This window comes from Acomys russatus, chromosome 6, assembly GCF_903995435.1.
Source record: "Acomys russatus chromosome 6, mAcoRus1.1, whole genome shotgun sequence".
NCBI classification, from domain to species: Eukaryota; Metazoa; Chordata; class Mammalia; order Rodentia; family Muridae; genus Acomys; species Acomys russatus.
The window spans coordinates 72,928,409-73,072,587 of NC_067142.1; the positions used below are offsets into that span (position 1 = coordinate 72,928,409).

The window sequence follows — 144,179 nt, forward strand, 5'->3', positions numbered from 1 at the left end:
AGTACTGTATACATAATAAATAAATAAATAAATCTTTTTAAAAAAAGAGTTTTGTCTTGTTTGAAACCTACTGAAACAATACTTTTTATAGAAAGGATGACAGCTCCCTAAGTGTCCACTCTCCAATCCTCCAGAACCTGTGAGTACTAATATCTTGTGTGGCGTGAAATGAGTGTTACTGGCCTTAAAATATGAGTCTAATCCTGAGTCCTTACAAAGGAGAACTATGACAATGTCTAGCTTTCCTGGCTGTGATCAGAGGACAAGATGTGACTATGGAAGAACAGTCAAGGATGCAAAGCAAGGGACGTTCAGTGTGTCACCACTGGCTTTGGGTATGGAGGAAGGAGGTCGAGAGACAAGGGAAGTGGGCAGTCTTTAAAAACCAGAAAAAGCAAGAAAGAGGATTATTCTGTAGAAACTCCAGAAAGACAAAGTTCCTGGGGCTGGAGCTGTAGTGCAATGCTAGAGCATTACTTAGCATGATAATTATCTCCAGCACTGCAAAACTTGTCAACAAGACATGCACAGTACACCGTGGCTTGGACATAAGCTGGGAAAGTGATATTAAGTTTCTGGGCCCTGGGACTGTCACTTAACAAGTTTGTGCCAAGATACTAGATTGTGGTAGTTTGGTACAGCAGCCATAGGAAGCCAAACTTGCAGGCAGAAGTCAAATTTTTCCAATAATAAAAATGAAGGAGCCGGGCATGGTGGTGCACGCCTTTAATCCCAGCCCTCTGGAGGCAGAAGCAGGCGGATTGATGTGAGTTCAAGGCCAGCCTGGTCTACAAAGTGAGTCCAGGACAGCCAAGGCTACACAGAGAAATCCTGTCTCAGAACAAAACAAAACAAAACAAAACAAAACAAAACAATGCCCTGGTCCTGGTGGCGCATGCCTTTAATTTAATTCCTGCACTCAAGAGGCAGAGGCAGGTGGATCGCTGAGTTTGAGGCCAGCCTGGTCTACAAAGTGAGTTCCAGGGCAGGCAGGGCTACACAGGGAAACCCTGTCTTGAAAAAACTAACTATATATAATAAAAAGTATATATATATATATATGTCCCTCTACCAGAAGCCTTCCTTGACTTTCCTAATAACAACTCTCCCTGTCCCCTCACCTCCATCATTTAGCTGCTCAGTTCCTCTGCTTCTACTTATGAGCATCTCTAGAAAGATCTACGTTTTCTCAGTTCCATAGCTCCTGTCCTCTGTTAGAGTGCCGACAGACCTAAACTTCCGGTGTTGCCAAAGATGATCTTGCATTTCTGACCACCCTCCCTACATTCTCCAGGTGTCGGGACTCAGCGCTTCCCGATTAATGTGGTGTTGGGGAGTTTCCCCAGAGCTTCGTGCATGCTCAGCTCCACAGGCCCATCCTATTTCTTTCACTTCTGAATTTCTTTCTCATTTGCTCGCTTTCCTGTGTCATTGTCACTATTTATTCCCACACTCTCCAGATGAATTGCAAAACTCTCTGCAGGAGATGTTCTACAGCAGCAAACACCTACAGACTGCTGCCTCATTCCTGGGCTCCCTCCGGGAGTGTCGCAGCCCTGCTCCTCTCTGGACTGGTGCTGTCTTGTTAAGTCCTGGCCTGAGCCCCACCCCAGCCCTGACTTTTCTGTCTCATCCTCTCTCTCCTGACTTGGATATCCATCCTACTCTTTTTTTTTTTTTTTTTTTTGGTCTTTTTTAAAAAAATTAATTTATTCTTGTTATATCTCAATGGTCCATCCTACTCTTTTTAGCGTTAACCCCTCATCTGGGCAGAATACCATATTTTCCCTTGGTTAAAAGCGAAATAGAATTTTAGGTTGAAAAATAATTATTTTATTAATTTATTCTTGTTACATCTCAATGGTTATCCCATCCCTTGTATCCTCCCATTCTTCCCTCCCTCCCATTTTCCCCTTACTCCCCTCCTCTATGGCTGTGCCTGAGGGGGACTTCCTCCCCCTTTATATGCTCATAGGGTATCAAGTCTCTTCTTCTTCTTTTTTTTTTTTTCCGAGACAGGGTTTCTCTGTGTAGCCTTGGCCATCCTGGACTCACTTTGTAGACCAGGCTGGCCTCGAACTCACAGCGATCCGCCTGCCTCTGCCTCCTGAGTGCTGGGATTAAAGGCGTGTGCCACCACGCCCGGCCCCTCAAGTCTCTTCTTGGTAGCCTGCCATCCTTCCTCTGAGTGCCACCAGGTCTCCCCCTCCAGGGGACATGGTCTCAAATACTGGCGCCTTTTTTTGGGGGGGGAGCATTGTCTGAGTGTGTGTGTAGGGAGGCCCGAATTGGGTGGTGAATCCCCTGGACTTGGACTTACATGTGCTGTGAGGCACCTGGTGTGGGTGCTGGGAATTGAACTCAGTCCTCAGCAAGAGCAATATGTGCCTCTGACCCCTGAGCCATCTCTCTAGTCCCTCTAATGTTCTTGATCCTCCGTCCCTTGGGTTCATCTGCAGGCTCAACCAAGAACAGATTGAAAAGAATTTTTTTTTCTTAGTGGCATGAGTTCTGAACTCAGACAGACATTTTTTGGGTCATTATTCCCTAAGAAGAACAAGTATAACAATTACTGGTAAAGCACATAGTCTAAGGAGTCGAGAGACAAAGTCAATGGGAAGGGTATAGGTGCTACACCACTCCATCTGATGTGAGGGGAAGGGTATAGGCGCTACACCACTCCATCTGATGTGCAAGTTTTGGCTCTGGCTTTTGGTATCCTCAGAGGTCCCAGAACCAACTTCTATTGCTCCCAAAGGATGGCTGTATACATGCACCTTATGAACCCTTCAGAGAATCTTTGATTATATTCCTCTTTACCTTTAGTGTTAGGAACTGGGATGACAGATAACTTACTCAAATGTGTTTATGCATATAGGCTTTTTGAATCTGAAATTCTGGCCTCTTATTCCAGGAACTTTTTTCCTATTGGTTCTTTAATGGTTTTCTCCTTTCTGGTGTTTTGCTTCTTAAATTTCTACTAATCGTCTATGAGACTACCAGGATTAATCCTTTATTTTTAAAACTTTCTTTCCATTGCCCCCCCTTTTTTTTCTATTATGGAAAATTTCTTCATGACAAATAGTTTTGCTGTTATTTGATCCTCTTGAGGAGACTGTCCAACTTCATTTATTCCTGAAACTTTCTGTTCATTCCATACGTTGTCTTTGTTGTCTACACCCCCTCACCCCAGCCCCCACCCTCGCCCCGGCTCTCTGGCTTGGTTTCTGCCTTTCCCGTAGGAGGCCTTCTTACATGGCCTTTCACAATGAACGGTGGTGACTCACACACAGCACAGCTGAAGAAAACATAGTAAGGCTTGGTAATGTTAACTTCAGCAAGGACTATAGGGCCACGGTGCCCCAGCCAGCTATTCAGAATTTTAACAGAACAATTCCATCAAGGAAGGCTAATTATTCTATTGGAGGGCAGATAGGACTATGAAGTGCTTAATGTCAGCACTTTGGGAGCACGGTGATGGGTTGAGTTGTGCTTCCTCTTGCTGTTAGCTTCCCAGAGTGTCACCTACCCTTGAGTCTTTTTTTTTTTTTTGTCATTGTTGTTTTTGTTTTTCGAGACAAGGTCTCTCTGTGTAGCCTTGGCTGTCCTGGACTCACTTTGTAGACCAGGCTGGCCTCGAACTCCCAGCGATCCATCTGCCTCTGCCTCCCGAGTGCTGGGATTACAGGCATGCGCCACCACGCCCGGCTCTACCCTTGAGTCTTCTCATCATCATTGTCATCACTCTCAGTATGTGTCTGTGTGTGCTCACGTGCACATGTGTGCTTGCATATGTATGTGTGTGTTTGTGTGTGTGCTTGCGTGCACATGTGTGCCTGCATGTGCATATGCATGTGTGTGTGCTCGAGTGCACATGTGTGTGTGCGTATGTGTGTGTGTGTAAGACACTAGTTCTCTTGCTTTCCACCTTTTAAAAAAATGTCTTTTGTGTGTCTAAGTTTTTTGCCTACATATACACCTGTGTACCACATGCATGCCTGGGCTGGAGGAGGCCAGAAGAAGATATTAATTGGATCAGATCGCCTGGGACTGGACTTACATATGGTTGTGAGCCATTGCGTGGGTGCTAAGAATCGAACCCAGGGTCTCTAGAAGAACAGCCAATGCTTTTAACTGCTGAGACATCTCTCTAGACCCTTCCACCTTTTTTTTTTTTTTTTTTTTTTTTTTTTTTTTTTTTTTTTTAGACGAGGGCCCTCCCTAAACCCAGACCAGAACTGGCACTGGGAGCACAGCATGAGCCGCTCTCCCAGCTTTTCCCATGAGCCCTAGGAATCTGAAGCCAAGTTTTCATGCTTTCATGATGTGGTGGTTTGAATAGAAATAGACTCTGTGTGTGTGTGTGTGTGTGTGTGTGTGTGTGTGTGTGTGTGTGTGTGTTTGACTATTAGGAGGTGTGGTCTTGTTGGAGGAAGTGTGTCATGTGGGGGCGGGCCTTGAGGTCTTCTATGCTCAAGCCAAGCCCAGTGCTGCACACAGTCTCCTCCTGGCTGCCTGCGGATCAAGATGTAGAATTCTCGGCTCCTTCCCCAGCACCATGTGAGTGTGCACGCTGCCATGCTTCCTGACATAATGATGATGGACTAAACCTCGGAAACTGTAAGCCAGCCCCAAGGAAATGTCCTTCGTAACAGTTACCGTGGTTGATTCCACTGTCACAAAGCATATAGTGTTATTCTTATTGTCTTGTTCCCTTTTTAATGTTGTTTTTGTTTTCTATAGTATTTTTATTAATTCTTTGGGAATTTCAAATATGCATACATGTATTTTGGTATATTCACCCCCTCCCATTCTTCCTTTTAACTCCTCTTAGACTCACAGTTACCCCCACCCTCAAAGACAAATCCTTTTTAAATGTAGTATTCACTGGTATGCTCGTTTTTGCTTTCTTTGACTCTGTATGTTTAGATCCACCTTTGCCTCTCTCTCTCTCTCTCTCTCTCTCTCTCTCTCTCTCTCTCTCTCTCTCTCTCTCTCTGTGTGTGTGTGTGTGTGTGTGTGTGTGTGTGTGTGTGTGTGTAACTTGGCAGAACTTCAGGAGGCCACTGAAATACATGCTTGGCTTGGCTTTAACTCTGCTGTGTCTTCTTGTTTGAGACAAGGTCTCATGCAGAGGCTCAAGCTGGCCACAGACTTTCTAAGTCCCTTAGGATGAGACCTTGAACCTCTGACCCTCTTCTTTCTGGGTGCTGGGATTACAGGCATGTGCCACCCTGGCCAGTGTTTGCAGTGCCAGGGATGGAAACCTGGTTCTTGTGCATGCTGGGCAAGTACTCTGCCAACTGAGCTACAACCTTAGTCATTTGTAATTGGGTTTCTTTCTCTTTTGAGACAGGGTTTCTCTATGTAGCTCTGGCTACCCTGACTCTCATTCACTCAAGCTTACTGTGATCTGCCTGCCTTTGCCTCCTAAGTGCTGGGATTAAAGGCCTCAAATTTGTTAAGTATCATAGACTGGCTTTGAACTCCTGATCTTCCTGCCTTTACTTCCCAAGTCATAGGACTATTTGTTCTCCACCCCTTCCCCCACATTGGTACTGGCAGCTAGGTTTGCCTGTATACCAGGCAAGTACTCTACTACTGAGCTAAACTTCCATCCCACTTATTTTTTTAAAAAGTATTGTGTATGTGTGTATGTAGACATACATGTATGTATGTCATTGTGTGCAGGTTAGAGGACAACTTGTGGGAGTCCATTTTTTCCTTCCACTATGTGGAACGGAACCTGGGGGTGATTGCTATTTTGGTTGTCAATATCTGGAATTAACCAAAACCCCAAAATGGCTTAACTGTGTAGTTAAATCATTTCACATGAGAAGATACAGTTTTTTTTTTGTTGTTTGTTTTGTTTTTGTCTGTTTGTTTTTGTTTTGTTTGTTTTGAGACAGAATTTCTCTGTATAATAGCCCTGGCTGTCCTGGAACTCTCTTTGTAGGCCAGATGAGAAGATACGCTTCTAAGGCAGATCTTTCAGGTGGGAAGACACACCTTTAATCTAGATGTTTTGAGGTAAAAAGAACTGCCTCTACCCTGGGCTTTATGTTCTGCTGGAAGCCTGTTTAAGGACATGGAAGAAGGCAGCTCTCTCATTTTGCCTGCCTGCTCTTGCCCTCACCAGCAAGTCTGTTCCTTCACTGGCATTAGAGCCCACTTCTTCTGGATTCCAGCGTATACTGAAGACCAGCTGAGACATCCAGCCTCAAGACCTGAACTACTGGATTCTTGGACCTTCTGTTCATAGGCACTCATTATTGGATTAGCTGGACCACAGCCTGTAAGCCATTTTAATAAATACCTTTATATTTGTATCTCTATATTTCTCTCTCTCTCTCTCTCTCTCTCTCTCTCTCTCTCTCTCTCTCTCTCTCTCTCTCCCTCCACACACACACACACACACACACACTTTCTATAAATTCAGTTACTCTAGAGAAACCTGACTAATACCCGGGGATTAAACTTGGGCAATCAGGCTTGGTGGCAAGTACCTTTACCCACTGCACCATCTCCCAGGCCCTCGCTTGGGCTGTCTGCCTGCTTACTTTAAAGGATTATTGTCAGTACCCAACAATGTATGAAGCTACGATGCTCTGCTGACTCTGAAGAGTCAAGGGCTGCACAGTTACCTGATTCCTAAGATACTGTGTAGCACTTTCTGTTGTGACTTTACTTGGGTTCTCTCCTCTTTTCCTTTCCTTTCTTTTTGTTTTATGATAGGGCCTCAATATAGTCCCCAGACTGGTTTCAAAGTCCTGAGCTCAAGCTAGTCTCTTGCCTCAGCCTCCTAATGTGGCATCTCTCTGCCTGAAGAGAGAGAGAGAGAGAGAGATTGGGAAGGCTTTCTCCTCTGTAAAGTCCTAGAAGCAAGCTGCATATCTTTCTGACAGATTCTTCAACTTCTCTCTTTAAAAAAAAAAAAATATTTAGTGTGTATGTACATGGGGGTGCACATGGAGGTCAGAAGACCATTTGCAGGAGTCAGTTTTCCCTGCAACACATGGGTTGTGGGTTCTGAGGATCCTACCCAGGTCACCAGGCTTGGTGGGAGAAGTGGGAGAAGCCTTTACCTTCCTCACTATCCTGTCAGCCCCAAGAGTCTTCATCTTCTCATGCAATGAGAAAAGAAGGCTCGAGAAAGGAAACGCCAGCCCAGGCAGCAGCACCAGATAGCCCAGACACAAGTGCTAAATACAAAAGAGAGGCAGCGTGGATCCTGGCAGCACTAGTGTTCCATGAAAAACACCTGCTCTGTTGGCAGCGGAGAAGGAGAGACCCAGAATAGCACTGGCCCACCCACTCACAAAAACACAGGAACTCCCTTGACTGTAGGCAAGAGCAGGAATGTCAGGAGACCGGCTTAGGGAGGCTTGCTTAGAAGTGTTCCCAACACCATTAAAAAGGTCTTGTGTTTGCTCTACAATTCTTTTCTTTGCAGAGATAGCAAAGCTTGCTTAGAGCTTCAGAAGTGGCTATGCACACTTCCAGCCGGCTTATTCACACAGAAGTGACTCTGATGGGGTTAACAACATTCAAAGCGCAGGGGATGCTCCCTGAGGCACCCGATGGAATTGCCTAGTGGCACCCCACAGTGAGTGTGGCATTCAGAATTCCAGGTGACCTCAGCAGCGCTGAAGGCAGAAATTGCAACTCCATAAACGAGCAAGCAGAGGCCTGTGGGTAAGGAAGCAAAGAACAGATGTGAAACCTGAGCTGTGAAGACAGCATTATCAGTGACCTTGAATGACTCTCCTCAACCCTCTCCAAGAGTGTCCAAAACACTCCCTTGAGCTCTCTCTGGCTGGCCTGGAACTTGCTGGTCTCAAAGCCAATGAAATCTGTCTGCCTCTGCTTCCTGAGTGCTGGGAACAAAGGCACGATGTCTTCATGCCTGGGATCCTTGGAATGTTCTTTTTTTTTTTTTTTTTTTTTTTTTGGTTTTTCGAGACAGGGTTTCTCTGTGTAGCCTTGGCCATCCTGGACTCATTTTGTAGACCAGGCTGGCCTCGAACTCACAGCGATCCGCCTGCCTCTGCCTCCTGAGTGCTGGGATTAAAGGCGTGCACCACCACGCCCGGCGGAATGTTCTTAAGAAAAAGCACCAATCAACCTGGAATGGTAGCACCTGGGAGGTAGAAAGATCAGGCGTTCAAAGTCAGCCTTAGTTACATAGTGAGTTTAAGGCTATGTTGGGATCCATCACACCCTGTCAAAAGGGGGTTGGGGGAGAGGGAGGAAAAAAGGAAGGAAGGGAAAGAGGCTAAGAGTATTGTCTGTCCTTCCAAAGGCCCTGAGTTCAATTCCCAGCAACCACATGGTGGCTCACAACCATCTATAATAAGATCTGATGCCTTCTTCTAGCCTGCAAGTGTACATGGAGACAGAGCATTGTATACATAATAAATAAATTTTAAAAAAACAAAAGAAAAAATGAAGTCGGGTGTGGTGGCACACGCCTCGAGCCAGAGACAGGTGAATTGATGTGAGTTTGAGGCCAGCCTGATCTACAGAGTCCAGAACAGCCAGGGTGACACAGAGGAAATCCTGTCTTGAGAAAAAGAAAAGAAGAAATGAGGAGGGGGCGTGGTGGTGCACGCTTGTAACCCAAGCACTGGGGAGGCAGAGGCAGGCGGATTGCTGTGAGTTCAAGGCCAGCCTGGTCTACAAAGTGAGTCCAGGACAGCCAAGGCTATACAGAGAAACCCTGTCTCAAAATACAAAAACAAACCAAAACAAAAAATACCTAACAAAAACAAACCTGAATTTCCCAGCTAACATCTATAGAACTTGTGTTCCTTGATCTTGACTGTGGTCTTCAGTCACAACACGGACTCTAGAATTTTATTGTGAAATATTTGATTCCAATAATAAAGGCTTCACCATAAAAAACAGATGGTATTTGTTTGTTTGTGAGACAAGGTCTCACTATATAGCCCTGGCTGGACTTGAACTCACAGAGATCCACCTGCCTCTGCCTCCCAAGTGCTGAGATTAAAGGTGTGCAGCACCACACCCAGAAGATGTAAAAAATAATAATAATAATAATAAAAATAAATTTTTTTTAATAGTTTGAGATGGAATCTAGGGTTTTGAGCATGTTAGGCAACTGTTGGCTACCATTCCTAGCTTCCACTTACGATTTGTGAAAAATAGTTCCTGAAGTGACAGTGCTCAGGATTACCAGATATCTGTCTGCTAAGTGCAGAAAGCCTTGGTCTGAATGGGACATGCGAACTTCAGAGAGCCTTAAGACTGCTTATGTGTAGATTTTTACTTCTGACAAGCCTTTGGTTGCTTAATATCTTAGTGCACATATGTGAAAAATCCATTGTTAGGTGTGGTGGCACATGCTTGTAATTTTGGCACTTAGGAGGGGGAGGCAGGTGGATCAAGAGTTTGAGGCCAGCCTAAGTCATGTGAGACCCTGTTTCAAACAACGACAGCAACCGATCCAAAACCAATCAAATAAACAAATAAGCAAGCAAACCAAAAAACACACCCATGCAGAAAACAAAACAAAAAGCCATTGTTGGGCTGAGGATGTAGCTTAGCCAGGACCACATATCTGGATCCTGTCTCAAAAAAGACAAAAAGAAAAAAAGATTCTCAAAGTCATTAGTCAGGCAAATTCAAACCAAAAGCGCCGTACCCACCAGGATGGCCAGAAGAAAAGAGGATAGAAAAAAAAAAAAAAAGGCGCATTGGCAAAGACGTGCAGTAATCAGAGCCCTTGTGCTTGTGGGAATGCGCGATGATACAGCTGCTGAGGAAACAACTTGGCAGCTGTTCAGGAACTAAACCTAAAGTCACTGCATGATGCAGGGAGTCAACCCAGAGGGGGTCTGGAGAGGAGCAGAAATCATACACAAAACTCGGTGCGCAAACGCTCATAGCCTCCCTATTCTGAAAAGGCTCTGCTTGTTGCTTTTCTGGTCATAGCTGGGAAGAGATGGTTTATTTTTATTTATTTATTTATTTTTGGTTTTTTTGAGACAGGGTTTCTCTGTGTAGCCTTGGCCATCCTGGACTCACTTTGTAGACCAGGCTGGCCTCGAACTCACAGCGATCCGCCTGCCTCTGCCTCCCGAGTGTTGGGATTAAAGGCGTGCGCCACCACACCCGGCGTGAAGGGATGGTTTATTTTGGCTCACGATTGCAAAGTACAGTACATCATTTAGGGGCAGCCAAGAGCAAAGAGAGATCAGTCCTGTGGATCCTTGCTTGTCTTATTTTCACACTCCAGCCTTCTCTTCTCTTACATAGTCTGGGGCCTCAAGCCAGGGGAATGGTGCCACCCACACTGGGCAGATACCACTTACATCAATTAGCAGCTGAGACAACCTCCCGCAGGCCAACCTGATCTAGATAATCCATCAGTTGAGACTTCCATTTTAGATAATCTTAGGCTGTGGCAAGCTGATGTTTAAAACTAGCCATACCAGTAGGTCACATGTCCCTAAGGGTCTACCTCCCAGACTGCATCATTTCTGAGCACCAAGTGTCCAAACACAGGAGCCTGCAGCAGACACTTGAAACAAAAGCCATAACAGAGCCAGTCAACACAGCTCTAACATTATATCTGAATCCGGAGCTGTACAAGAGTAAAATTGCTTACTCATCGATTCTTCCACTCACCCATCCATGTAGGAAAACACATCTGAGCTGCAGTTACACAGGGCACAAACAAACAGCATCTATCTGAAGCATGGGGAAATGCCTAGGTTGATGGTTGGATAGAAAAATCATGGCAGGCCAGCCGGGCGTGGTGGTGCGCCCCTTTAATCCCAGCACTCGAGGCAGAGGCAAGTGAATCACTGTGAGTTCGAGGCCAGCCTGGTCTGCAAAGCGACTCCAGGACAGCCAAGGTTAACACAGAGAGACCCTGTCTCCAAAAACCAAAAAGAAAAAGAAAAACCACGGCAGTAGCATCTGTGTGGAAATCCAAGACCATGGTCAGGTCGGAAGACTTTCAAAGGCAAACATGAGTGCTGTGGACGTGGCTCAGTGGTAGAGCTACCCACCCAGCATGTACAGGCCTGGGCTTCATGCTTAGCATTTAAAAGAGAAGAGTGGAAGGAAGGGAAAGAGCTGGATAGGGGAGAGAAGGAGGTATAAAGGAGAAGGAGTTGGCACCAGCCTCATAGACTACTGGGTTCATGGTGTCTTCAATATGAAGATGGTCATGGTCAGATTACATAGCCTGTATCTGTGATCCAATCTAATAACCCCCCCATTATAAAATATACTCATCCTATTGGTTCTCTTCACTAGAGAACCCTGACTAATACAGTAGGCGACCTCTGGCCTACTTAATGTATAGATATAATTTTCAAATGGGGTAGAGCACTGTGGGCAAACAACAAGGTGGAAGGAACTGCGACCTGCCACTTGCTGCTTTCCACGTGCATGCAGTGCATTACCACTGACTGCTCTGGTAGCAACCTGCATGCAAAGAGAAAGGCGCATTCCAGCTGTCACTTGGTCACTTAGCGATTGCTAAGTTGTTCTGTCTCCCGCTTCCAGCGTTTGTAGCATGAGGGTGACACCATGACCAAGGAGTAGAAGAACTGCTGACGTCAATGTTCATAAGATACTAGGCGAGCAATGGCTGCTGCACGGTGAGCAGCTGACAAACACTATCTTCTGCTATTCTTAGCACAGATGCACACGCAAACTGACAACCGAATCTTTCAAGATCATTTCGAGCTTTCTTTCAGTAACACACTGCTTTAATGGCCAATTTAACTCTCGGCCTGGGGGACTGAACCCACAGCCTCGTGAGCGCATGCTAGGCAAGCGCCACACACTGAGCAACATCCCAGCTCCGGTGACTGTCAGAATGATCATATGTTGTTCCTCATCACTGCCAAATTCTTTGGAGAGGAAGAGCACTTCGCATATTTCAAGGAGTTAGATTTTTTTTTTTTTCTTTTTCTTTTTTGCACTCCGAGGATGGGACAAGAGCACTGCTGCAAGTTCCAGAACAACATGGGCTACGTGCCTTGGTTAAGGGCTTATTCTGGATCACGTTTCAAGATACAGCCTTTCCTGGTAGGAAGCAGCGGTGACGGGGGTGGGGGTGGCAGTGGTGGGAAGGGGGGGGAGGGGAGGAAGGGGAACATCAGGACGGCGCGGGGGTTGGGAGGGACACAGTGAGAGGGGCTTGAAGCAGCTGGTCATTTTGGCTTCGCTGCCTGGAAGAAGAAAGATTGAAGACGAGTTAGGCTCACTTTCTCCTTTATATGCAAACTGCGATCCCAGCAAGGGGGCGGTGGGCGGGGGTGGGGGTGGGATGCTGTCATTGGCAGTGGGTGGGTCTTCCCAGCTCTACTCGCTTAATCAAGAGAATTCACTACGGGTATTCCCAGGGCCCCATCTCCCAAGTGATCCAGCATTTGTGGGGAGGGAGGGAGGGAGGGAGGAAGGGGGGGGGGGAAGAGAGAGAGAGACAGAGACAGAGACAGAGAGAGACAGAGACTGAGACAACGAGACAGAGAGACACACAGAGAGAAAGAGACAGAGACAGACAGAGAGACAGAGACAGACAGACAGACAGACAGACGGAGAGACAGAGAGAGAGAGAGAGAGAGAGGGCCTTCCGAGCCTCAGCCCTGCCGATGGGGCCTGTTATCCCCAAACTAGGGAGACTAAAGTCTAAGAATCTTTAGTTCAAAACAAGCCTGGTCCACATCGTGAGTTCAAAGGTTAATGAGGGCTACATAACAAGATGGCTTCAGAGAAGGGAGAGAGGGAGGGAAACTCTCTACTGCATGGTTTTCTTTATCATGCGTAATGTTTCTACAAATTTGCTGTTTGTTACCATTTCTAACTGGAGGATCTCTAAAACTTGGATGTGAAAAGCTTTGGAAAAGGAAAAACAAACAAAAAACCAGATGATAGAACTAATTAGAAATTAAGGTAGGCTTGGCCTCCCAGTAGAAGGAGGCCTAATGAATTCGGCAGGGTACTAAGGGAGGTGCTGGGGCTTCTGGCTGGAACACTGTTTATTTGGGCGTTGGGTACTCTGTGTAGGATTCCTTCCTCGGGAATTTGAGGGTGTTGGAGCCTGAGAGTTTCCCAGGCTCCTTCTTGCTCTAAAAGCTGATGTTTTTGCATATGAAAGAATGTAACAGGGACCGGTGTTAAAGCACAGGGCAGTGCCTCAGGTGATCGCTCAGAGTCCTGAAAAATTGCTGCTTAATTATCAGGCATAGGACGATGTTGTGGACTGGTATATGTTAAGATTATTTTATTCTGAAATTAATTCAGCATGAAAAGTAGCTACATATGTGTGAATAAAGCAAATAATAAAATAATAATAATAATTATTATTATTAGAGATGGTCATATATAGCCTTGGCTGTCCTAAAACTCTCTCTGTGGACCAGGCTAGCCTCGAACTCAGGGATCCACCTAGTGCTGGCCTTAAAGGCGGGTGCCACCCACCATCTGGCTTCCATCCTCAAGCTTTCAGCTTCCGTGGGGCTGGAATGACAAGTGTAAGCTGACATGCCCAGCTCAAAACAAGTCATTTTAAGGAAAAATGAAACAAATTATTATAGATAATTTCCACTTATCTCCTTCCTTTTTTTTTTCTGAGGGTCAAACCTATAGCTTCAAACACAACTAGGCCGGTGCTCTGTCACTTGGGCTATGTTCCCAGCCCTGATTATGTTTTTTATTTTGAGGCAGGATCAGAACTGCCTATCTTGGCCTTGGAACTTTCCATCCTGTGGCTTCAGCCTCCCAAGTAGTTGAGATTACGGGCCCAGTGTCACCGGCCTGGCCTGTTTTGTTTTATTTTGAAACTGGACACAGTCAATGAGGATGACCTTGAACTCCTGATCTTCCTGCCTCCACTTCCTAAAGCAGGGGAGTACAAGCCTGTAGGACTCTGCCGGCTTGTTTTTTACTGTGAGAATGATAACTTAACACCCCTGCACTGGGCAATACAGCTCAGGATAGAGCAGGCTGCCTGCTGTGCATGACTGTGCAGAGGTGCGAGGCCCTGAATGGGGAAAGGGAGGATGAAACGTCACGGTGCGGAAGGATATGCTGCTCAGCAAATGATCTCCATCTTGGGCTTTGGCCCTTTGTTTTGCTTGTGTTCTAAGTCTCGCGAATTCAGGCAGAACTCAAACCCACTAGGCAGCAGGAGCTGACTTTAAACTGTTGACCCTTCTGCCTCTGCTGGGGTTCCGTGCTTTTATCCCATGCCTGCCTTACCACTGGTTTTTTTCTTTTGTTTTGTTTGTTTTGCTTTTGTTTTTTCCAGACAGGGTTTCTCTGTGTAGCCTTGGCTGTCCTGGAACTTATTTTGTAGACCAGACTGACTTCTCACATCGATCCTCCTGCCTCTGCCTCCGGGGATTTAAGGAATAGACCACCACCACCAGGCATCAAGACAAGTTTGGTTTTTTTCTTTCTTTCTCTCTTGTTTTGTTTTTGTTTTTGTTTTTCGAGATAGGGTTTCTCTGTGCAGCCTTGGCTATCCTGGACTCCTTTGTAGACCAGGCTGGCCTCGAACTCATGAAGATCCACCTGCCTCTGCCTCCCTGAGTGCTAGGATTATAGATGTGTGCCACCAGCGCCCTGGCAAGACAAGTTTTGGTTTGTTTGTTTGGTTTTTTTAAATCAACATGATAATGAGCATTTTGAGGGGCCTTTTTCTTTTTCTTTTTTTGGTTTCTTGAGACAGAGTTTCTCTGTGTAGCCCTGGCTGTCCTGGAAATCACTCACTCTGTAGATCAGGCTGGCCTCAAACTCATGGAGATCCTCCTGCCTCTGCCTCTCAAGTGCCAGGATTAAAGGCATCCAACACCATGTCCAGCTCAGCATTTTAAAGTAATTAATAATCTCTTGGTTATAAGCACCACTAACAAAGCAGCAAACATAGATATTGTCTAAAGAGAGCTGTTGGGTAAGACTTATAAAGAGAGAGAGATAATTGCCAATGTAACCTAACAAAGGGAATTCTGTCATTTCACTTTATCCAGTCTACTCTTTGCTTAGAGATTGCAACTGAGAAGCTGTTCCCATGGGCTTAGATTCCACAGGGTTGGGTCAAGTAGCATATATGGGACGACAACTGTTCATTGCCAGACTCTTGTATTTGCATGTTCCATGCCCGGGTTAGCTCACATGGCTCTCTTTGCTCTGCTCGTCCGTCCGGTTGTCTGTCATGCGGTCCGTCTGACCTCCACCCACCCCCACCCCCACGTGTTCAAGAGATAAGTTCCAGGTCATTTATTTACCTGCACCTCACAACTCTGCCCTTCACTTGGGACTTAAAGTTAGACAAAGCCCTTTGCCCCCTTTGTTGGGGGAGCTTTCCGTTGCAGTGCCAGTGCTCACCGGTCTGTATTAAATGTCAAATTTCAAATAATTATTCTGCTCTGAGCTGAAGGTAAACCAGGAGACTGAGCTGTTGTCAGTCACCTTTCATCCCGCACAACCAAGTAGCCCTTTGTATGTATCTCCGTAAAGCTGAGAAATCTGAGCCGGCTCCCAGTGTGTCCCACACTACTTCCTTATGAAGGAAAACAGAAAAGAGCAAACATGGGAACTTCAGAACTTTGTAGTCCTTTTACCACTCAGACAGCAGTGATTTCTGTATTTCCATGAGAATGGTAGGGAGTGAAGACAAAGGCCGGATGCCCTGTAGATTCATCTTTTCTTCAGTCTAATGCTCTCCCAACTGAGCTATTTCTGTGGCTGTGATCCCTCTTTTCTTACCAATTTTGTCGCCGGGTGGCGGTGGCACACGCCTTTAATCCCAGCACTCGGGAGGCAGAGGCAGGTGGATCTCTGAGTTCGAGGCCAGCCTGGTCTGCAAAGAGAATTCCAGGACAACCAAGGCTACACAGACAGGCCCTGTCTCTGAAAAACCAAAAAACAAAAACAATTTTGTCAGGCAGTGTCATAAATCTGGAGAGCAGAAAACAATCTGAATTCTATTCTTTGGGATCAAATAATTTTTTCAAAACAACAACAACAATAAATATTATTATTTCGGTTTTTCAAGACAGGGTTTCTCTGTGTAGCCTTGGCTGTCCTGGATTCGCTTTGCAGACCAGGCTGGCCCCAAACTCACAGTGATCCACCTGCCTCTGCCTCCCAAGTCAAAATTATTTTTAAAGCGCTATTTGGCTATTCCTTTCATGCACTGGAAAACAAAACTAGATAGTAATATAAATGTATATGTAAAAAACAAACAAACAGACAAAAAAAAAAAAACCACCAAGAAAATGAAGAATTCGCTTTGAGATTTTTCTCTGGGGCTGACAAGGTGGCTCAGAAGGCAGAGGTCTTTGTGGCCAAGCCTGATGCGGAGCTCGATCGCTGGGCCCCACGTAGTAGGAGAGTCTCAACGTCAATTTTTCTGACCTCCATACCAGTGCTGTGGCATGCACACCTCCCTCCCCAGCACATGTGTGTATGTTAGTGTTCCTAAAGGGAGCGTCAATACTGACTGACTCCAAAATGTTCAATATGTTAGGCCCTATGGGCCGGTGTGTAACCTCTGAGATGGGCATTTAGAAGCGCGTGCAATTATCTGTTAAAGTGCTGTGCAGATCTGCATGGCCTGTTTTGGGGACACGGAACTGGATCCTGGAAGGAAGTCGGGAGCACGCCTAGGAGGCCTATGCATTCAGTGATAGGACTATAAATACTCACAGGCCCCAGGGAAATCGTGAGGCAGGCGGTGCGCCTTGCACTTCCTGGGAACGGCGAGCCCAGGGCGGCAGGCGGGGCCCGGTGCCAGGCCACTTGACAACTGCGCGCAGCTCTAGGCTCGCGGCCACACCGCGTCACGTGCGCGCGCGCGCGGGGGGCCTGGCACAGCCACCTCCGCCCTGCTTGCGGCACGGGAGGGACTCGTGACGCCGGCTTCCGCGACAGATGCTTGCCGCTTTGGAAAGCCAGGTCATGTGCAGGAAGACAGGTTCACCTTCCAGCTGAGGATAGGGGCTCCATGCTGGAGAGCTTGCCTAAGCATGTTAGGCCTGGGGACCAGTGCCCTGCACCCGGAAGGACAGGATGGGAGGTCTGGAGGGGAAATAACCCAGGTGCATCCCAAAGTCCACAGTTCCCTGTGCACTGCAGTTGCTGCTCCTTACACTCAGATGCCTTTCCACCCTTCTCCACGGTTTAGCACAGTGACAGGGAAGGCCTGGCTTTACCTAAGAGAATCATGGACCTTACTCACCATTAAGGAATGCCTGGCTTGACACATGCCCGTTGATTTTTTTTTTTTTTTAAAGACAAGAGTTGTCCTCCTTTCAGCCATAGCTCCTGTGTCCTTCTGATAAAGCTCCCCAGAATTCTTGGCAATACAATATTTCAGGGCTCAGAGGGAAGTAATCAGCAAAAATTTAAATGTAGGAAACTTGACAGGAAAAAACAAAACACTTGGACTCTTCAACAGTGAAGATGGAGAGGAAAAAGGACGGGAAACCTACAGAGTCTAAGAAACCAGAGAGTCTTCACGTGACTAGTGTCTAGGTCTGGCTTGGATTCTGATTTTACTTTTGTTTTTGATTTTTGTTTGTTTTTGTTTTTTGCTTTTTATTAATTCATGGATTTGTTTATCTTTTGTGATGCTGGGTAATGATATGCCACTGAACTCGGCCCCCAACACACACACAAACACACACACACACACACACACACACACACACACACTCTCACACGCTGCTTGGGCCAACAAGATGGCCCAGAGGATAAAAGTACTCGCTGCACAGACATGACAATCCGAGTTCATTCCCCTAATCGGACCTCCACGTGCATGCAACATGGTATATGTATGCCCCCACACACATACACAGAATAATGCCATTTAAAAAAGGAAAATTGACAACCGCTAGCTTGGTTTTGGTTTTGTTTTTGTTTTTCTCAAGACAGGGTTTCTCTGTGTAGTCCTGGCTGTCCTGGACTCGCTTTGTAGACCAGGCTGGCCTTGAATTCACAGCAATCCACCCGCCTCTGCCTCACTAGTGCTGGGATTAAAGGCGTGCACCACCACATCCAGCAACTGCTAGCTTGCTAATAATATTAAACAATAATCATAATCTTATTTTAGACATGTTAATATGATATGATAATATTAAAAAGTATTCCTGGGGCTGGAGAGATGGTGCAACTGTTTAGAGCACTGGTTACTCTTCCAGAGGACCTAGGTTTGATTCCTGCACCCGCAGCCACATAGCAGTCTGTCACCATCTGTAACTCCAGTTCCAGAGGATCCAAGGCCCTTTTCTGACCTCTGAGGGCACCAGGTCCATATGTGCACATATGTACAGGCAGGCCAAACACTCATACACATAAAATAAAAAAGAAATCTGAACCGGGTGTCATGGCACAGGCCTTTAATCCCAGCACTCGAGAGGCAGAGGCAGGTAGATCAGTGGATCGCTGTCAGCTTGGTCTACAAAGTGAGTCTAGGACAGTCAAGGCTACACAGAGGAACCCCACGTCACAAAACCAAAAGAAAAAAAAAGACATCTGAAAAATAATTTAAGAAATTCCTTATGATGTTAGGGTTTTGTTTGTTTGTTTGTTTTTGAGGTTAGGAGTTTTAGCTTTGTAATAGAGGGTAAGGCCTATCATACTTCTTTGAACCTCCAATGATACACACACACACACAAACACACACACACATAAGTTGTTTTGTTTTGTGGGTTTTTAAAAAAAGATTTATTTATTTATTATGTACACAGTACTCTGACTTTATGTACACCTGCACACCAGAAGAGGGCACCAGATCTCATTATAGATGGTTGTGAGCCACCATGTGGTTGCAGGGAATTGAACTCAGGACCTCTGGAAGAACAGTCACTGCTCTTAACCTCTGAGCCATCTCTCCAGCCCTTTTATGGGGTTTTTATTTGTTTGTTTTCTTTCTGTTTTTGGTTTTTGGAGATAGCTTTTCTCTGTGTAACAGGTCTAGCTGTCCTGGAACTCACTCTGTAGACCAGGCTGGCCTCGAACTCACAGAGATCCGCCTGCCTTTGCCTCCCAAGTGTTGGGATTAAAGTGTGTGCCACCACTGCCCGGTCATTTTGTGTGTGTGTGTGTGTTTTTTTTTTTTTTATGTATACAGTGTTTTGGCTGCATGTACACCTGCATACCAGAAGATCTCATTATAGGTGGTTGTGAGCTACCATGTGGTTGCTGGGAATTGAACTTAGGACCTTTGGAAGAGCCACCAAGGGGAAGAAGAAGAAAAAAAAGAAGGAAAAAAAAAGAAAAGAAAAGAAAAAAAGAGCAGCCAGTGCTCTTAACCTCTGAGCTATCTCTCCAGTCCTTGTTTTGTGTTTTTAAGGACTGAATGTACCCCAGGATGACCTTGAACTTGTTACATAGCAGAGGCTTGTCTTGAACTCCTGATCTTTCTGCCTCCAGTTTCCGAGCGCTGAGATTACAGTCATGCTTCACCACACCAGGCCTACGCATTTCTTACTAATTTAAAGATAAAGGCTGAATTATCATAGATAAAATTATATCTGAGGGTTTTTTTTTTTCCTTCAAAATAATCTAGTTAGGGTAGGGGCACAAAGCAGGTACAGCAAGATGGAATCCCATCTGCTTCCAATTGATAATTTTTGAATCGGAGCAAAGAGCCCTGGGGACAGGAATCGTTAGGATCATTCTCTGACTTTATATTGCTTGAAAACTGCGAGAAAGTGCATAACATTTATTCTAAAGTGCAGAACGCCTCAGAAGGAAGCCAGAGAGGAACTAGTTGTAGCAGAACTACACCAAGTCTGTATAAATATAGTCTTGCCTATTTCAGAAACGTGTTAGCCACCTGCCAGCTGCAGCGGGAGTCAGAGGACGAGCCCTGTGACTAAGCGATTGGCACAAGTGGATTTGTATTGTCAGGCTCATCACAGGCTGCGCACACAGCGTGCTTCATTCTTTCAGTAGCCTGTAGAATTGGGACTGTCATTATAACACCCGATTTACAAATGGAAAAACTGAGGGCTGAGGGTTGAGGGCTGCAGATACTGCTCATCTGATAGGCAGCAGATTTACATCTCAAGCCAAGAGGACTGTCTCTGCAGTCCATATTTTTTTTCCTTGTTCAGTGTGTGTGTGTGTGTGTGTGTGTGTGTGTGTGTGTGTGTGTGTGTGTTTGCATGCACAAACATGACATGCTCAAGTGGGCTGAAGATCAAACCCAAGGCAAACCCAAGCTACAGCCCCACCCACAGAATTCCTATTCCTGATAAAAGCCACATAAATAACTTTCTCTCTCTCTTTGTTGTTGTTGTTGTTTTGGGTTTTCTTTTCTTTTTTTAATATTTATTTGCTTATTTATTTATTTTTGGTTTTTTGAGACAGGGTCTCTGTGTTAGCCTTGGCTGTCCTAGACTCGCTTTGTAGACCAGGCTGGCCTCAAACTTACAGCGATCCGCCTGCCTCTGCCTCCCGAGTGCTGGGATTACTTATTTATTTATTTTTATTATACTCCATGAACACCTGCAGGCCAGAAGAGGACATCAGATCACATTATAGATGGTTGTGAGCCACCATGTGGTTGCTGGGAATTGAACTCAGGACCTTTGGAAGAGCAGGTGGCGCTCCTAACCTCTGAGCTATCTCTCCAGCCCCCAGGTTTTTGGGGTTTTCAAGACAGGGTTTCTCTCTGTAACCCTGGCTGTCCTGGAACTGGCTAGACTAGGCTGTCCTTGAACTCACAGAGATCCGCCTGCCTCTGCCTCCTGAGTGCTGAGAGATGGTTCAGCAGGTAAAAGCACTTACTCCTCTTGCTGACAACCAGGGCTTGGTTCTTCCCACATCGGGACTCACACAATTGCCTGTAATTTTAGTTCCAGGGGATTCAATGTCCTTTTCTGGCCCCTAAGGGCACCTACACACTTGTGTGCATACAAACACTCAGGCACTCACATATAAAAATCTTTAAAAGCTGAAACTCAGATCATCAAGTTTAGTGTTAGCCTCCTTCACCTGCTCAGCCATCTTGCTGACCCTAATTCCAGAATATTTTAATCGTTCCCGAACAACTTTGATGTCCGTGAGCTGTCAGTTCTCATCTTCCCCCTCCCCCTCCCACAAACTCGTGGCAACAACTGGGCTACTTTTCATCTCTATGGTTTTGCTTCTTGTACATATTTCATAATCATGGACCATCTGCTGTCTATCAACTCCTCCTGCCCCACCTATTAAGCCTTCAGCGCATCAATGATTGTTTTTTATCACTAGTGCTTTTTTTTTTTTTTTTTAGTTTTTCGAGATAGGGTTTCTCTGTGTAGCCTTGGCTGTCCTAGACTTGCTTTGTAGACCAGGCTGCCCTCGAACTCACAGCGATCCACCTGCGTCTGCCTCTCGAGTGCTGGGATTAAAGGCGTGCGCCACCATACCCAGCTATCATTAGTGCTTCTTTTTTTTCCTATTAACTTATTCTTGTTACATCTCAATGTTTATCCCATCCCTTGTATCCTCCCATTCTTCCCTCCCTCCCATTTTCCCATTATTCCCCTCCCCTACGACTGTTCCTGAGGGGGACACTAGTGCTTCTTAACGTGGCCTGAGAGGACCACATTCTCTTAAATTTTTGGTTGTGAGTCAAGCCATTAGTAGCTGAGCCATCTCTCCAGCCTGAGGACAGCCGCCTCTAAGGACCATCCTCCAGCGGTCTTTCTTTTTTGTCTTTTGCTTTTTGAGAAAGGTTTTTCTCTTTGTGGCCTTGGCTGTCCTAGACTCACTCTGTAGACCAGGCTGGCCTCCTCCAACTCACAGGGATCTGCCTGCCTCAAGCAGGCTTTTGTATCAGACAGGAAAGAGGACACAGCTGGCTGGAGGGATATTTTTGAGGTAGTTGAGGACTAGTTCTTAGCATTTTATTTACCGTATGAGTGTTTTGCGTGGGTGTATGTCTGTGCACTGCACATGTACAGTACCGAAGGGTGCCAGAAGAGGGCATTGGATTCCCCCTGAGACTGAAATTACAGATGGTTGTAAGCCTCCATGTAGGTGCTGGGAATTGAACCCCAGGTCCTTTGGAAGGGCCGCCAGAGACAGCTCTTAACCACTGAGCCATCTCTCCAGCCCAGAAATAGCTCTCAACTGGGATCAAGAATACAGACAGAAACAAATGAAGAAAAGTTGGACATAGGGTCTTATGCATGTAATCCCAGCACACGGGAGGCTGAATTAGGAGGATTGGGGTGAGTTTGAGGCCAGCCTGAAGTACATATCAAGTACCAGACCAGGCAGAACTCCAAGACCCTTTTTCAAAAAAAAAAAAAAAAAAAAAAAAAAAAGAAAGGATGTGAATGCAGCCTCAGCGTATGCCAAGGGCTTGCCTGGTGTGTGCAGAGAAAGCTCTAGGTTTCTGCCCAGTGCTGTGACAGGAGAAACAACAACACATCTGATGGGAAGGGTGAACAGAGATTGTAGGGAAACTATGGTCAACCTGAAGAATTGTACTTGACACGTTTGGTAACTGGAAAAATCAACAGGTGGCTTACATAAGTTATATCCATTTGATTTTTTTTTTTTTTTTTTTTTTTTGCTGGGCAAGGTGGCTCAAGGCTATAATCCCAGCAGTGGGGGAGGCAGAGGCAGGTGGCTTTCTATAAATTCAAGGCTAGCCTGATCTACAAAAATGAGTCCAGAATACCCAAGGCTACATACACAGAGAAACCCTGTCTCAAAAAAAATTTTTTTTTATGTGTGTGTGTGTGTTGTGTGCACTCGCCCACATGCTCACACTCACACAAGCCTTGGTAAGTGTGTAGATGTCAGAGGGCCCCTTTTGGTATTTGAGTTTCCCCTTCTGTGGGTTCGGGAGATGAAACTGGATGTTAGGCTTTTCAAGCAGGTGCCTTTACCCATTGAGGCATCCTGTTGGCCCCCAGCTATCAATTTTCAGGACTGGGTTTCTCTGTGTAACCTTGGCTGTCCTGGACTCACTTTGTAGACCAGGCTGGCCTCAAACTCACAGCAACCCACCTTCCTCTGTCTTCCAAGTGCTGGGATTAAAGGTGTGTGCTACCACCGCCAGGCTCAGATAATTTTTAGGTGCTTAAATGAAGAACCAAACTTTCCAGACTGGCCACAAGTTTACAATCCAACTGCCTCAGTGTCTGGAATAGATAGAGCTTCAGGCATGAACCGCCAGGCTCAATGAGAGGGATCTTTAAAAATAGGGAACAGATGGCAACTTCAGTGTGATGTTCTGGTGTGCACCAGCCCTTAGTTAGTCAGGAGGCTGAGGCAGGTGGATCCCTGTGAGTGACTCCAAGAGTTTGGGCTTGGGGCTGGAGAGATGGCTCAGAGATTAAGAGCACTGGCTGATCTTCCAAAGGTCCTGAGTTTAGTTCCTAGCAACCACATGGAGGCTCACAACCATCTATGATGAGATTTGGTGCCCTCTTCTGTCTGATGCTCTCTTCTGTCATGGAGTCATGCAAAAACAATAGTCATACATGCAAATAGAGTGCTTATATACACAAAACCACAAATAAATACATCTTTAAAAAATGAGCAAGTTGGGGCTCATACATTGGCAAATAGGATCAGCAGATAAAGGTGTCTGCCAAAAATCTAAGGACCCGAGTTCAATTCCTAGCACTACATGTAGACGGACAGTATTGACTTTTGAGGATTGCCCTCTGACCTCCACAGGAAGGTCTGCGTTTGCTTATGCATGTTTTCAAGCTGACACACACACACACACACACACACACACACACACACACACACACACTATTCTTTTTTAAAATTAAGAGTTCAGGCCCTGCTGGGTGATGGTGGTGCACGCCTTTAATCCTAGCACTCAGGAGGCAGAGGCAGGTGGATCCCTGTGAGTTTGAGACCAACCTGGTCTACAAAGAAGTCTAGGACAGTCAAGGCTACACAGAGAAACCCTGTCTCATAAAAAAAAAAAGAGTTCAGGTCCTGCCTGGACAACAGTGAGACCCCATAATTATAAATAGCACTTTATGTATTCTTCATATATAAAATGTTTAAACTTTACACTTATTTACTTCTATTTATCATGTGTGTGTTTGTGTATGTACACCATGGTATTCGTGTGGAGGTCAGAGGACAACCTGAGAGAGTCGGCTCTGTCCCTCCATCCTGTGGGTCCTCAACTGGAGTCATCTGGCTATAGCTGCTCACCCATCCATCCCACCAGCTCCCTGTAGTGTTTTTTATGGCAGATGTAATGTTAGGGCTCTTGATGAAGGGAAAGCCTCAGCTAATTAAGTTATAAACAAGCCAGGAAGGGGTGGGTGAGGACTTAGTGAAAACAGGTGAGTGCTGGTGGCTTCAGAGGCTTAAAGCTAACTTTAAATCCAGTTCTCCCCACAACAGCTGGCTTGTCCCTTCTTGCATCTGCCTTACTGAGCTCTGCCTCCCTAGCAGAGGCCACTGTGTGATTCCTGGAAGGCCTTGGATGTCCCTGGCAATGTCCTTCATTTGAAGTAACTAATAAACTTTAGTTTGGAGGACGGGGGTGGAGAGACGGCTCAGTGGCTAAGAGAACACGCTGCTCTTACAGGGGACCCAAGTTTGCTTCCTAGAAGCCACGTCAAGCAGTTTGGAAGAGGAGGAGCTGTGGCTCCCGCAGGGGTCTGTCTTCACCTGCACGTGTTTACACACCTCCACGCACACAAACTCACACACAGGTATAATTAAAAAGGAAATAAATCTCTAAAAATATTAGTTCTGTCTCTAGATAACACACCATCCATTCAGAACCTTGTTTACATTCTAGCTTTCTAGTAACTTTTATATTTATTTATTTATTTGCTTATTTGTTCGAGACAGGGTTTCTCTGTGTAGCCTTGGCTATCCTAGATCCACTTTGTAGACCAGGCTGGCCTTGAACTTGCAGCAATCTGCCTGCCTCTGCCTCCCAAGTGCTGGGATTAAAGGCGTGCGCCACCACATCTGGCTCCTAGTAACCTTTATTAAAGAAGGAATTTGTAAGCAACTGATAACTATCGTCAGTATAGTTCAACGTTCATTATTTTTATTTAATTCTCAAAGCATCTAAGTTGAGTTTGAAGGCAGCTCTAATACTTGGACAAGTCATTTACTCAAATCTTTTTCTTTTTCTTTTTTCTTTCTTTGGTGCTGGAAATAAAAACTCAATGTCCTCTGCATTTGAGGCAAGTTCTCTGCCACTGAGCCACATCCCTAACCCTTAACTTCTTTCCTTTCTTTTCTCTGAGAAGTGGAGGGCCAATCTCAAGGTGTAGTTGTGAGACTGAAGGAGTTCATCTACATAAGCACTCAGTGTATATATTAGCTGTGCTTGTCGAGCTAAAGCATTCAGAATTTTCGATGGTGACCAGGGGGAACCAGAAGCGAAGTGACCTGTCTTGTATGCGTACTGAGCAAGGGACAGGCCTGGGCTTAAATGCAACGGTCAGAAATTATTTGTATCTTGTACAAGACCACATGGTCACATTTAAGTCAATGTTTGATAAACATCAGACATCCATATATGTGATAAAAAAAAACAAAACTCGTGTGTACACCAGGTTGGAAGTGGGAAAATGGCCTCTGAGAGAGTTTAGTGAAACAAACTGATGCTTCAAATAAAGAAACTGGGTCCAGTTGTTCTCAGGTAAGCAAAAGGCCTATTTTGTGGTGGACAGTTCACATTCAAGCCATAAACAGAAGACCTAGGCTTGATTTCAGTGCTCAGGGCTCAATGCAACCAGAAACCTACCAGACACCAGCATATAACATTAAAAAAAAATAATAATTATTTACTTTTATTTTATGTGCATTAGTGTAAAGGTGTCAGATCCTTTGGAACTGGAGTTACAAACAGTTGTGAGCTGCCATGTGGGTGCTGGGAATTGAACCTGGGTCCCCTAGAAGAGCAGATAGTGCTCTTAACCCCTGATCCATCTCTCCAGCCCCATATAACTTTTTTTTTTTTTTTTTTTTTTTGTTTTTTCGAGACAGGGTTTCTCTGTGTAGCCTTGGCTGTCCTGGACTCACTTTGTAGACCAGGCTGGCCTCGAACTCACAGCGATCCGCCTGCCTCTGCCTCCCTAGTGCTGGGATTAAAGGCATGCGCCACCACGCCCGGCGCCCATATAACATTTTTAAAAAAGATTTTATTTTATGTGTACCAATGTTTTGCCTGTATGCATGTAAGTTGCATGTGTCCCACATGTATGCTTGCTGCTGGAAGAAGCCAGAAGGGGCATCGGATCCTCTAGAACTGCAGTCATGATGGCTGCGAGCCAACATGGGGGTGCTGGGAAACGAACTCAGGCCCTCTACCAGGGCAACAAATGCTCTGAGCTGCTGAACTCACTCTCCAGCCCCCATATAGTAACTCTTGAGCGACAACCAAGAGGACTTCTGCAATTATATGAGGGTGGCTCACCTGAGCTGGTGAGCATCAGCCCATCCTTCTCTGTTTTGTTCACTAGCCCTGAGGTAAGGGGCTTTGCTCCCCCTCCCCCCCATGCACCCATCCAACACTCTTGCTGTGATGTGCTGTCCAGGCCCACAAGCAATGGTGCCAACAGATTATTGGCTAGCATCTCCCTGTGAGCAACAATAATACTCCTCCCACTCCCACCCTATCTGAGAAAGGGAGTAGCCCAGGCTTGACCTCTAGCCTCCTGCTTCTGCCTTCTGAGTGCTGCGGCCATGGGTGCATGCCATCATTCCTGGCCCCCTGCGTCTTCAGGAGATGATGAGTTCAGTTGTTACTATAGTAACTAAAAGCTGACTTGGCAGCTCTTGACCATTGCTCTGGGGTCTTTTTTTTTTTTCCCCTGCTGTTTATGGTTCCTACCCATGGAGTGCATTCTGGCGAGGTGACTTACAGAGACACTCTTTCAAATAAAAAGTAAAGGCCTAGGCCAAGTGTGGTGGCACATCTCTGTAATTCCAGCACTCAGGGAGGGAGGATCAGGTAGATCCCTGTAAGCCAGCTAGTTTACAAAGTGAGTCAAGGATAGCCAGGGCTACACAAAGAAACACTGTCTCAAAAAACAAACAGCCAGGTGTGGTGGCACAGGCCTTTAACTCCAGCCCTCAGAAGGCAGAGGCAGGCAGATCTCTGTGAGTTTGAGGCCAGACTGGTCTACAAAGTGAGTCCAGGATAGCTGAAGCTACACAGAGAAACTCTGTCTCGAAAAACCAAACCAACCAACCAACCAGCCAACCATTAAACAAAATGGAAAAAAAATATGGCATTAAGGATTGAAGCCAGAGCAAGGCCTAAGCAAGGCTCTACCACTGAAATACACCCCCGCCTTTACTTTTTATTTGAAATAGTGTCTCTCTAAATCACCTAGAGAGAACCCACTCAGTTGCCCAGGCTGGTCTTCAATTTGCATCCCCCTGCCTCAGCCTCTTGAATAGTAAGGATTACAGGCTTGCACACACAGTCCAGCAACAAGGCGACGGACTTGAGTTCCTCCAAAAAGTGTAAATATAACATTGGCAGGTGAAATAACAATGTCTTATGGTGGAAATCATTAACTCCAAACTTCAGTGTCAAGATCTAAATTCCATGCCCAGCGTGGTGGCACACGCCTTTAATCCCAGCACTTGGGAGGCAGAGGCAGGTGGATTGCTATGAGTTCGAGGCCAGCCTGGTCTACAAATCAGGTCTAGGACAGCCAAGGCTACACAGAGAAACCTTGTCTTGGAAAAACTAAACACACACACACACACACACACACACACACACACACACACACACACACACAAACAAAAAACTCCCCAAAACAAGACAAAGATCTAAATTCTAACTTCAGGCCCTCTAGGCTGTTTATCACCTAACAGTGGCCGCGCCCCACCAACAAAGAACAGTGACAGAAATAAGCTTCACATGACTAACATGTGCACTGTATGTCTGCCAATAATCTAAAAGCTGTCAACCTCAAAAATAACCCTGGAAGGTAAGTTGCTGTCGTTATTCTCATTTTAAAGATAAGGGTCCTGTAGGAGAGGTTAAATTAATTGCCTATGGTTCCACAGCAAATAGATGGTGAGCCAGAACCCAGGAGCCTGGCTACAGGTTTCAACCACAAATAGAAAACCTCTCAAGTGACTTTTCAAGGAAGCCTTTCTCTCTGAATTGCTATGTCTATCACAAATGGCAGCGAAGCAATGATCTGGTAGGTGGGAGACAGGTGTGGGGTTGAGGGGACGGTCTGGGAAAAGCCGTGAGGCATACGTGGTGTGGAAGCACTCGGGATTCCCTCTCACCTGTAGTGTCAGGAGAGTTGAGGCAGGACGGAAGTGGCACTGGGCAGGAAGCTGGACAGTTGTCTCTGTACCAGGTTGGACAATGTATGAGGGCCACTGGGGTGGCTCATCAGGTAAGGGGGCTTGCTGCCAATCCTGACGGCCTGCGTTCCATCCCTGGGTCCCCTGTGGTGGAGGTCGAGAACTGGTTCTCTATGGCAAGTATGTGTAACCACAGGCCATCACCCTCTAAAATAAATACATTTAAAAAAATCAAAGGAGAGAATGTGTGGGCCTGGTTTCCTCTGACCCACTTTGTTTTATTGTTTTATTGTTTGTTTGTTTTAATTTTGGGCCTGGGAATCACTCTGTTGGGCGGAGTCACAGCTATTCATCTCCTGAGTGCAGGGATTAAGATCTTGAAACCACCATGCCTAGACCACACTCTTCCAAAGTAAAGAAATATGAAGCCGGCTGTGGTGGCACATGCCTTTAATCCCAGCACTCAGGAGGCAGAGGCAGGTGGATCCCTGTGAGTTCGAGCCCAGCCTGGTCTGCAAAGTGAGTCCAGGACAGCCAAGGCTACACAGAGAAACCCTGTCTCAAAAAACAAAAGTTTGACCTGATGCCTTTATGGATCCTGTTTTCTGTTAAAACATAAACTTCAATGGGTAAACATATTTTTAAATCTTAGAAAACAAGCATGATGGAGACAGATATGATGTATACAACTAACTAAGAATGTTGGGGGTGGGGCTACTGCAGGGGCTAAGATTAAGTACTTAGCTCTTGAAGAGGACCTGAGTTCAGTTCCCAGCACCCACATCTGGTGGCTTACAAATTCTTGAAACTACAGTTCCAGGAGATCTGACCTCTGAAGGTACCTGAACACACATGGACACACACACACACACACACACACACACACACACACACACACGTATTAAAAATAAATAAAATAAATCTTAAAAAAACAAACAACTCAAAGGGCACCTTTAATCTCAGTACTCAGGAGGCAGAGGCAGGCAGATCTCTGTGAGTTCGAGGCCAGCCTGGTCTACAAAGAGAGTCCTGAACAGCCAAGGCTATACAGAGAAAGCCTGTTTTGAAAAAAAAAACCAAAGCCAAAAAACTCTCCAGGTAAGGGAATATAAAATAATTAATTGACTGTAAGAAAATTTTAAAACAGAATGATGTTCCATTTTTCAGTACTGCCTCCCGAGTGCTGGGATTAAAGGCATGCGCCACCACGCACAGATGACAATTATTTCTATAGAGAAATAGGCACTGAAATGCCCCAGAGAAGATGAGCAGAACCATTTTCTGGTACTGTGCTGACAAACGGAAGAGGTAGCTTTAAAACTGTCAGGGGACACCTTCCAACTAAAAATGAACCTGTGGCCGGGCGAGGTGGCAGAGGCAGAAGCAGGCAGATCGCTGTGAGTTTGAGGCCAGCCTGGTCTACAAAGTGAGTCCAGGACAGCTAAGGCTACACAGAGAGACCTTATCTCAAAAAAAAAAAAAAAAAAAAAAAAAAGAACCTGGCAGATGGCTCAGTGGGCAGAGGCAACTGTTAGAACCTGACAGCCTGAGAGTGAGCCCCGGCCTTTGGGGGACACGTGCCCATTTCCTGGGTTGGAAGAATAAATAGCTGGACACTTTGGCATTACAGTGGGACACTTGGCCTCATCTTGAGGCTCATCTGATGTATGACAAATGCTAATAGAAAGGAACTTGAGGGCCATGTAATCCAAGCCTTAGAGGACTATCAGCTGTTCAGGCTGACTTTGATTATTGATTGGACTAGGTCAAAAGATGTGCACAAAGCCAGGCATGGTAGCACACACCTGTAATCCCAGCACTTGGGAGGCAGAGGCAGGTGGATTGCTGTGCCAGCCTGGTCTACAAAGTGAGTCCAGGACAGCCAGGGATACACAGAGAAACCTTGTCTCAAAAAAAAAAAGCAACCCCCCCCAAAACAAAAACAAAACAAACAAACAAACAAAGATGCACACAGGTATCAAGGTGAGATAGATTTTAAAACATAGTGTGAAGCCAGGCGTGGTGGCACATGCCTTTAATTGGGAGGCAGAGGCAGGTGGATTGCTATGAGTTCAAGGACAGCCTGGTCTACAAAGCGAGTCCAGGACAGCCAATGCTACACAGAGAAACCCTGTCTCAGAAAAACAAACCGACAGATAAACAAACACAGTGTAGTGGTTTGAATGGGAAAGGTCCTCTGTTAGCTCTGTTTAAACACTGGACCCCCAGCTGGTGGGGCTGTTTGGGAAGATAGTGCAATCTTGCTGGCCTAAGCATGTCGCTGAGGGTGGGCTCTGAGAGTTCTTGGTTTCACCGCAGCTTCCATTTGCTGTCTCTGCTTCATGCTTGCGGTTAGGGAGACTATCCTAGTGCCCAGTTCTTGCCACCTTTGTTATACCCTCCTGCCATCATAGATTCTTAGCCCTAGGGAACTGTAAGCCAAAACCAAAAAAACAAAACAAGAGATCAACGCTTTTTCTCCTGTAATCATGTTTATAGTCACAGTATTTTATCACGGCAACAGAAAAGGCAATCCAGATTTTGGGCTTTCAGGACTGGAACTGGCCTTGGATTCATAGGCATCCGCTTGCCTCTGCCCCCAGAGTGCTAGGAGGCACTGTGCCAACCAGATACAGGAAGGTACAGATTGACCTTTCACTTGTTATATTCCTGCCTCAGCTTCCTGAGAGCTCCATTGTAAACCTGACACATCATACCCAGCCCCAGATAAGAGTTTTCTTGTTTTTAAAATGTATTTATCATCATCGTGTGTATGTGTGCGTGAGGTGTGTATGGGCACGAGAGCCATAGCTTGCGTGTAGAGGTTAGAACACAACTTTTCAGAGCACATCTTCCTCTTCTTCCACCTTTATGTGGGTTCCAGGATCAAAGTCAGGCTGTCAGGTTTGCACAGCAAGTGCTTTCACCTATGGAGCTATCTCTCCGGTCCAAAGCCATCTTCCGGTTTAAGATCTCTAACTTTTTTCTCTTTTATTTCTTCAGTACTGAGAATTGAACCTGGGCCCATGAACGCTGCTAGGCAAGCACTCCATCACTGAGCCGCCACCCTAACTATGGTTTGTTGTTTACTTGTTTGTTAGTTCTGAGACAGGATCTCCTGTCGCCTCCGCTGACCTCAAGGTTGCCACAAAGCTGAGAATGACCGTGAATTTCTCCTCTTCTTGCTTACACCACCAAAGAGACAAAAGATGTCAGGTATCTCCGAAACTTTTTTTTCTTTTTCTTTTCTTTTTTTTTAAAGTTAAGGTTTCTCTGTGTAGACTTGGCTATCCTGGACTCACTTTGTAGACCAAGCTGGCCTTGAACTCACAGCGATCTGCCTGCCTCTGCCTTCCAAGTGCTGGGATTACAGATATGTGCCACCTCACCCGGTTATTGGAAGATTTCTTAGATCACTTAGTTTGTGCTGAAAATGCAAAGTCCTCCAGTTTGTAAAATTTCATGCAAATACTTATTTGGGAACCATTTCCAATTGGGGCATGTTAGAGAGCAATGCTGTGATTTCTGTTGCCCCAGCAACTCTGCAGAGAGCATTCACAATTACAGAGAAGGCGTGAGGCAATTTATAAAATGTCAGAGGATGCGAGCCTAAGTTGGCTAGCTCAGTGGTCAGGCACTTGCCTGGCATGTAGGAGGTCCATGCTCTTTCTCTGGTACCAGAGACGAAAACTGAAAGCCTAGATCCTTGCTTCAATGAGTTAGTGAACAGACACACAACAGTAGAGAGAGCCAGAGATTGGGCTGGGCCTGGTGGTGTATCAGAACGAGAGAGAGAGAGAGAGAGAGAGAGAGAGAGAGAGAGAGAGAGAGAGCGCGCCAGAGATCTGAACTACATTCTGCAAGTGTTTCTAGTTAAGTGTATTGTATAGTAAAGGCATGCATTATGCCAGCACCGAGTAGAAGTTGACACATATGTTTTTATTTTATTTTATTATTTTTTTGACACACACACTTTTTTTTATTATTACACATGTATAAGACAAACTACATATAGCAGGGAGAACCATGTGACAATCATGAGAATAATGAATTCTATATATGTTACATTCATAGTGACTTGGCCATCTGCCTTCGTCTCGTTTGAAGTAGATATTTTTCCTGTTTTGTTGGGTCTAAATTTCCGAATGATATTCAATATTTATCCCACATACACTTTTAAATGTGTTTGGAGAACCAAAAGAAAAGTACTTATTTGATTGTCATGTAAAGCTATTTGTTTGGCTGGGCATGGTGGCACGTCTAATCCCAGTACTCAGGAGGCAGAGGCAGGCAGATCTCTGTGAGTTCAAGGCCGGCCTGGTCTACAAAGTGAGTCCAGGACAGGTAAGGCTACACAGAGAAACCTTGTCTCAAAAACAGAAACAAAAAACTCGCCAGGTAGTGGTGGCATATGCCTTTAATCCCAACACTTGGGAGGCAGAGGCAGTCAGATCTCTGCGAGTTTGAGGCCAGCCTGGTCTACAGAGTGAGTTCCAGGACTGCTAAGGCTATACAGAGAAACTCTGACTCGAAAAACCAAAAAAGAAAACAAAAAACCCCACAAACCTGTTTGTTTGATCATTTGTGAGTGGGCTAGGGGTACAGGTACGTGCACCCCAGCAAATGCAGGAGGAGGCCAGAGGAGGATTCTGTTATCTTCCTCTATCCCTCGCTGCCTTATTTCTTTTAAGACGTGATCTCTTACTGAACTGGAAGCTCACCTGAGGCTTGGCTGTGTGGCTGTGTGGCCAGCAAGCTCCCAGACTCACCTCTCTTCACCCCAGCTCTGGGGTCACAAGCACGCATAGCCATACCTGACATTCCATTTGCTTTTAGACTACACACAATGTTTTCTGGGAAACAAACATGGTGGGAGGAGAGGAAATTTTTTCTCTACCGGGTGCAACACAGCCTTTCTCTTGCAAAGTTCCTAGCATAAAGTAGTTCTCTGTATATTGGATTTTTTGTTTCCTTTCTCAACATCCTAAGCAGTGAAAAGTTCTTAATGGCTGCCTTGAAATGGAAGAAACCCTATCAACATCTAAACATGGCTATCAAATAGCAAGCAGGAGGGAAAGTGACATCTAAGGTGAGCTGAATAGGTTTCCTCTGTGTGTGTTCAGGGATAAACTCGGGGGTCACCAGGTAAAGCCTCAGGCCTCTTGCCAGAGCTCTGGGCCCTAGGTGCAGAAAGAAGGCAGCTAGACTCCCAGACAGTGTGGCAGGCTGGACGGCGTTTCTTGAGGGCTAACCGGACACCGACAGATGGAACCAGCAGAGGATTCCTCACAGGTCAGCTCTGGGCTGCTGCTTCACGCGCTGGGTCCAGGCCTGCAGGAGAAGCCACACCTGTCCTGTGAAATGACTGCCAGACTTTACTCAGAATACTTGCAGCTGTCTGAGGGCCCTCTGGGACAAAGGGACCCGCTAGAAGAGTTGACAGTTGTTTAAATGCCACACTGGGTTATTGCAGCCACCTCCAGTCACTCAAGTCGAAATTGCCCAGTTGGAGTTCAAGAAGCTATTGAGAGACTCCCAAAATATTTGAAAAAAAAAAAAAAAAATTCCAAGATGTAAAAACAAACAAGCAACCCAGAGTAACAACAACAAAACCCCGGAATTTCTTTTTTTCCTTCCTTCCTTCCTCCCTCCCTTCCTTCCTTCCTTCCTTTCTCTTGAGATAGGGTTTTAACTGGTCTGGCTGGTCTGGAAGATTTCTGCAGACCAGGCTTGCCTCAAACTTACAGAAATCTGCCTGCTGCTGCCTACCAAGAGCTGGGATTAAATTCATGTACCACCATACTCTGTCAGTATCCACAGAAGCCAGAGGAGGGTGTCAGATGCCCTGGTACTGTAGGTAGTCACGAGTTGCCAAGTAGGTGCTGGGAACTGAATCCAGGTCACCTGCAAAAGCAGCAAGTGTCTTTACCACTGAGCCATCTCACCAGGCCCAGAAATGGCTTTTTGTTTTTGCTTTTGTTTATTTTTTAATTACATTTGCTGGGGTGTGTTGGGCTTATTACAATGACCTTATCTCAAAAATAAGTACTTGAGTGAGGCTTGGTGGAACATGAGTTTAGTTCTGGTACTCAGGAAACAGAGGCAGGTGGATCTCTGTGAGTTTGAGGCCAGCCTGGTCTACATAGTAAGTTCTAGGCCAGGCAGAGGCTATACAGTGAGGCTTTGTCTCAAAAAAAAAAAAAATTATTTATTTATTTGTTTATTTATTTATTTGGGGCACACATGTGGAGGCCAGAGGAAAGCTTTCAGGAGTCACTCCTTTCCGTTCACCTTGTGGGTGACAGGGGTTGTCACTGAACTCAGGTCTTCAGGCTTGGCTGTCAGCACTGTTACCTACTGAGTCATCTCCCCCAGTAACGGCTTTTATTGTGTGGCTGCTTGCCCCAGACTCTGTAGAAGTACCTAACATACTAGAAACCCAGTGTGCATTACAACCTGCGAGGAAGCTCTGTCCTCATCTTAAGAGATGGAAAAGCTGATCAGACTCAGAGGGGTTAGGTGACTTGCCCACATTTACCTAGACAGCAAGTGGCAAGGACAGGACTTGAACTCACTTGCCCACTGTGTTGCAGTTTTCTTTGGGGTGGGGGCAGGTTTAACGTAGATGGTAAGACAAGAAGTCTATACCAACACAGAATCATACGTGAGGACTAAAAACATGTAGGTACATGGTCCAGGGATATAGCAGTTCAGTAAGTATTTACTTTTTTTTCTGAGATGCTTTCATTATGTAGTCCTATCTGGCCTGAAACTCAGACCAGCCTTGCCTAGAACTCAGAGCTCCACTTACCCCTGTCTCTTTAATGCTGAGAGTAAAGGCATGAGCTGCCATGCTTGCCTAGTGTTTATTTTTTATAACCATTAGCTTACAAAACTGGGCGTGGCAGGATATTCCTAGCTTGAGGGGATGGAGGTGTGAGGATCAGAAATTCAAGAATGTCCTTAGCTACATAGCAAATGCAAGGACCTTGTCTTTTTTTTTTTTTTTTTTTTTTTTTTTTTTTGGTTTTTTCGAGACAGGGTTTCTCTGTGTAGCCTTGGCCATCCTGGACTCACTTTGTAGACCAGGCTGGCCTCGAACTCACAGCGATCCGCCTGCCTCTGCCTCCCGAGTGCTGGGATTAAAGGCGTGCGCCACCACGCCCGGCTAAGGACCTTGTCTTAAAAAACAAACAAACATACTCTGAAACATGCAGAATGGGACAATGTTTCTCTCTTAGTGGGCTTCAGGGACAATTATTATTTACTTAAAAATAGCAGCACTCACATAGCTCCCTAGTAAGTCAGTTGGCCAAGTTAAAAATAGATTCTAAACACAGCAAGAACAGAAATTCAATCTTCAATAGCGAGTCATGGGAAGAAGTGATGGTAGCTGCAACTGAAAAAGAGCCTGAGTGAATTGACTACACATTTGCATGAAATTAACCCATCTCCGCTTCAGTTCCAATTTGTCTTTTTCCACTGCAGAAGGAACATGCATATGCATACATATGCAAATTAACAGGCTAAGATAATAAATTGATATTTATCTGCAATGTTATGTATAAACCTCTTAATGCTGAGGGTTGATACTAACCCTGAGTACAGCAATATTTAGGTCCTTGAAAAATCTTTAGGTGGAGGAGAAAAGACTTATTTATGTAATTTAAAAAAAAAAAAAAAGAGTGGGTCTTACTATGTGGCACCATTTGGTCTGGCTGATTTCAGACTCACATCAATGCTCCTGCCTCAGCCTCCCAAGTGCTAGGATTATAGATGTGCCATCACACCCAACAACAGGAATAGTTAATGTTTAAGGTATTTGAGGTGCAGATGCCACACTAGGTTGGTAAGTACCTAGAAGGGGAGGGTAACTTTCCTTTGTGCTCTCTCAGTTCCCAGTGGTAGATTAGAGAGCTGGGTTAACACTGTTCTGTCATTTGAAACTCTGAGAGTCCCCATGGCAGATAAGGACTCTATTCATGGTGCCAGCTACTCACTCCCCAGAACTTACCTGGCTCTCAGAAAGTGCCACTCAGCAGGCATAGTGGGGCAAGCCTTTAACCCCAACACCTGTGAGGCAGGCAAGATCCCTGAGAGTGAGAGGCCAGCCTGACCTACAGGATGCATTCCAGGACAGCCAGAGCTACAAACCACAATGAACCAACCAACCAACCAACCAACAAACCAAAAGCTGGAGCTGGAGACTCACTCTGTCTCTTCTTTTTAAATTGTGGTTTGGAGCACTTGGGTTTTTCCCTCTCAGTTTCTAGAGTACTTTAGCTCTAGACGCAATTATTTAATGAGAGCGTATACCCTTAGCCCATATAAACTTATCCTATGGCCATCCAAATGACAATAGCAAAGGCCTGTATGGTGGTCCGTGCCTGTAAATTCCAGCACTTGGGAGATTGAAGGAGAGAATTGCTGTGAGTTCAAGGTCAGCTTTGGCTACAGAGTGAGATCCTATCTTAACACACAGACACAGACACACACAGACACAGACACACACACACACACACACACACACAGAGAGAGAGAGAGAGAGAGAGAGAGAGAGAGAGAGAGAGAGAGAGACAGAGAGAGAGAATATAACAGATGGGTATGTATTATAACTTAAAGTAATAGCAACGTCGGTTTGGCTGTGGTGGCACATGCCTTTGATCTCTGTGAGTTCGAGGCCAGCCTGGTCTACAAAGTGAGTCCAGGACAGCCAAGGCTACCCAGAGAAAAAAAGTAATAGCAATAAAAAAAAATTGTTCTGAGCCAAGCATGGAGGCAGGCAGATTTCTATGAGTTGGAGGCCAGCCTGATCTACATAGTGAGTTTCAGGACATCCAGGGCTACACAGTGAGGCCCTGCCTAAAATAAAACGTTCTTCCATAAAAATACAGATAAAATCAAATACATTTAAGAAATGAATTTGTTGGGTGCCATAAAAAGAATAAGAAGGAAAAAAAAAAAAAAAAACCACTCTTAGAGTGCTCTCTTTGATAGCACATATTCTAAAATTAGAACAATACAGAGATGATTAGCCTGGCCCTGTGCAAGGCTCACAAGCAAATTCATGAAGCATTCCATATTTAAAAAGGAAAAAAAATGTACATAAAGACTAGGGAAAAATTGATTTACAAATTTGTGAGCATTATTTCCTCCTAAGAAAAAGGATTTGAGGGAGCCTCATACTTATAGAATGTTGTAGAAATTAAGAAAATCAAGGATGCAAACACAGGAGAGTGGAGTGGCTAATAGTGTAAGACTGGGTCTTTGGAGGAGGGACCTCATTTTTCTGCACAATTTTCTGGAATGGGAAGTGTGAGGGACTAACCAAAGTAGTTGTCAGTGGTAAAAGTCCTTCCTATTTGTTACATATGGACTGAGCAGGCAGGATCCTTACAGTCTTTCTGCAAGGCTGTATCGTTAAATACTTGAGGTAGGGTGAAAGGAGAAAGCCAGCCCAGAGCAAATATTCCTTCTCCTTGGCCTCCTGGCCTGGTGATGTGGATTGCTTTTTCTGCTCTACTGCCTCACCCATCAACGGGACCCTCTGAAAGTGTGAACCCTAAAGAAATGTCCTTCTTAAACTGTAACTATGCCCATAATCCCAGCACGTGAGAGGCTACACAGAGAAACTCTTGTCTTGAAAAACCAGAAAGAAAAAAGAAAGAAATGTTCTCCTTAAGGAAATGTCCCAAAGCTATTTTGTTACAGTGACAAGGAAAGTTGTTAATATGCCTTGGATGTCAGTATTGTATACTATAGAAACAGTTGCTTAAATGATGTTTCTTGGGCTGGAGAGATGGCTCAGTAATTAAGAGCACTGTTTGTTTTTCCAGAGGTCCTGAGTTCAATTCCCAGGAACCACATGGTGGCTCACAACCATCTACAATGTGATCTGATGCCCTCTTCTGGCATTCAGGTGTACATGCAGATAGAGCACTCATATAAATTAAATATTTAAAAAATATTTCTTTGGTTCACTCCCTGAGAGAGCTGAGTGGGTAGGACATTGGGTGTCTTGATTTGTACATGTATTTTTTAAAAGTTTTATTTTGTGTAGGGTGTTTTGCCTGTTTGTGTAGCATGTGGGTGTCTGGTGGTGGCAAAGGCCAGAAAAAGGTATCAAAGTCCCTGGCACTGGAGTTAGATAGTTGTGAGTCTCTTTGTACGTGTTGTGAATTGAACCTAGGTTCTCTTGATGGCTAAGTCCCACAAAGGTTAGTTTTACCAACTTGATACAACCTAGGGGGAAGAGAGTATCTCTTCAGGTAGGTCTAAATCACCTGTGGGTGTCTGTTGGGAGAGGGTTTACTTGATTGCTGAATTGAACTACGAAGCCCCACCCACTGAGGGTGGCACCATTCCCTAGGACTAGGTCCCTGTTAAAGTTATTATTATTTTTTTTTATAAAACTGTGTTTGTTTCTCAGTTTCTCTCTTAACTCGGATATCACAGGAATAATTGAGACTCTTTTACATTTGTTTAATAAACTTCACAATACAAGAACTGAACAGTTATTACTCTATTCTTTGTTTTTTCGAGACAAGGATTCTCTGTGTAATAACCCTGGCTGTCCTGAAACTCTCTTTGTAGACCAGGCTGGCCTCGAACTCACAGAGATCCACCTGCCTCTGCCTCCGGAGTGCTGGGATTAAAGGTGTGTGTGCTGCCACTTCAAGTCTTTTACTCTATTCTTAATCCTCTAAGCGAACTTTGGTTCCTCCCATCCTACAATCCAGAGATACTTGGACTTTCCTGCTCTAGCTCCTTCTCCTGACGTCCCTTGGATCTTTCCTGCGGCTCTCAATCCCCTACTTCCTCTTATAACTCCTCCTCCCCTGGTTGGCGGGAAGTCCAGTTCTACTCTCTCCTTTGCTCAGTGACTGGCTGAAAGCTGCTTTATTGGCATATCAGAGGACAGTTGGAGAGGACCTACATGGAGACAGGAGATTCTCAGAACAAGGATTGCAAGCAGATATGGGGGTACAGAAACCAGCATTTGAATTACACAATAATCTTGTTCCTACAGGTCCTGGGTAAGTATGCAGCGGATCTGAGCGGATGTGAATTTCTTCTTTCTGCTCTTGACTGTGGCTGTGATTTGCTGCCACTGGTTCCTGTCACCTTAACTTTCTCCCCTCAGTGTTAGAGTGCAGCCATTGCAAGCAGAATAGACCCTTTTTTCCCCCTTAACGCTGCTTTGGTTGGGCATTTTATCACAGCAACAGATATAAGACTAAACCTCAGGGTTAGTGCACATTTGTTATCCCAAACTTGGGAGCTTAAGGTGGGGAGATTGCTGCAAGTTTGAGGCCCCTCTCAGCTATGTAGCAAGTATAGATCTTACTAGAGCTACGTGGAAAAGCTTTGTTTCAGGGGGGAAAAAAAAAATAAGTAAGAGCTGCTTAAGAGTGCTGTGAACAGCGTGTTATACGGCTCATTCATAAAGAGATCATTCATTTAAAATTAAGGAACACGTGCTGGAGAGATGGCTCAGTGGTTAAGAACACAAAGATCCACCTGCCTCTGCCTCCCAAGTGCTGTGATTAAAGGCGTGTGCCACCACCGCACGGCTGTAAAAATGTAAATCTTAATATGAGTGCTGATTACTCTTCCATATTTTGGGGTGTTACATTTACCATGCACACTTGAGTTCATCTCACAAGTATTTCCTAACGTGCACCATTTCGTGATCGTTCATGTTTGGAATAATTTTTCGGTGTAATCTCAAGACACTGCATCAAATAGTTAATTTTATTTTGTTTTGTTTTGTTTTTTTTTTTTGAGACAGGGTTTCTCTGTGTAGCCCTGGATGTCCTGGACTCACTTTGTAGACCAGGCTGGCCTTGAACTCAAGAGATCTGTCTGCCTCTGCCTCCCTGAATGCTGGGATTACAGGCATGCACCCCTAAGCCTGGCTTCCAAATAGTTATTTATTTTTTTTTTTTTATAGAATAAACTATTCAATTAAAGAATGTGGTTGGTCTGCTTTGAAGGTTCATTCACTGTGATTACAGAAGTTCGATGAATAAAAACTAGTAATAAAAATGAAATATTAAATACCTTGTATTTTACAGGCCTCAACCTTTAGTTGCTTTAAAGATAATTTTTTTGTTTGTTTTTCAAAACACGGTTTCTCTACCTGTAACAGCCCTGGCTCTATAGATAAATTTTTAAATGTGTACAAATATGCCCTGAAATATCATTAAAGATTAAAACTATATATTCATTTGAGCTACACTGTTAGACATTTAAGAATTGTTAAGAAAGTATATCCCAGTATAGAGCTTATTCACAAAATAACAAAACATGCGATAGCAAAGTTTCTCAGGAAAATCGGATTCAAAATTCTCATTGGAAGGTCATGCCAAACTGCACCATCAACACATCAATCTGTGTAATACTGACAACAGACCGGGAATTTATTTGTTGCTATGAGAACACTATTTTGTATCAGAAATTGCAGCCTTGACGACGACGCAGTGTTTGCGCCTATTTTGCACATGTTTTTCTACGAGTCCTCTCCTGCGATCCCAGAGAGAGGCTTGGCTTCCTTCTGCACCCGGCCCACGTCCGTCCGTTCTCGCTCCAGTTCTCTGGGCTGAGCGGGGGCTCCGCTTAGGCGAGGGCGACCCGGGATGCGCGCCCGGGCCACCGGGTCTGCACCCCAGACTCTGAACAAGGAAGATTTAAAAAAGCTAAATAAACGAATAAATAAATAATACATAAAGGCACACCACGTCCTCCGAGGACTGTCACAGTCAGGTCAAAGCGGGCTCCGGAACCTTATTAATAAATGAGTCCCCTAGGCCCAAAGAACCCGGGCCTCGATTCTAGGGCGAAACCGGAGCGGGAGGGCCACGGTGCCACGAGGGGAATTCTTCCTCCAGGCCCGGCTCGCGCGTCCTGCAGGGTTTGTGATGGGCATCTCCCAGGCGACGGACTCCGCACCAAGATGGCGGAGGAAAAGGACCGGGAGGGTACAGGTAGGAACGCTGACGGGGGTGCCACGAAGTCGCCATCTGCAACTGCAGAAGCGCGGCCCGGCGTCCATCTTGAGCCCCACGGCTGGCAGACGGTGGGCTGAGGGTTGGCGCCAGCCGGAGTCCCCGCCGTCGGCTCCGCCCCGCCTCGGCCGCCCCGCCCGCCATTTCCCCTGGAGAGCTCTGCGCGGGCTGCGGTGGCCCATAATGGCGTCCTTGTTCCTGGCACCTCCACGCCCGCCGGCCGCGGCCTGGGCTGTGGGTACCCGGAGGGCGGCCTGACGGTGGGCGAGCCTGGCGGGAATCTCTGCGGCCGCGCCGAAACCCCGCCCAGCCCGGCCCCCGGCGCCGCGCGCCTCCATCTTACCTCCTCCGCCAGGCGGCGGAGTACGGGCTCCCGTCAGGTCGGGCCGTTCCCTCCCGGGTCGCGCTAGAGCCTTGCTTTAAGCTGCGGATTCCCAAATAATCATTTTTTAATACGATCGGAAAGAAAAACCCAGGGACGCCCAGACCGGCCAGGTTCCCCCGCGCGTAGCGGGGACCGAGGCTTTAGTGACCCGCGAGGCCTCAGGGTTACCCGAAAAACTAGTGATTTCCCCCCTTGAAGTGCAAGACCTTTCGAGTTGTTTCTAACCCAGCTGAATGACTTAAAATCGGATCCATGGTTAGCATCTAGTGACTCAACAGCAATTACGTGATAGTTGGCAAAAATCGTCGCTAAATAAGTAAAGCAAGCCCTAAAATTGTATAGGGCAAACGTTGTAAAAGCGAGAGTAACACTGTTTTGATCACAACACACCCTATGGACCCCTCCCTTCCCCCCTCAGTTTGGAATAAAGTACTTAGGTTAACAACTAATATTTACATGAGATGTTTAGTCCATCGTCATGGTGACCACAGAAAACCAGTAGGGAAACGGGAGAGTCTGCCAGAGATCTGCTTATTGATAACTGGAAATCTGCATTTATATATAGATGGTAAAATTAATCTCAGAAGTCTGGATTATTGTACAGAGTTTACCTCTACTAAGATACTAAGATTTTCGTGGTGCTGCTTTATAACTGGAAGGTATGTTCTAAGAAAAATATTTTTTAAAAAAAGCACTTTTCTTTCTTTCTTTTTTTTTTTTTTTTTTCTAGAAAGAAAATACGAAGTAAGAGAGCCCAGTGTGGTGGTACACCCCTTTAATCCCAGCACTCTGAAGGCAGAGGCAGGCGGATCGCTGTGAGTTCGAGGCCAGCCTGGTCTACAAAGTGAGTCCAGGACAGCCAAGGCTACACAGAGAAACACTGTATTGAAAAACAAAACAAGAACAAAATGAAAACATGACATTAGAGGGCAGGGAATTAGGCAGAATCAGGAAGGCCTTGGGGAGAGGGGAAAGAATATAGTGTATGAAAAATGTTTTATATTTAAAAAAAAAAAGCTTCCCCAGAAAATTTAATTTAATTAAATTCTTATTTACCCCCAAAAGAGAGAAAATACAAGAGAAAAAAACATTAGGAGATGAATTATTATTATTATTTTTTTTAATTACAGACTTGCTTAGGATAGTATTGGAGTATGCTGCAGGATTTTACAATTTAAAATCACATACACACACACAATCACAATCACACATGGTCTCGACTTGTAGCTGCTTGTCTTGAGGTTCATCTGACTGCTTGTGACTAAAGGTGTGTGCCACCATGCCCAGCCTGATTTTTACAATTTTTATCCCCTATTTGAGAAGAAGAAGGAGGGGGGGATTTATGTTTTTTAATTTCCAAATTTTTTTTTTGTTGTTTTGTTGTTTTTTTGAGACAGGGTTTCTCTGTATAGCCTTGGCTGTCCTAGACTCACTTTGTAGACCAGGCTGGCCTTGAACTCAGTGATCTGCCTGTCTGCCTCTGCCTCTGCCTCCCAAGTTCTGGGATTAAAGGCATGCACCACTATATCCAGCTCCAAAACATTTTAATGTTTAAGTTTAGAGGAAGGAACAACTCAGACTGCAACTGTAGAAGTAATGGCTGTCAAAATCTGGATTTCATATTTTATTTTTTTGGTTTTTCAAGACAAGGTTTCTCTGTGTAGCCTTGACTGTCCTGGACTCACTTTGTAGACCAGGCTGGCCTTGAACTCACAGCAATCCGCCTGCCTCTGGCTCCCGAGTGCGAGGATTACAGGCGTGTGCCACCACGCCTGGCTTCCATATCTTATATATTCATTTCTTATATAGTTAATGCTTGTTTGATGGACAGTAGTTTGGTGAGTGTTAAACCTGAAAATTGTGAGGAGAAAGAGCAAATCCACAATTGTGCAATTGAAGCACACTTTATTAAGTACTGTCCAGGTGGACACTGGCCAGGTCCATACTTGGGGTTCCCAGAGAAATGGCTCTGAATTAGGTCAGTTTAGGAATCTAAAGGCAAACCCACAAGGCTCTGTACTTTGCATGGTCTTCAACTGGGACAGGCATATATCCTGACGTACTGCTGCCTATGTATAGCCAACCTAAGTCTAATCAAGCACGTCCTGTGCAGTTAGGGCAACAAACCTTGTCTCTTGAAGTGAAAACATGTGATTTGTTGTCTGATAAGAACGGCAGGATTCGAGGGAGTTATCTATCCTTGGGCAAGTGGGGTTTATAGTTTAACTTTAGCCGTTATGTGAGTCAGGACTTTAGTGCATAGGTAGCTGAGGAAGGCGTTGTCTTAGCCCTACCCAAAGGTGATAGCGGTAAGGGAGATAAGAGGCTCACAAATGGAAATCAGAAACAAAGGGGAAAAATAGGAAGGAGCCTGGGCCAAATAAGACCCTCAAGGCACACTCTCCAGCATCCTGCGTCCTCCAGGAGACTGGACCGTTCACAGTTCTGTCCAAAAATTTGAATCTATTAGTGAGTGCCTTAAAATGGATTAGGTTGGTGCTCTCAAGATCCAGTTGTCTCTGGGAAAGCCCTAGGAAACATCCAGAGGTGTGCTGTTTCTCTGTCAGTTCAGTCAGGTGGATAATTAAGAGTAAGAATTAACTAGCCAGACTTGGTGGCGCACGCCGGTAATCCCAGCACTTGAGAGGCAGAGACAGGCGGATGATTGTGAGTTCGAGGCCAGCCTGGTCTACAAAGTGAGTTCAGGACAGCTAAGATAATACAGAGAAGCCCTGTCTTGAAAAACTAAAAAAAAAAAAAAAAAAAAAAAAAAAAAAAAAAGAAAGAAAGAAAGAAAGAAAGAAAAAAGTTAATTAAGATTGTGGCCAGGTGGTGGTGGTGCACTCTAATCCCAGTTCTTGGGAGGCAGAGGCAGATCTCTGTGAGTTTGAGGCCAGCCTGAGCTATAGAGCAAGTTCCAGGATATCCAGGGCTACAAGGAGACCCTGTCTCAATCCCCCCACTCAAAAAAAAAAAAAAAAACCAAAAACAAACAAACAAAAACCTTTCTATGTGGTTATGTATGTTGATGTTGTTATGCTTCTTTGTAACTTTGTGTTTGGTTTTTGGTTTTTCGAGACAGGGTTTCTCTGTGTAGACTTGGCTGTCCTGGACTCACTTTGTACACCAGGCTGGCTCAAACTCACAGAGATCTGCCTGCCTCTGCCTTCAGAGTATTGGGATTACAAGCATTTACTGCCATGTATAGCTTGCTTATTTCTTTTTTTTTTTTTTGAACAGTGTAATTTTCTTTTTCCTAGATTACTTTTTCCTATAGTTAGCTAAAAAGCAAGTGAATTAAAAAAAATTTTAAATCAAGTTAATTTTAAATAATTTATCTTTTTTTTGGTACTGAATCTTTGGAATGTGATATAAAATTTTTCTTTAAAGTTTTATTATTTCTTTGAAGTTTCCTCAGCATTTTTCTTTGAATTTTTCCCCTTCTTGTCTGGTCTGTTTGTTTAAGTGAGTAATTGAGGCAGTTGGGAATTTGTTGGATCTTTTAATCCCATTATTCATACCTCCTAGAGAATTTTACACAGTACTAGAAGGATCGTTTGTTTGTAATTAGAATCAAAGCCAACACTTTGTAGATATAGAATTCTAACTTTTGGCAGACCAATGAGCTTTAGAAGGTGTGTTAGTTTTCTAACACATTCCCTGTCAAATTGATTATTTTTGTCTGTACTAAATTATTACTTGATATTTTGCAACCTTTGATAACATTACTTGGAAAAATGACTTTAATTCAATTATGGTGGAAGTTTTACATGTTTTATTTATTTATTTTTTAAATTCTTTATTGGTACCATTCTGAAACCAAAACATTTAGAAATCTAAATTGGGATGCTGGAGATTTAGTGTCATGGACACGATGCTGCACAAGCAGGAGGACCTGGGCTTGCCTCCCCAGGCTCCTGGGAGAAGCAGGACATTAATACTCCTGCGCTTAAAAACTCTACAATTCGGGGCCAAAGACAGGAGAATCCCTGGGCTTGCTGTCTCCAGCTGCGGGCCAGATTCAGTGAGAGACCTTGCCCTGTCTGAAAAGATTAAGGCAGGCTGGATACAGGAGGGGACACACACACACACACACACACACACACACACACACACACACACACACACACACACACACGCATACATGAGAAATCTAAATAGAAAAACCTAAGGAGCCTCAGATCCCTCAACTATAAAGCAAAGAGAACTATCCTTTTTTATGTTGTGATGAGAATGGTGTCTTTTCCTCCTCCTCCTTTCTTCTTTTTGGACAGGGTCTCTCTGTGTAGTCCTACCTGTCCCAGAGCTCACTATTTGTACCAGGTTAGCTCTGAGAACTTCACAGAACTCTGCCTGCTCGCCTCTGCCTCCCCAGTATTCACCATCACACCGACTGGGTGCTGTCTTCTTATTCCTTGTTATGTTTCCAGCACCAGCAATGCCTACCATGCGAAAGCACTCTGCATTTTAGGACCTAGTGATTACTAGCGTGTGCCTGACATGAACTCCAAGGGCAAGAAAAACAAATTTAAGTCCTGCTGTTGATCAAAACAGTTAAAATTGTTAATCATACCTAAAGCATTTGTGCATATTTCTGAGGCCAGTTAATAACTGTTCTTCCTGCTTTAGTCCACCAAACAAAGAAGAAGAAAAAATTTTAAAAAGTTTAGCCTTCTGTACACTTCAACTTTCTTTTATTTAAAGACAGGACTTGAAGATAGCTGGCCCAGCTGATGGTAGGGACGGTGTGCCATAGGATGACTATCACCTTTCACACATTGCGTCAGAAGTTTTGTCAGTTGTCGGTACTGGCTGTTTCTGGGTTTCTTCCCTGACGGGTTTCAGCAGAGAATCCCACATTGCATAGAGTTGACTGCCTCTTTGTTTTCATTTGATCTAGAATAGTACCTGTGGAATTTGTTGTTGTTGTTGATATATTGTCAACACTGATTGGTTCAGAAAGGATTCTTATCATTAGAAATGTATAGCTTCCTTACATCTCCGCTGTTCTCACCTCTCCTTGGAGGCAGCTTCTTATATGGCAGAGAAATGAGAAGCCATAAAATGCAGAATGTATTGGTCCCTCAGTCAGTCAGTCAGTCAGTCAGTCAGTCAGTCAGTCTCTGTCTCTTTCCCTTTTTCTTCAACAGGGTCTTATATAGCCTAGGCTGGGCTTGAATTTGATGCACGGCCAAGGATGACCTTGACATTCTTGTCCTCATGCCTCTGTCTCTCAAGTGCTAATATTCCATGCACATGCTGCTTTACATAGTGTTGGTTAATGCAGTGCTGGGGAAGACAACCAGCACTTCATGACTGTAGGCAAGCGCTCTGCGAAGAGAGCCACATCCTCAGCCCCTCAGTTTCTTTTTTTTTTTTTTTTAAATATTTATTTATTTTTATGTATATGAGTATTCTATCTGCATGCATACTTACATGCCAGGAGAGGGCACCAGATCCCATTATAGATGGTTGTGAGCCACCTTGTGGTTGCTGGGAATTGAAGTCCACCTTTGGAAGAGCAGCCAGTGCTCTTAACCGCTGAGCATCTCTCCAGCTGCCCCTCAGTCTCTTGACACATGTTCCTCTGCATCTATTGGACTACTGCAAAAATCTCTATAACTAATGTACTTGTCTTCATTTATCGTGCTGAAGAGCTGATTGTCTAGATATGAATTCTATACCTAAAACTCTCACTTATATTGTTACAGAATAATCAGAATTCTCTAGCAAAGCAAACTAAGTGGTCTTTTTTCTTCCAGTTTTTCCCCTCCTGGCTACATGTCTAGTAGCACCTTTATGCGTGCTTCGTTACGGGGAGCGAGTTATTTGTTAGTCTTATAAGCAAAGTTCTAGCCAGGACATGTATTATGTATTCATCCTACACTTAGTAAGTAATACATGCTAGTAGCTCAGAACATGAAGTCTGTAGTAGAATTTATGAGCTGGGAACCCAGTATTCTAGTTTCTTCACATGACGACTAAGTGTGGTGGAACTGCTCATTCAGTGGCAGGCCGTGTAGCAAGGGCTTCCCATGTAGGGAGAGCTCAGGAAGTGCTACTGTACTAGCTCTGTGCTCGGTGAGGAGTAAAACGATGTGGGCCTTGTCCTCTTTGAGATTACTTACTGTTGAGAGAACCATTACAGAATTATATAGTCACTTAATTACACATAGGATAAATTGTTGAAAACCTTCAAGGCTGCAGCAGAGGAACACAGATATAATTTTTCTTTACTTCAGGAGCTTTGAGGGTGACATTTCTCTCTGCTGAAAGCAGTTGGCTGAAATTCAAAAGCTCAAAGCAAAATAACAATAACAACCAGAACAAACCAGAACCCATAAAAGCCCTAAGTCAGAGAGGAAAATGGCTTACTGGAGGGACTAAGCAGGAGAGTGAGGATGGATTGGGAGAGTGAGTATGGGAGGAGTGTGAAATGAGGTGTGTAGCACAGGCAGAGGCAGCCCTCTTTGAACACAGGCCACAGGAGGTAGCTTCTGCAAGAGGAAGCCATTGGAGATTTAAGAGGGGGACAGTACACTGCAGCTCCTGCCTTAAGAGGTAAGTTATGTCTGTCTCTTTGGCCATTTATTGCTGTGACCTTGAGCTCTTTCCTCTCAGCTGTTTGAAATATAAATTTAATGTTGTGGTCACTGTCCTGTGTGATGGCACACTAGAACTTGTATCTATGTGTCCATCAGTCCTCACATCTTCTCCATTCAAAATAAAAATTTTATTATTTCACATAGTATAATTTAAATGTGGGTTTGATGAGAAACACAAAGCGTTGGAGCTCTGTGTATCTAGGGTTCAATGTTATTAGTGAATCCACCATCTATATATTGCATGAAAATTACCTCTAGAAGAGCAGGCAGTGCTCTTAACCACTGAGCCATCTCTCCAGCCCCCAGCCCCTTGAACATTTTATTACATAAAATTTTATAAAATACCTTTAAAAGAGCTGTGCTGACAGGTTTATTTTTGTGCGTTTGTTTGTTTTGTTTTGTTTTTCGAGACAGAGCTTCTCTGTGTAGCACTGGCTGTCCTGGACTCACTTGTAGACCAGGCTGGCTTCAAACTCACAGCAATCCACCTGTCTCTGCCTCCCGAGTGCTGGGGTTAAAGGCGTGCACCACCACACTTGGCTGTGCTGGCAGTTTTTATGTCAACTTGACACAGGCTGGCATCATTTGGGAAGGGGGAGCTTGAACTGAGAAAATGTCTCCACTAGATAGGCCTGTGGGCCAGCCTGTGCTTCATTTTTCCATTGATGATTGATGTGGAAGGGCCCAGCTCACTGTGGGGGTGCACCCCTGGACAGGCGGTCCTGGGGGCTGTAAGGAAGCAGGCTGGGTAAGGAGCCATGAAGAGCACGCCAGTAAGCAGTGTTGCTGTGGCTTCTGCTTCATTCAGTGCCAGCTTCCAGGGTCCTGCCCTGCCTTTGTGTCTCCCAGTGGGCTGTGCCCCTGATATGTAATCCAAATAAACCCTTTCCTCTCCAAGTTGCTTTTGGTCATGGTCTCCATCACAGCAACAAAAAGTAAACTAGGACAGAAATTGACAGAGAAGATTTTAGTCTAAGCCAGGTGTGGTGGCGTATGCCTTTAATGCTCACACTCAGGAGGCAGAGGCCGGAGGATCTCTGTGAGTTTGAGGTCAGTCTGGTCTACAAGTTAGTCCAGGACAGCCAAGGCTACACAGAGAAACCCTGTCTCCAAAAGTAAACCAAATCAAACCAACCAAACAACAAACAAACAAAACAAAAACACCATGTATAAAACTGGATGATGATTGACTTACATTTTTGATCGGGTGTTTCGTTATGTATTCTCTTTGGATAAAGTTATTCATAAAATATGAATCACTAACAACTTCCTCCTCCACACAGAGAAGAACTGGTTCCTTGGCTGGTTTTAAACAGTGTGTGTCTGGAATCGATGCCAGCATTACTTGAGTCAAGCAGGGCAATAACACTTACACTTTGCAGCTAATTAACCTTGAGGGCATTTCTTCACTTTCTCTGTTGTGTACTTTAAACAGTTCTCATGGTAAGTGCTTCTCTTGGGACTTATTATCTTGTCTTCATTTCTGCAGGTTAGGGTTCTGAGCACCCAGTTAAGTGCTTGAATATGTACACAGACATCTCAGTATCAGAAAAACCTCTGCAGCATTTTTATTTAAGACTCTTGTATCCTTTGGTCATTTGACTTTAATTTGGTTATGACTGCTCACTCTGTGTATACCACCATTAATTTCTTCCTTTGCAATTATTCTTAACATTTTCTCCCTTTGGTTTGATTTTAACCAATTTTGTTGTTGTTGTTTTGTTTTCTTTTTTCAAGATAAGGTTTCTCAGTGTAGCCTTCGCTGTCCTGGACTCCCTTTGTAGACCAGGCTGGCCTCGAACTCACAGCGAACTACCTGCCTCTGCCTCTTGAGTGCTGGGATTAAAGGCATGCGCCACCACACCTGGCCTGATTTTAACCTATTATCACACACACTTTTAGTCTTCTTAGCATTCTGATTGCCAAAAAATAAAATGTTTTTATTTCCTAGTACTTCTGAGGCCATGCATATGGGTTTTTGTTTTTGTTTTTATACAAACAGCTCTCTAGGTCCACCAGTGGGGATTCTGACACTACTGGGATTATGCAGACTATACCCGTTAAGTGTTAGCCCCAGAAGACTGTTCCCATGAAAATGTGCCCATTGCAGACATGGCTGCCCATACCTCTGACTGATATGGCTACAAGTTGAGCATTCCTATCATTTCCTTCTCAGTTTGTTAATTTGCTACAATCAGTCACAGAACTGATGGGGACACTGATTATGTTTACTGGAGTATTACAGAAGGTTTTATAAAGGACATAAACAAACAAAGAAGAGGCCTGTGAAGGCTTAACCTGGGATTTTTGGTCCCTGTAGAATTGTGGTACACCATCTTCTTGATGTGTCGATATGTTTGTCAGTCTAGAAATGTTCCAAAACCCTTCCTTTAGAGTGTTTATGGTGGTTCCACTGTGTAAGTGTGGTGGACTATATCACTGTTCATATGTGACCAGCCCTCTTCCCCAGCCTGTCATCTCTCTTTGGAGATCAGAGGATGGAGCTGAATTTTTTTTTTTTTTTTTTTTTTTTTAGCAGTTTCTTGTTTGGGTGTTAGTCTTTCTGACTATTACTTTGGTTATGCTCACCAAGGGCTTGTTTACTATGAGCAAATTTTATGTTAATTTTTGTTGTTGTTGTTTTGTTTTTTTGAGACAGGGTTTCTCTGTGTACCCTTGGCTGTCCTTGACTTGCTTTCTAGATCAGGCTGGCCTCAAACTCACAGTGATCCACCGGCCTCTGCCTCTTGAGTGCTGGAATATGTTAATTATTTTATGGTCTTAGTTTTAGTTCATATTCATAACAGCTGTATGAGATGCTATTTTATAGCTGAAGAAGTGGCCTAGCTACAGGATTTGTTTGATTAGCTGTATTGTTAGTACAGTGTCAGTAGCTCAGTGGCAGAATGCTTGCCTACCAAGGCATGGTAGTTTGAATTTGTATCCCCAGTACTTGGAAAACTGAGAAAGAAGGATCCTAAGTTTAAGGTAAGCCTGAACTACACAGCTCTAGGTCAGCCTGGCCTACTTAGCAAGACCTTGTTTCAGCAAACAAATGTGGTTAGTTGTAGAAGGGCTTGTTTGGCAGCATTTTACTATTTCCTGTTTATTTAGTTATATCTTTATTTGGTGGTCACATTTTCTCTAAATAGCTTGGGCTAGATGGAATTTGCTGTGTGGCCTAGGTCAAACTCATGAGTCTCCTGTTTCAGCCTCCCAAGTGCTGGGCCTATAGGCATGTGCCACTTTGCCTGGATTTATTTGCTATTTCAAATGTTTACATTATTGATAGAGAATTTTTGGAAACCCATAAAGATCTTGACATTTATTCATTCAGTAAACAAATATTCATAATGAATCTATGCCTTTTCTTTTTCTTTTTGGGTTTTCTACTGAGACAGGGTTTCTCTGTGTAGTCTTGGTTGTTCTGGAACTCACTCTTTAGACCAGGCTGGCCTCGAACTCACAGAGATCCATCTACCTCTATCTCCCAAGCGCTGGGATCAATGACCACCATAGCCCATTTCTAAGCCTTTTCTTGACATTTAATACCTTTAAATTTATTTTCATATAGTTTTAGCCTTTAAAGGAAGGATTTGCATATTTCATAGTATAAAATAAAAAGAAAGCTGTTAAACTGACTTCTTGGAGTGATTGAATCTTAATGAAATCAGTTGGTTTGTTAGAAGACCTTTAACATTTCATGATTGTATTTTGACACCACACTAAAAAAAATTCCCTTGGAAATAGCTGACAGTGAGCTGAAAACTGCAACAAGTTTTCCTCTAAAGTATAAAATAAAGTTGACAGACATCTTTTTATAGACATGTCTGTGACTGTGCACTGTTTTTAGGCTTGATAATTTTTTTCAGAGATGAAAATTTTTCTTTCAAATTTATAAAAGCTGTTTACAGTACAATAGCACATTATGACAAGATAGAAACCAGCCCTGTTTATCTTAAGGCCCATTTGGACCACATTTCTCTTAACGTAGGGACGCAGCAATGGTAGAACACAAGTATAGTTTTAGTATGGATAGGGTTTTTTGTTTGTTTGTTTGTTTTTGTTTTTCGAGATAGGCTTTCTCTGTGTAGCCTTGGCTGTCCTGGACTCACTTTGTAGACTAGGCTAGCCTCGAACTCACATTGATCTGCTTTCCTCTGCCTGCGAGTGCTGGGATTAAAGGTGTGTGCCACCATGCCTGGCTCAGATAGGTTCTTAAATATTACCTACTAAATAAATTTTCAAACTTCAAAGTGTTTATAAATTAAAAGCATGAAAATTCCAGATGGGAATGGTAATAGAAAGGAAAGCTAATCAAACTTAGTTTAAAATTTTTCAAGCAATGAATATTTCAGTAGCAAACAAGCAAATAGACATAGTCCTTGTATTCGTTGTGCAGCTGGTTACCCCACATCAACAGGCACCAATCTACATTTTCTTCACACAACTTTTTTTCCGTTAATTAATGTATTTATTCTCTTTACGTCCTGATCAAAGCCCTCCTCCCCCATCCTCCTCCCAGCCCCACCCTCATATCTCCACCCTAGCACATCAGGCCTCAGCAGGATTAAGTGCATCCTCTTAGTCCAGACAAGGCAGCCCAGCTATGGGAAAGGGATCCAAAGGTAGGCAGCAGAGTCGGAGGGACCCTAATTGTTAGGGGACTCACATGACAACCAGCCCTGGCCCAACTTCTGGACATTGTTCTGCTGGGTAATTCTGGCTGAGGCTCTGACATAACTCTGGAGCTCGCTATATGACTCAGGGTCCTCAGTGTCTCCACCCCCCTCTTTCTTTCTTCTTCTTATTTTTTTGTGTCTTTTTTTCTTTGAAGGAGATAGACACACAGTGAAAGTAGAAATGCCAGGCTTTCCTTCTACCTGGTGAGCCCACATGAGGTGTCAGCACTACGTAAGAACAGCTCCCGTACCTGTTTCATGGCATTATTGAGCATCTGCTCAAAATCATATCAAAACCAAGTCCAGGTGTGAGGTTCTTGCAGCGGTTACTTAACAGCTCCTTGAGAGCAGCTTTTCTCGAGTCTGCGGACCTGTAATTTGGAGACCAGTTATTTATTCCTTTCCACCCAGTATTTGATGGCAAAAATTAACACCCATAGAGACATTACATCAATTAAAAAGAGAGAAAGGAAGAGGCACCCAGGAGTTAATAGTTCATAAAATTGTGCTGTGCAAATGTTAGGAACTTTTTAAAACTTAGGATTCAAACAGAAAGAGCAAGCTGCTTCCATTTTATTTTTGGCTATCTCTAGTAAACTGTCTTTTCTTGTGTTCTTATATGTCATTCTCTACATAGCCCCAGCTTTTATGGCTCTGTTTTCTCATCCACCTACTCAGTTTCCCCAGAGCACTTTTCATGCAATCATTGGAGCCTCAGATATTTTTTTAACACCAATAAACGTCTTTACAAATACTTGTTTTGTAAAATGTCCATCTCTCTCTCTCTCTCTCTCTCTCTCTCTCTCTCTTTTTTTTTTTTTACTCTAGCTTTCTCTTCTGGGAGACCACTGTTGGGTATCTTTTTTTTTTTTTGGTTTTTCGAGACAGGGTTTCTCTGTGTAGCCTTGGCCGTCCTGGACTCACTGTGTAGACCAGGCTGGCCTCGAACTCGCAGCGATCCGCCTGCCTCTGCCTCCCGAGTGCTGGGATTAAAGGCGTGCGCCACCACGCCCGGCTCACTGTTGGGTATCTTATCCTCCTCTGTTTTCTTCAGTTCAAGACCATAAAGTAGTTGTTTGATTTCCAATTAAAACATTTTTACTATTGCTTTTGAGCCACACTTTTATTGTGTGAAACAGGCTAAGGTGAAACTTGTAATCCTGCTGCCTCGGCCTTTCCTGTTCTGGGATCACATTTATGCACTACCATAGTACAGCTCAATTAAAAATTACAGTTCTTCATGGTCATACAAAGTCTTTCTTTTTTACCATCATTTAGAAATTTTAATTTTAAAATTTCAGGTAGTTTACAAACTCATGGGTTTCCTTTTGACCTTTTTATATGCATATCATTGAATCTTGCTCATAACTGCTCTCCCTCTGCTCTCTTCATTTGCCTTACCCAAATAGTCCCCTTTCTGTTTTCATATCACACATGTATGCATAGATGTAAATATGTGTTCAAATCTAGGTTCTGCATACGATAGAGAACATTGATATGTACACCATCTCCATCATCTGTCCCTCTTTGCACTGTCATTTTTTTTAGTGTCTCTAGCTTACTCCTGTTGATCAAAGACTTTGTCATTTCTTTGTTAATTTTTCTGTTCACTCTCAATTTCATCATCCTTTTGGGTAGTTATTTCAGTAACCATGTATCCATTTCATAGTCTCTATAACTCTAGTGACGCTTACTTCCACTCTACTCCTTTTTAGCTTTTTGTTGTTGTTGTTTTGCTTTTGAGACAGGGTCTTCCTATGTGGAGAATGGGAGACTGGTCCTGGAACTTTCCATGTAGCCCAGGCTGGTCTTAAACTCACAGAGATCCACCTGCCTCTGCCTCCTGAGTGCTGAGACTAAAGTTGTGTACCATGTGCCTGACTTCCTTTTCGGCATTTTTAGGAGCTTTTTTGATTTTTGTATTTGTATCCTTGGAGGTAATTGAAGTGGAATAAGAGCAATAAACTGTGTTGAACTGTTCATCTTTTCCGGCGTTCTGCTTCATGGTTAGACTCTGTGAGCCACTTTGAAATCTTGACTCCCTCACTGGATTGACTGACTCAGTCTCCCAGATTGCTGGTGGTGCTCTGTTCCCCTACATACACCTGTGTTGGCTCTATCTATCAGGAGTTCTGGCTTCCTTTAGTCCACAGTTTATCAGTCAAACAGGACTGATTCTGGTTAATGTGGAGGGAAAGAAGTTTATGGAAAGGTAGCAAGGAGCCTATAAAATCAACAGAAAACCACAGAACCAGCTTGAATGAGAACAAAAGAAGCCTAGCATGTACCACAACTGATAGCATGCTGCCAGGACAGAACCGTTGTCCCTGGACCACTGCCAGATAATTCCTACTGTTACTGTCTTTATCATTCCCACAAATAATCTTATCTCTACATTTTAAATTTATCTTGTTTTTGAGACAAAGTCTCACTATGTAGCTCTGACTGCTCTGGAGCTCCTTATGTAATCAGGTTGGTCCTGAGCTCACAGAGATCCTCCTGCTTTTGCCTCCCAAGTTCTGAGATAAAAGACCTGGGCTACCACATCCAGCTAAAATGATCTCCGCTTGTTTGTTCCTTTATTTGTTTTCAAGACAAGGTTTCTCTGCATAGCCCTGGCTGTCCTGAACAAAAACACCTGCCCTGCCGCCCAGGTCCTACACTTCTTACAGTGGGAGGGCCGTTTACTTTTGTTTTTGTAGTCCTGAGGATGGAGCCAGCACTAGGCCAGGGCTGTAGCACAGAGCCTTATCTCTACCCCTACCTTCCCAGTGTTATATTAGTGGTATGGTTTCCAGACTTGGCTGTGCATCAGAATCCCCCCCAGAAAGCTTGTGGAGAGAGATGATTCCTGGACCTCCCTCATACCCATCGAACCAGAATTCTGTCTCAGGAGCAGAGATGCTAAATATCTCAACTTCACTCCTGGCTTTCTCACGACTGGCCCAGTACAGGGAGCTTCCCTGTCTGTTGTTATCTTTAGCCTGTAGCACTAGCTAGGTGGTTTCTGAAGGCTGGAGAGTAGTGTAATCAAATGGACATTTTATGCGTAACTCTTGAGCAGCAAACCAAGGGAGGAGAAAGAATGGTAACTAATTTCCTTTTTTGTTTTGTTTTGTTTTTTGAAACAAGGTCTCTCTGTGTAGCCTTGGCTGTCCTGAACTCGCTTTGTAGACCAGGCTGGCCTCGAACACACAGCGATCCGCCTGCCTCTACTTCCCGAGTGCTGGGACTAAAGGTGTGTGCCACCACGCTTGGCTACAACTAATCTCTCTTTGGCCTAAAAAATTCTTGATCATTTGATTTTTCTTCTTTTGTTAGTAACCTTTCAATTATGTGAGTTCTTTTTCCTAGCTAATTTCATTAGGGAAACACTTGTATTCAGTCCCGGCTTCCATCAGCTCAAGGAGTACTACTTTTCATTTTCATCATTGCCACTACACCCTTACAGTTTAGCTCTCTGGTCCATTATCTTGCTTTCACACAATAAATATTCTTTAGAAGTTATCTGCAAGCAGAATCCTTTCTCAGATTTTGATATAAAATAAAGATACCTGGGGTCTTTTTCTTTTTCAACACTTAATTATTCATACCATAAACTTTACTGAACCCTAAGCAGCCTCCACAGGTCAGTTTTTTGCTAGGGCCTGGGGAAACAGCAGGAGGTGAGCAGGTGAGGCTTCCAGTGTAACTGACCTTGCAGCCCAATGCGGAGGAGCTGTGGGCGGGAGGAAGGCAAGCAGTTCCACTGTGAGCTGGAGACACAGGGCACAGTAGGGATGCATTTGTCACCTCTCTCTTCACTGTCCTCAGCATCTCTTTGTCTTCAACTTTGTCTCTTCCAGCTGAGTTACCATCTTGAGCAGTTAGGTGCTCAATAAGTATTTCCCCAAATTTATTTTTATGTATGTTGGTGTTTTCCCTGCATGTGTGTCTGTGTGAGGGTATTGGATTTCCTGGAACTGGAGCCACAGACACTTGTGAGCTGCCGTGTTGGTGCTGGAAATTGAACCTTGATCCTTTGGAAGAACAGCCAGTGCTCTTAACTGCTGAGCTATCTATCCAGCTCTAGTTCAAGGAATAATTTTTAAAAAATTATATTTGTTCCAGGCGGTGGTGGCGCACACCTTTAATCCCAGCACTCGGGAGGCAGAGGCAGGCAGACCGCTGTGAGTTCGAGGCCATCCGGGTCTACAAAGTGAGTCCAGGACAGCCAAGGCTGCACAGAGAAACCCTGTCTCAACCCCCCCCCCCCCCCAAAAAAAAAAACCAAAAAAATTATATTTGTGCTGGGCTGGAGAGATGGCTCAGTGGTTAAAGTGCATATTGTTTTTGCACAGGATATGAGTTTGGTTCTCAGCACCCATGTTGGGCAGCTCACATCTGTCTATAACTCCGTCTCCAGGGCAACTGCAACTTTCCTGGCTCCCACAGGCACATTTGTACACATGTAAATAAAAATACCAAAGTAAATCTTAACTATACATGCTAGGTCTGGTGGCACACATCTTTAATCTTAGCACTTGGGAGGCAGAAGCAGGCAGGTCTCTGTGAGTTCAAGTCCAGCTTGGTCTACATAGTGAATTCCAGCCTAGCCAACGCTATGTAGTAAGACTGTGTTTCAAAAAGCAAGCAAACAGCCAGGTGGCAGCAGCACACACTTTTAATTCCAGCACTTGGGAGGCAGAGGCAGGTGGATTTCTGAGTTTGAGGCCAGCCTGGTCTACAGAGTGAGTTCCAGGGCAGCCAGGGCTATACAGATAAACCCTGTATCCCCCGCCTCCAAAAGCAAGCAAACAAACAAAACCCAAATAATATATATATTCACATTAAAACATGATGATGATGGTGGAGGTGGTGGAGGTGGAGGTGGAGGTGGTGGAGGTGGTGGAGGTGGTGGATGTGGTGGTGGTGGAGGTGGTAGTGATGGCAGCAGTGGTGGCATGTGTGAGCAGTGTGCATGTGCAGGTGCCCACGGGGGCCAGATGAGGGTGTCAGATCCTTTGGAATTGTAGTTGCAGGCAGTTCTGCTCTACTTCTGTGGGTGCTGGGAACTGAACCTGGGTCCTCTGGAAGAGCAGCAAGTGCCCTTAGCTGCTGAGCCATCTCTCCAGCCCCTCAGTAAATCTCTGTATTTGGTGTCCATATTTGGGGTCCATCCACAGATACCCACAAACTCTTCAGCTTGTAGATAAATTCCAGCCTTCCTTCCTGTGGCTGACTAAAAAGCTCGAGCTTGCCTGCATGCTGCTGGATTCTGTCTTCTAACTACATCTTATTAGACACACATTCGAGAGCAAACCACCGAACTGTTCCTCATGCCTTTTAGTTCTTTTTCTCTGAAACCGTGTTGTAAATTCTTCTCTTGCTCTTTCTTTCCTTCTCTCTCTCCTTTCTTTTTTCTTTCTTGGTGGTGCTGGGGAACAAATTCAAAGCCTCAACCATACTAGAAGCGCACTCTACCACCGAGCTACTTCCTTTCAAAAAATACTTTAAATGATTTTGGAAAGAGAGAAAAAAAAAGTTTAAGTTACTACAAAGGACAATCTTCTAAAACGCACATGTAAGAATTAGTATATAGTAAACACCCAGAAGAATGCATGGGGAGTGGAGAGTAGCAAGGACTGAAAAATGTTCCTGCCTGTTAATGTTTAAAGATACTAAAATTCTTATTTTATCAAAATAGATAGCCCTTCTGGCAGTGAATAGTGTACTAAGATGTATAAAATAGCCTGAGATGGTCTGTGCGATGCAGCCGTCATGCTCACTGGTGGTTCTGGCATTGTTTTAGCATCTGACCATTATATAACAGTGCTTATGTCCACATATGGTTCTTCCCCCTTTGGAAATGGGCATTTTATTTAAAGTAACATTTACTAGAACATTTGCTGAACATGCCATTTGTCCAGAAATAAATAAATAATTTTTAATATTGTTATTCAAGCTCAGAAAAATGCATAGAATTTATTGAAAACTATAGTTTTAACTTTATTTAATTTTATTTCATCAATTTAATACTTCTGGAATTAAATTAGATATAATCATGGATTAAATAGGTACACTTCCATTATTAACCAATCATGCTCTCATATACAGCAAAGTTATAGCAAGAAGTTGGTTATTTCTGGAGCAAACTTATGAATCATGGCATTATTTATTGACATGACTGATGAATCAAGTTAAAATAAGACTTTGTGGGCTGGGAGATAGCTGTCAGTAAAATGCTTGAAGGGACCAGAATGTGATTCCCAGGATCTAAAAATTTAAAAAGCCAGATAACAGCCAGGCGGTGGTGGCATAGGCCTTTAATCCCGGCACTCGAGAGGCGGAGGCAGGTGGATCGCTGTGAGTTTGAGGCCAGCCTGGTCTACAAAGCAAGTCCAGGACAGTCAAGGCTACACAGAGAAACCCTGTCTTGAAAAAAAAAAATCAAAAAACCAAAACCAAAACCAAACCAAACCAAAACAAAAAACCAAACCAAACCAAACCAAACCAAACCAAACCAAACCAAACCAAACCAGGCATCTGGGCATAGGCTTGTAATCCTAGCACTGGGAGTGGGGTTGTGGGGAAAGAGAGATGGGTCCCTGGGGCTCACTGACAGCTAGTCTAGTCTGCTTCTTGAGTCCCATGACAGTCGGAGACTCTGTTCCAGAAGAAAATAGATTGTACCTCGGTGTGAGTGCAGGTACAGAGGAACTGAGATTATAGGTGGTTGTGAGCCACCTGATGTGGATGTTAGAAGCTGAACTCAGGTCTGCTGGAAGAGCAGTATGTGTCCTTAACCACTGAGCCGTCTCTCCAGCCCCTTTGTTAGGCTGTTCTTTTTTGTTTTTGTTTTTTTTTAAAGACAGATTCTCTATGTAACCCTGGTTGTCCTAGACTTGCTTTTGTAGACCAGGCAGGCCTAGAACTCACAGTGATCCACCTGCCTCTGCCTCCCAAGTGCTGGGATTAAAGGTGTGTGCCACTATTACCCGGCTTCTGTTGGGCTGTTCTATAGAAGATTTTTACCCATGGTTAAAATTCTTAGCCTTATTGGAATTGTTAACACAGCATAGAAGGGCATGCAATAATGGCTAGTATTTAGAATGCTTAAACTCTGTCCTGTACGAATGCTTTTTACATTTGTTTGGGGAGTGGGACATGAAGGTCTTAGAGACTGCCTCGCTGGAGTTGTGCTGTCAGGAGGGCTCTGGGAACAGGTTGTCAAGCTCGGCCACAAGAACCTTCACCTGATGAGCTGTCTCTCTGGCCTTAAACCAATGCTTTTGAAAATGAATTCTGCCATTAAATTACTGCTGTGCATACAGATTTTCTTATCAGTCGTTAAGTAACACTGAGAAAGAAACGTGTCCTAGAGTTGAGAAGCTTTGTGCTTGTCCTAATGTTTTAAAGCAACCATTATTTCACTTCAGAATTTTAAGCAAACATTTTCATGTTGGAATCACTTGGAGGAGAAATACATGTCTGGAAATTTACTCTTGGGCTGTTACAATATTGCCAAAGAAAATGCTTTTTTTCAAGGATATATAGATTTAATGCTTGCCAGTATGTATATTTCAACAATAAAATGGATTGCCTTCATTAAAATGTGAATGTGTTGCTGGGATTTTTCTAGAAGAAATTTGCATTAAGTAATTGGCACTTTTATTTTTAATTATTTAATTTTTGTGTAAAACATACTCTATTTATTAGAATAATAGGAATGCTTTCTTATATATTTGTAGTCTCTGAGAAACAAAGAATTGTTTTCCTCTTTTACTAACCCATAGTCTATCTATCGTTCAGTTTACATCTTGAAGTGCCTAATTCAGGTACAAAAAATATTCACACATATATACAGCCATTAGCACTGTAAGTTTTAAGACCTTTAGGAAATCACAATGGTTAATTCTTTTGAACTGTTATTTAACTTAGGCCCCTTTCAAGCCACCTCACTTTTCCTTCCTTTCTTCCTTCCTTTCTTCCTTCCTTCCTTCCTTCCTTTCTTTCTTTTCTTTCTTTCTAAGACACTGTGTTTCTTGTAGTCCTGGCTGTCTTGGATTCTCTTTGTAGACCAGGCTGGCCTCTGACTCATGGAGATCCGCCTGCTTCTGCCTCCTGAGTGCTGGGATTAAAGGTGTGAGCCACCATGCCTGGCCTCCTCTCCCATTTCTAAGTGTACAATTTAGTGATATTAAATACATTCATAATGCTGTGCATTATTATCCACTGTCCATTCCAGTACTGTTTCCTCATTCCGCACTGATTGCCCATTTCTTTCTTTTTCATCTCTTGGCAACCATTATTATTTCTTATGTCTTATGTGTTTGATAGACCTCGTTTAAGTCAAGTTATACAATATTTGCCCTTTTGTATCCTCACTAAGTGCAATGATCTTCAAGGTTCAAAGTTCCCTCCCCTTTTAAGATTGAATAATATTTCATTGTTATGTGTGTGCCACATTCTGTTTATCCATTTGACTATGAGCACTTGGATTGATTTTTGTCTTTTGACTGTTGGAAATTCTAATCCCTGATTTTGAGTCATAATTGTTGGAGCAATAGAAGTGTTTAAATTTTTGAAAGAGGAAGGCAGGGGGAACAGGAAGATACAAGTGAGGGGATAAAAATTGAGATGTAATCTGAATAAATTATTTAAATGAAAAAATTTGCGAGGAGTTGCCATATTGTTTTATTTATAGCATCTGCACCATTTTATATTCCCAGAAGCAATTCACAAGGATTTTTAAATTTTCTACATTTACATAGTCTGTATTATTTATCTGTGCTCCTATAACAAAATATTGACATTATAAAGAACTGGAATTTATTTCCTGAAAGGTCCAGGGATTGGGAAGTTTGTGATCAAATCACCAGCATGTGACAAGAGCCTTCTGGCTGTGTAGTCCATGATAGACAACAAGCAGGAAGGCAGGAGAAAGAGGACAGCAGAGGAAAAGAGGAGAGGGCAGAAGCTAGGAGAAGGAGGCTGTCTTATGGTCACTCTTGCTGTGGTGAAACACCATGATCAAAAGCAACGTGGGGAGGAAAGAGTTTATTTCACCTTATATATCCCGGTCACAGTCCATTTTGAAGGGAAGTCAGGACAGGAACTCAAACAGGGCCAGGACCCTGAAGGCAGGAGCTGATGCAGAGACCCTGGAAAGGGTGCCTCTTTCTAGCTTCTTTATGGCTTCCTCAGCCTGTGGGAGTGCCACCTCCCACAGTGATCTGGGCCCTTTTACTTCAGTCATCAATCAAGACAATGTCCCACGAGCTTGCCCAAGGCCAGTCTGGTGGGGCCATTTTCTCAGTTGAAGCTCCTGTTTCATAAATGACTCTAGTTTGTGTCAAGTTGATATAAAACTAGCCAACTCAGTTGATCCCTTGTTAACCTGACATGAAAACACGTCACCATTCAATCTTTCCTTCCCATGTGTCCTTAAGATGGCACATTAATATTAGTTTCAAATAGCCAGGCAGTGGTGGCGCACGCCTTTAATCCCAGCACTTGGGAGGCAGAGGCAGGCGGATCACGGTGAGTTTGAGGCCAGCCTGGTCTACAAAGTGAGTCCAGGACAGCCAAGGCTACACAGAGAAACCCTGTCTTGGGAAAAAAACAACAACAAAACACCCCGCCCCCCCAAACAAAAAAAATATTAAGTCTCTTTAAAAAATGGGAAAAAGTCTCTGCAGTGCTGTTGGGGCTACACCTTCACCAATGGCCCCTGCTGGCCAGACTTAGCTGCTTTCCACGACTCCTTCATGCTTTGTGGTTTTGTAGCCAGGGTTTCTCTGTGTAGTGTTGGCTGTCCTAGAACCAACTCTGTAGAGCAGGCTGGCCTAGTACTCTTGAGATCTGTCTGCCTTTGCCTCTCTGAGTACTGGGATTAGAGATGTGTGCCACAACTGCCTGGCAGTGTTGTGAGTTCAGGAATAGCCGCACACTGACCATTCAAACACCAGACTCAGACTGATGGAAGTTTATTGAACTCTGAACAAAACTGACTGGTTAGGGCCACAGGCTGGATTTGGGAATCTGTTTCTTTTTCTTTTTTGTTTTTTTTGTTTTGTTTGTTGTTTGTTTGTTTGTTTTTGAGACAGAGGTTCTTTGTGTAGCCTTGGCTGTCCTGGACTCACTTTGTAGACTAGGCTGGCCTCGAACACACATCGATCCACCTGCCTCTGCCTCTCAAGTGCTGGGATTAAAGGCATGTACCACCATGCCCAGCTTTCTTTTTGTTTTTTTGAGACAGGGTTTCTCTGTGTAACAGTCCTGGCAGTCCTGGACTCACTTTGTAGATGAGGCTGGCTTTGAACTCACAGAAAGCAGCCTGCCTCTGCCTCCTGAGTGCTGGGATTAAGGGTGTGAGCCACCACGGGCTGACTCAAAGGTCCTGACTCTTAGTACTGTAAAAGTAGCAGCTAAAATCCAAGATGCGTTTTAGAGAAGACAGGTGCTCAAACATAGTATCTTGTTTTTTTATGTAATAGGCATCCTGATGGGCATGAAGTGCAACCTCACTATGCCTCTGATTAGCCTTTCCCTAAACTAACAGGGTAAAGAACTCTGCATGCTCTGATTAGTTATTTGTGTTATTATTATCTTTAGAAATATTTACTCAAGTCCATTCCCTATTTTAAAATCAGGATATTTTCATGTTGAATTGTAAGAGTTTTAAAAATGTATTTGGGAATTCAGGCATGGTGGTGCATAGCTGTAATCTCAGCATGTGGGAGGCTGTCCTGGGCTACACAATGAGTTTGAGGGCAGCCTGGTTTCAAACTACGTATTAAAAATAGATTAATAAAACATAAATAAAAATAAATATATATGCTAGAGACAGGCTGGGGCCTAGTTCATAAAGTCCTTCATGTGTCCAGTAAAGAAGGCTTGCTGTTTCTCAGGATGGGGGCTGGGCAGGGTGGGTGGATGACACCATTGAAGAACTATAAAGCAGAAGTCATGGGATCCAGATTCTAGCTCCCTCACCGGAAATCCAAAAAAAAAAAAAAAAAAAAAAAAAAAATCAAATAGAAAGAAAAGAAAAATCACCCAAGCAAAATGGGACCGTGGTTTGAACAGCGGAATGGGAAAAGAAACTGACAGCAGGAAGTGGCCGGTTAGAAGTGATGAGCCTCTGAACACCAACTGTGTCAGTACAGCTGGAAGGGAACGGGCGACATAGTGCAGGAGAGTTAGTACATAGAACAAAAAGCCATTCATTGTCAAGTAGCACTTCAGACATGGCTCCTAGTAACTGAATGAGCCAAAATGATACATGTGAGGGAGGTGGGGCCGGGGAGATGGATGGAGTCAGGAATCACGTGATTGCAATTCAGATTGGTAGGTGGCATTCCCTGAAGGGATGGACTTTAATGGATCAGTAATTGAAAAGAAAGCTATCAGTCAAGCCAGATTATAGGGAACATTACACAAACTAGTGATAGTGCAGTCTCGCCAGCAATATCACTTCATAGATATGGGAAGGAGTGGGAACGATAGAGAGACTATTGAAAAATATACATATATACACATTAAATGGAGTACATAAACTTTCATGAAATTTTAGGTTGAAGGAAGTAGCAAAGACATTTAGGGACAGATGGAAACATTTGAATATGGGATAGACACTAGATGACTATAGAGAATTTGCTTATTTTTCGAGGACATAAAATAGCATTGAGATTATATAGGAGACTGCCCTTATTTTTAGAAGATGCATGTTGAAGTATTCAGGGGTAAAGTTTTATTGTGCCTGCCATTACATAGAATGGAAGGAGAACAGAAAAACAAAAAACAAAAAAACAAAACCCGGCAGTCTTAACAGTACTTCAATCTAGATGGTAGGCACAGGGCTGCTAAGTTTTCAACTTTTCTGTATGTCTGAAAGTGCCTTAATTAAAGAAATTGGAAAACACAAGCTATGAGCAGCAGGACCCGAGTAGCTTTGCAGAGCAGAATATAGCTAGTGATTATTTGAGGAGTAGGATGGGCAAAAGGCAGGAGGTGAGTCTCAAGTCTCTGACGTAGTTGATGCAGAGGTTAATGAAAACGTTGAAGGTGATTGATTACCTTGGGCCACAGATGGTTTATCACTCAAAGCATAGCATGGAAAATAGTATTTTATAATATGCTGGAATAATACCTAGAAGAGCTTTTAGACATTAATAAGCAGTGCTGGAGATAACTTTTGTTTATCTTGCTTTGCATATGCTAGGCAAGCCTGTAACCACCAGGCCTCATCTCTTTGTATTTATTAATTAAATAATAATAATTTATGCTGCTGCTGCTGCTGCTGCTGCTGCTGCTGATGGTGGTGTATTCTGTGGTGTATATATAGAGGCTAGAGAGACAGCTCCAGGGAGTCAGTTCTCTCTCCTTCCACCATTAACATGGGCTTCAGGGACTGAGCTCAGCTTTTTTCAGGCTTTCATGGTAAGCGCATTTACCCACTGAGCTGTCTTACCAGCCATTTTTAGTTTTTGAGACAAGGTCTCACAGTGTAGTTGAGACTGGCCTTGAATTCAAAAGCCTCCCCATTGGCCACAACATCTAAAATATTAACTTATTTTACTTAAATTTTTTTTTTTTGTGCTAGAAAGATGGCTCAGTGATTAAGAACATTTGCTGCTCTTTCAGAGGACCCGCGTTTGATTCCCAGCGCCTACCTTAGATAGTTCACATCCACCTGTAACTCTGGTTCCAGGGGCTTAGAGACACTCTTCTGTACTCTGTGGTCACCTGGGCTCATAAATGCATATGCCCACACATTTAATACAAATAAAATTAGTTTTTCAGTTGTTTTTTTAAGGTAAGCCTTCACTGTATAGCGGAGGAGGACTGTGAACTCTTGATCTTTCAGCCTTTACCTCCTGGGCACTGGAATATACATGTGTGTCGTTACCCATGGTTGAAATTCAATTTCTTCCCCTTGGGACAGGATCTCACTATGTAGCCCTGGCTGTCCTGGATCGCTCTATGAAGATCAGGCTGGCCTCAAACTCACAGAAATCCACCCAAGGGCTAGGATTAAAGGGGTGGGCCATGACATCTGGCTGAAAATTTAATTCTTTTTTTTTTTTTCTTTTGGTTTTTTGAGACAGTGTCTCTGTGTGATAGTCCAGACTGGCCTGGAACTCATAGAGATCTCCCGGCCTCTGCCTCCCGAGTGCTGGGATTACAGGCATGTGCTACCACACCTGGCTGAGATTCAATTATTGAAAAAAATTTGTACAAGTCTCTGAGTTTTTGATATTATTCCACCAATGAGAAACTTCACACAAAAATGTCAAGACATTTTTGAAACCATTAAAAATTGAAATTATTAAGATTATAAAATATTTTATATAACTTAACTGACAAATATAGCTTAATTTCTGGTAATATAAATGGTTTATTCATTCAGTTGAATTTTCTTATATTAATTACTTCACAGTAGTGCCAAGGGTGGCTGTGGTAACTCATGCCTGTAATCCTGGCAATCAGAAGAGGAGTTTGAGTTACCCAACTACTTGAGCCGCATAGTGAGGACTTGTCTTAAAACTGAGTAAACAATGTCTCCTATTAAAATAATGGTAAAGATTTAGTCTTTACACATGTACATGTTATCAGAGTGATAACACAGTGAGCTTGGCTGCCGTTCAAAGGGCACTGCAGCTACACAGGGCCAGAAATGGTTGATATGTGTGTCCATGAGTGTCTGTTACTCCCTTATAGAGCCATCAGCCTCTCAGTCCCAACTGGCTGCACTTGAAGATGAATGCCAGCTCTTTGGGTCTCTGGAATATCAACCTATTTCTCCAGTAGTTCCCTGAATTCCTTTCCAGAGTGGTAACAGAGGGTTCTCCTTCAGTTTCTGGTGCTTATGACTGGTAGGAACTTATGTAGGGCTTGGGATGTAGCTCAGGTCCCTGATAACTACACTGTAAACCAGGTGTGCTGGCACATGCATGTACTCCCAGCACTCAGGATGTGGTAGAAGGAAGATCAGAAGTTCAAGGTCATCCTGCTCTATAGTCAGTTTGAAGTCTCCTGGGATACATGAGACCTTGTCTCAATAACAATACCTTTCTCATATTCTGCACAACTTCGACCATTTTCTTTGTGTGCCTGTGTGCACATGCACACACATGTGCATGCACACACCAGAGGTCAACATCAGGTGTCTTGCTCAATTGCTTTCCACTTTATGTTTTTGAGCTTGGAGCTCCCTGATTCAGCTGGACTGGTGGTGAGCAAGCCCTAGGGAACTGTCTCTGTCTCCAGAGCACCGATCACAAGCATTGCTGCCACGCTGAGCTTTTCTGTGGTGCTGGGGATAGAACTCAGGTTTGCGTGCTTTTCACTTGGCTCTTTGCTGACTGAGCCATCTTTGCAGCCTCCTTTGCCACTGAATTCCAATGAAATGGGTGACAAATGCACAAAAATGAACTCAGGGTTAGAGAATGTATTGTAATAATGAAAGTAACCTAAATATTCAGAGGTAAGGGGTCTAACTAATTTTGGTAAAGACCTCCAGCTGAGTACCAAGCAGTCACAAAGACATACAATGTAGTATCTTTTGAGAAGGAAGAATACTTTAAGTGAAAGATTAAAGAACAATATCAAGAGTAACTAGATTTTTCGGTGATTTAAAGCTAATTTAAACTCGTCCATATTCTGTGCCCTGTGGTCTTTACCTAAGGTGGGGGCAGGTCTGAGGTCTCATTCCATGTTTGGTGGTTTTCTATTTGGGATAAATTATGCGTGTACTTTATCCTTCTCTTCCCTTCTGGGTGTCATAGTGTATACACTGCGTCACAAACTCTGAGACTTGATTACATGGCTGTATCAGCATGAACATTTGAGGCCTGGTGATGGCCTCCTCTTTTGTGGGAGGACCTAAACTCTCATTTGTGCTACGTCCCTGAGCTGCATCTCTAGTTGCCCCTTCTTCTACTCATCAAAACACTTTGAAGTCAGTCTCAACCCGCCCTTCCCCCACTGCCCCCTCCTAATATCAACTGTTAGCACATCTTAGTGACACTGCTTTCAGATTGTAACCAGAGTCTTGGCATTTCTTTCCATGTCCACTGGTCCCCTTCTGGGCTTAGCCAGTGTCCATATCTGAAAGAGATGCTGCAGCCACCTCTGCACTGGTCTCTGTGACCACCTTTTCCTTCTCTACAGGTGACAAAGGTGAAAAGACTATCAGGTCACCATAAAGCCTAGAACCTTCCAGTGATTTCTCATAGCATTCAGATGAAAGTTCAAAATCCTTAAGGGAAGCTGGGCGTGGTGGCGCACATCTTTAATCCCAGCACTCGGGAGGCAGAGGCAGGTGGATCATTGTGAGTTCAAGGCCAGCCTGGTCCATAAAGCGAGTTTAGGACAGCCAAGGCTACACAGAGAGACCCTGTCTCGAAAAAACAGCAACAACAAAAATCCTCGAGGGATTCAGCTTCACTCCCAACAGCTCACAACCTGCTGTCCTGCACTTTCCGTCTCTCTGCCTGAAAACTTTCTGGAGATGGTTACAGATTGGCTCTTCCTGTCTGCCAGCTGTGCCTGTCACCTTGTCACGGAGGTGGGCATTCTCATTGGGACTCTTCACATCTTTTACTATTTTTTTTTTCTTTCTTTTTTTAAAAAATTTTTCTTTTCAGTGTTTAAGGTCATGTAACTTACTGTATATGTCAGCAACTATGTAGATACTTATGTATCTTCCCAATAAAAGTAGTTGTAAGACAAGACCTTTGTGTCTGTTTTGCTCCTTTCTATGGCCTTAAGTTTGTGGAGTGAGTGAGTTCTCAGTAATATTTACTGACTACTTCACTATTCTGTGGGAGCGAGCTTCAACCCACACTTTGTTAAAGCTCCCTGAAGATGAGCAGGTGGGTTCATATGCCTCTTGCCCACCCTCGCCCTCCTCAAGAGCAGGCGAAGGTGAGCAGCAGGCCTGCTACTGTCAAGGAGATAGCGTTTGATGTCTTGTTGAACCAGCATGACACCCAAACTACAGTAGATAGAGGGTAGGCTGGAAGGTCTTCGCTTAGATCTGGATTTTGGCTTTTTGTAGTATATGCACTGTGCATTTAAGATCAAAATTAGGGGCTGCAGAAATTGCTCAGCAGGGAGATGCCTCAGTGACTGAAACGGCAAGAGGCAGTCCAAACAAGAGGCCCTGAGTTTGGATCCCCAGAAAACATAATAGCCAAGGGCCGCAGCACATCTGTAACTCCAGCAATGGAGGGGCAGAGACAGGCAGATTCAGGGGACTTCTTGCCAGTCTGAAACAGCGAGCTCCAGGTTTTGTAAGAGAACTTGTCTCAAAAATAAAATTGGCAGAGCTAGAAGGTGATCCCCTGTAGTGACCCCTCCCCCTGCCTGCATGAACAACACCCCTCACATATACAAGATGAAGACTCAAGTAAGCTTACTGTTATACCTCAGGGGAAATGTCTAATGTCATGACTTCCCCAGCATGAGGGACCATGCCAGAAAAACCCCTCCTGTCCTTAACTTGCTTTTGGCATTTCCAGAGGGCATGGCATATGATTTATAAAGAGACCAAGAGTGACTCACAAGTGACCAAGCTTCCTTATTCAGCCTTCTCCTTTCTCCTGGCATATACCTGGAGTCTCAAGCATTGAGACTGAAGGCAGCTTGGTCTACATATGCAGAGAGTGAGACCTGTCTCAAAGCAGACAGATGGTCAGACAAAACAAACAAAGAAACCCCCCCAAAGATTTCTAGTTATGTTACTGAGAATTTCATTTTGAATTAATAATTAATTTTGTTCACTTTGTCTTTTGCAGAGGCAACAGCGATAGAACTTCATAAGAAGATCAAAGATGCATTTGAAGTATTTGACCATGAAGGAAATAATACAGTAGATGTGAGGTTCGGAAATATTTATTGTTATAATTCTAAATTATGAATATAATTCATAAATAGAAGGGGAATTCCCCCCCAAACTTTACTTTGAGTTTATTGTGGTATTCAAAGGATTTATTTTCTTGTAGTCTGTGTTTTCTGTCATCTCCTGCCCTCTGGGTGCATGCACACTTATGCACACACACAAGCACACCACAGATTCTATACATATTACAGTCTATACACACACAGTTTTTTAAAGAAAGATTATAAGAAGTACATAGATATGTATTATTAAGACAAATAACGAGGAATAGTCATGTTTAAAGACTGATATACTCTCCAAGTAAAACAAAAATGGGCTAAACAGAGCATGGGAAATGGAGAGACATAATGGATACTGGTAGATTTGGAGTGGAGTACAGGTGGTGGTGTACACTTGTAGTGCAGCACTCAGGCACTAAAGTCAGGAAGATGATGAATTTGAAGCCAGCCTTGGCTATGTAGGGAGGCTATCATGGGGGATGGGGTGGGGAAGGCAGAGGAAATCACACAGGAGTCTAATAGAAATTGTGGGATCTGTGCCATATACAGCATGGGAAAGCCAGCAATCCATTCTCCCAGGAAGCCAGGCAAAATGAAGCTTAATTCACGATTCATAGTCTCAAAAACTTCTAATACTAAGGCCAGCAAAGCAGTGGAGAGTGATCTAAAGTACAGCAGACAATTGCTTATAAATTAGGGCCATCCATCACTTCCTGTACTAGCCAGGGGCCCAGGTGCTTCGGACTTGAGCCAAATTGAACCGGCAATATGAGATTTTAGTTATGCCTTGTAATGATATGGATTATTTAGTTTTTTGACCCAAGGTCCAAGATTAACAAGTGGAACAAGTTTCATGTCTTCATACGAACATATAAAAGCTCATGAAGTTTTGTTTTGTCCTCCAGTTTTGTGTGTAAGCCTGCTGTGATAGACAGCGTGGAAGGAGTAGTTAAATGTGTCCTCCTGTGTCTTACTTGTAGTGGGCTCTGCTAGTTACTTGTCTTGCTGAGACAAAATGTCTGATAGAGGCATCTCAAGGGAGGGAGGGTTTATTCAGCTCAGAGTTTGAGAGTACAGGCTGTCATGGCAGGGCTGTCGTGGCAGCATGAGCTTGTGGCATCTGGTCATATTACATCCATAGTCAGGAGCAGAGAGAGCAGTGTGAAGTTTAGCTCACTCTTCCCATTTTTGTTCAGTCCTGGATCCCAGCCTAAGGAAAAGTGCTGCCCATAGTTAAGGGGGTCTTCCCACCTCAGTTAACCTTCACAGGTAGGCCCAAGCTCAGGCATGCCCGGAGGCTCACCTAACCTTACTCCATGCTCAGGCATGCCCAGAGGCTCACCTAACGTTATCCCAAGCTCAGGCATGCCCAGAGGCTCACCTAACTTTATCCCAAGCTCAGGCATGTCCAGAGGCTCACCTAACTTTATCCCAAGCTCAGGCATGTCCAGAGGCTCACCTAACTTTATCCCAAGCTCAGGCATGTCCAGAGGCTCACCTAACTTTATCCCAAGCTCAGGCATGTCCAGAGGCTCACCTAACTTTATCCCAAGCTCAGGCATGTCCAGAGGCTCACCTAACTTTATCTCAAGCTCAGGCATGTCCGGAGGCTCGCCTAACTTTATCCCAAGCTCAGGCATGTCCAGAGGCTCACCTAACTTTATCCCAAGCTCAGGCATGTCCGGAGGCTCACCTAACTTTACCCCATGCTCAGGCATGTCCAGAGGCTCACCTAACTTTATCCCAAGCTCAGGCATGTCCGGAGGCTTGTCTCTTATTGGTTCTAGACCCTGCCAGGATGATAGTTGATATTAACCATCATGGGCAATGTGAGCCTGGGTTCAGCCATTGCAGTGGAAGTGTGTGAGAGCGTGAAGGGTGGCATGGTGGCACTGTGCAGCTCTGGTCACATCTCCTTCTATGGCAATGACTCTCTGTACAGAGTAAGAGTCTGGTCGGTGTGTTCTTTTGGAAAAATGAGTTGGGCAGGGATGGTGCTGGTTGTAGGCTTTGATGAGTAGCATGGAACATAAAGAACTATCTTGTGATTACAGGGACTAGATATAGATATAGTTCTTGCCCACTGACCTCTCCTTGAATCTGAATGGTTCTCATCCTGGGCCATGGGAGAGGTATTGTTAGAAAAATCAGGGAAAATATAGCTTTAGATGTGCTGTTTGGTTGTAGTCTCTGGGGATGGATTCCAAGGCCTTGTGCATGCCAATCAGACATTCTGCGGCTGAGTTACACCCCAGCACTACCAAAGCTTTGTGAGAAGGGAAAAGAGATAAAGCATGTGCTTAAGTTTTGCGTACTGACAGTCTGGCTGTCCTGTAGTTGACATCTAGGAGTTTTGTGTCAACTTATCATAATGTTTTTATTTGTGGGAAGGGTTAGCATCTCCAGGCTTGAAGACAAGGGACACGTATATGCTTTGCTCAGTGTCACACCAGGGCTTTTCCAGTTCCAAGTCGCTGACTGTGCCTGGGAGCATGCCTTCCTGCCCTCATTTTCCCACCCAGCCCTTCACAGTTTCCTGGCCTTGTCTCTTGCCTTTAGTTTTCTTGAGAGTAACAGTGAAAGGAAATTTCCCACATCCTGTAGAGTAGAGATGCCAGCCATGCCTTCTTTGGTACAGGGCCAAGTCAGGAGAAAGAGATGTGTTTATGGGCTGAAACTTTCCCCATTCTAAAATAATTTTATTGAGGCCTAAGGGAAAGCATGTGCTTTTAGCTGAGTCTACTCTATCAGATAAAGATGGTCACCGAGAGAAGAGCCATTGTTCTAGGCACTAGAATATTAGTGCTAAGCACATTTGAAGAGTTGTAAATGTATGGCTGCAGCTTTCTAATCTTGACTCCTTATGTTAATTTTTGTTTATTTGTTTGTTTTTCTTTTTAAACAGTCTTATTCTGGCCTTCAAGTAACTGTGTAGCTTAGGCTGGCCTCAAACTCATGGCAGCCCTCTTGCCTCTGCTTTGGAGTAGTGGGCTTCCAGCTGTATATGCTACTGTGCCTGGCTCCTTATATTGATTTATGTGGCACTTCGGTCTCATGCTTCTGGTGCCACTTTATAACCTGGATGTAAGGATAGAGACACAGAAACCCTTGTCCAGGTTGCACAAAGTGAGCAGCTAAGTTGGAGGTCAAGTTAGTTATTTTTTGTATTTTGTTGAGCAGCGTTCTCCAAGTTGGTTGCACCCAACCCCAAGAGAGGCCTTGGGAACACCGTGATGAACAGGGCCACTCTCTCTGTTTATAAAAGCAGTTGATTTGTCTGGAATTTATAATGGCTTATGATTAAAAGTGAAAGTCTAAATTTTTAACTTAACAGTTTATATTTTCTGTTTAAATTGTTAGGCCTACCATATAATATGCTACCTTTTATACAATTGGATCCCATTTCAACTGGCTTCTGGTCTATTTCGTTGCCTTCAGAGAGGGTCTCATTATGTGGTCCCGGTAGGCAGGAACTCTCTCTGTAGATCAGAGTGGCATCAAGCTCAAACAGATCCAACTGCCTCTTCTGGAATTAATATACTCTGCCCTACTTAACAATATATTTTTGATGATTAGTTCTTTGTATTGTCTATGGCTCTTCATTTAATTGTGCCAGTGAATCTAATATACTGAGGTAAGCTTCCATTAATTGATAATTTAAGATGCTTATAGGATTTTGCTTTAATAATCCATGTTGCAGAATCTGTTGGTGTGTATGATATTTTGCAACTGTGAGACTTTTTCTGTAGGATAAATTCTTAGGAATAGGTCAAAGTACCCAGAGTGTTGGTGCACGCTTTTAATCTTAGCACTTGGGAGGAAGAGGCAGCCGGATCTCTGAATTCAAGGCCAGCCTGGTCTACAGAGAAACGCTCTCTGGGCAAGCCAAAGCCAACCAACCAACTAACCAATCAACCAACCTACTAATAAAAAAATAAGAACTAGGTCAAAGTGCATGGATATTTTTGGTACATGTTGTTATCTTGAGAAGATGGTTTCCCATCTTGGCATGTGATGTTGCCTGTTTTTTCTCCCTCTGAAAAAGTTTGTCAAACTGTTAATTTTTATTTTCTGAATTATGAGCACCTTTACTTTTTGCTTTTTTCATTTTTTAATTTATTCATTTATGTGTGTGTGTGTGTGTGTGTGTGTGTGTGTGTTGCATTCCCAATGCATTCATGTGGAAGCCAGGACAACTTTTGGAAGTCACTTCTTTTTTTCCCCTGTGTAGGTTCCAGAGATGCAGCTCAGGCCTCTTGCCTCAGTGACAGTCATCTTTACCTGCTGACTTACCTTGCTAGACTATGAACACTTTTTCTAGTTCTTTTTTTTTTTTTGGTTTTTCGAGACAGGGTTTCTCTGTGTAGCCTTGGCCATCCTGGACTCACTTTGTAGACCAGGCTGGCCTCAAACTCACAGTGATCCACCTGCCTCTGCCTCCCTAGTGCTGGGATTAAAGGCGTGCGCCACCACGCCCGGCTACTTTTTCTAGTTCTGAAACCTATTTGTATCTCATTCTATTTGGAAAGGTAGTTTATGACCTTTGCTTATTTTTCTTACTTACTTATTTCTGGTTTTATAAGTTAAAGATTTTGGTGTGTGATGTAAATCATGTGTTTTCTTCCTTTGATTTTACTTGCTGGAATTCAGAAATTTAAAAACTATTCAGATTACATACCTTTTGAGTATGAATTTAGTTTTTGGAGACAAAAACCACTGCTGGCTGTTTGGTGGCAAATACGTCTAATATCAGCACTCTGAAAGCATAGACATACAGATGTCTATAAGTTTGAGGCTAGCCTGATCTATATGGTAAATCTCAGGATAGCCAGTGAGACCCTTGTCTCAAAAAATGTTTGGACATTAGCTTGCTTGTTATTGTTGGATTTCCTTGCCAGGCCCAGGGGCTCTCCACACACTAACCATGTATTTTATTTACCATTGAGCTATATCACAATCTGTGGAATTGCCATCAGAGAATAACTTTGGTTACCTTGAGTGTAATTAACTTATTAAAAATAAATAATAAAAATCAGAAACCTGTTTTTAAGGAAATGCTGAAGCCAAGAAAATATTTTTCTTTTTCTTTCTTTTTTCTTTTTTTTTTTTCGTTTTGTTTGTTTGTTTGGTTTTTGGAGACAGTGTTTCTCTGTATAGCCTTGGCTGTCCTAGACTCACTTTGTAGACCAGGCTGTCCTCGAACTCACAGTGATCCGCTTGCCTCTGCCTCCTGAGTGCATGGATTAAAGGCGTGCCGCTACCATGCCCAGCTTCTTTTGGTTTTCTGAGATAAGGCTTCTATGTGTCACCATGGCTGTCCTGGACATGCTTTGTAGACCAGGCTGGCCTTGAACTCACATTGACCTACCTGCCTCTGTCTCCCAAATGCTGGCTTTAAAGGTGTGTGCCACCATGTCCCACTGCAAGTATTTTTTTTTTTTTTCTATATGGCTAGTTTTCAAATTCAATTTGAAAAAGAACTGTAATTTTACCAAGAAATCTTACTTTTTGTAATTTGTTCTCTTGGAATTTAATAGAATAAAAGTATGCTAGAAATCAGTAGAGTCAGTCTTAGGCTCTGCCCTTGATTTTCAGAACTGCACTCCTTTTAACTGATGATTTCCCTTATCTATTAAGTTGAAATGATGGTTTCTGCCACACTTAAACATCAAGACCATTACTGTCCAGTCAAAAGCAGAAGTGAATTCTGATAGGTGTTATAAGATTGTATTGGATTGCGACATGTTCAACATACTTTATTAAACCAACTTAAGAAGTTGTGCCCACTCTGGGAGAAAGGGCTGCTCTTTCCTGCCTTCTAGCTACACTCCGAGGCTCACAATTGCATGCTTTTTAAAAATAAAAATAATTTGCTTAAGTGGGACATGGTGGCTCATATCTGTGATCATAGCACTTGGAAGGTAATGGCTGGAGGGCAGGAGTTCAAAGTCATCCTCAGCTCATAAGTGCTAGGCTAGCCTGGCTGCATAAGACCCTGTCTCAAAAGAAAAAATTGAATTTACGAAAGAAAAAAATAATTCCCATTGAAGAAACTGTGGAGTCTCAGATGTTTGTCATAGAAGACAACATTTACATTCAGAAGAGAAGATCTTGGGAGACTCTAGGCACACGGTCTACTTCAAATGTAGAAAGCACTGTTTATTTATTTTTTTTATTTTAAAAGATAAGGAAATCAATACTTTAAAAATTCCTTGTAGCGGGGCACAGTGGCATATGCCTCTAATCTCAGAATTCAGGAAGCAGAGGCAGGTGTATCTCTGTGAGTTTGAGGCTAGCCTAGTCTACAAATTGAGTCCAGGACAGTCAAGGCTACACAGAGAAACCCTGTCTTGAAAAACAAAAACAAAACAAAAATTCCTTGTATTCCTCCAAGCTATCTTATGAATTATTTTTACTTAAAAGATAGCCTTTTCACATTGTAACATTCACTTAACCTGTCTGTCTTTGTCTCTCTCTGTCTCTCTCTGTCTCTCTCTGTCTCTCTCTGTCTCTCTCTCTCTCTCTCTCTCTCTCTCTCTCTCTCTCTCTCTCTCACACACACACACACAGGCACTTGAGCTGCATGGGCACTAGGTTGGTATTTGTTGCCTTTGAAAGGCTTCAGGGGCTCTGTGTTTCCCGTCACTGTGGTGGCTGCACATCAACTCTGTTCAGCTAACATGCTGGTGACAGCTCCTTCCCTCCCTCTCTCTCAGGTTCTTCCCTGCTACTGACGAGTCTCTCCTGCCTGCCTCTTCACACTTGTGTCTGGTCACTCAGGGTTTCTACAGACTTAGAATCTTGTGTACTGGCTTCTCTGCTACTCTTCTCCCAGGTGTAGCTCTCTGTATGTTTTACTTGAAATCTTCCAAGGAAGAAAAGGGGAAATTCTGCTGAATTATTAATATTCAACAGAGGGTGTCTTTGTTGAGCCAAGCTCATGCTAGACTTCAGAGGCCTTTGCTGAAGGCCTAGAGCTATGTGACTTTGGGGTTAAGTAGCTACCTCTGGTTCAGTCAGTTGTGCCTGGGGAGACGGATCAAACACATAAAACACAGCAGTCTGTATGGAAAGAACGCCTTCACAGAGGGCTGTGCATTTGCCATGGAACTTCCTGCCTTAGTGACGTAATTACCTCCAAAAATCCTGGTGCAGTGGTTAAGCCTAAGAGACATTTTGCCCTCGTTTCTAGAGCAGCAGTTGTGAACTCACTGGTCTCTTTCCATCTCCTCCCTGGTTGTGCTAGTGATTCATGCCTGAGCACGCAGCCTGCTCTAACTTCAGACACCTTCAGAGATAGAAGGGGCTCAGGGCTGTGGGCTAGTAGCCATGTAACTGAGTCTTTGTTGGTGGAATTGGAATGTGGGGCAGGTGATGTGTGCCACTTCAAGCACATATCAAGTTGGGTGGAGTTATTAGCAAATCTTATTTTCCTTCTTATCTCCTCTTCTTCCTTTCTTTTTATATGCCTTCCCCCCCTTTTTCCTCACCCCTCCCTCCCACCTCCTCTCCTGGCATCTCTTTCTTAGGCTAGGAATCTGATGAAAGGCCTTGTGAATGGTAGGTAGACATGGTACCACTGAGTGTCCCCTAGTCTTTCCCATCCTTTCCCCGTGAGCTGACAAGCTGGTTCTGAAGTTTATATTCATCTGTAAGGAACTGGGGATAACCTAAGCAATTGTGGAGGTGATTGGATGCCTACTTCTTGTTTTCAAGATTTACCTCAGAGCTCTACTAATGGAGATGGTTCTTTAATTGATCTCCACAAAAGGTGGAGCTAGGATAACTGAATATCCACTTGTAAGTAAATGATGCCGTATCCCTCCCACATACCATGTAGAAAAACTAACTCAAAAGAAAAAAAATCACAGACAAGACCTCAAGTTATAAAACTCTTGGGGAAAAAAATTGGTATATGTCTTGTGACTTTGGATTGGATAGTTCCTGAGTGGGTGGGAGGCAACTAAGGCAATAGCAATAGCCTGTAATGTTTGGGGCGTCCTTTGGACACCCAGCAACCAAAGGAGGACTTCTCAGGTTTGGTGTTGGGGTTCTTGTTAAATGGTCTATAGCTTTTGGAGGGAGTATTATCAGCCCAGATGGGAAAATTTCACTTAAAGTATATGTTTATATTTATATAACAACTTACATGTGTTATAAGCATTCTTAGGTTGATAATAGTATGATTCATGCTAATTTTTCAGATATCCTTAATATTATTTTACCTTCCTTCCTCTTGAATTATCTTTTTCCTCCCTCCCCAGTTAAAGTCCTCTCATTTTTCCCACTCCCCACATCAGCGCACTTCCGCCCTGCATTTATTTTATATTGCTCTCCTTCCTGCCTACAGCAATGCCACGTTTTACTTTCCTAGTTTGGACACCATTATAGAGGGACCACAACTGGTCAAAGTGGAGCCTAGTCCTAATGATAGATCTGTTACCCAGCTCCTGCCCATGGAGCTCAGGGACCACTGTCGAAGGGGCCAGAAAGGTTGTAAGAGCCAGAAGAGCTGCAAGTTTGTCACGAAATTGTGTCTCCTGAAATGCCAGAGAAGCTATACCCATGATTTCTCACCAGCATGGCCGCCTAAACATGACCTGAACAAGGACAGCATTAGGAGACATGTTAACATGCAAGGGGCAATGCTCAAGAGGCCTCAGCCATAGACAAAGAACCCTAGGAGTAAGGGATGCTGAGAGTAGGAGAGATAGTCTTCCCTGGGAAGAGCACACCAGTTGGTTATCCAATAGCAAATGGTCAGTCCTGAAGACAGACGTGCAAGCAATGTTACACAGACTGAGCAGGTTGTATTTTCATATATTAGGAACATAGATGTGTGTGTGTAACAATAATTAAAGAAAAAGAGGGCATGAATTTGAAAAAAAAAAAAAAAACCAAGGGGGACATATGGGTGGGTTTCAAGGGAGAGAAACAGAAGGAAGAAATAACGTAATTATATTATAACCTTAAAAAAGTATTAAAAATCAACTGAAAATGGCTGGAGAGGTGGCTCAGTGGTTAGAAGCTGTCCTTATAGAGGACCCCAGTTCAGTTCCCAGCACCCATCCAGGTGGCTCACAACCACTTACAACTCCAGCTCCAGAGGATCCAACACCCCATCCTAGTCTCCTCAGGCACCCACTCACATAGACACATACACATAAAAGAATAAAATAAAAATGTAAAAAAATCAATTGAAATAAAAAGCAAATCAGACAGATCCTGGAAACTCTATCCATAGAACATGTAGATGCACTTCTCACCGCCTCCCCCTCACCCCAGTCAGAGTTTCTCTTGTGTAGCCTTGGCTGTCCTGGAACTCGCTCTGTAGACCACAGAGATCCACCTGCCTCTGCTGGGATTATTTTTTTGAAGTGTATATAATTCCAACACCAAAAACCTAATAAAGATTGCATAAAACAGCCAGGAGTATTGGTGTACACCTTTAATCGGAGCACTCAGGGAGGCAGAGGCAGGTGTATCTCTGTGAGTTTGAGGCCACCCTGGTCTACAAAGTGAATCAAGGACAGCCAATGCCCTGCAGAGAAACCCTGTCTTGGGGGCAAAAAAACCCCAAGGAAAGGATTGTGTAAAGCTACATTGAAAATTTCAAATAAAACAGTAGCAACAAAATCTAGTAAATTAATGCAAACTTTTTTCTAGAAATGTAAGAGTATTACTGTGTTGGACATTTATTAATATAGCACATTGTATTAGTATATCTAAGAATAAAAAGAAGCATTTGACAGAATTTAGCAACATGTTCATAATTTTAAGGTCTCAATAAAGTAGATGTTAGGGAAAGTTTCCTTAGCTCCATGCTGAGGTTCTTACTTAATGAGGAGTCATGTGCAGCATTTTGGTTAAAATGATGAACAAGATAAGGATCTCTACATTTGCCACCATCAACATCAGCAGCCAACACAATTGGGTAAGTAGTAACATGGATACAAATACTGGGTATGAAATGGTAGGAGGTAGAAAAGATAGGAGAAAGGAAAAACTATTTGCAGATATCTGACCAAATATCGAGGAAACCTAGAATTGATAAGAAAATTATTGCAAAGAAAAATAAAATTTAGTAAAGTAGTAAGATATAGTAGGCTGGTGACATGGTTCAGCAGGGAGAGGTCCTGGTGTGCAGGCCAGACAACCTGAGAGAAACACCTGGATCCCACAGAGTGGCAGGAGAGACCAGACTCTTGAGAACTGTCCTCTACCTCCATCTTCTCTCTATGGTGAAGGTGTCCTGTACTCAACACCACACCCTTTACAAGAGGAAACACATAAATAAATACATATTTAAAATTAATATACAGAAATCAGGAGCCGTATATTACTTTAAAAATTATTTATTTTTATTTTCTTTGGATTGTTATGTCTGTGTGAAGGTGTCAGATGCCCTGGAACTAGAGTTACAGATAGTTGTGAGCAGCCGTATGGGTGCTGGGAATTGAAATAGGGTCCTCTGGAAAAGCAAGTGTTCTTAGCTGCTGAGCTATCTTTCCAGCCCCAGGAGCCTTATATTCTATAAATAGTGCCCAGTTAGATGATGGAGGATCCATTTATATAGCAACAAAAATAGAGTTTATAGACAAAAAATGCAACAAGAAATATATAAATCAGACCATAGGAAAACCTATATGATATAAAAACAGAACAAATGGAATGAAACCATGTTTGAGGGATAGAAAATTTGAAATAATAAAGGTGTCAAATCATCCTAAATTGACATAAATTCAGCAAAATGGAAATGAACATTTTCTGTAACTTGACAAGGGGGGTTTAATGTACATATGAAAAAGTAAGCTAGAACAGCTAAGGGAACTCATAAAAAAGAACAAGGAGGCTGCTGTAGCTTTGTTTGATATCAAATGGTATTATAGGAGCTGGAGAGATGGCCCAGTGCGTAAGAGCACTCGCTGCTCTCACAGAGGAGCCTGGTCCCCACCTTGGAGAGGAGGCAGGACACAAGCACCTCTTCTGCTTCCAGCCACGGCTGCTCAGATGCACATATACATTCACACACAGAAAGTATGCATGGGGGAAGGGGAGGGAAGGGAAGGGAAGGAAAGGAAGAAAGAAAAGACTAGAAATAGTTATGTGAAGAATTAGTGGGAAGGAAATCCAAAAGTCTTGTGGAGGGAAGTGGCATTAGCATGTTGGGAAAGCAAAGGAGAGGGCAGTTGGCATGCAGGTTAGGGTGCAGAACCTTCATGAAGGTTGACAGGCCTGCAGAGAGCTTGCGGCTTGTGAGAGAGCGGGACAGCATGTCAATGTGTGGGCTGGTGTAGTGGCCCAGGCACAAGGGCAGCAGCCAGCAGTGCAGTGGCAGCAGAGCAGGGTGTGAAAAACCATCTTATTGCTATCATTGAACTTCTGTTTCTAAATTTCATGTTTTGAAATGCCTTTTTTCTTTCAAATTGATACATGATAATTTGTATATTTATAGGGTACATATGATATAATTATAAACATGTATACAATGTGTATTGATCAAATTGGGTAATTAATATTTTTATATTACATGCTTATCCTGTCCCTGAGTTTTTAAATTCTTCTAGATTTTTATACAATATATGGCGGTCTTATAAACTGTAGTCATGTTGTGTGCTGTAGGTGTAGAACTCACTCCTCCAGCCTTACTGTGTGATTTCCAGGCCTCCTGCCATCACCTCCCCTCTTCCCCTTCTTGTCAGCACTTACTGTTCTGATCTGTTCCTCTATGGGAGCAATGTTTTTAGGTTTTTCTATATGAGTGAAATATTGTATTTCAAATATATGATATTTATATTTCTTTGCCTGATTTGTTTTATTTAATGTCCTACAGTTACTTTGCTGCTGCCAATGACAAATTTAATTTAAAAAAATCAGCAAATATCATTCGTGTGTGTGTGTGTATGTGTGTGTGTGTGTGTATGTGTGTGTGTGTGTTTCCTTTAACCATTCATTCACTTGCTGACACACCTCAGTTGACTCCCTATCCTGGCTTCGTGTATCATGCTGGAGTAAACAGGACTGTGCAGATATGTCTTTGATGTGCTTATTTAGTGTCTTCAGCTATGCGGCAGAAGCAGGATGGCTGGATCTACAGTAGCTCCAGTTGTGGCCCTGTGAGGGTGTTGATAGTGTTCCCCACGTGGCCACACTAGTTTATATTCCCATCAGAGGTCTGTCAGAGGCTCCCCACCCCCAAGCCCCCAGCTTTTGATCCTTTATACTGTTTTTGGTAATTGGCATTCTGAGGGGTGAGATGACATCTCATTGTGGTTTGGATTTATGATTCCCTAGTGAGTAGTGATGTTGGACATTCCTTCGTATGTTTGTGGGCCATTAGTGTATCTCCTCTTGAAAAATGTCTGGTCAGATCACTGCCTTTAAAAAAAAAATTCAGAGACTTTTTAGTTGTTCAAATTCATCATATCTCCTAGACACTAATCCCTTTCCAGATACATAGTTTACAAACATTTCCCCTATTCTATACCTCTCTCCTCATCTGTTGTCTTTCCCTTTGCTGTGAAGTCTCTATTTGATATACTTTCATTTACCCATCACTGCTTTTGTTGGCTGTACTTTTGAGATCTTAACAACTACCACCACCAATAATAACAACAACAGTGACAACAGCACAAACCTTCACCTGTCCCTGTCCGGAAGTGTTTCTCCTTGTGTTTTGAAATTTTAAACTCCGATAGCTCAGAATCTGAGTTTGTCTGCAGATGAAGTGTTTAAAGAGGTGATTGGAGAGCCGGGTTTGGTAGCTCATGCCTTTAATCTTAGCACTTGGGAGGTAGTAGCAGGCGGATCTCTGTGAGTTCGAAGCCAGCCTGGTCTACAAAGTGATTGCAGGACAGCCAGGGATACACAGAGAAACCCTGTTTCAAAAACCAACTAATCAACTAAACAAAAAAGAGTGATTGGATTAAAAGCCTTGCTTTAGGAGAAGCCTAATCAGTCTCATCGGTTCTTTCACTGGTGCATGCCAGGCAGGTGGCTTGCCACTGGCTTATACCGGGAGAGACACTAGGGAGTCTGCTCAGAGACATGCCCCTGTGAGGACAAGTAAGGCCTCTCTCTGCAAGTTAAGCAGGGAGCTTTAGGTGAAGCCCTCAGAGAGTGAGAAAAGAAGTTGCTGACACTGTGTGCCCCTCCATCCCCCTATATTTTCTCATGGTAGCTTGTGTTTAGTGAGCTAACACAAGGACAAGAACAGTGATGATGGTGCGATTTTTTTCATAGCGCTTATCACTGACTAAAATTAGCTTGTACTTATTTGTGTTTTTGCTCCTCTCCTGGTTGTAAGCTCCAAGGCTAGAACAGGGACTCATCTTTCTCGTTCCCCATAGTAGTCACAACACTGACCAAAAGGAGCTGCATCATTAAGTCACGGATCCTGCCTCTGTAATGTCCAGCTTTTTACAGAGCCCAGAGTTCTTCTTTTGAGACCAAGACCTCTAGCACAGGGACTAAGAAGAAATAGCATTGCAGCAATTACAAGCCAGAAACCCTTTGCTGTTTTCCTTTAAAGGCTCTTCAGTTGATTAGAAAGGCCTTAGAGGGCTGTTTGGAACAGAGTAGTTCTGAGCACTAGAGAATTTGCCCTTGTTTTAGATTTTTTTTATTATTTAGCTTCAAAATAATGTGGATCTATGAAAAAATGCCATACTAGGGGAAAAAGGCAGGGTCCTTGTTTTGTTCTTTACTCTCCTATAAAACAGTACCCAGCATAGCAATCTTCAGTAAATGTTTGTTAAATGAGTGGTATCCATTTTCCAAAATTCTGCTTTGTTCTAGAAATTTCCAAATTGTGTTACGCTAACTAATACTTTGTGTAAGAGTACTTGTATTACAGAAGGGTAAAAGGGTTTGTCACCTTTTGGCCCTTCGAATTGCATCAGATGTTCTTAATCTGTTTTCATTGGGGTGTTTTTGACCTTGACTGCCCTTAATGGATGATTTACACTCTAGTTCAATGGCACTGGTGCCACCTTGTGTCGGCAATATGATACTACATCCATTGCATGTCAGCGTGTCAAGAGCCCATCCAATGCCTCTGTTGGGTTGCTCATTCTTTGTCTAAGTGACATTGCTGTCTGTATGGTATAAATGCAGAAAGGAATTTTGTTTAAAAGGCTTTGGAGCTAAGGTGGGTAAGATGACACACACCTGTAATCCTAGCACTCTGGGAGGCAGAGGCAGGTGGCTCTCTGAATTTGAGGCTAGCCTGGTCTACAAAGTCCAGGACAGCCTAGGAAACTCTGTCTTAACAAACAAACAAACAAACAAACAAACAAACAAACAAGGCTTTGGAGCTGGTTTGCATTTATCAATATAAGGCATCTCTGTACTTTGATAAGATAAATGAAAGTTTCCATATTTTAAGACATTTATATAAAATGGTTGTTGTTTCATCAGTTTATTAAAAATCCCATAAAAGAGATTTATAGAGAAGAAAATAATATTTCAAAAGAAAACTTTAAAAAATTTAAACAAGAGTTAAATTGATTTCTGCTTAATTGCATGGTAGAGTACTAAGTGATTTGGTCCTTACTGCTGTAGTGAGTGGAGGAGATGAACTTGTACACAGACAGCTGTCTGAAGTGGCAGTGGCCCACAGTATCATGACTGGTATGTGGAAGCTGGTTCAGATGAGTGTCTGAAACCATTGTTAAAAACTAGTTGATATTAAAAATTACTTAGCCGGACGGTGGTCGTGCACGCCTTTAATAATCCCAGGACTTGGGAGGCAGAGGCAGAGGCAGGTGGATCTCCGTGAGTTCGAGGCCAGTCTGGACTAGAGTGAGTTCCAGGACAGCCAGAGCTATTACACAGAGAAACCCTGTCCTACCCCCCGCAAAAGAATTACTTAAGCTCAGTTTCATTACACACACACATGTATTTTTAAAAGATGCAGCTGTGTAGATGGTTCAGCTGGTAAGAGCTCTCTAGCGGAGGACCTGACCTTGGATCCCAGAACTCATATTGGATAGCCCACAACCACCTGAACTCCAGTTCCAGCCGATCGGAGCCCCTTTTCTGGACTTCTTATGTACCCACAGGCATGTGGCATACATAAAGACACACTGTCATGCACAGATACACATAAAAATAAATAAATATTTAAAAACCCAAACAAGCCAGGCATGGTGGTGTGTACTTTTCATCCCAGTACTCGGGAGGCAGAGGCAGGTGGATCTCTGTCTATAGAGCAAGTCCAGGACAGCCAGGGCTACATGGAGAAACTCTTTCTCAAAACAAACAGACAAACAAACAAACAAACAAACAAACTCACTCCCCAAACAGAGGTGCCTGTTTCTAAAGCATTTGTTGTTTATTACTTTTTGGCATAAGGCCTTACTATCTAATCCTGGCTGACTTGAAACTTGCTGTTTTAACTAGTGTGGCCTTGAACTCATGATAATCCTCCTGCCTCCCCAGTGTTGGAATTACAGATGTATGCTACCATGCCTAGTTTAAGAAGTTTTAAATGTTGGATGGGCATGGTGGTGCAAGTTTATCATCCTAGCACACAGGAAGCTGAGATAGGAGGATTGCTTCGAGCTCAGGGTTAGCTTAAAAAGACTGTTTCAAAATACACATATATTTTAAAAGCGCCTTAATAATTTTAGTGATAGTAAAACATTTCACTACACCAGTGAGATGGCTAAGAAGAAAAGTGCTTGCATGAGGCCCTGGATTTGGACCCTTAGCACCAAATATAAAGTACATGGCAGTAAGTGTTACAGTTCCAGTACTGGGGAGGCAGAGGCAAGAAACTCTCTGGAGCTCCTGGCTAGCCAGGCTAGTGAATTGGTGAGCTCTGGTTCAGTGAGAGACCCTGTTTCAAAAACTATGCTAGAGAGCTGTTGAGGAAGATATCTTGCATAGACCTCTGGCCTCTACGTATATGTGCACACACATAGTTTTATGTTATTATTATTTTGTTTTTTTGAGACAAGGTCTCATTAAGTAGCCTTGGCTATCCTAAAACTTGATATGTGGACCAGGCTGGCTTGACTCTGTGGTAATCTTATGGCTCGGCCTGCTGAGTGCTGATATTACAGGTATAGGCCACTAGGCCCAGCTCATTAAAACTAGGTTTAATTAGCTAGGTGTAGTGGTGCACACCTTTATTCCTAGCACTTTGGAGGCAGAGTCAGGCAGATCTCTGTGAGTTCAAGGCTAGCCTGGTCTACATAATAAACTCCAGAAAAGTGATTTTCCCTTGTCCAGAAGCTATTACTTTTGAATAGTTTCTTGGCTAGGAGTGCACCTTGTGCCCACTTTCCCTCGTTTGTATTGGGATTTTCATCAGGCTTGAGTTTGGACAAGTCTTAGAAATGCTGTCACAGTCTCTGTGAATTCATATATGTACCTTCCCTGTTGTGGCAGAAAAACTGCCCACCATCTCTTGTTCTTCGAATTTCCCCCCTCCTCTTCCACATAGATTCCTGAGCCTTGATGGAGAGTGTGATGAAGACGTCCCATGTAGGGCTGAGCGCTTCCAACTCTCTCATTCTCTGCATGATGTCTTGCTGTGTGTCTCTGTGTTAATTACCATGTACTGCAAGAAGCTTCTCTGCTGAAGGCTGAACAATAATTCCCTGACTTGTGGTAGTGTGTATAGAATCTTCTAGCATTATAAACACTAGCCAGTAGGGTGAATCGTCCAGTTGAGTACCACTTTTATTTCCATGTTCTAATGATATAAGTTTGTGATATCTTCAGCAATAGGGTCATACCATCAAGGTGGAAATAGCCTGTGGTGTTTGAAGAGCCTATGGGATCCCTTTGGCCAGTGACTCAAAAAGATGTAACCCGTTCTTGTTACTGGAGCTTTATTTGGTAACATATAATGTCTACTTGTGGTTGTCTCCCCCATAATATAGTGACTCCATTTATAGTTTTTTAAAAAATACATGTATATATTTTAGGAAGCTTCTACAGTGGTAGATTTTCATGTAGCTTTTCAAAAAGCTTTCTTATGTTGGCTTTCTTATCTCATATTTTTCATTTTCTAGTTCCTGACTCATACCTTTTCTTTTTATTATTTCTGAACTTTTTCCTGGTTGTTGACATTTTCATTTTGCATTTCCTGAAATTGCATTTTCATCTTTTTTTGAGACAGGATCTCATGTAGCCTAGGCTGGCTTTCAACTTGCTATGTAGGAGAGAGGTTGAGCTTCCAATTCTCTTGCCTCCATCTCCCAAATGCTGGGACTGCAAGTGTGTACTGCCACATCTGGCATTTTTCATCTCCTTTGATGTTTTTCTACATTTCTCTTTCAAATTTCTTCCTTCCTAAGCCTCCTACTCTTTCAGTGCAAAGGCCTGGTCATTTTCTTGCCTGTGTTCTTCTCTGTCTCCCATCCTGTGGAGCATCACTGCTCCTAAGGCTGCAGCATCAGCAGCCTGATTTCCTCATAACGGCCAGTATCCCAGCTCCTCTAGAAGCCATCTGGAGCTCTGCAGTGCCCACCTGGTCCCTTCTGCTGTGTTCCCATGTTCTTGGCACCAGTGCTGAGTGAGAGTGGCTTAGAGGATCGCTTAGTCTGCTGTGTATCCAGCCTTGTGTTTTATTCAGGCCACGGAAAACAGGGGAAGCTCTGAGTCACCGGGGCGTCTGCTGTGTTTGCCCTTTCCTCCCACCTCACGGGCTCAGGGACTTTCCATCCCTGCTGGTGTTCAGGACTGAACCCAGGGTCTCACACATGGAGAGCTCTTGGAATGGATTCATCTCACTTCATCACCATCTAAAGAAATGTTTTTTAAAATTGGCATTTAGAAGCCACTTTCCTGTCCCTTCCTCATTTTCTCTCTCTCTCTTTTTTTTCATTTTCTTAGGCACCATTTGCATTGCCTTCACGGGATTGCCACTGAAGGGAACTCCTCATGAATTGCTTTCTCTGGCCGCGTGTCCATCTACCATTTAGTGGGGACATTCTTCTCATCTTCAGAGAGCCAGACACTCTACTTCTCAAGAGACAAGCCCAGTGCTCAACCAGAGTCAGTTAGAAACCCAGCTCTTACCACAGGAGAGGCAGCAGTTCACATTGTTGCCTTCATTGATATATCTAGAGGGAGAAAAAAGGGACTCCATCTTTCCATATGTCTTTCTTTGATCTTCAAGGAGGAATAGACTCACGGCCGGCCTCATTTCCACTTTCACCCCATGAAACACTGCTGTAAATCGATCAGGTGCTCCAAATTTCAAGTCCAGTGGGTATGGACCAAAGCTAGTGTTTTGCAAAGTCTGGTCCCGCCCTGCAGTGTCTTACAACTTTTATGATTTGAGCACCGCTGTGGAGATTCCTGTCTGCACGGACCTTATGAGGGTGGTCTCTGGGTCTCATGACCACCAAAGGGATGTTTCTACCGCAGTTTCAGTGTATTTACAGAAGCAGATGTTGCGAGTAGCCATAGGGACATTCTTTCTTCAGTAAACGTGGTCAACTATTTCTACAGACAGCTTTAGGTCTTTTTCTGTTTTTTTTTTTTTTTTTTAAGATAAAAGGATGGGATTCAACTAAAACAAGCAGGAGCACAACAAGCGGAGTGCAGTAAAATTTAACCCAGTGTGTGTCTACGTAGTCCTGAGCCCTCAGGCAGAACTTAGGAGGCTACCACAGCACAAGACTGTGTGTAGTTAGCTTGTGCTGGGTTCATATTAGCATACTAAATGTTAGCATATATTCTTTTTCCTTCTCCACTAGCATTAAACAACAGTTAATATTAGCCATCAGTGATGGACGTTCCTTCTTCCTCCCCTCATCTCATCCTGGTTCCTTCGCTGGAGCTTTGACATTCTGAACTTGTCAGGGCTTGCATTTGCTAGTCAGTGAAAACCTTGCTTTGTCTTGGTTCACTTGTGTGTCTTTTTCTTTTCCCAGGAAGTTTCTCACGTAATTGTGAGCCAATAGTTGAGTGAAGTGGTTTGCTATGTTACCTGTGACCTAAAATAATTTAGATAATTATTTGATAATTTATGTTACAGTGCTTTTCCAGAATTTATATTCTAAGACTTTTCACAACTTTCTTTTTCTAGAGAAATTGGGACGATCATCAGGTCATTAGGGTGCTGCCCTACTGAAGGGGAACTGCATGATTTCATTGCAGAGGTAGGTCTGGAGCTGAGGAAGCCACACTCAGCTGACTATAGAACTTGTAATTAAAAAAAAAAATTCACCTAAAACTACAAATTCCATAAACTACTGAGGGTGCTGTTTGAGTGTAGGATAGCTCTGTACATAAGTCAACCAGTGGAGCCTGGAAGCATTTTGAGCAAGTCTTCAAGAAATGGCTATGAGGAAATGACAATGTGTTGGTACATAGTCTTTAAATTAGTTGAAGATAGGCCAGTGACAGCAAGGGAGGCCGACCATATGGACAAAGACCAATAGCAGATGGATTTCGTAAGAATATTGGTTCACAGGGCATGCAGAGAGGATGCAATTTTTATTTATTTGAGGAAATAAACATGTTTCAGAACACATATAATAATAATAATAATAATGATGATGATGATGATGATGATGATGATGATAAATATAATAAAATAAGTACATTAACCGGTCTAAAATTTAAAGATTATAAACCCCAGCCATTTTAGTTTAAAAGTCTTGGTTGGCTTTCTTTTGTAATTATAGATTAGATTCCTTGAAATGGGTAAGCATTACTCACTGAAGGAGACTGCTGGTCCTGCTTTCCTCAACCCTAGGGGATGAAGAGCGAAGACCTGGTTGGCTGTTTTGGGTTGCTTTCTTTATAAGGCAGGGAAGGGAGACTGAACAATAGGAGAATCATTGACAAGTTAACATCAAGTTACTCCAGGCAAGATTTTTGCCAAAGATTAAAACAGAAGGACTAGCTTTCCTGGGGAATTTCTGTTTGACAGTGTTTAACTTTATCATGGGTGATTCCATTTTGTTTTTTAGTCTATTTGGGACGTAGTGTCTTAATCCAAAACAACAGTCTTGTAATTATTTTTGCAGTGTAAGCTGAGGCCAGGAGAAAGAAAGCAGTGGATGATTGGCCCATGCTTAGGGAGCTTCATACTCCACTTTGCTTCCCAGAAAGATCTCTGCTTGAATGTTAAGTGAAATTTAGTTCAACAATGAGAGACCTTCAGGAGGAAAAGCTACCTAGGCCACCAGCTGGAGATACATCTGACAAAGTTGCTTTTCTTTGCTTGGGGGAAGTAGCGGGGGGGGGGGGGGGGGGGGGTGGTGATGGTTGGAAGATTCACAAGGGATGAGAAAGAAAAGCAAAGAAGTAGAATCTGACCCGTCTCCTTACTCCGTGTAGTTGGTAGAGCCCTTGTTTATTCAATGCTATGTTGAAAAGAAGGAATTTGGGATTTCAGGCTGATGCAGATAGACTTGAAATAGTAAAATTGATGCTACAGAGGATTTGCTAGTAAGCTTGATTAGGAAATATTAAGTTACACGAGGTAGAATTTAGCTAAAGGAGAGCCTCCAATATGACTGGAGGATAAATAGTGTCCTCACCAGCCTTGTCAGACACTGTAGGAATGAAAAACTTGCACCATAATTTATGTTTAGGGATGCTAAGAAAGTTTCTCCAATGTTTATTTACTAAGATTGATATTCAATTAGGCTCCATTCCCATAGCCAAAGGAGAAAATGGACTTATAACTGGCTATTAGGCTCATCCCATATCAAAGAATATACTTCTAAGGGGCAGTTCAAGGAGGTAGTGCAGGGTCACAACCACCCTGCCATTAAGTCTCTGCGTTCTTATCAGGAAAAGCACAGTTCTACCTGATGGACAAGAGGAACCCGGGTAGCACCTATTGGGGGCGGGGGGAAGCCACCACTGGTGTACTTAAGAAATAATAAGAAACAATTCAGGAAATATCTTTTCTGTGTAAATCTCCCATCTGTGTAAGTGGCCAGACTTGCAGTCTTTGGTCTCTGTTTAAATTGTTCAAAGTGGAACCTGGGGCCTGAAAGAGGATATGTGAGGTGCAGGATATGTGAGGTGCAGAAGCCAAGCTGTGTGTAAATTAGTCAAATCTTCTGTTCAAGACCAGCTCCCCTTTGGGCATTAGCCAGAGCTGGATGCATGCTATATTAAAGAGCTTTTTCCATTATTAATTTCTAAGTATGCGAAATGATTTCTCACTGGGAAGGCATATTAATTCTAGAACAGGACAAGCCACTTAATTTTTGTTGAGTATCAATTTTTCCATAATAATGCCTATTTCAGAGCTTACCTCAAAGATACATTCAATAATGTATTACAAACCATTTTAAAACGGAAAACCACTGAAAAGGTCAAGTAGTTTAAAATTAGGAGGACTGTTGCTTAGATACCAGCACCTTGGCAACTCTTACTTGTTTTCATATGGCTATGACCACAGTACTGACTAAGGCAACTTGAGGGACCAAAGACTTGTGGTGATGGTCTTATAGCAGTGGTTCTCCACCTTCCTGATGCTTTGACCTGTTAATATGGTTCTTCATGTTGTGGTGAGCCCAACCATAAAATTATCCTCACTGCTACTTCATAACTGGACTTTTGCTACTGTTATGCATTGTAATGTTAAATATGTTTGGAGCTAGAGGTTTGCCAAAGGGGTTGCAACCCACAAGTTGAGAACCACTGTTTTAGAAAGTTCCTGCAGCCAGGAAGGCATACATGGTAGAGCCTCGCAGTTCATGGTATAGCAGGGAAGCTGGAAGCAGGGGTGGGTATAACCTTCAAAGGATCACTTCTAGCCACTTACTTCTACTAGCCTTCACTCTAAAAATTCCATGGTCTTCTCCAAATAGTGCCACCATTTAGGGAACAGACATTGAAAACATGAGCCTGTGAATATATCAGACACAAACCATAGCAGTAACATCAATTTTTTCATTACTATTTTAAGATATCCAGTAAGAAATTCTAAGAATACATTGTTTTACTTTGAAATCTTAAAAGTTATTTTGAATAAAGATTAGGAGAAAGGCTTGTTTTCTGTGCACCCACTTAATTCCCTGTTCCCTTGCAAAAGAAAAAAAAAGATGTTCTAGTTTCTGATGACTGCTTTAAAACATTTATTCACAGAGCTGGAACTAGTGCAGGGTCTGGGAAAGGCAAAGAGGCACTGTGAGGAAAATAGAAATTTAATTGCAGCACAGGTAGAGGCAGGCGGATCTCTGAGTTTGAGGCCAGCCTGGTCTACAGAGTGAGTTCCAGGACAGCCAGCACTACACAGAGAAACCGTGCCTCTAGAAAATCAAAACCCGAAAACAAACAAAAGAGAATCTGTGGTTTTTTTCTTTTCTTTTCTTTTCTTTTTTTTTGAGACAGGGTTTCTCTATGTTATCTTGGCTGTCCTGAACTCACTTTGTAGACCAGGCTGGCCTCGAACGCAAAGCAATCCACCTGCCTCTGCCTCCCAAATGCTGGGATTAAAGGCATGCGCCACCATGCCCGGCTGCTTTTACGTTTTTTTTTTTTTTGGTTGTGTGTGTTCAATAAATAGAATAGGAGTGAGGCTGAAGATCAGGAAAGGAGAATGTATGTTTTAATATGTATCAGGAATCTGAAAAAAACAAAAACAAACCATGCCTAGATCATCAAAACACCACAAATCCCATTTATTTATATAAACACACTATATATTATGAATACATATATATACACACACACACACAAACACATATATGATCATTCTGTAAAAACATTGAAACTTTTATCCGGAATTGAATTCTCTAGCTATCCAGCTAGAGGCAGCTTAGGGCAGACACATTTCTAAGCTTAAAAATTCTCAGCTCTTTGCTTCCTGAAGATCAGAAATCTCTTGAAATAGATCAGTTTTTAAATTCCTCAACATTTATTCATCTGTTTAATATTCTAAAATTAGCAACTTGCTCCATGTAATCCCTGCCTGTATAAGACGTTATAAAAGCCAGCAGCTGTGAAAGGAAGGGCCAGTGCAGATCTTATTGCACACAGGTTACTCAACAGCCCTGCCTTTGATCTTAAGTCAGAGCTATCTAGGATCGTCAGTGTGTGGGAGCTGGGAGGAGAGAAAGACTATTTAAAGGTCTGGGTCCTTTGAAATTAAAACTGGCAGCGAATTACAGAGAATTTAAACCAATTATACAGGAAAGATAAAGATGTCTTTTAAAAAAAAAAAACCTGTGTTGATAGGATTATTGATTTAGGCTTCAGAATTTAGATAGGACTATGTTTTATTGGGGGGGGGGCATCTTCAGCCTCCTCCTCCGCCACACTTTGCTGTGTGAGTGGTAAGCTGTGTCTGTATTGGCCCCTCTATTTTACTAATGTACTGTGTTCTCGAAAACATATCTTAGGATAACAGAATTTTCAGTATCTATCTATCTGTCTATCTATCTATCTATCTATCTATCTATCTATCTATCTGTCTGTCTATCTATTAGAATGACCTTCAAGCTCTGGTCCAGCTAATCCAACAATGGCTGTCTATGAATGGAAGGTCTAAGAATCCAGTAGTTTTCAGTCCATGAGGCTGGATATCTCACCTGGTCTTCAGTATGTACCAGAATCCTAAAGAAGTGGGCTCTAATGCCAGTGAAGGAGGGGACTTGTCAGTGAGGTCAAGAGCAGGCAGGTAAAGTGGGAGAGCTTCCTTCTTCCATGTCTTTTATGTAGACTGACAGCAGAACATGTGGTCCAGATAAAGGTGGGGTTTCCCACCTCAAAAGATCTAGATTACGGTGTTATCTTCCTACCTCAACGATCTAGATTAGAAGTGGATCTTCCCACTTAAAATGATTTCATTAGGAAAAAATCCCTCACAGGTGTGCCTAGCCATTTGGATTTTAGTTCCAGATGTAGTCAAGTTAACAACCAAGAATAGCACCACACTTTGGTTCTGTTTGACCTTACTGTGAGGCCTTGCAGCTTCTGTGTTAACCAACCTTAGATGATTAGCATTACTTGGGCTTGAGGGAGCTGGCTGGCAGATCAGCCCATAGGAGTTAACCAGCCCTGGTTTGTGTACCCAGTGACCTGGTGCACTCAGGCCTGACGAGACCATCTTGGACCCAAGTGTTGCTTAGGCTGTTTTCACCAGCATGTCCCTGACGCCCTTAGTGGGCAGTGTGTTGATCCTTCCACCATCTTCCAAGGGACATGATCCTCTGGTGGGTTTCCTGCCTTATGCATAATATAACGTCTCCAGTCAGTCGGTGCTAAGGAGAAAAGGGACCTTTATGCTTTGCCTGCTGTTTGGTTATCAGCTATTTATTCCAGGTCCCGAAGAGCCAGGCTGTCAGCAAGTCCTGGTGAGCCCTGTGTCACGGGAAGTGCGTGAAGCAGGTTAGCTTTCCTGGTATTGATCACCATAAGACTTGTCTCCTAGTCATGCCAGCTAGTTGCATTTCTTCCTTCAGAAGGAATTTTCTTTCCTCCACTAGTAAGCCCTGTGCACCCCAGCTAGGTTATGCTGGGGCTTCACTCAGTCTACCTTGTGGGAGAGATGTGGCAGTTCCTGAGGGGTACCTGTTGCCCAAGGTGAGAATCTTTTGTAGCGCGACAGTGCCACCTCCTGTTAGAAAGGGATGGTGCAAGCCTAGAGCCTCCAGGGGATTTGCCAAGCCAGTGTCCTAGAGGGGCCTGCAGCTTGGTTTCTCCATCCAACCTATCAGCATGCCAGGCCTTTGCAGCCAGGCCTCTGACCTTAATCTGTTTTTCCAGAGCATGTAAACACCTCTGGATGTCTTTTACAGTTGCATTCTCTATTTCAGGCATGTCAAAACTAGTGTGTGCACCTCTCCACAGCCTGCTTTCTTGAGGCCTGAGCTATGGATGGTATATAAGTTCCTTTCTTATTGTTGTGACAAGATGCCTGACAAGAACAGCCTGAGGAAGGGCAGAGAGATTCACTCTGACACTCAGTGTGAGTGCACCGTGGCCGGGAGTGAACGGTGGCTGGAACGTGAGACAGCTGGTCGCATTGCACCTGCTATTACAAAACAGTGCCCCTTCTCCCTTTGGTTTAGCCCAGGACCCAGGCCTACAGCATGCTGCTGCCCACACTTAAGGTGGCTCTTCTTTCTTTGATTAACCCTTTCTGGAAACACTCTGATAGATACCCATAGGTGTATTTCTAAGATGATTCTTTGTGTGTGTGTGTGTGTAGCCTTGGCTGTCCTGAACTTGCTTTGTAGACCAGGCTGGCTTTGAACTCACAGCGATCTGCCTGCCTCTGCCTCCCAGGTGCTGGGATTAAAGGCATGTGCCACCATGGCCAGCTCCTAAGATGATTCTTGATGTTTTGGTTATGAGCTGTTGACAGCTGAGCTGGTCTAGCTCCTGTCTTCCAAGGTGATTCTTAATGCAATCAAGGTGACATTGAAGATCAAGCATCAGTGATGGTTTAAAAAATTTAAATATCAGTCAGGAGGCAGTGGCACACGCCTGTAATCCCAGTGCTCAGAAGGCAGAGGCAGGTGGACCTTGTGAGTTTGAGGCCAGCCTGGTCTACAGAGCAAGTCCAGGACAGTTAAGGCTTCACAGAGAAACCCTGTTTTGAAAAAGGAATTAAATATTCTAAAAAACAAAGAAAAGTATGCATTAAAAATCTTACATATCCTGAAGTACTAAAATATTTATTACCCCTCTTTCATGGAATTGTACCACTCCTGTTTAATTGATGTGTAGTGGGGCCTGCCTTTTCCTGCTGGAGACAAGTGCTTCTTTATAGGCTGCCAAAGAGCCATGTAATCTTGACATCTAGCACCCGCTTAACAAGGCCCCCATTTTCCTCATTTTCCCACAGGCTTCAGTACAGCTTACAGCTAATGCTGCTGCTTTGTAGGCTTTGCTCTTCCCTTGTTAGGAAGATTGCACTGGGGTCCTTGCAAGGACGCTCTTCTTCAACAGCATGTTCTCAGTCACCTCTCATAAAATCTTTATCACTAGACTTCCAGAGACAGATGATCCATGTCCACAGCACTGCATCACCGTTTTGACTGACTAAGAAGTCTATCTCACTGCTTGTATAGTGTCACTTCTGATGTCACATGTGGTCCGGTGGATACTCTAAGAAGCTAACACTAAGCCATAGACATTCGAGAGGCGTAGTGGGGGCTGTCAGAGCCAGAGGGGGTGGGAGAGTGCCAGACTACAGTGCAGTTTGACAGACTATAGTGCAGTTTGACAGACTACAGGGCAGGCTTGACAGACTACAGTGCAGGTTTGACAGACTACAGTGCAGGTTTGGCAGACTACAGTGCAGTTTGACAGACTGCAGTGCAGGCTTGACAGACTACAGTGCAGTTTGACAGACTGCAGTGCAGGCTTGACAGACTACAGTGCAGTTTGGCAGACTACAGTGCACAGACTGCAGTGCAGGTTTGGCAGACTACAGTGCACAGACTGCAGTGCAGGTTTGGCAGACTACAGTGCACAGACTACAGTGCAGGTTTGGCAGACTACAGTGCAGGTTTGGCAGACTACAGTGTAGTTTGGCAGACTATAGTGCAGGTTTGGCAGACTACAGTGCAGGTTTGGCAGACTATAGTACAGTTTGGCAGACTACAGTGCAGGTTTAACAGTAGGTAAGAGAGATAGAAGAAAGGAAAGTTATGAAGTTATGACTGCAGATGACAAGCTGTCAGCGCTATGTTGCTCACCCTTGCTGATGTAGTACTTACTTTAATGGCTGTGCTATACCCTTAGTAGCTGGAGCTGTGGCTCAGACATGATGGTTGGGAATGTCATCTGGCAATATTTCTCAGAAGTGGAGTTTAATAGAGGGACATTCCCATAGGAGCCAGTTGTGGTGGTTTGACTGAGAATGACCCTCATAGGCTCATTTACTTAAATGTCTGGTTCCCAGTTGGTGGACTATTTTTATTGGAGAAAGTGTGTCATGGAGGTGTGGAGGTGAGCTTTGAAGCTTCAAAAGCCCTTGCTAGGTCCAGTTTCTCTCTCTGCCTGCAGCTTTGGGGTCAGAGCTGAGCTCTCAATGCTCCAGTCCCATGCTCCTGCCGGCCACTGTGCTCCCGGCCATGACGATCATGAACCTATCCAATGAAACCATAAGCAAGCCTGCAGCTAAATGCTTCCTTCTGTAAGTCACCTTGGTAAAGGTGCCTCCTGGAAGCAACAGAACAGTAACTGGCTCTCTTGCTGTCATCCAGATGAGTTGTGGTGGGACCTGGGTGTTGAATGTGCAGAGCAGTGTGATCAGGAGTTAGCTTAGTTTTTTTTTTTTTGTTTTTTTTTTTTTGTTTTTTTGTTTGGTTTTTTTTTTAGCCTTATGCTCTGGATTTCAGGATTGGTTAGAGTGCAGCTGCTTAGGAATCCACTGAAGGCTATGCTTCTCTCACCAAGGAGAACATTGGAAGAGCAAGCAGAAGCTTCTCAGCCCATGTTAAAGATGGGTCAGTGATGAACTGGGCCAGGCTTGTTCCAGATCTGTTCTTGGGTAAAATGGTGGCATCATGGCAACTGGTTGTAACATTGATGGTCCTTAGTACAGCCGAGTCCTTAGTAAAACCTTCGGTGTGGGTGGTTAGCCTCTGCATGGAGTACACGGCTGTTGTTAGGGTGTTCCTAAGAATTGGTCTTTCCTCCCTTTATATTCCATGTTATTTATCTTTTTATATATATATATAATTTTTTCCCCTTCCAGACAGGGTCTCTCTGTGTTAGTCTTGGCTGTCCTGGACTCGCTTTGTAGACCAGCCTGGCCTCAAACTCCCAGCGATCTGCCTGCCTGTGCCTCCCGAGCGCTGGGATTAAAGGCGTGCGCCACCACGCCCGGCTTCTTATTATTTATCTTTTCTTCCATATTTCACACATCCTTTGATGACTTCTTGAAAAGGAAATAACTTCATTTTTAATTGCTGGGACTAGAATTCAACATTTAGGTATTTAGGTTTTTGTTAAGAATTTTGGGGGCTGGAGAGATGGCTCAGTGGTTAAGAGCACTGCCTGCTCTTCCAAAGGATCCGGGTTCAATTCCCAGCACCCACATGGCAGCTCATAACTGTCTGTAACTCCAAGATCTGACACTCTCACACCAATGCACATAAATTAAAATTAAATACAATATTAAAAAAAAAAAGAATTTTGGGTTAGGCGTGGTGGTGCAGGCCCATAATCTCAACTAATCAGAAAATTGAGGCAGGAGGATTAAAAATCAAGGCTGCATAGATCTCAGGATGAATTTAGGGTCTCAAAAATTATAAAAACTAAAACCAAAAAGGGCTGAGGTATGAAGAACTTGTCTAGTACATCTGCAGCTGTAGGTCTAATCCTCAGCACTACAAAACAAGCAAGCAAGCAAACAAACAGAAGTCAACGTTGCCAGAAAGCAGTCTTTGTCGTTACGCTTCTGGTGATGTTGAGATAGTCTGGATCCATTCTTTGTATGCGACTTTAATTAAACTTTCCTTCTGGAGGACTGCTTTTCTTTTCTTCTGTCTCTAGAGCTTGAAATTTCATAATGGTTTGTATGGGTCTGGACTCATTTTTGTTTGTAGTAGAGACCTGGTGGCCTTCAAGCCAGTGAATTACATCCCTTTGTTCCAGAAAAAGTCCTCACAATTATTTTGTTAATTTCTATCTACTGTTTACCTTCTTGTTTTCTCTTTTAGGATTCCTCAGATCATTTGTGCACTTCCAGTCTGCCCCATCTCTGTCTTCTCCCTGCAGTCTTCTTGAACTTTCTCTTGTAATGTTTTTGCTGTCACTGATTTCCAGGAGCTTGTTTTGTCCTTGGGCTCATGTTCTTCCTCTCCGTCTCCCGCAGTTCTGTTTGCATCATCCTTTTCCTGCATGTGGATCTCTGGGTCTGGTTTGGTTGTTCATTTTGTAAGTAGACTTCTTGGTTTGTTTGTTTGTTTCGAGACAGAGTTTCTCTGTGTTAGCCTTGGCTGTCCTGGACTCACTTTGTAGACCAGGCTGGCCTCAAACTCCCAGCAATCTGCCTGCCTCTGCCTCCTGGGTGCTGGGATTAAAGGCATGTGCTACCACACCCAGCTGTAAGTATTCTTGAATGTTAATAAACTAATGAGCCCATATCTCACTTACAGTTAGTACTTTTTAAAATTGAAATAGATTTTTTTTCATACAATATATTCTGATTATAGTTTCCCCTCATCCAGTTCCTCTTAGATCTCCTAACACCCAAAATTTATACCCTTTTTCTTTTTCCTTAGAAAACAAACAAGCATCTAAAAAAATAAAATAAGATAAAACAAACAAACTGGGGTAGGACAGAACAAATAGACAAAAAAGAACCAAAGAAAAAGCACAAGAAACACATAGAGATGCAGAGACACATACGCTCATACACATAGGAATCCCATAAAACACAAAACTGGAAGCCATAATATATACACAAGGGACCTGCCTGTAAGGTTAAGAGGAAGGAAGGAAAGAAGGAAGGAAGGAAGGAAGAAGGACCCTAATAAAGCATTATGAGACACAGAATGTCAAAGGTGTCACTGAGTGCATTTTGTGTTCTTCTGCTGGGGGCGGAGCCTGGCCTTAAGAGTGGTTTGTTTTCCCAGACTCCATTTCCTTTGCAAGCAGTTATCAACTGGAGATAGTGTCTGGTTTAGTGGGTGGGACTTGTGTCTACTTCCTCTCTCAGCATGTATGTTTTGCCTGTATGTATGTGCACCACATGCATGCAGTGCCCTTAGAGGTCAGAGAGGGTTTAACTTCTCCTAGAACTAGAGTTATAAATAGTTATGACCTGCTGTCTGGGTGCTGGGTACTGAACCAAGTCCTGCAAGAGCAGCTAGTAATGTTACCCACCGAACTGTCTCTCTAGCCCTGTCCTATTTTTTTTTCTATATCAGCTTTGTAAAATAACTATTCTAAATTCAGTGAATGTTTTGTCAATTGTCGGTTTGTATTTTTGCTTGAGTAGTAATTCAACCACGTTGGACAAAAATATGTCATAAGTATTTAACGTATATAAAGAAAAATGAAATGTGCTTGTTAGAGGTTCTGAGCCACTAGACTTAAGCTTTAGCAGTTGTTCTGGGGGCTGGGAGCAGAGCTCTGTTTCAGGCTTTCTGTTCTCTCCCATTCTCCTTCTGTCCCTTGCCAATGCAGGGGGATTGAAGCCAGGGCCTTGAGAACACCAGGCAAATGTTCTACTTGTCAGCTCTGCTCCCTTTCTTTTTATCAGAGTAGCCATCTTCATGTTCAGTGGTGTGCTCCCAATGGACATTTTGGTGTCCAGGTTTCCTGCTTTCCCTGAGTGTTTGTGTGTTCACATGTGCATGCATGTGGAAACCAGAGGCTGACACTGGTGTCTTCCTTGATTGCTCTCCTTTTATATTGAGGTCAGCCTCTCACAGAACCCACAGCTTGCCTGTTGGCTAGCCTGGCTGTTATGTAGGTTCTGGTGATCTGCACTCTGGTCCTCATGCTTGCTGGGCCAGTGCTTTGCCCACTGAGCCACCTCACCCTGCCTAGATTTCCCCCTTTGGAATGCTCTTGTCTTTCCTTTTGCATTCTTTTGTTTTTTGTTTTTTCGTGACAGGGTTTCTCTGTATAATAGTTCTGGCTGACCTGGAACTCACTCTGTAGTCCAGGCTGGCCTTGAACTCAACGAGATCCACCTTTATTTGTTTTTGTTTTTTGAAACAGGGCTCCTCTGTGTAACAGCTTTGGCTATCCTAGACTCGCTTTGTAGACCAGGCTGGCCTCAAACTCACAGAGATCTGCCTGCCTCTGCCTCACAAGTGCTGGCTTTAAAGGTGTGCGCCACCACAACTAGCTCTTTTGCATTCTTTAAAAAGTATTTTTATTAATTTCTTACAATGTATTCTGATCATACTCACTCCCACTCCTCTCCTGAAGGTTTCTCAGTGCCACCTCCTATCCTACCCGCCTCCACTTCATGTCCTTTAAAAAAAAAAGTTGAGGTTTGATTTGTTTGCTTGTTTGTTTTTAGACAAGGTCTTATTCTGCAACCCAGGCTGGAACTTGCTGCATAGACCACGTTGTTCTTAAACTCATGTCAGTCCTCCTGCCTTAGCTTCTCAAGTACTGGGATTGCAAATGTGAACTATCATTCCTGGCAGTTTCCTTTTTTTGTGGGGACACCATGGCTTATTTACCTTTGTTTACCAGGCCATAATAGTGAGCACCAGTTAAATATATACCATAAGAAACCCATGTATTTCTGAAAATCAAAACTTAAAGAAAAAACTCTGAATCACCTGCCCCCATAAAAACAACCCACAGTGAACCAAATAAGGTAGCTCTTAAAGAGTTCTTGTTATAGACAAAAGGAAATCAATGAGATGATAGATATGCTAATTACCTGATTGTAGTAATAATTTCACTTTATATGGATTTCAAAGCATCTTGATATATTCATTAAACATATACAATTTTAATTTGTCAAATCTTGTCTCAATAAAATATCTAAGGAATTTAAAACAATAGGAGTGCAGATGAGAATTTTTTTATTATCTTTGCAACTTCCTGTTAAAAACTATTATAAAAGGAAACTAATTATTTGAATATAAGACTGTTTATAATAAAATACTGTTTGCCACCCATTAAACATTCCATGAATATTGTATTTAGAATAGGCATGTTTTGAATGCCATTCATTGCTAATGTATGTTTAGAGAACATATAGATATGGCCTCTAGAGGGCAGTGTTGTGTCATGAAAGGAATTTTAAATTTCAAAATCAACTAACATTTAAAATGGACTTAAAAATTGTGTGCATGTGCTCATGTGCATGTATGTATGATGTATGTGGGAACACACATGCATGCCACGGTGAACATGTGAAGGCCAGAGGACAACTTTGTAGAGCCTGTTCTCTTTTTTCACCTTTTCTTGGGTCCTGGGATTGAATTTAGGTCACCAATCTTGTGCAGCAAATACCTTTACCCTTGGAGCCTCTTGCTGGCCCTTTTCTTACTTTTAAATCACAAAATTTCTATTTTATTCATTATCCATCCCCTTCTCACACTCTTTCTCTTTATACTGAAGAAAATGTACATTAGGCATGATGACAAACACTTATAGTCCCAATACTGGAGATGCGGGGCAGAAGGATTAAGAGTTTTAAGGCCAATCTCAGTAGCATAGGAAGACTCCATCTTTAAAAAAAAGTAAGGAAGAATAACAATTGAGATGTAATCTGAATAAATTACTTTAAGAAACTAAGGAAGAACTTTATGCCTTTTTTGCTGTTCTGATTGATTGGAGCTTATCTTTGACAATACACTAATGTGGTGGTTTAAATAAGTGTGGTCCCAATAGGCTCATATATGTGAATGCTTAGTTACTGGGGAGCAGAACTGTTTGAAAGGATTAGAAGGATTAGGAGGAGTGGTCTTGTTGCAGGAAGTATGTCACTAAGGGTGACATGCCAAGCCCAGAGTCTCTGTTTCTGTCTATGGATTATGATTTAGTTCTCAGCTACTGCTCCAGGACCTGCTTGCATGCCACTATGCTCCCTACCATGATGATAATGGACTAATAACCTCTGAAATTTTGAGCAAGTCCTCAAAAAATGCTTTCTTTTATAAGAGTTGCTGGGGGGTCATGGTGTCTCTTCACAGCAATAGAACACTAATTAAGACAATTTAATAACTTTATTTTAAACCTCAACATTATCTGTGAGTCAAAAACCATCTGCCGAGTTTTGGTCCTACTGTTCTTATCACTGAGGGCTTGTGAGTGATGAGGGAGTCGAGGGAAGCGGCATAAAGCACATACTGTATGTTATGTCTCAGTTCTTATATGATTGAAGTTGAGGTACAGAGCTAAACTTTGGGATACTGAAATCAGTAGGTTGATGAAGATCTTTATAGGATAAAAGAGGCTTCGATTTTGTAAAGGTAGATGTTGCTGGCCCTATAGTTGTTTAGGGAACAAAGACATGAAGGATGACTGTCCTACTCTGGAACAGTTTCTGAAAAAACAAGGATGGAAGATTAACCTTTTAATTTTAATATTTTCACTGTGGGGTAGTGAACTGGCTCAGTGGGTAAAGCTGCTTGTTGCCAAGCTTGAGACTCAAGTTCTGTCCTTCCACATGGTAGAAGGAGAGAACTGATTCCTGCAAATTATCCTCTGACCTCCACACATGTACTGTGACACATATACACCCATACTCACACATAGACATGGTACATGTCTGTAAAAAAAAAAAGATTATTGTTCTATAAATGAGCTCATGAAATTGATTCTTATTTTATTTATAAATGAGCTCATGAAATTGATTCTTATTTTATTTATTGAGATTATAATAAAATTACATTACTTCCTCTTCCCTTTCTTCTCTCTAAAGTTTAAACTCTCCCATGTACCCAGTTCCTTTCTCTCTTTTAAGTTTATGACTTCTCTGTCTTTAATTGTTGTTACACACACACACACACACACACACACACACACACACACACACTCCTAAATATATAAGTACAATGCATATAATATTACTTGTATGTGTATTTTCAGGGCTATCCCATGCTTCTTCCTGGGGGAAGACGATTACTCTCATTTTCAGCATTTCTTAGTTGCTTATATGTTTTCCTCTTCTCCAGCTCCTCTCACCCAAATCCACATTCTTTTCTTTCTCTCCCTCATTAGAAAACAAATGGGCATCTAAAAATGATAATAAAAACACAAAATCAGAAACTATAATATATATGCAAAAGATCTGTAACTTAAAAAAAAAAAGAACCTCCAAAAATGCCATTGGGTTTGTTTTCTGTTGGTTATTGACTGCTGGGCATGTGGCCTGCCATTTAGGGTAGTTTGTATCTCCATTGGACAAAACTAATCTTTAATTGGGGCTAGGGGTGGAGGCAGGTGTCCACTCACCCTCTTAGCACAAGACACCATCTGGCCCAGACTCACACAGGCCCTGTGTGTGCTGCCACAGTCTCTGTGAGTTCATACGTGTTTCAAGGGCCTTGTTTTAATGGTGTCTTCTACCCCTTGTGCGTCTTATACTCCTTTTGTCTCCTCTTTAGCAGAGTTCTTTGAGCCTTGAGGGGGCGGGATTTGATGGAGACGTCCATTCAGGATTGCTTGTTCCAAGGTCACTCACTGTCTGCACATTGTCTAGTTGTGCATCTCTATGTTTGTTCCCACTTAGTGCAGAAAGAAGCTTCCCTGATGATGGCTGAGCAAGGCACTGACCCACGAGCAGAGCAGAATGTCATTAGGTGCTGCACTGCTTTGCCGAGGGTGAAGCTTCTTGAACTTTGTCCCTTCCATGTTAGTATGTATATTGGTGCTGTCCTTGTTCAGGTCAGGGTTAGGCAGCCATGTGGGTGAGATTTCATGGGCATAGATTTTCTGAAGTTTCTAGGAGATACAAGAGATTGACTTTTTAAAAGTCTGCCCTGAGGATTAAACCCCAGAGTCCATAAACACTCTACCATTGAGTTGCACCTGCATCCAGAGATTTAATTTTTTTTGAGACAGGGTTTCTCTGTAACCTTGGCTGCCTTGGACTTGCACTGCAGACCAGGCTAGCCACAAATTCACAGAGATCCACCTGCCTCTGTCTCCCTAATTGCTGGGATTAAAGGTGTGTGCCACCATGCCTGGCCAGATATTTAAGTTTTAATCCCTGTGTGCTGGGATTTTCAGATTGCCCAAATATAACACAGCTACATTAACATGAATTGTCAAAATGCTCACCTTAGTGTTAGGCCCAGATCACTAGATCGCCAAAGACCACCAGAAGTCTGAAGCCATATGCAAAAGCAAGGAGCCTTTATTCAAGCTCAAGCTCAGACCCTCAAACCTCATCAACACAGCAGATCAGTAGCAAGAGCCCAGAACTGTTATTAGGCAAGGTTTTTAAAATTGTGTTTACAGCAAGGAATGGGAGTTTTCAGTTTGGCAGTTACAGGATTGGTTGATATTTAACAAGGTTGGCTTGGCGCTAGGAGATTGGTCAAGCCTGACTGCAAAATGCTTAAGAAATTTATCTATAATATCTGGAGACATTATGTACTTGATTGGTTCTAGTCTAGGGTGGTTCCTTCCTGGAACAATTTGTGGTTTTCCAGCAACAGAGGTGAACTTAGGGATAGGCTCAATATGGTGCCTGCTGACAAAATGGAGTCACATTAGCTAGGGCTCTTCCCTCAGACCTTAGAGAAAGCTAAAGAAATTGTTCCCATACTGATGGGTACAGAAATTCTGAAACATGATGTCCTTAGATAGATTTGATTCTCCCTGATAATGGAGTCTGAAGACCCTATTCACACAAGATATGAATCTTATATGAACACTGAAAATAGTTGTCATTCGGATGACAGTGCAGCCACTTAATAGCAACCTAGATTTATTTTTTGTTGAAACAATAAATCTCTTAAAAACTCATCTGTTGAATTGGGATCTATGAACCTTTTAATAGGATTTTTGAAAGAGAGTGCAAAATTTATAGCTCCTTATAAATTGCCTGATATGGAAGTTAAGGTCAGTAGAGCTTTGCTCAGTCTGTCAGAGTTGAACTGCAGGCAAAAGGACCTGTTTTAGTCTCATCCTAGAGTGTTAGGTATCCAAAGCTCTTATTTTTAGGCTAGTATTCTCTTAACTTAGGGGAGGCAGAACAAAATTCTATTACTCAGATAAGTATTTCATAAACACATGAACAGTTTGAGATGTAGGTTGGTTCTTGAGGTGTTGAGTGGCTATAACCTGATCTCATTCTGTATTCTCATTTCAAGGAGAGAGTGCATTTGTACAAGTCAGAATCTATGGACCATCCTAGACTCCTGTCTCCCCTTATCCATAATGAGTAATCAGCCCTATCAAGTCATTTTAGAGGTCTCCCTTCATGGCCTCCACTCCAGTCCTCACCATCATCCTGTATCTGAAGAAGCTGCCTCACCTGCAACAGCGACCTTTCCAAACACAGGCCCCTGACACTGCCAGCAGTTTCACTCTGTTCTCAGGTTAACAGGGACTGGAGACCCTGTGGATGATAAGGCTCTTCTCTCTGCAGCCTCACCTTGAAGAACTGCCCTTGCTGGCATCTGTGCTCCAGTTTCACAGGCTCTTCTTGTCTTCGAGAAACCAGATCAAATACCACTTTGTTCAGTGACTGCCCTGATCCTGGATAGGAGAAGGTCCATGCTCTGTGCTGCTCCTCTGGACCCACACTCCGTACTTGTCATGCTTGCTTAGATCCAGAATTAGACATCAAACCAGGCATGGGTTTGACATGCTACCATTTGAGAGGCTGAGGCAGAGGATCACTGCAAGTTTTAGGTTACTCTATATAGTAAAAATCATTGTCTTTAAAAGCAAATTGGATACTTGGTATTGTGCTCAGTGTGTGTGTGTGTGTGTGTGTGTGTGTGTGTGTGTGTGTGTGTGTGTTTAACTTTAAGTGACAATCCACTGTGATACAATTACACACCCACTTTTAATGTGGGAACTAGGGATTGTACTCAGGTCTTCCTGGTTGCATGGCAAGCACAGAGCTATCTCCCAACTGCTAGTGTGTGGTATTTTGAATTTTATGTGTCTCTCCAGCAGAAAAAAGCTCCAGGAGCAGGATTTCTGCTCATATTCCATCATCAAATTCCAACAGCTAGCTCAGTGACTGAAAAAAAAAAAAGTAGTGCTCAATATATTTGTTGAATGAATAAATGACTGTTTTTTTTAAACCGTTTTAGGTAGAGGAAGAAGAACCCACTGGATACATTCGATATGAAAAATTTCTTCCAGTGATGACCAAAGTGCTTCTGGAAAGAAGGCAGTGACTCCGATTTTATGGCGAGATAATAATAGAATCACATTCATTTCAAAGCATTCAGCTTGGCCAGGCGTACTGCCTCATGCCTGAGATTCTAGCATTTGAGGGGGCTGAAGCAGGAGGATTGCAACAAATTTGAGGGTAGCCTTAGCTACATAGTTCCTAGCCAGCCTGGGCTACAGAGTAAGACCCTGCCTCAAAACAAAACAAAACAAGAACACTTGGCTTTTCATATTTTATTTATTCAGTATATATCTTAGGGCAGCTTCCTCTGGCCTTTCAGTGTACTTCAGGCTGGCTTAGGGATATGCCTAGAAATATCAACCATGCTAGTGTTTGTCAATCTAAGCAAGGCATAATTAAAAGGCAAAGGGGCTACACAACAGAGCAACATTGTAGTGATATTAATTGTGAATTATCATTTTAAAACAAAAATTAACACCAGTTATTCTTCTAGCATAAGTGTAGTATTAGTACACCCTAGTTGATTGAGTGGTAGAGGTTTTGGTCCTAGATAAATTTATTTTCATATTAATGAAAAATGCTAAGAGGTAATACCAGACATTACTGTGGAGTAGGTACTGCTGACCTTCATATCCAGAAATTCAAGGAAACTTCACTGAGGGAAATGCCATTAGCCTAGGCTATTAGCAGCTTTTATTTTGTTATATGCAGTCATCTATCATGTACAGACTGAGATAAATATGCTGGCGTTAACTGGCTTTATTGTAAAATCACAGATTCAGGCCAATTGCTGAAGACATCCTTTTACAAGCTTTTGAGGTGGGTGAGCTCTTCATTATTCATGTATATGTGATAAATTAATTCATCATATAGAATTTACTCAACAAAGAAAATATATGATATCTACTTTGCTCAGGTTTTGGATCCAGCTAAACGTGGGATTCTGACTAAGGAAGAGCTGGTCAAGTACATGACTGAGGAAGGTCAGAGGGCTTTATTTCTTGTAAGAGTAGCTTATTCAGAGATTAATAGGTTTAAAGATTTTTATTTCTCTCTCTCTCTCTCTCTCTCTCTGTGGTGTGTATGTCTGTGTGTGTGTGTGTGTGTGTGTGTGTGTGTGTGTGTGTACAGCGCCCATGGGGTCCCCTGAGCTGGAGTTATGTGGGCACTGCATTCAGGTTCTTTGCCAGAGCAGTGCATGGTTGTAACTGCTGTGCCATCTCTCTAGCTCCAATTAAGAAGTTTGAACAATTATGCAGAAGTTCTAGGGGATGAAACTTGAAAACAATTGTTTGGTTGAGTAGTTATTTATTATTCTTACTATTTTGGTTTGGCATTTGATTTCATAATAGAATTGTGTAAATTGTGTGTACTTTATTTACTTAAAATATTTCTTAAATAAAAGACATGCCACTTAAAGAACATAAACTGTCAATCATAAACCAGTGCCTTTTTAGATTGAATATTTGAATTAAAGTATATAAATATTTCTTTTAGAAGGCCTTCTTAGGCAGTAAAGTTGCAAACAATATAGCCTAAATTGAATGTCAGTTCACACAAAAACTGTATTTTCTTATGGTAATGGGACCCCTCCCACAAATATTTTCCTTAACTTTCTCTTTTTAGGTTAGTATATACACTTGTTTCCCCTGATGTAAGCAGATTGGTGGACAGTCATTAATGCCATTGTCACACCCCCTGCCCCTCTGCAGCCCCAGCCCCCATAGTAAGGGAGGATCATGCTTTCTCTACCCAGCTCCCAGGTGTTCAGGCCAATTCCTGAGTGATAAAGCAGTCACAGGTCACTTGAGAACATGGACAAGGGCATCATTTTGAGCGAGGAGACGTGGACTGAAAGCTCTCTGTACATCCAGTATGGCCATTTGGCTCAGACATTAGGACATGGGAGGTGGGAGAAAGAATAATGAGAAAGTCACAGTTGCCGTCCAGGATTCCCTGCTGTGTCACACTCATCTAAACGTTAACTTTAATGAGGGTGTTAGGACTTTCAAATCCTAAGGATGAAAGGAAGTAAACTGTAAATTATATTGGGCCAAAGAGAGTTCAGCACCTCCTACTGTGTGCCTGATGTATGTTTAGTATTGTTACAGCGCGGTGGGTGGTAATGATGCCAGAACCTGATCCTTCTCTTGAGCATATTACAGTCTTATTGGGAATCAAAGCTAACTTGTGAAATAGATCAATATGAGACATTAGAAAAATAACTATCAGAAGATCAATGCAAGCTGAAACTAGCCTGGGAAACAGCCTGGGAAGGTGGACAGAGAAAATAGCTTCCTTAAGAAGGTAGACTTGTTTGCTTGCTTTAGTTTTGAGACAGCGTTGCATTTTATAACCTAGGTGAACCTGGTATCTATTGTGCATCCCAGGCTGGCAGTACACTCAAAACAATTCTCCTGCTTCAGCCTCCCAGGTGGGATTACAGATGGGGACCACCATTCTTTGCTTTAGAAGATAGGGTGAGCCATTGAGGGCAGGCGTCATAAGGCCTTACATGTTGTAGCACACTGTCACAGATCATAGGTATCAACATGTGAATTGTAACAGACGAGCTATGACTGAATGAGTGAGTATTGAGTGAAGACAGATGAAGGGCTGGCTCAAGGGAAATGGATAAAGCAGTAGGGACAAAATCTGGAAGAAAGGCAGCCAGGCACTTGGGAGAAAGTGCGCCCAGCCAACCCTGAGGGTCTTGTTGGGTAACACTAAGAAAGGAACGGAGGTGGATTTATTGGGGCTGGATTGTAGAGGCCTGCTCTTGAGCTTGGGTCATCCCTGGGCAATAGAGAAGAGAGCTGGACTAAATCATCCATGTGCCATTGCTGTGGGAAAGTGTTTCTGGTGCTGGTTGGTGCGTAGGTGAGTAAAAAGATTCAGCCAGAGGGATGAGCTGGGAGGCTCCTTCAGCATTCCCAAGGTTCCTTAATATGGGCCTAGCCTGGCACAGGGACTAGAGAGAGGGAATTGGTGCAGTAGGACTCATCATAGGACCCTGGGCCATGGTGGCCAACCAAAGGCAGGGGACAAACATGGCAGATTTGTGTAAAGTAACACCAAGATTTGCCCCAGACAGGGATGTCATCATGACAGTAATGCTACTGATTGAAACAGTGAAGTCAGGCACTAGCTGTACTGTGTGTAGGGACAAAGCTGTGTGGTCCACAGGAAGGTGCTTCATGAGAATTTCCAGGAAGGTGAATGTCTTAGCTGGGGTTCCTATTGCTGTGAAGAGACACCATGATGACGGCAACTCTTGTAAAGGAAAACGTTTGACTGGGGCTGGCTTACAGTCACAGGTTTAGTCCATTGGCACCATGGCAGGAAAAATGGCAGCATGCAGGCAGATGTCGTGCTGGAGAAGGAGTTGAGTGTTCTATATCTGGATCCACAGGCAGAAGGAAGAGAATGAGACACACTGGCCAGACTTGAGCATCTGAGACTCCAAAGCCAGCCCTCAGTGACCCACTTTCTCCTACAAGGCCACACCTCCTAATAGTGCCACCCACTATGACCAAACATTCAAATACATGAGTGCATGGGACCAATCCTATTCAAACCACCACAGTCTACTAATAGAGTTCTTGTACTTCTAGGGCAACCGTTGGATATCCTGATAGATGGAGTCTGTGGCATTTTTTTTTTTTTTCAGAGAAGAAAATAAATGGCTTCAGTTATTTACTGAGCACTATTTTGCATGTTGTATGAGCCAGTATATTTGATAGGTGCATATAAGGTGCACCATGTTATCTGAGTGTGTCATTATATTAAATGTAACATGGTCTTCTAAGTGTAGTCACAGCTTCCTAGTTTAGTAAAATGATTTTTTTTTTTTAAGAGACGGGGTTTCTCTGTGTATTACTCTTTGTCCAAGAAGTCATGCTGTAGACCAGGCTTGCCTCAAACTCCAAGATCCACTGCCTCTGCCTCCTCCTCCTTTTAAAAAAACACTTAAAAAAAGAGATTCATTTATGATGTATACAGTGTTCTGCCTGCCTGTGTGCCCACACACCAGAAGAGGACTCCAGGTCTCATTATAGATGGTTATGAGCCACCGTGCAGTTGCTGGGAATTGAACTCAGGACCTTTAGGAAGAGTAGCCAGTGATCTTAACCTCTGAACCACCTCTCCAGCTCTGCCTCTGCCTTCTGAATGCTGGCATTAAGGGTGTGAGCCACCAGGCTGGCCTGGCTAAGAAGTAATGTTTTTATTCCCAAAATTCTAAATTGTTTTTAAATATATTCAAGCTTTGGGACTATCAAGTTACTTCCACAATCCCTTCATAGTATCTGCAGAGCAGCCAACACATCTATAAGTTTGAGAATTTACATTCAAAATGCCCAGGAGATTGTAAGATAAACACCATAAACCACACTGAATCAAGTACCCACAAGATAGAAGCCATGTTCATCCAGGATATATATTGCATCAGACGGTATTTAGTAGCAGAGAAAAGCTCAAGTCTTTTAAAACAAATACCTGTTGCCATGTGTCAGGTGCTCTTGGAAGTGCTGTTTGAATAACAACACATTTAATCCTCATACCAAGCCCATGGTAGAGAGTGTTACATTCTCTGTACTGTAGACTGGGAAGAGAGGTTGAGCAGCCTGCCTGAGCAGGAAAGCTAGAGTGAGACCCATCACTTGAAAGTGGAGACCGTCCTCCAGGCTTGTGCTGTCCAGTGGTAAGCAGTTTTTTTGCTATCTTAATCACTGCATAGCTCTTTCCTTGCCCATGCAGCAGAGTGACTACTGTGAGCAAGGCTTAGTGTAAGCAGTGCTGTGGAGTGCTTTGGCTAAGGTTGGTAAGCTGGCCTTCTGGCATTCAGACTCATCCCCACTCACTTGCAGGGCAGGCTGCACTGTCTGGTCTATAAATGGAGACCATAGTTCTTCCCTCTTGTGAGGTGCTTGGCAGATTAACTTAGTTAATATATGCGAAACACTTAGGTCAGTGCTGGTCTAACCGCAGTATTCAGGAGATGCTGGCTGCTAGGTATTCCCTCCTTCCTTCCCCCCTCCCTTTTATGCTGGGGATCCTCGGACCTTGCACGTGGTAGATAACTATTCTGTCCCTAATTTATTTCTCAGACCTTGGTGGCTTTTGTTTGTTTACTTGCTTAAGACAAAGCTAAGTCTAGCTGTAAGCTCACTGTCTTCAGCCCAGGTGCTGGGATTGCAGTGTGCACAACTACACCTGGCATCTACTGTCGATATCCTTATGAGACTTACATCAAAGTTCCCCTGGCAGTGGACTTAGTGTCAATAGTCAGGTAACAAAAATCTAGAGTTTGTCACTTCAGCATTTCAGGAGTTCTTTCTTAGGAATTAACAAGTTGCATATTTATGAACCTAGCTCTCAGAAGGCTGAGATAAGAGTGTGAGCTTGAAGTCAGACTCCTGGATATAGCAGGACGGGGTCTCAAAACACAGCAGTAAAGCAAAACAGAAATTAAAAACAAAAGCTACAGGGCCCTTGCTTACACAAGTTCTGTGCTGGTAGCTGAATCCAGTAAGGAAGGAATGTGGACAGGGAGAAGTGTCTTAGGTCATAAGGTGGGTAGCCCTTCTCAGGCCTTAGTTTGCATAAGACTTCCCCATAGCCATCTAGGGTGATGGCCTGGATGCCCTGTTTTCCCTTAGCATTGGCGTAGTTCTGTTTTAAATAGTCTGCAGCTCTTTAGTTCTGGAGTTTGTGGCCTGTCTCCCAAAGCTACTTTCAGAGATGGCTCTCAGAGGTTCCCTGAGTACAACAAGCCTCCCAGATTCTCTCTCCAGCTTCCAGTTCCATCTGACATCAACACAACCCAGACTGAAACAAGGGGGTGGTGGTGGTTAGCATGAGCGGTTAAACCAGTGTGAGTGAAGCAGACCTGGATGTGGTGGCTAAGTGTCTGGTCTCTCTTCAGCAATGGCTAGCATTTAGCCATCTCACCATAGTTTTAATAATCATACTAATTATATTCACTTAATAAGACGTCAGCTTTGAGCAAGTACTTTTGCAATGTCAATCATTTTAATTTAAATGAATAAACACCTTTGTTCATGGTGTGCTATATACTCCTGCTGTTCCGACTGAAGTGATGTATCCTCTAGGGACTGGCAGGGCAATCAGTCTACAGCCTTGCAGGGTGTATAGCAGCATGCCCTTTGACCTGGATTCTCAGGTATTGGCTCTACAACTCCAGTGAAGAAAAAACTGGACACACTGGGGTCTGCGGACTCCATGGCAATGAAGCTACCTAGTGGAAAGAGAATAAAACCCTCCTGACTGTAAATGATGGTTTCCCTTCTTGTCTTTCCAGGTGAGCCTTTTTCTCAAGAGGAAATGGAAGAAATGTTGTCTGCTGCAATTGATCCCGAATCAAATGCCATTAATTACAGGGACTACATATCAATGATGGTGGTAGATGAAAATTAAATGCTCCAGAGACTCAATTTCTTTTTTTTCCTTTTAAGACACTGTAAAGACTCAATTTCTAATTCAAAGAATACTTTGAAAAAATTGCCTGTCCTAATTAATTTCACATTTTTATCTTATAATTTCTATGTTTAGTGCCTCATGACATAATTGTTTCAAGATATTTTGTTTTCAAGAGTGATCAATTTAAAACATAAATTTATTTGATATGATCAGATTTATGGAAGGAAAAGCTGGTAATTTAAAAGGAATTGTACAATATTTTAATATTAAAGGTATTGTTGCTTATTTTTCACAACTAGGCCAATGATACCTTGAAATTAATTAAATAGAAAATGAATATTGATCACAACACCTTAAGATTTGTCCTAGAATGCTCTTGTGGGTCAGAATGGCCATGGACTGGACATGAGTGGCAGCATGGTGATGGCTGCCTTTTAGAATAGTAGTAAACACTGCAGCACGCAGAGCATGGAGCGAGAGCAGCTGGAGTAACTATTAATAATTGATTTCTTATGAATGCCAATTACAAATCTCATTTGAGAGTCTAATAACTTTGCGTAAAATTGAAATTTGCTCATCCAGCATGTTGCCATTTATGGAATAGCTAAAGGAGGTGAGATAATTGAATCCAGAGAAAGGAAGACTGAATGGAAACTGATAATGGCAATTCCTTTTTTACTCTTTAGAATTCTCACCTATTCAGAATACCTGTCTCGGGAATGTTGTCCTGAGTGTATTTAGCTTGTTGTTGCCAGAATGTAGTACCTGAAATGGACTGTCGCCATAAGAAAGAAGTTCATTTAGCTCACAGTTAAGGGGGGTCAGGGTCCAGGCAGAACTGTGCAGGCTGAGCGAGGGCCACCCTTGCATCATCCCACCAAGGGGCAGCTAGCCAGACAGAAGCACATGGTGGAGCAAGCAGGAGCAGAGAGTTGGGAGGGGCCTTCAGGCTTGCTCCTTTTACAGCAGTCCTCACAAGAGTTCCTGTCCAGGCTGGGGAGGGGGCTCAGTGGGAAAAGCATTTGCTGAATATAACTAGATAACATGTTGGAGGCTGGAGAGGAGAGATGGGCAAGCCTTGAGTTAGTGAGGGAGTCTTGCAAGTCAGTCAGCAACCACACATTCAGGGTGCTGAATCTTGCACAAAAGAAGCAGCAGACTCAGCCTGGGCGGGTGTGAGGGTGCTTTCTGATGGACAGACTCAAGCAGGTAACACATTACTTACAAACTTAATTGTTCTTAAGTTTTGAAAACAATTATTTTTTGAGTAGTTTACTTCAGAGCACAGAGCATGTCAGTGAGAGGACAGATCAAACCCCTAGAGGTCACGAGACATAGGACTTGGGGAATCGAGAGTCTGGTGTTTAGATATTTGGGAGCCAATGAGAGATGAGAAGATTGGAGTGGGAGACAGGAACTGCATCCGAAGAGATAACGGGTTAATTGAGGTTACAGTTTCAGTGTTTGAACATGAACTTTATTCTGAAAATCACAAAGAAAAGAGTTGGAGTTGTAAATAGCCTGAGAAATAATTTGAAGGGTCAAGACTAGTGGTGAGGAGACCAGCTGGTAGCATGCTTGGTGGGCAGGAGGAGATAGACTGGGGAGAGCCAAGCACAAAGCCTAAGTTTCTGGCTTAAACACTTGGCAAAGAATGATAGCAGCCATTCAGGTAAGACACCCAAGGCTCAGGCTAATGAGATTGACTGTGGTGATCTCCGGCTTGGAGAGCTTGACCATAGGAAAATCAGTTAGATAACCAAGGGGACGTTTGCTAGAGATGTGGGCTTTGAAGCTGTCAGCACACAGTGTTCTGGAAAGAAAATAAAAGATGACCAAGGACAGAACTGGGGGAGGTATTAAGTTTCGAGGAGTGCAGAAGAGGAGCCTGCAGAGAGCATGGGAAGTCTGAGAGGAGAGAAGCCATGGCATGCGAGGCTCTGAAGGAGGCAGGATCCAAGTCAGATGTGGTGGACACGTGAATTAATTGGTAATGGAGAAACATCGCTTAGGGTCAGCACCAACACAGTCACTGAGAACCTCTCTTGGGGTAGACTGGCTTCTGAGATAAACAGATGTGAGAAGGAGCCTGGAGACAGGCTACTGGGCAGGGAAGAGAGGAGAGAGAAGGTAGGAGGAGGGAGTTTGGAGGATGTAAACTATGCAAGTATGCTGTGTGCTTGTATTTTAAGGGTTGAGACATGGCAGACTTAGAGAGGCCACTCAAAGGGGTGGGAGTCAGGGCTACAAAGGTCTTTAGCTTTCTTGTGGACATGAACTAATGTATGTAGTCCCTGCTCAGTGGCCTCCAGCTCTACTATCTTTTTTTGTTTTTAAGAAAGAGTCTTGCTGTGCTTATAACTTGTGACCCTTCTGCTTCTGCCTCCCTAGTGCTAGCATTCCAGGCCTGAGCCTCTGCACCTAGTTGTACTGTCGATGAATGAGAAGGAAGATAGAATGTCATACAACTAGAGATGATACAAGTCTGAAGTGTCTTGTGGGACATGAGAGAATTGGGGAATAATCTACAAAAGAACTTTCAGGAAACCCTGGAGGATTTTTGTCCAGTAACCCAGGTCCAGGAGCACAATATGTATAGTGTTGTAATCAGTCAAGATGGGTGAAATGGATGGACAAAAGGTTGGTGACAGTGATGGTTTGTAGGCTAAGGTGGGAGGGAAATCCAGCTAGGACTAGACTTGCATGGAGGATCATAAGACTTCAAAAGGCAAACAGCTGCTCTGTGTGGTCAGATGGCCTGCCATTCCTGGGAACAGTATGCTGTGCTTACAGTATGGCTTTACTGTATTGCTATAGAGCATTTCTCCTTTCTTTCTTTCTTCTTTCCTCCTCCTCCTCCTCCTCTTCCTCCTCCTCCTCCTTCTTCCTTTTTGGTTTTTCGAGACAGGGTTTCTCTGGACTCACTTTGTAAACCAGGCTGGCCTCGAACTCACAGAGATCCACCTGCCTCTGCCTTCCAAGTGCTGGGATTAAAGGTGTGCGCCACCACGCCCGGCTAGAGCATTTCTTTATGTTATTATTAATTAGTAATAATATACAACACATACATACCTCTCATTACATGCCAGATACTGTTCGAAGTGCTTTACTTATACCTGCTCATTTAACCCTCTTGATGACCCAGTGAAGTAGTTACCATTATTCTGAGGGAGTGACAAAGAAGTTACACAGCTATAAGGGACTGTATTAATCTGCCTTTATAAGTTATGCTGTGATGACCAATCTTCACCATAACAAGTCATTTTTCATGTTTCAAGTCATTAGGGACTCTGTCTTTTCTTCACATCTTTCATAAATAGGACGCTATATGTCTCCATTTGCCCTGGGTGGACCCAGCCTGCACCTGCTGTTCCAGTATAACCATCAACATTTCTCCTTTTTACTCTTAGATTGCCTTCATTTTTACGATTCATATGTGGTCACCCCTTTCAAGAACTTATGAAACTGGTGGTGAAATCACTCTTGGGGGCTGGGCACATGGCTCAGTGGGTAAAAGTGCTTGATGAACAAGCATGAGGACCTGGATTCAACCCCCAGAGCCCACACCAGAAGCTGTGCACTTCTTATCTTGGCAGTGTGGAGGCAGATGCAGGAAGATCCCTGGGATTCACCAGTCCAATAAGAGACATTGTCTCAAAAGTAAATGACTCCCGAGGGACACCTGAGGTTGACCTATGCATGTACACACATGTGCATGCACGCCCTTACAATATGACCATGTATACCAGCACATATGAATCAGTTCTGGAAAGTTCTTTGAAAGCAGCAGTGGTTGTGATGCAAAGTACCCCTTCCTTCAACAGTTTCACAAGACAAACTTTTCTAGAACACTTAAGGTTTTCCCAATGTAAAATTGACACACCATTCACCATGCATATTGGTGCATTCCCATCTGCAGATGAAATGAGCCTCAAGCATTTAGGTAAGGGCAGGGGACTCGAGGAGGGTGTGGTAACCCCAGGACTATTCTTAGCCAGGCTTTGTAAAGGCGACACATGACAGACATGAGAAATACTTGTCAAAGTCTAAGTCTCCCCAGGGGCAAATCATGGTGCAGGTTGGCATAACATGCAGTCACAAATGCACAAGGTGTGGAGGTATCTGCAGCACCCAAGATGGCTCTGAGTACATAACCCGGGCTCTGTCAGGTAAGTAGGGTGAGTGCTTCCCATTGCTTTATAGCCAAGAGGCACCTCATCCTTTCACTCAAGGAAAAGCTCATAACACAGAAGATAGTGAAGAAGATGCCTTAACGTTGGATCCCTGGCCCCACCCAGAGTTTTAAGCATTCTGATTGGTGTTGCTCTCCATTCCTTGTCTCAAGGGCACCCTTGCTGGCTGGTAGTCTTTGGTTGCCTTTTGGAGCTGTAATTTATATTTTTAGCATCATTTTTTTAAAGGTCACTAAAGAATGCAACACAAACATCAAAGGAAATTGCGCTTTAGTCCTCAGTTGCAGAATAAACTAATACTTACACCCGGCATGGTGGTGCATGCCTTTAATCCCAGCACTCAGGAGGCAGAGGCAGGTGGATCGCTGTGCGTTTGAGGCCAGTCTGGTCTACAAAGCGAGTCCAGGACAGCTAATGCTACACAGAGAAACCCTGTCTCTAAAAACCAAAAAGGAAAACCAAAACAAAGCAAAACAACAACAACAACAACAACAACAACAACAACAAAAAAAAAAACCACACACACAAAACAAAAAACAAATGCTCCATGTTTGCCGAGGGAGCACTGTTGTCACTGTGCCAGCATCAGATGCAGGGCCTGGTTCAAGATGGCAAGGCTTCTACCTTTGAGCTACCCCCACCCTGAATACTTCTTTACACTTTGGATGGGCATTTGACCTCTTAACTCACCCACTCCCCAACCTCCAAATTGAACTACAGTGTTATTTTTTCCCTGAGAAGAGAATGGGGGCTCTACAGAAAGTTTGCTTTTCCTAGGGCTTTTGTGTCCTCTGGCTTCTTCAGGATACACTCGCTCTCCCATGTGGCACTGACAGTCTGTGGAAGGCTAGCTGTATGCTCACAACTCTAGGCTGGGGGATATGCATGACCCAGGGTCTACATGTCTGGGGATCACACTCTGATCCCACTTTGCTTGTGACTCATTTAGGGCTAGGCACCTGACTTGCTGTGCATCCTGCCCTGGAAGTGAAAGAGCCCAGTCTGGGACTTCTCCTTTGCAGGTACCAGTGCGCTTGTCCAGTGCCTAAGAGACAAAAGGACTGAAATGGCAGGCTAATTGTGAGTGTGTCAAGCACAGGCCTGTTTTTCTGTGGACTGGATTATATTTGGATCATTCTCTTTAAGTCTTTCTCCTTTCTTTTTCTAACTCTTCCACATAAGAAATCACCTTTTATACAGACATTTCTTTGGAGATCATCATCATTATGCCAAAGTGTAAATAAACAGCCTCCTGGTCATGTACACTTAGACCTGTTCTAGACTCAGGCTGTCTCTAGCATTTCTAAAAGTGGTGCTACCAGTCAGGTGCTTCAGAAGCCCCCGGGGGAATGGGTGTTTGTTAGTAACTGTGTAGCCAAGGATGGCCACATAGATCCTTGGATCAATCTCTGGAGGTGTAGCCCCCAAATCTTTATTTGTAATGGACACTGGGGAAGAGGCTCAGGCACTTAAATGCAAGAACCTCTACCCTAAGCATGGTTGCAGAGATGGGATTCGGGATTGGCCTTTGCCCTTGCAGAACGTGCACAGACACTGGTATTGCTGAGCGTCTGCATCTTCACGTGGGAAGTGGAAAGAATTGCTCTATGGGTCTGGTGTGATGATGGATATCATAAAGCAAGAATTCTTTAAAAGCTGTAATGGATGGAGGCAGTTATTTATAGAAAACCAGATAGGCAGGCAGGAAGGGGGTGGGGTGGGGATGGAGACCTGCCGCCTGGGTATGGACAAGCAGAGTGTGGGAAAGTAGCGAGCTGAAAGAAAATTCATCTGTGGGATGAGGGTGGTGCTGATGGAGAGATACCAAGAGGTTTGCTGTCACTATGCTATGAATGATCAGCTGTTATGATTATGTTAAGGACTTGAGAGTAGGAGGGCTTAGGAGGCTCACCCTTCTCCCTCTTTTTTCCCTCCTTTCCTCCCTCCTTCCCTCCATTCCTGCATTTCTATCAATCATAAAACATTTATAGCAGCATGAGTCACTTAGCTGATCTAGTGAGAAAAGACATCCATTTGGGGCCGGGTGGGGCTGGGGGTGTAGCTCAGTCGGTGGAGTGTTTACCTAGCGCGTTAAGTCCTGGCTTCCATCCCTAGCACTGCATAAACCAGGCTTGGCGGAACTTGCTTTCAATCCCAGTACTTGGGGTTGCAGGGAGCTGGAAGATCAGAAGTTTGTGGACATCTTTGGCTATGTAGTGAGTTCTAGTCCAGCCTGGAATGCATGAGACCCTCCAAACTCAAGAGAAAAAAAGAGCACAAAACTGGGAGATTATATGATCATCTGATTCAAATGTCAACTCTGTCACACTGTTCATTAGGTTTACAACCAGTAAGAGACCGTGGAAAGATTTATTGCTATTGTGGAACTTAAGTATGGGTTAAATATCGTGTCATGTCAGAGTCAGTCCCTGCTCTCCACACAGCTGTGGAGAACTCTGGTGCCAATATTTGACCATTTCCCCTTGATGGGGAGGCCGGGTGGCACTCAGAGAAAGGATAAGCAGGCTACCAAGATGAGACTTGATAGGCTGTGACCAGATGGTGGGGGAGGAGGTACCCTCTGTCACAGACCTAGGGGAGGGGAATAGGGTAAAAGAGGGAGGGAGGGAGGGAGGAACTGGAGGATACAAGTGATGGGATAACAATTGATATATAATCTGAATAAATTAATAAAAAATAAAGTAAAAATATGTCACTGTCATGTAGCTTTAAAGTTGTTTTGTTGTTGTTGTTTGTTTTTTTAATGCTTAGGATTTAAATGTATTGCTAATTGTCATAACTGCATTTTAGCTCTGGTTACCCTCTCAGGGCCTGACGCTCACTTAGGCAAACTTGTTAATGGGTGTCAAGGCAAATCTGTTTCTGATTGCTTTCTTGATCCAAGACTTAAATTTCTTTTATTACTGATCAAATCTGATTATACTATTGTTGCCTAACCTTGTGTTGTGGCTGCAAAGAGCTCATAGGAATAGCTTTAACTGTACCCTGTTCTGCACTCCCAGTGCACCACACTTTCTTGAAGCTCTCTTGTGCTCAGTATCAGTTTTGCCTTCCATTCAAGATTACTTTGTGAGAATTGTAAGCCAATTATGTTTTGTTTTTGTTTTTGTTTTTTTGTTTTGGCTTTTCAAGACAAGATATTTCTATGTAGTGCTAGCTGTCTTAGAACTCCCTTTGTAGACCAGGCTGGCCTCGAATTCACAGAGATCTGAGTGCCTCTGCTTCCTGAATGCTAGGATTAAAGGTGTGTGCCACCATGCCTGGCTCAGCCAATTACAAATTTATGCAGGTTCTTTTTATTATAACTAGACAAGATCTGTCGAGTCTGCAGTTATCTAGACACCAGACTTAGCAGTTACATAGCAGTAGCAGGTAAAGAATGAGCAGGCAGAGCTGGAGGGATGGCTCAGCTGCTACGAGCACTGGCTTCTCTACCAGAGGACCCAGGTTCAATTCTCAGTCCCACATGGTAGCTCACAACTGTCCCTAACTCCAATTCAGGTGATTCAACACCCTTACACAGACATACATACAGGCAAAACACCAGTGAACATGAAAAAAAAAAAAAAACAGGCCTGTAGACCCCATCTAACTCCAGAACATCTGTCTGCCTTCCCTGAATGTGCATATTTGACCCATAGACCCAGTGAAAATGTCAGTGAGACCTGATTCTGACATACAAGGTATATAAATGAAAACAGTCCAGTGTCTTTCTCATGTCCTCCCACAGGTTGGCACATGTCACTACTTTGACTCTCCAGAGGAATAGGTCTTTGGGAGAAGCAGTGTCAAGTGTAAAATACTCTAAAAATAACTACAATATTAGCACTTGGCCCCATATCATCTGAAACTTTCTTCCAAAAGTATCTATGTCTCTATAACTTCTTTAGAGTATTGCTGTGGACCTATCAGCATTCTTGACAGACATGTAGACAGCAAGGTGGCCTTGCAGAAGCAAAGACAGACCTGATGGGATGGAAGACACATGAGCAGAGAAAGGGCTGTTCACAGAGCTCCCAGCTTGCACCTGCAGTAGACTAGGCGGGGGCAGGCAGGAGGGCAAAGCCACAGGGACCAAGAGTGTCACAGTCATCGTCTAAGTGGAGCTGCTGTGCAGCCGAGGACAGCCTTGCTTCTCAGCATCTGTCACCAATGATGGAGCTCACCTGAGGATATTGCCACCAATCACTGAGGAGAGATTCTGGTAGGAAATCGGTCTTTGTGGGGAAGAGAAATAATAAACACAACTGTTTACTGCAGACTCAAACCTCTATGTTATTATGTAATGTTATTATAGAAATCAGTACGCTGAGCAGTCTGTGTTAACATATTCATCTAAAATGTACCTTTTTTTTTTTTTTGAGACAGGGTCTCCCTGTATAGCCCAGGCTAGTCTGGAACTTATGGTTCTCCTGCCTCAGCCTTCTGAGATCTTGAATTCATAGATGTGCATACCATACCTAGTCCCTACCCCCTTAAAGTTGAATCCTGTCATTACTGGAGCTTTTTAAGAGATTCATGGCGTTGTACCGAAACATCTAATTAGATTACTCCAGGAGGCACCAAACTTCAGCCTCACTTTTTCCTCAGACAGGGACCTCTCTGATCACTGGGAAATAGGACCCTACAAGGCAGAATCTGAATTCAAGAGAGACATTTTCTTACAGAACAGTTGCTACCAGAAAGAAGTGGTTAGTGCAAATGAGCCCCCGTGGCACAGAAGTGTTGCATAGACTAGTGTAAGGAAACTGGCAGTGCAGACCTGTGCATGCAGAGCTGACGCGAAGAAGGGTCCCGGAAGGCTGAGCAGAGCAAGGGGCCAACTGGCCATCTGCTCCATCAACAGCTCACAGGATGGAAAGTCTCCTCATGGAATGCTTGCTCACTCATTGATCAGTCACTGACTTCCCACAACGTGACAGATGCTACGTTAGGTTCCAGGGACAGACAAGCCTTGTCCTTGAGAGATTTAGGGAGAGGCAGTAGGACAAATAGACAAGCAATAGTAGATACTTGTTCAGCAACATTAACAAAGGGCTTTGGGGTTGAAGCAGCCAGCAGCCAACGTTGCCTGTGGCACAAAGGGCTCCACAGGGGAGGTGACAAATAAGCCACAAGTGTTTCCTGTGCTCATGTGGGCAATAATGCTACCAATTCTGGGTAGGAAGGGAATGTTCCATAATGAGATGGCTTCAGGCTAAGGATAAAAGAGTTTTATGTCTTTATATCTTAGGGTAAAGAATGGATCTGCCTTTGAGTCCCATCTGTTCCAGATACAGGTTATATGTTCTGGTAAAAGTCCCATGATCCATTGGTATTTGTTGCCAACGACAAAATGTCAGAATCACATCTGCCTTGGAAGGCCACTCTAAGTAATAGATATCTTCACATGGGACTCAGTAAGAAAAAGCAGTCATCACAGGTTGCCCAATACTAATATGCTAAGCAAATGAAACATTTTCTGTATTTTGTAGTCATTTTTCAATTATATGAGGTTGGGTATAGGTATGGTATTTCTGGGAATGAAGAAGGTTGTTTTCCTAAACTTCATGAACTTGAACTTACACAAATGAAAGACATTTGTGTCATTTTTCACTCCACCCACCCATCCATCCATTCATTCAAGACTTAGTAGTACTTTGTGTTAAGAACTGTTTTGGTAAACAAAGTTCCTGCCCTTATGAAACTTAAATTCAGGTCAGGAGTCAGATTATATGTAAATCAATGTCATATAATGACAAACTACATGGAAAAAAATAAAACAAGATGAGTGGTTAGAGAGCGAAAAGGTATTGTTCTAGCTAGAATGATATTAGAAATCCTAGCATTTCCTGTGGCAATGGCATCGGGAGCCCAGAGGAACATCACAGAGGCCACCCTGGCTGTGGTATCCAAGTAGAGAGAGAAATAAGAGGTTAAGATGGAGAGGAAGGCAGAGGCCAGTGCATGAAGGGTCAGGTAGCCAGGAAAGAACTTTGTATGCGCTTCATGTGAGGAAGCCTCTGGATAGTCCTGAGCCAGATCTCCAGCCAGCACAAGCAAGATGGTCTCTCAGATATTGGTGGGTGTGATGAGAAGTGGTAGGATTTGGAAGGTAGAATGGAAAGGATTTCCTGATGGGTTGGACCTTGTGGAGAAAAGAGAGATGAAGGATGACTGCAGTATTTGGCAGAACAACTGAAGTTTTGGGAGAAAAATCAAGAGAATGGTTTGGGTGAGTTAACGTGGAGAAGCTAACTGAATATCCAGGCTGGGGAAAGGTCAGTGTGCAGATGACACCTTATAGCAAGGATGATCTAAGAAGACCTTGGAGGTAGCTTAAAGTTACAGAAAAGGAGAGCTCAGTACAAGAGATACACAGTGAACACATTGACAAGGTAACACTGGGCCCTGCTGTGTCCCACTCCCTGGGCCTTACTTTGTCCTATCCCCAGCCCCACCCAAGTGATGGAGATCACCTACTCTTCCTTTTCAGCAGTCTTGATTTCCCAAGACAAACTGGGCTCACCTGGATGAGAAAGCATTGCAGTTATGGTTTTTAAAAAAAGATTTATTTATTTGTTATTATGTATACAGTACTCTGTGGGTACTCCTGCAGGCCAAAAGAGGGCATTAGATCACATTATAGATGGTTGTGAGCCACCATGTGGTTGCTGGGAATTGAACTCAAGACCTCCGGAAGAGCAAGCAGTGCTCTTAACCGCTGAGCCATCTCAGTTATGGTTCTTAAGCTATGGTGAGAGCACAGATGAGAAAAGTGTGGAAGCCAATCCATGGAAAGAAGGAAGGCTCCCCCTCCCAACTCCTTGTCTTGCAGCCAGCCTCTGCTCCTGGCTTTCCTTTTGGGTCTTGGGGTAGAGTGACAGGCCCTCTGAGATGAAAGCACATGTTTCCTTTCAAGGCTTTGCCTGTTCCAGCCCAGGAACCCCATCTGCTCTCCTCAGACATAGCTCAGCTTCTTTTTTTTTTTTTTTTTTTTTTTTGTAGGAATGAAGATTGCTGAAAACTGTTCACTCTTTGATGTTTGCCCATGATGCCCCAGTTCTTCAGGATTCAGAATAAGTTTACCCTAAAAAATGAGCAGTGAGGAGAAACAAAGGAGAGGAGAATTACTCCTTCTTCCTAATAGAAGTAAGACTAAAACACTAAAAATAACAACAAGTTATCCTGTCAGAGGAGCTCTTCCCTTTGATGCTAAAGTGTATAGGATTTTGTGAAATGTTGTATTATGCCAAGTTGGTAGATGACAGTTCAGTGGGCCCCCACATAACATCACCTTTCCAATGGCCAGCCCTGTTTCCATTTCAGTAATATCACCCCTTCATTATTTTGAAACAAATAGAAGATATTATTTGATTCTGCCCATAATGTTTTCAATAGGTATATTTAAAAGCCCAATATATTTTAAATATAATAAATCTTTAAAAATTTGCACAACCACTATAATCAGTTACTTTTCTCAGTGACAGTGCACCTGACAAGAGGTAATTTAAAGGAGGTGAGCATTGATTCTGGATCATTGAGGTGACACAGTCTGTCATAGCTGGGAAGGCATGGCGCTAAGCAGTTCTGTGGCAGCAAGAATGTGAAGTAGTTGCTTGTATCTCAGTGGATCAGGAAGCAGACAGACTGAGGCGGGAATGGGGCGGTATCTAACCCATAAGCCCCATTGTCCAGCAATCTACTTCCTTCAGCAAGATGCCTTTCCCCACGGCTTCACAACCTCCCAAACAATGCCATCAGCAGGGAACCAAGTGTTCATACACACGAACCTGTGGGGAACGTCTCACAGGCAAGCCATAGTGACCACAATACTGTGATCAGTCTTAAAAATTGTTTAATGTTATCAGATACACAGCTAGTGTTGAAGTAATTATTTTCCCATTAATGTAGAGAATACAAATACACGCATAAAGAGACAATATTATGTTTGACTAACATGTTTTTTAAGCTTCCTTTGATGCATAGTTTTCATTTCCAACTCCCCTTTCTCTTTTGGAAATTTTTTAAAAGACTCCAAGACATTTGTCCTGTCCACTTTCCCTCAGCCTGGGTTTTCTGTGGCATGTAGATGGCATACGTAGTTGCGCATATTCCTCTGTTCTGCCCAACAGTAAGTTGGCAGCTGCCTAAGGGCTTGATCTAATTTAGGGCTGACTTTTTGTAGGTGCAGGATTGCTTTATAATCTTGCACTAAGCAGTATAATCAGTGACTCAACCCCAGTGGCAGGAGGGTTTATACTTTTGCTTTAAATCCCCACTTGTTGGTCAAACAACAAAACCCCAAAACTATGAAGTAAGTCAGGTATGAACTTAAAAAAAAAAAAAGTAGCGTGGTGAGGCTTTTTCTGGAAAGACCTGAGCAAATCTAGCTAGGACACTGATGACAGATAAAAGTGATGAGTCTGCCCAAGTCTGACTTGGTGAACTTATTGGGGTTACAGGAGAATGGAAAGCTCAAAGGCTTCACTGAATAGCCTACCACACAAGTCTGGGTAAGGATTCCTGACAGACTCCCTGCAGGGGTCCCAGCCAGGGGAGTTTACAGCTTGTATAATACTGGGGAGGCAGCCTTATGAATCCTACAAGTTTTAGCTTTTTCCAGTTGGTGAGAGTTTTGACTTTCTGTTCTTGGGGCCTCCCTCCTCCCTCCAGGGGGAAATGTCGCAGTTCCAGGAAAAAGCTACACTGGAAGTAGGAAAGGTAAAGCCCACATAACCCATGACTGACCAACTAGGTTGGTCTCCACATAAGGGAAGTAGCAGGCAAGCATTCAGAGGGCAAGGCTTATTGGCTTTAAGTCACTGAGTTGTGCTACAGGGAGGATGGTACATGCTCTGTAGTAAGGAGAGAGGGAAAAGTGAGGAGTCTGGATCTGCTGGGCTTGATTAGAATTGCCTGGTACCAGAACAGACCTTTGAGGAGGGGAGATGAGGGCGAAGAAGAGTGGATGCCAAGACTCTGGCTAGAAAGTATACCAGCTTCCATTACAGTGACAAACCGTGGAGACAATTCAGTTTACTTTGGCTCACAGGTCTGGAGGGTGCAGCCCACGACTTGCTGATGCCATTGGTCTGGGACCTGTGGCACATCAGCATGTCACAGCAGGAGCATGTGGCTGAGCATGACAGAAAGCAGAGGCTGGGTTGGTCCAACAATCCTATTCAAAGGCAAGACTGCAGGGCCCTAAAATCCTTGTACTGGCTTCCTCTTCTTCAAGGTTCCATCACGGCTCATCAGTGCCCAGACAGGAACAGAGCTTTTAACAGCCCGCAGTTCCTAGGGGATACTCAAGCTTTAAGTTAAAACAAGATAACTAGAAGAAAGCAAATTCTTGCTCTAGATTGTGGAAGCATGGGCCTGTGGAGGGAGGATGAATTGAGAGAGAGAGAGAGAGAGAGAGAGAGAGAGAGAGAGAGAGAGAGAGAGAGAGAGAGGGAGAAGGGTAAAAAGCAGAAGAGTTAGAAGACTGAACATAACTACTGGACAGTGCCCAGTTGGCTCAGAGCTTCCTTTCTGGACAATGGGTGTTTACCTGATATTACGGTGGGGTCGCAGGTGGAAGGCCATGGGGGTGGAGTACAAACACACTTAAGTTACTATGGAATTACTTTCATAGGGCAGTGATCACCAGTTTAGGTGTTGAGAACAAGGCTTTTTGCTAAGCTTCAATTCAGAAAGAGTAAGTAACAGGACATGAAAGCCTCCATCAGCCTTCATCCAGTCTCTCTTCACCTCCAGCCTCATGTTGCTGGTTATTGTGAAACAAATTCTAGACATTACATCATTTTGTCTGTAAGAGCTGAGAGATGTCTTCCCCACATAGGGAGCTCCTTCCCTTTCTCTGTTAGAACCAGGAGAATTCGTCAGTGTCCCTTGACAGACACTGTTCCGGTGCCCACCACTGTCTTCCCGGTGTGTTCTTCCCGTTGCTTTATTCCAATCAGGATCCACACGAGGTCTGCCACTGCATTCAGTGTCTTCACTCCAGGACCCTGCCCTCTCTTTTGCTGTATTGTTTTTCTCGTAATGTTTGACGCAGAGGAATCAGCATTTTTGAAATTGTCTGTTTGCTCTTTTGTGGGATTAAGCCACCTGGCTATTCCCTGTGTTTCTATAGACCAACTCAATGTCAGTTTTACTTTTTGCTTTAGTCTTTTTTTTTTTTTTTTAATAAATCAACTTCATTGATGAATTTCAGTTATTTTCTTCCAGGAGGCACAGTGTGTCTGGACCAATTCTTTGTCACTGCTCAGCCCCAGATGTGGCCAGCTTGATCTAGCCAATAAAGAGACTCCTTCACCCTGTCACTTTATAGTTGCCATAACAGAGGTGTCCAATCTTTTGATATTGAGACACAATGTTGTGATTTACAAATGTCTCCTTAGCTAGTGAGCCACAGATTGGGCATGCTAGATGGCACAGAAATTTTATTAGGAGCTTCATTGATAGTTTTAAGAAGAACTTATACTCAGTGGAATTCTTCAAGTAAAAATAATTTTCCCATCTTCAACTATTTGATTATTATTATTATTATTTTTGAGACAAGCCCTCACTATGTAGCTATGGATGGCCTGGAACTCTCTATGTAGCTCACAAGGCCTGTGAGCTACTACACCCAATTTAATTCAGAAAACTAAAAACAAATGCTTTTTTATTTTAATGATATGTATTTTAGTTTGACAGTTGTATGTTGATGTTGTCTGTGTGTCTTGACATTGACATCACTGATGTCCCTTATAAATTCTCATTTGGTCATATGCTACTAAAGTCACTCTTGGTAACCTCTATCCCTTACTGTGTTGTGAATCACAGTGTTTAAATTAACAGTTACATGGCTATTTCTGACCCAGCGCCTCTGTATTTTTAATGTGTGGAAGCCAAGTGTTGCACTTGATTTAATGAGATGCTTAAAAATTGATAAAACAGGTTTCAAACCCCATGGGCATAAAGAAAATAAGGACTTAGGATAACCTCATAAAACACAGTACACCAAGAGTTTATAATGTGGAATAATTCTTCCCTAAACAAGTTAAGTGATCAACTAATTCATATATATTCTGATACTACATATTATATGTTAAAATATGTATATTTAAAAATAAAATTATTTAGCTGGCTGTGGTGGTGCATGCCTTTAATCCCAGCACTCATGAAGCAGAAACAGTTGAATTTGAGTTCAAGGCCAGCCTGGTCTACATACAGAGCGAGTACTAGGACAGCCAGGGCCTCACAGAGAAACTCTGTCTAAAAAACCAAAAAATAAAACCCCCAAGTAAATAAATAAATAAATAAATAAATAAATAAATAAATAAATAAAACCTGCTCACACAAATTAGATGTGCTAAACATGTCAAAGGTTCTTTTTTTTTTTTCCCTCTCTCTCTTTCTGAGGCAGGGTTTCTCTGTGTAGCCTTGGCTGTCCTGGGCTCACTTTGTAGACCAGGCTGGCCTCGAACTCACAGAGATCTGCCTGCCTCCCAAGTGCTGGGATTAAAGGCATTAAAGGTGTGTACCACTATGCCTGGTGATATCGAAGGTTCTAAACTAAAGCAAAACAAAACAACAAAACAAAACCAAAAAACTTGCTATTGGTTAACATTGAATTAATACTTGTAATCCAGACAGAAATCTGGGCTTAATTCCTGCATAACCACAGTGAATCAGGCTGTTTATTTTTGGTCTTTGTTTTACTTACCTTTCAGTTGCTGTGATAAAACACCCTGACCAAGGCAACCTGTAAGAGAAAGCATTTAATCTGGCTTATGGTTTCAGAGAGTTAGAGTCTGAAGGCAAAGCAAAGGAACAGCCAAGAGCTCAGAGCTTGATCCACAACCATGCAGAAAGAGCACCGGAAGTGACAAAAGTCTTTTGAAACCTCAATACCTTCCCCAGTTACACACTTCCTCTAACAAATCCATATCCCATAATCCTATCCAAACAGTTCCACTAATTGGGGACCAAGTATTCAAAAAATTGTTTTAAAGATTTATTTATTTATTTATTTTATATGGGTGTTTTATCTGCAGAAGAGGGCATCAGATCACATTATAGGTGGTTGTGGTTGCTGGGAATCGAACTCAGGACCTCTGGAAGAGCAGGTGGCGCTCTTAACCACAGAGCCATCTCACCATCCTCCAAGTATTCAAATTTATGAGTCTTCTGAGGTCAGTCTCATTCAAACAACTATAGTCTTTTTTAAATTTTGTTTTCTTATTTTCAGACAACTTCACTAGATCATCCTCCCGGAGGGTTGGGATTACAATCGTGTGTAACTGACTCAAAAATTTCTTAATCTAGCAAAATAATTCATCTGATATATGGAATAGAAATATTTCTAAACACTCTAATGCTCAAGAAACACTAGTAACTCTCTATATGGCCAGCATCCAGGGCTCCCAGTCGTGCAAGCTCCACCAGGCAGTGATGGGTTAGCACCACTGCAGACATAGGTGGAGACCACGGAACTGGAAAGAACAACCCAGTACAGTCGATGACCACAGACACTGTGCTGGAGAAGGTGATGTAGGCAGGTAACGCGGAAATTTTGGTCTCTTTCATTCTCCTCCTTTTGTTTTTTTCTTTTTTTTTTATTTCCATAATTTATTCAGATTACATCCTGGCTGTTATTCCCTCACTTGTATCTTCCCATTCCCCCCTCCCTCTCTCTTCCCCCCTATTCCCTCCCCCTAGACCTGTGACAGAAGGGGACCTCCTCCCCCACCATATGATCACAGCCTATCAGGTCTCATCTAGATAGCTTACTTCCCCTTCCTTTGCAAGCCCTGATTCTCCCAGACCTCCCAGTCACAGTGGAGGATGAGGAGCAAGGGGACTCTTGTCTGCAAGTTGGGCATCTGCTGTCTCTTCACCTCTCTCCTTAAGGTGTTCAGAGTTTGTGTGCACTGCCCTAGGCTTCCTTCCTGATCCAGGTCTTCAGTGTGGCCTGCCCACCACCAGACCACTGACCAATATTTCCCTCCTTGACCCCTCTCACATCCCAGAAGTCCCCTCCCTGAAGGAGAGATAAACCTGTTTTGTAGAATCCCAAGTGCGAGATTGGAATGGTCTTGTGAGAGAACAGGTGAGGTTAATCCACTAGAAGACCGACCACCTTGATTGTTGCCAGCTGAAAAGAGCCCGTGAACAGACTCCGGGAGGGGATATATAAATGAGCCTAGAACTGGAGGCGGGGCTCTTTGGAGACTTGGGATAGTTTTGGCTGTTCATCGCTGTACTTCGAGATGCTGGTAGAGAGAACTACTGGAGCGAAGGCTTCGGGGCTCTGGCTCCTGCTGAGGTTCTGGGTTCTGGTTACTCTAGGTTCTAGCAGAAGAAATCCTGCTGATTGTGCCAGGAGAATCCTCGGAACCGGAACATTATGGTGGGGAGCAAGCACGTGGTAGACCAAAGCCTATGGCAGTCGGAAAGCAGCAAGAGGGAAGGGCTAAGGGACACAACATTTCTATCAAACATATACCCCTGGTCACCAACTTCCTCCAACTAAGCCCTGCCCTTTAGTTTCTACCACCTGGCAAAGTCCATTCAATAATGATCTCATCGGTGGACAATCCCACCCATGGAGTTAGAGCCCTTGTGATAAACCTCCCCAAAGTTGGCTCTGGGCACAGTGTCTCCTTGGGAATCACCTTTCATAAGCCCCTTGTGGAAGTTGAGATCCAAACTACAACACAGGCTCTAAGATGAGTATTTTAGTACAGACGACTTATTTGGGGCATTGGTCCTAGGAAACACATATGTGAGTAGGGAAGTAACACAGGGAAAAAGGATGACCTCCAGGAAGGGAGTAGAGTCTTCCTGGGAGCCTCTTGTAGTTACTGTGGGATATTCTTCCCTTCAGGTTTACACCAATGGGGCAGTGATGTCCTTTCTAATGCTCATCAGGCTCTGGCATAGGAGGAGTTAAGTCTACAGAGATTCATTTCCCTTTGTACAAACATAGATACTTGGATCATCTTTAAGCAGTGGAGGCCAAGCCAAGCTGCTCAACAGATGAGGCCCCAGGGATGATAAAGTGGACAGTGGGCAATATTCTCCTCATTCTGTAAACCTCAGAGACCCCACAGCCTCCCCTGTTTTCCAGTATGTATTCTTGAAGACATGAACGCATGTGTTCTTTGCAGTAATCTCTCTCAGGCCAGCTGATGACACTGACTGTGCCAACTAGTTTTATGTCAACTTGACAAAAGCTAGAGTCATCAGAGGGGAGGGAGCCTAAATTGAGAAAATGCCTCCACAAGATTCAGCTGTAGGGAAGCCTGTAGGTGATTTTTTAAAATTAGTGATTGATGTGGGAGGGCACAATCCATTTTGGGTGGGGTCACCTCTGGGCAGGTGTCCTGTGTTCTATAAGAAAGCAGGCTGAGCGAGCCATGAGATGCAAGCCAGTAAGCAGCACCCTTTCATGGTCTCTATATCAGCTTCTGCCTCCACAATCCTCCCTGTATGAGGTCCTGTCCTGCCTTCCTTTGATGATGAACAGTGATTTGGAAGTGCTTTGGTCATGGTGTTTCATCAAACAATGATAACCCTAAACAGGACACTAGCTACATGTATTAGGTGCCTGCTTTAGAGGATGTCATTCAATATGACGTAATCCTTATAATAGCATATGAGTTGACTAAGTTATTATCTCTACCCTACAGGTAAGGACACTGAGGCTATGTGAGGTGAAGTAAAAATTAAATCTGAGAGCGACACAAAACTAGCTAGTGGCAAGGTCATGTCTTGACGCTCAGGTCTGGCTCCATAGCTTATGGTGCCGACTAAGATTCTACACCTCAAATTATTAATACTTCCCAACACCCTAGAAATAGCCTGTCCTCCCTGCTTCTGGATCAAGGAGGCATCACCCCTCTGTCCTACATAGATGGCATTGCTTTTTATACCTATGCCCTTTTATAGTGGGTGCATCTGGTGGATTACTCAGTTGTTTCTCGTGACTTATCTTTCAAACTGTGAGCCCCTTTCTCTCACCCTCACTGCCTGGACCATTGCCTAACTTGGAGCACAGCCTCCATTAACTTCTACAATTAGAATTCAGTTGAACGCATCTAAAATTTTGACTTTGTTTTCTTACAATACACATGAGCAGTAAAGGATCAGACTTCTTAAATAAGGCAGGGTCCAGTTTTGATATTTCTGGGGATATTGGACCAGGTGGGAAAGAGACAGGAGACTGTGCACCATGGAAAATGAGAACATTGAAGTCCTTTTTGCCTGGGAACAAACAGGAGCATTATGTCAGTCCTTCATTTAGAGCTGTCTGCAGAAGATGAAGATTAATATGTTCAGATAGGAAAATAACCTTCCAGGAAACATTGGAAATGGGGGGGGATAGTAATAATATCTAACAGTCATTAAGCATTTATTATGTACCAAACAGCATACTGAGCTTTTTTTCTCCTGTTATCTCATTTAATCCCCACAAAACCCTTGCAATTAGTCACTGTTATGTTCTCCAGTCTACAGCTGAAAATGCTGACACCCACAAGACATGGGACAAAACATGGGACTAAGAGGCGGCGAAATGCAGATCACAACTCAGATAGTTCGACCTGACTTCAGGGTCCATGTGTGCAGTTTGTTACTTTTGGCAGGACAACCATAGCTACTGTGATATCATTCAGGATTTTTTTTTTTAAACCATCATTCCAGAAGTGAGTTTTCTACTGTTGAATTTTATTTTTCATCGACCTTGAAGAGGGAGCAGTGTGTAAACAGAGCATATTTTTTCTTGTGCCACCATTTGGCCTCTGCCCCAAGACCTTTATGCTTCTGTGCATGAGGGTTCTGCTGTAAAGCTATCTTCCTAGGTTGTTCCCGAGCCTTTGCATGTGATTGCCCTCTGGAAATCACCACCTACAGCTGAGGTTGACCAGTTGCCTCTTCCTGTCATTTCCATGTGAGGTTTGGGAGCTTCTCCCTGATGAAAGTTGGTGATGCTTGAACCATTCTGTCTGCTTGTCCTGTGAGTAGAGCTGTTTTTATTTCTTCATACTGATGAATGAGGATGTGAGCTATCAACCCCTTTCATTCCAATGCTTCATGTGAGCAATGGGGATGGAAAAGTGTTGCCAAATCTTCTAGAGTTGCTGTCCATTTAGGAAGTAGTTCTTTGGAGACACCATAGGGTGTACATGAGTTGTGAAGTATAGCTGGGCACCTACAGAGAAGGGTTCATTTTTCTACCCCAGCCCTTTGCTGACTATGACCAGCATGCTTCCTCCCATCTCTCAGTAATCTCACACATTTCTCTGTCCCTGGGTAGGCTCCTTCCCTGAACAGGTTCGCCAAACTGTGGTGTGGGATCAGGGACCAGTCCACTGTGTTTCTTCCCTCCCTGTGCCTGCTGTCTAATGATGGAGAGAGAAGTACCCGGTGAGTGATGGCAAAGTGCTGTGGGGCAGTGTGTGATCCCTATCCTTATTGATGGGACAAAATACCTCACAGAAACAAGAGAGAAGGATCTATTTGGGCTCATGGCCATGGTGAGAAGGGAGGGCAGAGCAGGGCAGGGCAGTGCAGCTGAAGTGCATGCCAATGCCCCTCACGCAGCTGCTGGATCTAGAAGTAGGGTCAAGACACCTCTCTAGTGACCTACATCTACCAGGGATGCCACTTAAAGGTTCTACAGCCTCCTAAATCAGTTCCATTAGGTGGGGGACTAAGTGTGCAAACATGAGCTTGGGGTGAGGGTGGGGAGCTTTCTGTATTCAGATCAGAACAGACACATAAGTCAAGGGAGTTGACATGTGAACTGGGCTATAAAGGATCAGTGGAACTTTCCCAAAGAGCTGTCCTGTGTAGTATTCTATGGCAGGATTGTAGCTTATTTTATTTACTGAGTCCTCTTTAAGGAACACTAAGGTTGTCAATCTTTCAGAAATCCTGAATTAAATAGCAGTCGTGGGGCAGGCTGTTTCATGTAGAGCATCTGTGGGGGGCACAGCAGTGTAGGAAGCTGGCTGAGGCTTCCTCAGACAGATGCAGAGTTCAAAGTCATAAATCCTCCTGGGCAAGGGGAAAGTGCCTGTGATTCTTCTTTCTATTTTGTACCATAAATTAAAAAAAACCTTTATTTATGTTTTTCTAAGACTTTCAGTCACCTCGAGTATCTGGTTAAGATCTTTCTTTGTCTTGAACTATATACAGGGAGATTAATGCTGTTGAAGTGGTGGAAAAGCTGGTCTTGTAAAAATGTTTGTCAACTAAACGCCTGGGAAGAGCTGTATGATACAATCCTGGCTCTTCAGCTGTTGATGGTGTGTTTCACAGTGCCAGGGATTTTTTTCTCTACCTCTCTTCTTGAGGCTAATACTTTCAAAGCTAGTAAAGATTTTGTATGGCATTCAGAAATATCAATATAAAAGCCTTTAATCCCTGTAAAGAAAATTCTCTTCTTCATTTTTACACTGATACCGAGACACTCCTAAGGATAGCCAGGGCTAGGCAGTTCTGGCAAAGACTGTTTTTATATCTGGCTTATATAGGTAAGTGAGAGAGAAATTAAAGTATGACCATTTGGTTGCTTTTCTCTTCATATTGGGGATGGAACCCAGTTCCCTATACATGCTAATCATGTGAAATACCACTGAGCTACACCCCAACCCCTCACTTAGTTTTAAATAAATCCCAAGTGTAGAATATGATCACCAGGGTGGGCAGTTACTCAAACCAAAGTCTCAGGTCTGGCACCTGAGAAGTACCCATGTTTAAATAAGTTTAACTGTGAGAGGGTCCTGCAATGTCTGTCATGTCTTCTCCACACTGACATTACACTGATATCTGAAAGACCCTATAATCAGACATGAAGTGAGGAGAGAAAAAGATGAAGGGGAATTAAGATGGTCCACAGAACTTAGAAAACATGTCTAAGATTGAAACTGTAGAAACTTCTTCTAGGAAGATGCCTGTTGGTTTTGATTTTTTAAAACCTACTTTATTTGGAGTTCCTTAATGCCTCTACCTCCCTTCCAACCCACATACCCTAGGTAGGAGAGAAAGAAGGTTAGTAGGGAGAGGGGATGTAGACCTTTTTAGACTTAGTTCCTAGGGGTGATTCAAGTGTGTGTGTGTGTGTGTGTGTGTGTGTGTGTGTGTGTGTTGTGATTCAACTCTATCATCAGGAATCCAGCAGACCAACTAAATAGCAAGCAGCAGCAGCTAACAGCAAACAGCAGCAACAGCAGCAACCAAAGATCAAATCAGCAGCAGCCTTCTCAAAGTGTTCTCCAGAGCATTTCTCTCTAGGAGCGTTTCGAAGTGATGTCTCTCTTTCTCTGGGCTCCTATTTATATCCTCTCAGACTCCACACAAGGATATTTTCTACCTGGCAAAGATCATGCCCCCACATGAGGCAGTTCCCAGATGATAAAGAACACGCACCCTCTCACGAGGTTGTTATCAGCTGTGGATAAAGGCAGTTTCACATCCCACACTTGTGATCAAAACAAAAACATGTTTACATACATAACCAAAACTTCCAGTACATGTTTCCTTCTCTGTTTAAAAGCATGGCTTTTTCTATAACATTAATAAGCTATATACAATAAGGATACTTATGAGAATTGTCAGGTAAGAATTACATTTACAATGCTCATTTCATATGCATTTGGCAATCTTGGAGAAAATATTCCACTATCTATTCTATATTAGTCCTATCCTAGTGTCCAAAGTTCTGTACCCAAGTCAGTTTCTTATTATAACTTACATTTATCAACCCGAAAAATGTTTTTAGACCTAAAACATTATTCTGGTTCCTAAAAACTAAGTTTTGTATTAAGACTAAAACTTTACATCACATTTAAAAATGAGCTGCTTATGTACAATACATTAAATAACAGTTAAGCAAAATAACTTTAAATTTCTATCAATACACACACACACACATACACACACACACACACACCATTTCCTTTTCTCGACTATTAGATAAGAGAGAATGATAAGAGAAAAAGAATAGAGGGGACAAAAAAAGAGATTCCTAAATTTAACCTTTAACAACTTATAACAAACCCTCTCGACAACAGTCATAACCCATGAAACGAGCAAAACCACCTACCCCACCTCATGAAAATAGGGGGTGAGGTGTTGTGTTCTTACATTTATATCTTTCTGTCTGGAGGCAAAGGCATCTTTTGGATACCCTATGAAAATTGGAATATTGTCCAAGTCCTGGGAAAGCTAGCTGTTTTTATGTTCAGTCTCTGTGGGATCAATCATTTGGGCTAGCCTTTTTGAAGTTCATCTGCATGCAAATTCTTTTTTTATTTATTTTCTCTTTTTTCTTTCTTTTTTGGTTTTTTAAGACAGGGTTTCTCTGCATAGCCTTGGTTGTCCTAGACTCATTTTGTAGACCAGTCTAGCCTTGAACTCACAAAGATCCGCCTGCCTCTGCCTCTCTGAGTGCTGGGATTACAGGCATGTGCCACCAAGCCTGGCGTGCATGCAGATTCTTAAGGAAACAGTAACTGAGGCCATCTGTGAGGTTGAATCACCTGGATACTTGCTTTGTCTTTATTGTTACCCAGTCTTTTTCTCTGAAAATAAACAAACTTTTAAAGGTAATAGTATAGGTACACACACACACACACACACACACACACACACATATGCAAGGTGCACAAATCAGCTAAAGATAATTTTATGCTATATGCTTGAGTACGTGAAGGGCATCTAGCAACTTTATAAATCTGTTTGAAATGTAATATAAATCTCCATCCATGCTAGATGGAAGAATGGAATGTCATGAGGATCAGGTAGCCATTCATGTCTCAGCTAATAGGAGGTCTTTCCTGGTCAGATCTAATCTTTGTAAGTTTTATTGGTAACTATATACTTTTTTATTCCCTGTAGATACATATTGTAGTTTCCATTCTAATGTCAACACATCCTTATAATATATTGGTTTTTGTAGTTTCTCAGTTTTTTTTTCTATAACTCAATGTTTCTCAACTGCTGTTGTTCCTTTTTCACTAACATTAAGAAAATATACAGTTAACAAAGTATTATTTAATCTGTCCCTGGAGGTCTTTACTCTTCTTTTTTGCTTAATAAGCACCTCTTTTAAGTTACAATTAGCTCTTTCCATAACTTCTTATTCTGTAGGATTATGGAGTATACCAGTAATGTGCCCTGTATTACAATATGAAAAACATTGCTTCATCTTATTGGATATATATGTAGGAGCACTGCCAGTCTTTTTTTTTTTTTTTTTTTTTTGGCAAAATGGTAGGATTTATTTGCTTTTATATCTTTGCATATGCATCATGTTTTCTTATTCCACTTATCACCTGATAAACTCTTAGTATACTTCTGAAATTTGGCTATGGAAAACAATGGTACAACATGAAGGTTAGGACATCTCTTCAATATTCTGATGTAATTCTCTCTCGATATATACTTAGAGAGTCAGAATATTGTGATTTAGGGGATAGTTCTGTCTTTAATCATCCAACAATTTTTCTTTTTTTTCTTTAATTTTTTATTATTAATTTATTCTTGTTACATCTCAATGGTTATCCCATCCCTTGTGTCCTCCCATTCTTCCCTCCCTCCCCCTTTCCCCTTATTCCCCTCCCCTATGACTGTTCCTGAGGGGGATTACCTCCCCCTGTATATGCTCATAGGGTATCAAGTCTCTTCTCGGTAACCTGCTGTCTTTCCTCTGAGTGCCACCAGGTCTCCCCCTCCAGGGACATGGTCAAATGTGAGGCACCAGAGTACGTGAGAAAGCCATATCCCACTCTCCACTCAAGTGTGGAGACTGTTCTGACCATTGGCTAGATCTGGGTAGGGGTTTAAAGTTTACCGCCTGTACTGTCCTTGGCTGGTGCCTTAGTTTGAGCGGGACCCCTGGGCCCAAATCTGCTTATCATAATGTTCTACTTGTAGGTTTGTAGGACCCTCTGGATCCTTCTACTTTGCCATTCTCCCATGCTTCTCTCATCTAGAGTCCCAATAGGATGTCCTCCCCTCTGTCAGCACTGCCAGTCCTAATTTGTGCAGGTATCCCATAATTGCCATCATTTCCTATAAATGTGCAATTACACAACCAACCTTTTCAGAATTTAAAGTAGTTGCCTGTTGAAACTCTGAGTATGTATCAATAGTATGGTGTACATACTTTTGTTTTCCAAATTCTGAAAAATGAAACACTTTCACCTGTCAAATTTTATTTCTTTTGCTAACCATAGGATTACTTCCAGCAGATAATGGAGTTTGATTATAGAGAGAACATGTAGGTTGTTGTTGTTGTTGTTATAACTAATTTATTCTTTGTCTTGTTGCTAAGTGATAGAGAATTTTAAAAGACCTTTACTGTTAATATGATATTTCATGAAAATTTGAGGCTTCTAACATTCTTACATTTCCTATTAATAACTGGTCAGATTCCTGATTTCCTTGTGTCAGTGGACCTTGCAAACTCATATGAAACCAAATATGAGTACTACATAATGGATAGTTTCTATTTCTGATGGCTTGTTGCAATTGATTAATAACAATGATAGATTGAGGAAATTGCCTATGAATTATTTCTAACAGTTGTCTCATAAAATATCGACAGAAAGTTGGACTATTTAAGAGTCCCTGTGGAAGTACCTTCCAATGGTATCTCTTTATTGACCCACTGCTGTTCAGAGTAGGTACTGAGAAAGCAAGCCTTTCCCTATTCTGATCTTGCAAGGTTGTGAAAAAGCAATCTTTTAAATAAATTATCATTACAGGCCATGACCTAGGTAACAAAGAAGGTAAAGGAATTCCAGGCTGCAAAACACCCATTGGTTGCATTACTGTAGTCACTGTTCTTAAATCTGTTATCATCCTCCATTTTCTTGATTGCTTTCTTCTTCTTCTTCTTCTTCCTCCTCCTTCCTCCTCCTCCCCTTCCTTCCTCCTCCTCCTCCCCTCCTCCTCCTCCTTCTACAACAACAACAACAAACACAGGAGAATTTCATACTCTGGTAGATTCTCCTATATGTTAAACCTCCAGCTGTTTTTGTACCAGTTATGTATTCAAGTGCCTGCAATTTTTCTTTTGTTATGGGCCATTGCTCTTGCCAGACAGGTCTGTTTGAATAACCACTTAAGGGGCAGGGATGTTGGTATTTCATCAGTGGCCCCTCTTATAAATTTGGAAACTCAATCCCTGTGATGTCCTGTGTTTAGACAATGGGCACAGCTTGGGATTGTTGCTCATTACACATATCAATACCTTCCCCAGGAGCATCTATCATTTCACCCATAATTTCAGCATTGTCTGTCTCTAGAATTGCAGTAATATTAATTTGAGTACCCGATTGTTATATAAAACCCCTCCCCATAAATTTATGAGTATGACAGCCACATAGGGTCTCAACTTCCCTGTTTGTCTTTCTGGTCCCACACATTTAAAATCCGTCATACACTTTGTCTTATTTGAGACAATTTACTAATTCCTATAAACTGTGTATAAACCTCCTGAAGTGGCCAATCTGAATTCCAAGACTTTAGGGAATAGATACTGATGTCAGCTTCTGTATCTACCAAACCTTCTATTTCAACACTATTTGTTTGTAATATTAATCTGGGCCTCTGATCATTAACCACTGTTTGCCAGATCATACATTTTCCAGTATTCCTAAATGTCCCTATTTTTTCTACTGGAGTGACTTTGCTCTTGATGCAAGGAAACAGTAACAGCTGAGCAATTCTATCCTCTGCATTAGTTTGCATGTCCTTTTAAAACATATGCCATGATTTCAATTTCTTCCTTACAATTCCATCTATAATATTGGGATGCACAATAAAGCCTTGAGAAGTTAGCCCATTTCTTCCCAAGATTATTCCTCCTGTCATTGAAGGTAAAGGACCATAAACACCAGTGGTTATTTTCTAACATTTAACTTTTGGCCATAGTGTAAGAGGTTTATCTGTGGCCACATCCAAAGCTGCACTGCCTTCAGTAGCATGAATAAGATCAGCAATAATTAGCTTTGTTTTTTTCTACCTGCATGTTACCTCCTGAATGACCAAAGGAAAATGGCTCATATTTTTTGCTGTGGAGCCTTGAGCTGTCAGGCCCTTCCATTAATTTCCTGATGGCAAGATGTTACCTTGTATGTCTCTCTTGGACCTACAATCCCTAGTCCAGTGTTTTCCCTTTCCAAAGCAGCTACAAAACCCTGGAAGCCTTGGCATTACATTGCAGCCAGAAACTGCTTGTTCTTTTCTACAAATACCATATTCTCCAGTGTTAATGTACCTGCTATTTTGAGCTCTGAAGCTTTTAACCTTATAATTTCTTTTTAAATGCCATATTCATCACAATTGAAGCACCGGGTATTTTGATATCTGAGACCTCTAGTTATGGCTTGTTCTCTGATATTGGCACGATGCTTCTGAGAGCCAATATTATTGGGGCTGCTCATGCTTTTAATGGTCTAATTACTGTCTTCCATTCAACATTTGCATTTTCAAACTCCAAGGTTTCTGTCAACGCCTTTCTGATATCAGGGTTTGTGACGGTTTCTCCAGGGCCTTGTATTATCTTAGTAAACGAGGTGGCTCTTTCCCAAGGCGCATTAACTATATCCCAAGCCCTTAAAGCTATGATGTGACACCCAAGCCCTTAAAGCTGTGATGTGACACCCAAGCCCTTAAAGCTGTGATGTGACACCCAAGCCCTTAAAGCTGTGATGTGACATTGTTCGATAACCATATCATCGGATCAGGCTTGTTCTTGTGGGCCAGCATAATGCCCTTCACCAAGCAATTGATCTTTAGCAACATTAATCCCTCTTGCTATATTTTGTTGTTTTATTTTTATGGCTTCATCCCTTCACCACGATAACCATTGTAATTGCTGATCAGCTTCCAGCACAGTTGATACCAATCCTTTCCAATCTTGGGGAATAATTCTGTTTAGATACTTAATCTTTTTAATGGATGGGGAAGTATTCTGTAGGATACAATAGACTCTTCAAAATTCTTTACCTCTGGCATTTCTTTTGGACACCATGTTACCCCATCATAATCAGGACAACCATCATTAGCAGGCATGCATTGCACAATTACTGGGAAAGCCAAAGGTGCAACTCCTCTGGCAGAACACTTGGCTGGTGTTAACCCTTTTGCCCTGTATAGTCTCCCACCTTTCCTGATCCTTTGCCTCATGCAGGGGCTGCCAGGCTTTCCAAGAGCTTCAACCTCTACCTGCAAACTCTCTTGTGGCACAGCCAATTTTGTAATACTTTCCAAAACCAGAGTATTATGCGACACTTCTGGTTTTCCTATATCATCCACTTTTTGTTTCTCAGACCCCCTCCATATCCACTTGTAACTTTTCTAATTGTTCAGCAATTCTTCCAACCTTTTCAAAAACGGAATACAGGAAAAAGACAAAGCAAAATCAGAAAATCCCCTCTTGGAGCAAACCCAATGGCAGAAGCCGCCATTTTGCTGACCAATATTTTCATTGCGTCATAACTTCTGTCTCCTCTACAGTATTAGAAACTAAGTTTCCCATTATGCCTAAGCCATGTCTGGGTGCCACCTGTAGGCTTTGATTTTTTTTTTTTAAAACCTACTTTATTTGGGATTCCTTAATGCCTCTACCTTCTTTCCAACCCACCTGCCCTAAGTAGGAGAGAAAGAAGGTTAGTAGGGACAGGGGATATAGACCTTTTTAGACTCAATTCCTTGGGGCAATACCATTCTTCTTCATCAGAATTCCAGCATACCAGCTAAAAAGCAAACAGCAAACAGCAGCAGCAACCATAGAATGAATCATCATCAGCATTCTCCGAGCATTCTCTCTAGGAGAGTCTTGAAGTACTGCCCCCCTTCTCTGGCCTCCTCTTTATACCCTCTCAGGGTTTGCACAAGGATGTTTCCCAGCTTCAGGAGGCTGTTATCTGCTGTGGATAAGATAAAGGCAGTTTCACATCTCACGCTTGGGATCAAAACAAAAAACGTGTTTACATAACATAACCGAAACTTCCACTTCAGATACCAGTAATGTTGTTTGTTTTTCTGTTGTTTTGGTCTTTTGAGACAGGGTTTCTCTGTGTAGCCCTAGCTGTCTCAGAACTTGCTTTGTAGATCAGGCTGGCCTCGAACTTAGAGATCCATTTGCCTCTGCCTTCTGAGTGCTGGGATTAAAGGTGCATGTTACCACAGCTGACCCTCAGTAATGCTTGTCTTGAGAATTGTTAGGGGTTGAACCTGGGCCCTCTTGCATGGGAAGCATGCATTGTACTCCTAAGCTGCACCCACTCTATGAATGATAAATGTAGAAGGAGAGAGAGAGAGAGAGAGAGAGAGAGAGAGAGAGAGAAAGAGAGAGAGAGAGAGAGAGAGAGAGAGAGAGATGTCTGTGAGCAGGTGGTGAGGATACCTGAAGGTCTGTGAAGTTCACCCCTGAAACACCATCTGGAGAGCAGTGAAAACCCCAGATATGACCTTCTAAGCCTTTAGCAACTAATGAAAACTCTGGGATATGCCTTAGGCACCTGCAGCCCAGGGGCAAAGACATGTAGGCAGACACCGACTCATGCCTCTGGCTATTACTGGGGGTTTCAAAATTCCAGAACGATTGACAAGAGAAAAAATTTCATGGGGAACTTTAAGGTTTATCGTAAGTATTTATGATTAATAAGCAGAAAGAAAATTATAAACCTTTTGCCAAGGCGTAGCCATTTTTCAGCAAAACAGTATCTTGTTTCTGATGTAACAATGATAGCCAAAACAAATTTGAATGTAACCTTCAAGGTTAGCTGACCCCAAATTCATTTTCCAGAAAGTAGTAATTGGGGAGCTTATTTTTTGTCACAGTAAAAAAAAATGCCTGGGCAACAGATTCTATCTATATGTTCAGTCCATAAATATACAAGTGTCTACCGTGCCCACACCATTATCTGCGTTGCTTTTCATGTGTGCTTGTTTCTGCGATGCTGTGGGTGGTATCTGGGGCTTCCTACGTCCCAGACTAGCGATCAATAACTGAGCCGCACCCCAACCTTCATAGTATGCCTTGCGCCATATTTCATTCTACCACTTACATTTAAAGAATACTGCCATTATTATTATTATTATTATTATTATTATTATTTAACATTTTAGAAACTGTAAATTAAATTACATGGGACATTCAGTCCGGATCTAACCAGAACTCAGCCTCTTCCTTACTCTCTTTTGCCTGGTGCATTTTTTGCTTATCCTTGTTTCATTGTGTCACAGACATCCGGTCTCTGGTATACCCAAAACTGAACGCGTATGTCTAGCAACTGCTGTCATTTCCACGACTCATGTGAAACACCAGCCCACGTGTGAGATGAGAAGTCTTTTAAGTTAACTTTCTAACTAGGATGGAGCCTGATGGTCAGAACCTGAATGGTGTGGGCTGAAGGGAGATTGCCTCTGAGAGCAGGGCCAGGCTCCGCCCACCCCACCTGTCATTCAACCAGACCACCTCCCTGCCCTGTCTTGAAAACTACTAGAGGGAAGTGTTGGTAGGGATGATGCTAGGCCAGGTCAAACATAAGTTTGCCAAGCATAGACTCTGCTTCCAAAATATTTAGAGCAGCTATAACTCAGAATTAATCTTGTCAATTACATTAAAAAAAGATTTATTTATTTATTTATATTTTATGTGTATGTATGTGCTCAAGTATTTGTGTGTGCACTACTTGCATTCAGTGCCAGAAAAGGGTGTTTAATCCCATGGAGCTCACAGCCACCAGACTTGGCTTCTGGAAACTAAACCCAGGCCCCCTGGAAGATCAGCAGGCTCTCTTAGCCACAGAGCCCTCTATTTATCCAGCCTCCTATACTTTTCTTTAATTTTTGAAAAACTGCGTATTTTATTTGTTAAGGAGTAAATATTATTATCATATTTTCAGGAAGTTTCATTTAACTTTTTATGAAGGTCTAGTAAACAAGTAACACAATACCGAAACAGCTATATTTTGTACAGTCTTTGCACTTTTAGACTTTATGAGCTACACGT

General features: G+C 43.1%; 1 protein-coding gene and 1 non-coding gene across 2 annotated transcripts; both read left to right on the plus strand.

Annotated features, from left to right (window-relative positions):
• Positions 1 to 37,244: 37,244 nt before the first annotated feature.
• Positions 37,245 to 37,350, plus strand: LOC127191272 (U6 spliceosomal RNA). Its single transcript, XR_007830885.1, has one exon. It is a non-coding gene; the product is annotated as a U6 spliceosomal RNA (small nuclear RNA).
• Positions 37,351 to 41,152: 3,802 nt separating this feature from the next.
• Efcab2 (EF-hand calcium binding domain 2) lies at positions 41,153 to 113,218 on the plus strand. Its single transcript, XM_051147981.1, has 7 exons — positions 41,153 to 41,249; positions 69,727 to 69,811; positions 88,878 to 88,950; positions 106,471 to 106,550; positions 107,291 to 107,333; positions 107,431 to 107,497; positions 112,837 to 113,218. Exons 1-7 carry the CDS (start codon positions 41,219 to 41,221, stop codon positions 112,950 to 112,952), a joined length of 495 nt encoding a protein of 164 aa, XP_051003938.1. The 5' UTR covers positions 41,153 to 41,218; the 3' UTR covers positions 112,953 to 113,218.
• Positions 113,219 to 144,179: the final 30,961 nt, after the last annotated feature.

What these genes read in the sequence shown, in the direction of transcription:
- Efcab2 (XM_051147981.1), top strand. Translation starts at nt 41,219, where the DNA reads ATGGCGGAGGAAAAGGACCGGGAGGGTACAG. An exon ending in AAAGGACCGGGAGGGTACAG is followed by an intron (nt 41,250 to 69,726) that starts GTAGGAACGCTG and finishes TGTCTTTTGCAG; the next exon opens with AGGCAACAGCGATAGAACTT. An exon ending in AAAGTGCTTCTGGAAAGAAG is followed by an intron (nt 106,551 to 107,290) that starts GCAGTGACTCCG and finishes GTAAAATCACAG; the next exon opens with ATTCAGGCCAATTGCTGAAG.